This window comes from Martes martes (genome assembly GCF_963455335.1).
Source record: "Martes martes genome assembly, chromosome: 6".
Lineage (NCBI taxonomy): Eukaryota > Metazoa > Chordata > Mammalia > Carnivora > Mustelidae > Martes > Martes martes.
Window position 1 is genome coordinate 24,151,340 of NC_137893.1, and position 144,179 is coordinate 24,295,518.

The 144,179-nt window shown below is 45.6% G+C and overlaps 1 protein-coding gene across 3 annotated transcripts; it reads left to right on the forward strand.

Annotated features, from left to right (window-relative positions):
* The first annotated feature begins 19,450 nt into the window (after nucleotides 1-19,450).
* Nucleotides 19,451-118,653, forward strand: SCML4 (Scm polycomb group protein like 4). 3 transcript variants are annotated; one of them, XM_080805152.1, is made up of 8 exons: nucleotides 19,682-19,725; nucleotides 68,727-68,941; nucleotides 84,128-84,257; nucleotides 86,455-86,655; nucleotides 91,147-91,341; nucleotides 106,515-106,805; nucleotides 114,780-114,925; nucleotides 117,442-118,653. In XM_080805152.1, the coding sequence occupies exons 2-8, from the start codon at nucleotides 68,786-68,788 to the stop codon at nucleotides 117,565-117,567; spliced, it is 1,245 nt and encodes a 414-aa protein (XP_080661278.1). In that variant the 5' UTR covers nucleotides 19,682-19,725; nucleotides 68,727-68,785; the 3' UTR covers nucleotides 117,568-118,653. The 3 variants fall into 3 exon arrangements, with proteins under 3 accessions (XP_080661279.1, XP_080661278.1, XP_080661280.1); XM_080805153.1 differs by lacking the exon at nucleotides 106,515-106,805 and having other exon boundaries at nucleotides 19,451-19,725; XM_080805154.1 differs by lacking the exons at nucleotides 19,682-19,725; nucleotides 68,727-68,941; nucleotides 84,128-84,257; nucleotides 86,455-86,655; nucleotides 91,147-91,341 and adding an exon at nucleotides 100,157-100,283.
* The last annotated feature ends 25,526 nt before the right edge of the window (nucleotides 118,654-144,179 follow it).

Genomic DNA, 144,179 nt, shown 5'->3' on the forward strand with positions numbered 1-144,179 from the left:
AAGAAGGCATTGCTGGAGCCAAGTTGTGAAGTGGGTGAGCGACAGGTCTGGCCTGAGTTGGGGACACTGCGATAGAGTTCTCTAGAGATACAACCAAGAGAATATATCTACTCACATCTATGTCTATTAATAAACCTATATATATATCTCTCTATCTTTAGATTTAAGGAGTTTATCGATAGTGTATTTTTTTAAAAGATTTTATTTATTTATTTGACAGACAGAGATCACAAGCAGGCAGAGAGAGAGAGGAAGAAGTAGGCTCCCTGCTGAGCAAGGATCGATTCCAGGACCCTGGGATCATGACCTGAGCTGAAGGCAGAGGCTTTAACCCACGGAGCCACCCAGGCGCCCCATAGCAATAGTGTATTTTAAGACTCACATGATAAAGTCCCAAATCTCCAGGGCGGGTTGGCAGGCTTGGCAAGTCTTACACTTGAAAAGATGGGATTCCCCTCTCACACACACACTCAAGGTGATCCCACGGCTGAGGCCGGCAAAGCATTAAGCTACCGAATCCCTGCAGAAGAGACAGGCAAAGATACCCTCGGGAGGAATTAGGGTCTTCCCTGGGGGACATGCAAGCGAGAGCTTAGTTCTGTCAGCAGATGTGGGTGACAAGGTAGGTCCTTTGGGGGAGTCTCAGCTGTTCCTAATCCGCGAAGACCCTGATAGAGATGCCTTTGGTGGAAATGGTCCCTTTCTTCTTCCCTGTCCCGGGGGGGCAGGAGCTGCCCCAGGACTCTGCCTACCCCACCCGTCTCTCGCCACCGGTCCCATCCCGTCCCCACCCAACCCCCCCACCCTCAACTTCCCAGTGCGGCGGGAGCGGGCGAGCCAGCTGTGGCCGCCAGGGGGCGCGAGGCGGCCAAGGAGGGCCTGGCCGGCGCGCGGGGCCGGGGATATGCGGTGCCCCTTCCTGGAGCCTGCGGGCCCCAGCGCGGTGGCTGGAGCTCTGCTGCAGGGCCCCCGCCCCCCAGCTCCGCCGGGCCCCCTTGGCCGCGCGCCAGGCCTCAGGCCCTCCGGAACCCAGGGCGGCCCCGGGCCTCCCCTGGTTCACCGACCACGGCCCCTGAGCCCGCTGCCAGCCCTGAGCTGCTCTCCTCGGATCCTGGACGCCAAAGGGAGCTCAGGCCGCTGGCCCGTTTGGCCTCTCAGATGCGTCGAGGTGGCGCCCTGCTTCGTGCCGGGCCCTCCCCCGGTCCCCAGGCCACCCTGGGGACAGCTACCTACGTTCAGGCCTCAGAGGTGCCCAGTGAGCTTTCGGGGCCTGTCGCTAGAGCAGAGCGGGTACAGCTTCCCTCACCTAACAGATCCCCCTCTTCCTTAGGACCCGCCGCACGCCCGGCCGAGCTGTCTCCCACTTGCTGGGCGACCGGAGCAGGGGTGCCGGTGCTCCGCTCCCACGGGAAGGACCCCGGGATCCATTTGAATTTCGGATGAACAGCAAATTTTTTTTAGCATAACTGTGTCCTAGGCAATATCTGACACATACTTTCGTATTTGAGACAATACTTACCATATATATCTATATATAGGTATCTCTCTCTATATAATAGATGTATCTTATATATTAAATTATATCTAATTATATATTATATATTATTAATAAATTTAATTATTTAATATTATATCTATGATATATAATTGTTATATTTATTAATATATTATATATAATTATATGATTTATAATTATATATACTTATATATTATATATAATCATAATAAAATCTATAATATAGATGTGGATATCTATATTATAGATATGTATCTAGTTTAAAAAATCTGGTTTCTCTCTTTATTTCAGTTAAACACAAGTACATTCCCCCACACCCCCAGGGCATCTGCTTTCTTAACAGATTTTAAAAAGAAGCAATTTATCCTTATAATCATGGGATTCATTCAGCTAAAGCTGCCGCCCTTTATGTCTGTGGAACCTTGGCCTTCAAGGATCTTAATGTTTTAGTGTTAATTTATTTTTATGGGCAACTCTGTATTTTGCTGTTTTGGCATGGGTTTGCTTTCTGACTGGAGTTCACTCTGAATAGGAACTGTTGGGTGGGACAGATTATGGAAATCGTGATAACATCTGTACACCACCCTGGACAAGGCCGGGTGGGAGCCTCCTGGGGACCTTACTTCTGGGTAACAATTTCACACCTACTCTCTTACAGGAATGGGACACACACACACACAGTCTATGTGTCCATTACATTCAGTCTTTGGGTCAAGAGACCATTGTCCTGTAAGGAACCAAAGCCCTTACAATATTCCTAGTAATACTGCTTGGCCCTTGTTGAGCTCATTTCCCTCATTCCACTGTGGAATGCCATCCCAAATCCAACTGGCTCAGATATGCTCCGCATTGGTCCTGACCTGTTTGTCTGGGTGGACAGGAAGCCGAGGACATCAGTTTCCTGGGACCGTTGTGACAAAGTACCACAAAACTGGATGGCTTGAGCAACAGATGTATAGTTCTCCCAGTTCTGGAGGCTAGATTTCCAGAATCAAGGTGTCAGCAGGTGATTTCCTTCTGAGGGCTGTGAAGGAGAGCCAGGACCTACAAACCAAGGAGGGTTTGTAGATGTGTCTCTTCACATTTTGTTTTCCTCTAGGTACGTATGTCTCTCTAAATTTTTCCTTTTAATAAGGACACCAGTCATATTGGATTAGGGACCATCTGAATGGACCCTATCTCAAATAAGGTCATGTTCTGAGGTCCTGGGGGTTCGGATTTCAACATGTCTTTTTTGGTGGAGGGACACAATTCAACCCATAAACCAAGGAAATCCTGATGTGAGGGAAGGAGCAATTCATTGGTATCTGAGTATGACTCTTTGAGGGATCCTATCAACACCTCAGTAGATAAGAGTTTGGCCGTCAGGCTGGAGTTTTGGTCAGGAAGTTTCTAGAACCAGGAAGTGCTGACGTCATGGGAGGGCCTGCTGTTCTCGTTGGACACCTAAGCTTGGTCTGAGAAGCCGGCTGAGCTCCCAGTAGGAGAGATGCTTTCCTCTCTACAGGAGCCTCAGGGAGGGGTCCTTGCCTTCACCAGCACAGAGGCCCACTTGCCTTCTCTCACTGCAGGTGGGAACAGGACTGTGAGCAGAGCATTCTCCACAGACGTGTCCAATCCATGTGGCACCCGAGTTCAGTGGGGAGCTGGGAATAGGTCCAGGAAAGAAAAACAAGGGCAGGCATTTGGAGGATTTGAGGTAAAAATTTAATAACATGTGTGGTAAATGTTCATAGTAATTTGGGTCTCGTAAAACCCTGCCTTCCCACACTGTATCCCCTTACTCGGACAATAAAACTCTCATGTTTTCACACACAATTAAAAGCTGAGGATTCAAAATAATACCTTGCCTATTTCTTTCTAAGGCAGCACAGTCACTGAAGAGTTTCAAACTCAGATTTTGGTCACCTTATCATTCTCATAAGATTTTTTTTTTTTTTTTTTAAGAGAGAGAGCGAGCGCGTGTGCACACAAGCAGGGGCTGGGAGGAAGAGCAGAAGGAGAGGAAGAGAGAGAATCTTAAGCAGGTTCCACATCCAGTGGGCAGCCCAATGGGGGATTCGATCTCACAAGCCTGAGATCATGACCTAAGCCTAAATCAAGAGTTGGATGTTTAACCAAATGAGCCACCCAGGTGCCACTCTCATAAGATTTTATTTCTTTATTTTTAAAAGATTTTATTTATTCACTTGACAGAGAGAGAGAGAGCAGGCAGGGTGGTAGGCAGAGGGAGAGGGAGAAGCAGGCTCCCCACTGAGCAGAGAGCTTGATATAGGACTTGACCCCAGGATCCTAGGATCATGACCTAAGCTGAAGGCAGACACTTAATGCACTGAGCCACACAGGGGCCCCTCTCATAAGATTTTAATATTCTATTTTTTAAAAAGATTTTTATTTATTTATTTTACAGAGAGATAGAAAGAGCACAAGTAGGCAGAGAGGCAGGCAGAGAAGGAGGGAGAAGCAGACTCTCCACTGAGCAGGGAGCCCGATGCTGGTCTCGATCCCAGGACCCTGCGATCGTGACGGGAGCCAAAGGCAGCCGCTTAACCGACTGAGCCACCCAGGCGCCCCTAATATTCTATTTAGTAATAGGAAATCATGCAAGCAAGTGAGAAAACCCCAGTCCCTCTACTGATTCGTGGAGAAGAAAGACTGACTCATTCTGTCATTTCCAGAGAACCATCACTTTTCTAACAGCTGCTAAGTCCAGTGTGAAAAGAGGCTAATAGCCCCTGTGATCTTTCAGCATTTCTGGCCCCATGGGAGAGAATATCCAGGCTCCAACAACACTAACCTGGCAGTCAGGGTCATCGCGTCCTGCTGTGTTAGGACAGATTTTTTTGACAACCACCACCCTCCGCCCCACCGGCCCGTCCCAAGCCTAATTTCAGACGGTCTTTTTTTTGCCAAAGTGAGATCCCTTGAATCACTATGTTGGGGATATGATTTCTTAACCTCTCCAAAATATATGGTGTGTTGGAGGTGCGAAGTTTGGCACGTGAGCATATGGGATGGAGAATTGAGCGCAGGGAGGGAGTCCCCCCGCTGTGACTGCCCGTGCCATTTGGGGCTTCCGAGTTCGTTGCTTGGAAAATGAATTAGATTCTGTCCTTAAAAAATAAAGTTATTTCGCAAAGTGAGGAAGCCTTGATCCAGCTGAGAGCCTCGGCAGCAGCTGGGGGCTTAACACCCTTCCGCACACCTCTAAAGACATTTGAGGCTCGTGGCTGCTAGTCCAGACCTGCAAATCATTTTAGTCATCAGCTTGTGGATACATGGTGGGCACATGAATAATTTTTTCTCAATGCCTTTAAGGGAAAAAGAGATTGCCAGGAGAAGCCTGTTTAATCTGATCACCTGTGTCCCTGGGCACCAGCACCCTTTCCTCTGCTTTCCTTCCCTGGCAGCCTCTGGCTACGACCGATATCCATCATGCGCATGTGAGTCAACCTTGTGCCACAAGGCCCGCTCGCCCTCCCGTAGCCAAGTGGTGTTTTCTTTCTGCTCTTCATTTCCTCCTCGCCTCCTTGCACATTCTCACATCTGTTTCCCATCATTTAATTATTCTGTGTCATGGTTTACATTTTATTTTTTCAATTTTCCTCCACCATCCCACCTCCAGTCTTCCTTCAGCAAACACGTACTCATTTCATTCTGATACTGTGTCCTGGTAGATTTCCCTACTTGGTTTGCTTTTATTGTTTCTTTTCTGTCTTTTTTAATGGTTTTTTGTTTGTTTGTTTTGTTCTCTTTTGTTTTGTTTTTTTCTGTTGCTTTGGTTTTTTTCTCTCTCTCAGGGCCAGGGAAACCAGGGTCCAGATGCCGAAGCTGGTCAAGAGGGCATCACCAGCAGCCCGGGGTTATACCTGCCCATCTCTGTATTGGTGGTCTCTCTACTGCTTGTGAAAGTGGGGTGTCATGAAGTCCCCTTCCCCCCACTTCCAGGCCGGTTCAGGAAGTTTGGGTGGGTCCTCTCCACCTGACAATATGTTCAGTCTCCTTCTTCCCCAAGGTTGAGTGTGCTTGTGAGTACGCTGTTTTCTACAATCTCCCTCTGCAATGTCTCCTGTGCTGGGGACAACATCCCGCATGTCACTAGCAGGGTCTGCAGGCCGAGGAGGCAGGTGGATGAAGCAGTCAGTGAGTGACAACGGTACTCGTGTAGAGGGAGTTGTTTTCCCATATTTACTTTGAATAAGGTGCTCCTCTGTACTTTGGAATATCTGGTGGTCCAAGGGCCTGCTACTGAAAGTTTAAAGATTTCAGCAGAATAGGTTGCTCTAAGTTTGGTGAAGTCAATTTTAGATTTCTTTTTTCTTTTGTTTTTAATTTTTGGATTGATGATCTTCTGAAAGGGCAGGAGAATGATGTTTCTCGCGACTCTGTGAGAGTCTCTTGCCTTCCTCAGGGAATGTAATATGCCTTTTCTCTTTGGCTGCCTTCAAGATTTCCTTTTAATATTTTATTTTCAGCAGCTTAAAAATGATATACCTCGGTGTGATTTTTTTTTTTAAGATTTTACTTATTTATTTGTCAGAGAGAGAGAGCGAGCACAAGCAGGAGGAACGGCAAGCTGAGGGAGAAGCAGACTCCCCACTGAGCAAGGAGCCCAATGTGGGACTCAATCCCAGGACCCTGGGATCATGACCTGAGCCAAAGGCAGATGCTTCAGTGACTGAGCCACCCAGGTGCCCCATGTGTGTGATGTTTCTGCTCGTTTTCTGCTTCATGTTTTTGTGCTTCTTGGATTTGTAGTTTGGTGTCTGTCATGAACTTTGGGAAATTCTCGGCCATTAGTTCTTCCACTATTTCTTCTGCCTCATTCTCTCTTTTCTCCTTCTGGTATTCTAATTGCATGTATATTAGACCATTTGACATTGTCTCACTTAAAATATAAGAACATAGATTCATTATGGCTAAAAGGATGAAAAATAAATACCATGCAAACACTAAAGAAAGCTGGAGTAGCTGTATTATGTTAATATTTGAGAAAGTAGACTTCGGAATAAGGAATATTTTCAAGGATAAATAGTGACATTGTATAATGATAAAGAGTTTAATCCTCCAGAAAGACCTAATGATCCTAAATGTGTACATACCTAACAACAGTGCTTAAAAAAACACAAAGCAGGGGCGCCTGGGTGGCTCAGTGGGTTAAAGCCTCTGCCTTCGGCTTGGGTCATGATCTCAGGGTCCTGGGATCGAGGCCCATATTGGGCTCTCTGCTCAGCGGGGAGCCTGCTTCCCCCCACCCTCTCTCTGCCTGCCTCTCTGCCTACTTGTGATCTGTGTCTGTAAATAAATGAATAGAATCTTCAAAAAAAAAAAAACCCACAAAGCAAAAACTGTTAGAACTGAAAGGAGAAAGAGACACATCTAATTAGAGATAGAGACTTCAATGATTCATAGAAAAAGGAGGGAAAATCAGTAGACATAGGAGATCTAATAATATCATTAACCAACTTGACCTAAGTGACATTTATAGAATACTGTACTCAACAATGGCAGAATACATATTCTTTTCAATTGCACACAGGAGAGTCACCAAGACAAACCATACGCTGGCCCATAAAGGAAACTGACCAACATTTGAAACTGGACATCTCTTCTTGACTCCTGGAGGTGCGACCTGTGGGTAAGAGTGGTGGGGACTCCCAGAGAGTGCGCAGGGTGCTCCTCCTGGGTTCAAGGGCAGAGGGCAGGAAGAAAGTTTAAAAAAAAAAGAAAAAAGAAAAAAACTCTCAACAAAGCATGTTCTTAGAGCACAATGGAATTAAACTAGAAATCAATAACTGTGAGATATCTGGAAAAATCCCCAAATAATCAGAAATTAAACAATACACTTTTATATAATCCATCAACAAAAAAAAGAAGCTTCAAGACAAATTTAAAAATAGTTTGAACAATATAAATATGAAAATTTATTATATCTAATTTGCGGGTTGCAGCTAAAGAGGAAAATGCATGGCACTAAAATGTTTATATTAGAAAGGAAGCAATGTCTCCAATCAATAATCAAAGCTTCTACTCTAAGAAACTAGAAAAAGAAGAGCAATTATACCCAAAACAAGCAGAAGGAAGGAAATAATTAAGAACTTAATTAATGAAATAGAAAAAAAAGGAAAATCTTCCTCCCACCCACCTACCAATCCTATGTCCCTATGTACATTACTGGGTGCAAACAGACACGCGTGGAGGAGGAAGAATGTATGGAATTATTCAGATCAGACTATGGGTGTTAGCCTTGTCCTACCTAGGACCTCTGTGAAAACTACATATTATGCATGTCTTTTAAAAATATTATAAGTGGGGCTCCTGGGTGGCTCAGTCGGTTAAGTATCTGCCTTGGGCTCAGGTCGAGATCTCACAGACCCTGGGATCAAGGCGAGCCCAGAGTTGGGCTCCCTGCTCAGCAGGAAGCCGGCTTCTTCCTCTCCCTCTGCCCCTCCCCCCATTTGTGCTCTCTCCCTCTGTCTCAAATAAATAAATAAATAAAATCTTTTAAAAATATTATAAGCTGAGGCACCTGGGTGGCTCAGTGGGTTAAACCTCTGTCTTCGGCTCGGGTCATGATCTCAGGGTCCTGGGATGGAGCCCCTGCATCTGGCTCTTTGCTCAGCAGGGAGCCTGCGTCCCCCCCGCCACCCGCCTGCCTCTCTGCCTACTTGTGATCTCTCTCTCTGTCAAATAAATAAATAGAATCTTAAAAAAATTTAACAAATAAAAATATTATAAGCTATCTATGTTATTTTAAAAGCTAGCACCTATTGGGAACTTATGGCATCCCAGGTACTCTTGTAGGCACTTGAAATGTTAGTTTACATCATCCTTACAAGTTTCCTATTTTTACTTCCATTTTACAGACGTGGAAACTGAAGCTCACAGAAGTTAAATAATCTGGCAAAGGTTACTCACCTAATGAATGACAGAGTCAAGATCTGAATCCAAGCAGCGTGGCCGCAGAACTCAGATGTCAAGGAGTGTTTTTGTTGGTATCTGGGACTGTGAGGTCCGTGATCCAAAAGGCCATCTTTGTTTCTCCCCTGTGCCTGGCATACAACAGCTCTGGGTAAGTGTCAGTTGGCTGATTTCCAGCTTGAGACCATTGTAGAATAAAAGGGAAACAGTAGTGACTTTTTAGAAAGGTAACTTCAAAATTGCTAAGAGACTAGGTCTTCAATGTTCTCATCTCAAAAAAAAAAAAAAAAAAGATCAGCAGCAGAAGAAGTAACTATGTGACATGACAGAGGTGTTAGCTAAAGCTCTCATGGCAATCATTTTGCAATATATAAATGTATCAGATCAAGATGTTGTACACCTTAAACTTTCCCTATGTTATAACTCAATTGTATCTCAAAAAACAAAAAATGCAATGACTACAACTCAACATTTTAAACTATATGTACTGATATTCATCAATATAGATGACTCTTTATTGTTTAATGCTATATAGTGGGGGACAGAAGAGAGATGGTGTGTTTGTGGATTGAGTAGATCGGTGGGGAGTGAAGTTTCTCTGATAACATCACAAAAGTCCAGAAGAGAGCAGATAAGTTCAGTCTCGAAAATCTTCATATCCCTTCTTCAGGGTAACTTCCATTATGGCCACTCTGAGGCGCCAGACAGAGGTTAGGTAACTTGCCCAGGGCTCCTCTGCAAACATGCAGCAGGTGAGGGTCCCCTAGAGCGGATCCCCCTGCTCACCTTCTTTCACTACACATTGTGGTAGAGTTCTTGAATCTCACTGGGCTCTGCCCCACTCCCTGCTTTCAGGTTCATTACATATTTGTGGAATGAATGAATGAGTGAAGAGTCCCTTGTTTCACCTGTAAGTTAGGAGAAGGACATTTTGAAGTCAAGACTCTGTGGGCATCTGATATGCTAGATAGCTCAAAAAGTGCCATGTTGATGAGAAAATCCCTGCTTATGACAAGGCGTGTGGTGGCACATAGTGGCTCGTGTTATTTCTCTCAAATCAGGACCCATAGATAAATCTGAAGCAGCCTCTGCCTTCAAGGAACTCTCTCCCACTCATTCAGAGTTCAAGCCAGGATATTAGATGTTCACAAGTATGAAACAAATTAGTATTTCTTATTCATTCATGATCATTTGAGCATGCTTAAAATGTTTTATTTAAAGCTTTTTACAACCAAAATTATGTGTGCATATATGTACATGTGTAGCTATTGAGAGAGATTTAAAAGGGAAATATTTCTACAAGATTTATATCAAAAATAGTTGTTTCCTGTTCCCCCACCTCTTCTCTCTAATGACAACCATGGTTTTAGCTGTTGCTTCTGATATTTGCCTCTCAATTTCTAATTAACCTGCATATATTGCAATTTCTTGATTATTTTTTGGTTTAGATATAGTCTATTGATTTCTTACTTTGGAAGGTGTGGGTTTAGCTGAAAACCTCATCTCACCTTTTCCTCCCTCCATCCTCTCAAAAAGGTTATAGCATAATTTTTAGTGAAATCAATACTTAGTGATAATATTATTTTGAAAATGCGCATATTATTTAGACTTGAGCTCGTGTACTACGGCTGTTTTCTCCTCCTCTGAGTTCATAAGTCTCATTCTCTTTTTTATTTGTTCACTTGCTTTTCCAAGTAACTTCCATAAATGTATCCCCAAATTATCCACCAGCACTGTAGCACTTTCATTATGTTCAAACATTACTATATCTCCTATTTTTATTTTTTCCCTTTGGAGACATTCCTCTAGGATGGACAAGTCACTAGGTCCATTGATAACTTTCATTCTGGAATTTCTCCTCACCCTTATTCTGGAATGAAGCACTACTACCAACTGCCCTCTGATGATTTCTCCATCTTCAAATACTCCTGAACCAAGCCTTAGAGGACCCTGGGGAAGAATTAAGGATGAGCCTGACCTGACATCATGTTTCTCTTACCACCCCTGGTATATGAGTTCCTTGACCACCGTTGCAGGCATGGTTGAGCAAGAACGCCTGAGCCACTGAGCTTCACCTCAAACTTGTACATTTCTTGTTAAATTTTCTTTTCATTTTAGTTTTTACTATTTCTAGCTCCTTTAGTGTTCATATATGGATTGTATACCTTCCTACAATCTGGGAAAATAGGGTCTCTCTCTCCGGAGAGTCCCCCAAACTCTCTGGGTTTTGTTCTTAGCCCAGAGAGGTCATTCCCGGTCTCCATCACTGGAAGATCAGTAAAGGGCCTGCTTTTAGATGGTGCTGCCTTGTCCTGTTGCTACCTGAGTCCCCTCAGTGTCCCTGGAGCCCCAAGCTGTGTGATGCTGGTCCACTAGCTCCTTCAGTCCCCTCCACCCCCACCCCCGACCATTTTCCCAAGGCTTGCCGGTACCCCCGACATGGTCTATGAGTCAAGAACCGACCGTCCCCCAATTCCCTTCAGGCAGTGCCTGGCTCTTCTCCACACCACACCACACCACACCACACAGGCACGCATGCGCAGACACGCACACGCGGCCAAGGGGCTGACTGCGAAGCCAGTATTCTCTTAAATAACTCATCCGGAGAGTACCAATTCCAGTCAAGCCTTCCCCTCCAGAAGATCCCTCCCGTTCATTAAAGGACACAATATAGCTACATACACACTCCACTTACGTGGCTCTAGCCCCTTTGTCAGCTGGTTGCCTTTCTGCCCTTTAAATTTCCAATTTTCACATCCTGGAAAATCCAGAGTCCTCCTCCTATGACCACCGACTCCCCCAGGCTTGATAGCTTCTAAATCCATTTGGTCTTGGCCTCTGGCTTCTCATGAGCTATTTGGTTTCACTTGCACCCACCCAGGATGCAAAACTCAGCCTCTTCCACAGTTTCTACAAAAAATTCAATGACATCAAGCACTTCATGATTCCTGTGGTCTTTCCTGAAGATCTGTGTCTGAGAGTGCTGTAGGGGTGAGGGTCACAGGCACAACATCCTACCATCTCCTCCCCACCCCCACCCTGCCCTCTTCTCTTCTTCTAGATCTCCCCCTCCCCACCTTCTACTAGTCAGTAGCTTCTTGCTGAGTTAGGTCTTTTAGCATCCATTTCTCTTCCTCTTTGTTAAGAGTACTGCCATTATTCAGGCATCTAGCCCTTTCTTAAATAACTCATTTTCCTGGGGGAGAGCAGAACCCTTCTCCTTCCAAAGGTGGACTTAAGCCAATCAGCATATCCTGGTGGCACTGGTTGGTTCTAGGATGGGACGTCGTTCCCAGGAGATGAGAGGGATATTGGTAGGAGACTCTAGGAAGGAAACTTTCTAACTCCTCTGCAGAAAAGTACCTGGAGAGGCTCTCCTTTGTGTTGGATGTCAGTGGGTAAGGATGGATGCCTGGAAGCAACTGGCAGCCAAATTTGACCATGAGGGAAGCCAGGCATAGGATGAGTCAGACCATTTCTTTGGTGACTTCACTGAGTTGTTAGATCAGCCTCACCATAAAGCTCACTGGACACTCTACCAATGACTGATTTTTATTCTTAAGCCGGTTAGAGTTGTTTTACTGTTACTTGTAGTCTTCCTTCTTCTTCTTTCCTCTTGGCCCAGACCCGGTTTTTTGGGTTCAGTTTCTACCCCAAGTGAGCTTATCAAAGACATGGTCCACACTAAAGTTGGTTATCCTTAAGAATTTATCAGCCAGTTGCTTTTTATTCACCAACCAGCTGCTTTTTTTTTTATTAAAGAGAGTGAAAAATTTCAGACTGCGTAACATCTGCATTCAGACTCAAGTTTTAGTAACTAAGAGGCTTATCTTGGAGATGTTCCCTCAAATAAAGGGAGGCAGGGTGCCTGGGTGGCTCTGTTAAGCATCTGCCTTTGACTCAGGTCATAATCCCAGGTTTCTGGAATCAAGCCCCACATTGGGCTCTCTGCTCAATGGGGAGCCTGCTTCTCTCTCTCCCTCTGCCTGCCACTCCCCCTGCTTGTACTCTCTCTCTCTGTCAAATAAATAAATAAAATCTTTTACTAAAGTAAAATAAAGGGAAACTAAGCCTCAGGTGATCCAGGTGACTTTATTCTAGAAACTGGAAGTGTAGGCAACCCTAACAGAAAATATCTAAATGAAAAGAAAAAAAAAAAGTAGTCTCTCTTAGCTGTACCCCCTGCTATGTCCCTCCTACTTTACATGTGTGCACGTGCTCGCACACACACGCACACACACACGTCTTTCTATAGAAATTGGGCCCAGGGGTGCCTGGGTGGCTCAGTCAGTTGGGTGTCAGACTCCTGATTTTGGCTCAGGTCATAATCAGATCATGATTTCAGGGCCATGGTTTCGAGCCCCACATCAGGCTCTGCTCCCCTCCCTGCCCCCCTGCTCAGGTACTTTCCCTCATGCTCTTTCTCTCTCTAAAATAAATAAATCAATCTTTTAAAAAAATAATTAATTAGGGGCACCTGGGTGGCTCAGACAGTTAAGTGTCTGTCTTCGGCTCAGGTCATGATCCCAGGCTCCTGGGATCAAGTCCCGCATCCAGCTCCCTGCTTTGTGGAGAGGCTGCTTCTCCCTCTGCCTCCGCCTGCCACTCCCCTTGCTTGTGCATTCTCCCTCTGTCAAATAAATAAAATCTTTAAAATTTTTTTTAAATAAAAAAAAAGTTAATTCGTTTCAAACAAACATGGCTCAGAGCAGAAGTGATCTGAAGGAAGTAACATTTTAAAAGTATAAAGGAGGAAGAAGATAGGAACTAGAAATCATCCTTTCAATTTTAACAAATTAAGATTTTTTTCCCTTTGACAGACATCCAAAGTCAATCACTTTTATCAGGGAAAAGGACTAGTGTCTAAAAGCTTATACTAAAATTGATTAAGATTAGGTTATTGTCTTTAACCCCTAGTTTCTTTTATTCATCAGCAGTAATCCTTTGTTGACTTCCTCCTCTAGAACAGACACGTGTTACAAGCTCCAGACATAGTGGAGTGCGGGATTGGTGCCCTGCCATCTTGGAATTTACGGCCTAGTGACCAAAGAAAAAACCCCTGCTGTCGTGCCCCTCAGATCTCCCAGCTGTCAACACATGCGCTCACCACACCACCTCTGTTAACAGACGCTGCCCCTGGGATGAGGGTCTCTGGGCTTTGCTGCTACCCGCCCCGCCAGACCTTGAGAAAAATATTTCCACTAAGTCAATCCCTGAATACCAGCCAGGGCCACAGGCCCAGAGCCACAAAGAGAGGAGGCCCCACCTGAACAGAACCATGTTTTAGGCCCAGGAGAACTTGAATGAGTCACTTTTTCCTTGGGCAGGAGTGATTTTCACTTTATTCCATCACCTTCCCCGCTCCCCGACCTCTGGCGTCTTTAGCACGTGGCTTCACTCTACAAGACTGAGTATTACCAGCCTGGAGAGGACCCCACAGACCGTGGGAGCCCTTGGGTGGGGAAGGGTAGGGAGCCCGTCCCTGATTTTGTATAGGCTGTGCTGAGTACCCGGTGTGGCTTAAAGGTGCGAGGAGGTGGTAAGGCCCAGCGTGGAGGACAGCAAGGACAGCTTAGCGAGGTGGGGACGGTCTCCATGATTGAAACACCACCTGAAGGCCATGGCTGAATGTAGCCCACAACCAAGAATGAAACAAAGGTTTTATTTTGATTCATCGCTTAAAAGAAAAAGAAATTTGAGACTTAAGATTCATGAGAATTATAAGCAAATATGTTTGTAGAGGTGATAGGAAAAATTCCCTTGCTAATCCATTGATTCACATACCTTTTTATTATCACCAAAATGTAGGTCTTCTGTTGTAGAAAATATAAAAAAGAAAGATTAAGGGCACCTGGGTGGCTTATTTGGTTAAGCAACTGCCTTCGGCTCAGGTCATGATCCTGGAGTCCCGGGATCGAGTCCCACATCCAGCTCCCTGCTGGTGGGGAGTCTGCTTCTCCCTCTGACCTCTCCACTCTCATGCTCTCTCTCTTTCTAAAATAAAATAAGATAAAATAAAATAAAATAAAATAAATCTTTAAAAAAGGGAAAGATTAAGAAGGTACAAAGTACTCATAATCCAATCACCAAGAGAACATGACTGTTAACATATCTCCAACATTTTGCAAATTATTATTTTTTTCTAAGTGAAATTCCATTCTGCATTTTACTTTGTAACCTACTTTTTTTTTTTTTTTTTTTTTTAGCGATTGTATGTCAAGAACACTTTTTCCTGTCATTAAATGGTCCTCTATGAAGTCCTTTTTGGTAGTTACATTGTATAATCTATGGTGTGGACACAGGATACACTTACTTAAATACTCTCTCTTTTTAAAAGATTTTCTTTTTAAGTAGTCGTTATACTCAACGTGGGCTTGAACTCACAACCCTGAGATTGAATCACATGCCCTACTGACTGATCTAGCAGGTGCCCCATTAAGTAATCTCTTTTCATTGGACATTGAGGTTATTTCCCGTTTACCTTCACTCCGAAGAATAATTCTGTTTTTAATTTCGAAAGATCCCTGCTTGCATTGTTTAGACTAAAATCTGGCCCCGTGGCAGGCGGAGCTTTGGGTTGAAAGAGACTCAGATTGGAGGAGTCAAGGAGTCTGGCGTCCCCTTTTTGTTCTGCCTCTCTTGGTCTGACTCATCAGGTTAATCATTTGCTGCCTCGATTTCCCCTTTGGCGAAATGGTCACATAAGCCTCGTGACTTCCATAATCCTGAAACTTCTGAAACTCTTGAACCCTTAAGGAAAAGTCCGTGTTGAATGATGGGAAGCCAAGTCTTGTGACCATTGAATGTGGGAGACTGGTCTCCCTTTGCTACTTCAGGAATGGAATCTCAGCCTTTACGACTCCCCTGCTTTTTCTCCAGGCTCTTTCCCTCTCCCTCCATCCCAAACTGGTGTTCCAAAGCAACAGTTTCCTGGGTCTTATTCTATTGAGAGAGAGGGTGCATTTTGTCCTCACAGCCATAGCATTTTGTCCTCACAGCCATAGCCACAAGCACAGCTGAGTTCTCCTCCAACCCAAAGCACTGGTCTGTCCCTACAGATAAAGCAGTTCATCGGACTGTAGAAGGCCAGCACCATCAGGGACCACAAAGATGATAGTCACCTATGTAGGGACCTATTTAGCCAGAGTAACTCCATCTTGGTTAAAAGCCATTTTGTTGTTTGTGCAGAAAAACGTAAACTGACCCTGCCCCCTCGCCCCCCAGAGAAACTTACTTAAAAACAAGTCTGGGAAACCAGCAGAATGTGGTCAGCCAGTTCCTAATAACAGAGCCCAGAATACAAGGACAAGTCAGGCCAGGTGGAGACATCCAATTAGTAAAAAGCACACATATTGTCACCCTAACCACCAAAGAATGTAAACTCTGCCTTTTGGGTGCCAACCTTGAGCGCCAATTCTGACCAGAGTAATAGGTTAGTTCAAACAGCTACTATAGGGTAAATTGTAATTCAATTGACCACCTGCATGTGACCTAATAGGACTACAATCTCATTGGCCACCTATGTGTGGCCAAACTTTTGCTCTATAAAAGGTAGTCGGTAAGATTGGGAGGGGTCGCCCTCTTTGGAGGCAGCCCTGACCGGTCAGTCAATCAATTCTTAAGCCTGTAAGTTGGGGCTGGGGGTGGTCGCTCTCTTCGGAGATGGCCCTGGCCAATCAGTCTGACTTCTAATGCTTAGCATAGGATAGAACTTAGAATAACTTTAACTTTGTTTCAGTGTCCTTCCCTTGGCCAATCAGTCTGACTTCTAATACTTAGCATAAAACAGAGCTTTGCATAACTTTCACCTTGTCTCAGTCTCGTTCCCCTGGCCGATCAGTCTAACTTCTAATATTTATCATAAAATAAAGCTTTAAATAAAATTCACTTCGTATCAGTCTCATTTCGCTTAATCATGGACCTAAAAACCTACCCCCCTACCCCTGTGCTGTGTAAGGACAGTGATTTGACCAATGGCTTTGGGCTAATGGCAGAGCTGGAACAGGGGCAGTGCCAGGAGACCGTGTGGCGAAATGATTCATCATGTGTCTTTGGGGACAGACTGGCTGGGGCGATCCTCTATCCAGCACTTCTGAGCTGTGTGGGCAACTAAGCATCCCTGCCTCAGTTTCCTTATCTGTAAAATGGGGATGGTCCTCATAAGGCTTACTCAGGAGGGCTGTTACAAAAGAGGCAACATATGAAAAAGATTCCTACATAGTATTTCCCTAGTAAATGTTAGCTATTATTATGCTAATATGGTTGGTTTTTGCGGCTCCCACTCCCCTGCCCAGGACACAGCTCTCACCACCTGATGCTTGAAAGCACAGCTTTTTACCAGCAGCTGACAGGGATTACTTTTCAAATGGATACTCCTCTGAGCGGGTTTGCATTTGGGATGCCCCTAAATTCACCTGCTCCCTCTGGCCGCCTCTTGCTAACCGCCAACCCAGAAGCATTTGTGTGGAAAGAGCGGAGTGCACTGCCTGTGGTCAGAGACAGAAATGTATTCACAGCGCCAAAGAAAATTGACAGCGTGGCACAACAAAGTGTCCTGATTCAGCACAGGGGGTACAAGACTGAGAGGTGTGTTCGCTGGGAAGGGCCCCATTGCTGCGTAGCACACCCCTTAGCCAGTGTGCAGCCATCCCCCCAAATTTCTTTTCCCTTATATATTTAACTTAATTTTTTCTTGAAATTAAAAGCATTTAGGATTTTTACAAACATGGATTTCATTTCTTAAGGCCCACGTCCTGGTGCATAAAGAAAGAAATTCCAGGAGATATCTATCAATTATCTATCATCCATCTATCAATCATCTCTATCTATCTATCATTTTTTAAGCAAGCCACCTTTTAGTTAACTTCCGTTTTTTTAAAAAATATTTTATTTATTTATTTGACAGAGATCACAAGTAGGCAGAGAGAGAGGAGGAAGCAGGCTCCCCGCTGAGCAGAGAGCCCGATGTGGGGCTTGATCCCAGGACTTTGGGATCATAACCTGAGCCGAAGGCAGAGGCTTTAACCCACTGAGCCACCCAGGTGCCCCCAGTTAACTTCCTTTTTAAGCCTCACTGCACCGCTGACCTGTGATGCCGATGCCTGTATTCCAGACACTCCTGACTTAAGGACAGGCCACAAAACAGCACGTCTGGGAGGAGGTGAGGAAGTGTGGGCTTCAAGGATCCCAATCCCAGACGCTCACAGAGCTGGGTTGGAAAACTGGAAACTCCTTTCTTTTGGGCAGATTCTGCCCAGCTCCTCCCTCTTTCCCTCCCCCCTCCCTCTTTCCCTTCCTTCCTTCATTTTACAGGATTTGACAAATATTCTGATTATTTAAGAAAGATTTATTTTATTTATCTGAAGAAACATTTTAAAACGAACACTGGTCTAACATCCCAGACCACTTGAGGCATTTTGCCGATCGTGCTGTGGGATCATGCTGTAGGATGTGTCGTGAGCATCACGCACAGCCGCTGGGACAGAGATCCTGGCCATAGAAATCATCCTTTGGGTCCTGTTTTCTTTCCTGCACCTCTTCCTTTTCTTGCTGCTTCCTTTAATGAAATCAACCTATATTAAATGACCGAAGTGAAAAACTACCAAACTTGCCTTCTCTCACACAAAACAAAACAACAAAATTAGAGGATTAAAAGAACTAAAGTAGCTGATTTCTTTCTTTTTGTTAATTTAAGACTTTATTTATTTAATTCGAGAGAGAGCGCTCAAGCAAGAAAAAGAGAGCACAAGTGGGAGAAGGGGCCGAGGGAGAAGCAGGCTCCCCGCTGAGCAGGGATCCTCATCCAAGACCTGATCCCAGGACCCCAGGACCACAACCAGAGCTGAAGGCAGACCCTTGACCGACTGAGCCACCCAGGCGCCCCTATATCTTGCTCAATAAGTACAGTGCTTTGTCTTAAAAAATTTTTAATTTTGTCCTATGTTCATAATTCGAGGAGAGAGATTTCTTATTTCTTTCTAAGGTGACTCTGTGTATATATTCAGAAAAACCTCAAACTGTAATTTCTTTTTTGTCACTCTCAGTAACTGTCCAAGTTGTGGCCTAAGCCTTTATATTGGCCCAAGGTCATGGTTAGTCCTAATCATTTGCTAACTTTGCTTGTTGCTCACCCCCAGGAGCAAGCCAGTGGGTGGCCCCATATTTGCTGAATGGATCTTTCATCTTGTAGGAAAGACTTGGGAATAGTACCCCAGAACGGGTGGAATGAAATGGGTGATGCGGAGTTTTGCTCCACTTTCCTAAAAAAGAAAGGGGAGGGGGGACAAGTCCCTTGGCCAGTATAAATTGGTTTGCCACAAAGAAAACAATGGGGCACAGAGGCTGAACAGTAGCCTTTCTCCTGCATGAGGTCCATTCGAGCCCACGCACGCTCCAATCACGGTCACAAGTGGACACGGGCTTCTGCGCTTACACACGGATCTAGAGCCCAAGTCCTGGCTGCGTCCTCTGACCACGTGTGCTGCACACAGCTGTCGAGTCCATCCGTGTGACTATGGTGTGTCCACCTGTGTAGGCAACACTGTCTGTGACAAACACCTTCTCTCCCGCACAGTGATGTTATTAGAATATTTTTGTCGTTGTCGTTTTATTTGTTTAAAGTCAAACACTCCCTCGTCCAGATCCCCACTATCTTACAAGCCCGGCGCTGGCCTGCACTGCTGCAGGACTGGGACAAAGAGATGATGTTACAGTCTGGTTTCTATGGCAACAGAGGAGGGGCAATGAAAACCGAAATGTTGGAAACACCCATTCTGACAATTGTGACATAATTCAGGTTATTACAAGGACGTAACTACCAAAGAAGCAGAAGTGTCATTACCCTGCAGCTCATGTCGGCAAAAAGCTACACCACACATTTCTCTGAGTTGGGCTGCTAAGAGGAAGGAAACACGAAACACACACACACACACACACACACACACACACACACGCCTCGTTTTCTGCATGTAAAATGTGTGTGTTCTTTAAAAGCCAGTGGTTGGCTGGTTTTCCGGACATGATGTGGTTGAAGCTGTCATCGTAATGGAAATTCATTGCTGTAGCTATGGTAAATCGAGTTTTCTGCCTGTGCTGAATGCATTAGTCTAATGAGATGTTTGCAGCCGGAGAGCGGGGCTGCTGGAGACTCACTGTGAGCTACTAACACACGGGTGGAAGATTAGCTTTTGTAATACTCGGTTTGCATGTACTGAAAGTCATCTGTCTTCTGAGTCAACATTCCCGGCCTGGTCAAGAATCTGATCAGGGCTCCGGTGAACCAGCCGTAGGTAAGGGAGATGCATAACTGGAGGGCGTGCCATTGACAGGGGATCCTTCTCTTTCTACTGTCAGCATGACAGGTGACCTGTTCCAGTGTGTCTGGCTTGCATGCCTCCCTCCATGGCAATGCCCGAGTGTCCTGCACTCAAACCACTGAGGCCAGCAGGTAACTTCAGTTCCTCCTACTCAGAACAAAAATGTTTGATTTCTTAACCAGATCGCAGAGAGGAAGAGGTAGCCTAGAATTATATAGTTTATTAATTTGGGGTACTTACACGTTCATTACTCTTTAACTCTGCATTGAGAGACGTAGAAAGTTGTTTTGGTTTTCCCCAAATATGAACTCAAATAACTGTTCTACTTTTTTGCATGATGATTTTGCTTTGCTTTTGTTTGGTTTGGTTCTAATTCAAAGAGTGTTCTATGTCTTGGGATAAACATATTTACTAAAATTTAATTAGTAAAATTAATGTGTTGTGACTCACAAGAGTACTTTTTAAAATTGAGTTTTATTATTTCTATCCCAGGTGGAATATTTTACATGTCTTTGTGCTGTTTTTTCTTAATTTATCAAGATAGATGAGAATACTATTTACTGCTAGTAGCGGGTACTGGTTAGTTTTGGAGGAAAAAAATCAGGTGTCTATGGAGCGTCAGGATCAGTTTTCCCAAGTTCAAATACGGAGTCACCTTCTTCCCAGGTGGGGTGTTGTGTGACTACAACCCGGTGCACAAAGCTTCCTCTCCAGGTTGCTGAGTAGGACAGGACAGTGGATGAGGGTGGTGTCAGCTGTGTAGAAATCATTTGACCCATAATTGAGGTGCTGAGTCCAAGTTCTTTCCGCTACCCCTAATAGTAATGGAGAGGCGCCTCATGGTGTTGTCTTGGGATCCTTTGACCATCTCAAGAGGGTCAGACAATCAGTAGCTTTCTGAGAAAGTGGCTTTTGGTTGGTCTCAGACACTGTGGTACTTGAGAAAGTGATCCCGGCGACACGTCAGAATCGAGATGTTGTATACTCTCGTGTTTTTCTTTCTTTTCAACCAGAGGAACCATTTTTGAAGAGTGGGAGACATAGTCGTTTTTTTTTTTTCTTAAGACTTAAAAAAACAGAATATTTGGAGTGAAAGCGCAAAAATAACTATGAAGGAATTTACAGTGTGGTAAAGTAAACTACCTGGGGCACAATATTTGTGTGGAGCATTTGTGTGTGTGTGTGTTGCTTGATAGAACCAGACTGAGAAAATAAGGGGGGCAGCTACTGAGCAGTAGCAGTTGGGTGAAGATTACCTAGAAAGACAGTGGTGATCAACTCAACCCAAACAAAACCTTAACGGTGGAAACTTCGGTTTTAGGGAAGTTGTTTGATGGCTTCAGATCTTTACCTTTTAAACCTATGCTTTTACGCAAATTTTTTTTTTTAAATGTGAATATGTTTTCTTCAGCTCTTTAAATTGTGTATGTGGACAGTCTCTGTGATATTTTGGCAAATCTCTCAGTTGGTTTGCTTTGTCGAATCACAAGAGCAAATCCCACCCAAAAACCCAGTTCTTCCCTGCTTAATACGTTTACATTTCCTTGTGGCACCAAAATGACTTTTATTTTGCCGCAAGGAAAAAAAAAAGTAAATGAATGATAATAGAAAGAAAACAATAAGAGAAACAGGAGTAAATCGCTTTCGGTCACTTATTTGCTTTTGGTGGTGTGTTTTCAAGGCAAGTGAAACGAGCAGAAGCAGTTTCACTTTCTGGTTCTCGGCTCCGGGGGGCTGGGGTCGCGCGGGGTGCTCGCCAGCAGCAGGTAGGACTCGCGGACCAGCTGCTGGGAAGCCAGCCAGCCCCACGTGCTGTCGTCCCGCCGCGGGAACTTTTCTATTGAAAATTCAAGAAAGTCATGACTTTTTCAACGTGGAGTCGTTCGTATTGGCTTATTCCAAAAATCCGAGCGATGCCCCAATGCGCAAAGATCGAATTTAAACATTTTTTTTTTTTAACTTGCAATGATGTGAAAATCACAAGCAGATGGCATCCAGCCTCTCCTAACTTGGTGGATGTATTTATGTCTCCATCTCAATCGTGGAGCTCACACACTTCCAACCCATTGAAGGCAACATCCCTGAAGTTCCCCGAAATCCGAAGGAGGCGCGCTCGGAGAGGAATACCCGTTCGTACGGTTGGGGGAGTTCCGTTTCAGGCTGTTTTGCAGATCGGGGATGCATCACACACACACAGACCCCGACACGCTCGGGTCCAGGCAGGGGTGGGGCGGACGGAAGCCGGGAGCGGGCTCCCGGAGGCTCCCAGGCGGGGCTCGGCGGGGCGTCGTCCCTCCCCGGCCCGGTGCCCACCCCCCGCCCCCGGCAGCCTCGGCCGCGGGCGGACGCCCGGGACCCCGGGGCGCGCCCGTCGCAGCCCGCGCGTCCCCAGCCGATTGGGAGGCGACGCTGGCCGGCGCCGGCCTGGGGCTTCCCCTGCCGAGTCCCCTCCAGGTTCAGCCTGCGCCGCTCCTCTTCCTCCCAGGCACCTGCTTTGACTCGGGGACGGCGAGGGAGAGAAGAGAAACGAGGGGGCATCTCACTCCATCTCACCACCCAAGGGCGTAAAATTCGGTCTCACATTTTGGAGCCGAAGTTTGCGAAGGGACAAGCAGTCCCTTTGGGTGTGAGCGTCCGTGCTTCGTCGTGGGGGCGGGCGCCCTGGACCTACCTAGGAGGGAGCTTTGTTTAAGCGCCTCCTTGGACATCTTAATTCAGCCAGCTCCCCAAAGGCTGGTTTGAGATTTACGCGTTTTTAATGTTTTTTTTTTGTTGTTGTTGTTGTTGTTGCCTCCGAAGGCAGACAGGTGAGGAGAGATGAGGGGGATTAATAACAGCCCCTGGGAGAAAAATCAAATTGTTTGGTGTATATATATATATATATATATATATATATATATATATATATATATGCATATATATATGCATATATATATATATGCATATATATATATATATATATATATATAGTAACAGAAGCCACCACTGTGTCTGGTAAACGTCTCTAAATTTTAATTAATGAGTCACAAAAGCCACACCATAAGCTTTAAAAATTACCCCTTTATCAATAAGGTGATAATTAACTTTCTCTGGAATTAGCAATTCTCTCAGCCCCGGGCAGTATGCAGCCTCCTAAGTTCTCTGGAATGCTGCCAATTTTAAACAATCGGTTTTTTGGCAAATCTACTGGATTTTAATTCAAACATCTATTGTGACATTTTCCAATGAGGTTCGAAGACCATTCAGATCGTCCCAATCACGGTAACGTTTCTGAGATTGAAAGGAGTGGCTCAGACTGTTTAGATTGCATGGGAATTTGCCACTTTCTCTTTTTTCATTGTCCTTTTCTACCTCCACTCCCCCCAACCCTCTGCATTTGCAAGAGTACCACACTCTAGTCTCCACTATAAATCTCTGTGAGCATCTCTGCTATAAATCGCGGTGGCAAAGCCTGCATTTGTTGGTAGGTGCATGCTAGGTTCCAGGGCTCTGGCTGCAAGCCCAGGAGGTTCCGAGTGCTTTTCATTGTTGATTTCATCTCGGTTTCAGTTCTGGCAAGGGTTCTTCCCTAATATTTCTGCAAACTCTCACCCGCGGCTTGTCAGACGCTGAGATTTAGGTTGAGATTCAGAGAAGAGGAGCTGCGGGCAGAAGGGCCATTTTGGCTATGCTCGTGGCCGATTGAAATTTGGCTTCTTTTGACCTACACATGTGAGTGTCTGAAGAGGTACAGGAGCACTGGGCAGACAGAGCAGCTGGCTCCACAGTGAACCCCCCACCCCACGCACAAGTACTCCTCCGTGCCGCTAGTCACTGCTGGGTGATGTTCAGGGGAAGCCCGATGAGGGACGCTGCTATGTGGCCACAGTGGCCAGAAGGCAAGCGGCGATGAGTGCAAATCACTCCTCTGGAAGTCAGACCTCCCTCTCCTCCTTATGGGTCCTTCAAATGTTAGCATGGGTGGGCTTTTGCTTCTCTCAGCCAAGTCTGGTGAGGAAGGCATGCTGGTAATAAAGTTTGCTGCTGGGTTCAGCTAGCAGCGTCGACGAGGTCAAAAACATCCTTCAGGAGGGTGGGATGGAGATGAGCAGCAGGCAGGAGTAGTGCATTTTGGGATAAATCAGCACTTTTCAATCAAAAGAGGCACTTTGCTACCACCGAGGAGATAAAACACCTCTCGCTTCTTGCGATGATGACCTCGTGGGCTACTATTTTAGGACAGAAAGGAATTTATTACCCGGTGGCAGTTCTCACTCTGTATTAAGCTGAAAAGCATTCCACTGGGTCTATGGGACGCCCTGGACCAAGGGGGTTATATTCGGAGATCCACACTGTAGGATTCCCTGCAATGGCTGTTGTTATCCTTGGACCAGGTGTGTTTTAGAGAGAATCTGGTGGCACAGAACCATGGGAACCCCTCTTGACTCTCCCACCGATGCAGGCATGTTCCACCTTAATTTTCATTTGTGGGGAAGCATGTGTGCATTTCTTTTTCAGCAGCTGCCTTGATCGATGGGATAAACGGAACCTGGTCCTGGTGTTGCTAATTTTCAAGAATGATTGTGTACTCCTGCCGGCAGGCTGTGCCAGCCCTTTGAGGGAGGGGCTTGGCTGAGGAGTGGTGTCTTTGCTTTCTCCAGAAGGCATCCAATACAGAAAGAGTGGAGTTGGCTGTTAGGAGAAAATTGACATGCCAGGGAAAAATAGTGTCAATGCTGTGTTTTGCAAGGTGGTGACGTTGTCTAGTTAGCCCCATGATAGTGACTCAACTTTTGGGAGCTCAGTATTTGGTAACAAAAGCCTTTGCCCTTTTTCTCTCTCTGTGCTGATCGTTACAGAGCAAAAGCCATTGTAGTTTCAAAACAGAAACATATGGCTTGAAATTAATCCTAAAGAAACATGGAAACTTTCATGAGGATGAGTATAAACTTAGGAACAAACACTGGGCTGGCAGAGCAAAGAATTACCCTCATTGGGTCCCAGTCCAGTCATCGGAAAATGACCCTTAACAAAGAAGTAGTGAGATAAAACCCAAAGGAGAGAGCCTGTTCCGTGGCCCTTCCAACGAGTACTTGACCATCCCTGCCCACCGACCCTCCCACCCCTGGTACCCGCTGGTGCAGTTCAGACCAGATTCAGTAATGGCCAATGGGTAGCTTATAGCGTTATTTCCTTTTCGATGGAGGGAAAGGATTTTTTCTTTTTCCTTTCATATTTGTCCACAAGTCATCCTGGGACATCATCGTTCTGTTGAGAAAACCAGGGTCAAACACCAAGGCGTCTGCTTTTCCCCGGTGTGCGGAGCTGGGCGCGAGCCCTGCCCCCAGACCAAGGTTAAGATCACAGAGGCCATATCTGAGGGTCTGCCCTGGATGCAGTCTTCGAGCTGGCTGGGGGGCCTGGTGGCAGGATTTTAATCCTGTCTGATAGGCAACTTTGAACAAGGAAAGGAAGAACCGGAGAGAAAACCACGGGCGAAAGATAGCTTTGTCGCCTTTGTGCTTTTTGCTTTGGAGACAGGATCTGGAGGTCACGTAAGGAACAATTCCTTTGGGCCTAGCCATTTCTACACTATCACAAGCCAACAGGAATTATTCTCTTTCTTTGCGGCCTTTTGAGAAAGAGCCTGACTGCTTTTCTTCACAGCCCTTTGGGATTTGGTATCCTCACTTTTGGGAAATTATGGTAATATCAAGACTTCATCTAACAATTAGCTATTAAGCTATGCTGTTCATCCCAAAGGGAATAACTCAAAAATGTTGTGGGAGGCACTGGGTTTATTGATCAGTAAAGAACGCCACTCTGGGAATAGATTTCGGTCATTTTTCAGTCTTGAGAAATGTGCATCATTGGTTCATGTTGTTGCCATTGTTGCCTATGCTAGGGGAGTTTGCCATGAGATTTGGGGGTCAGTATAGGACATGCCCATCTGTGCATTTCCCCTTATGTTGGGAATATAATATAATGTAATAATATAATATAATCCCATTCAGATGCCATGAGATGCTCCAGCATATTTGATTGTATCCCTCTTAAGAACTCATTTGTAAAAATGCTTCAAGAGGATAGCTGTAGATAATTGACATTTGGGTACACAAATTACAAAGCACAGAAAGAGTGGGAGAAAAAACCCCCAACTAGTTCTAGTGTCTGAAATCACTACCCACAGTATGAAAATACAGTGTTTGTTTTGAGTGTTTGTAACATAATTAACATTAAGTACTTGACATAAAGAAAGAGAGCAAACTGCATGGTGTGGTTATGTTGGTGCCTGATAGGGAAATAGTTAATTGGTCCCAGAGTGGGACCTTTACAGTTGTGTGTTGCCTTAATGAGACCAGGTGAATATAAACTCTCTCCAGGGAACTGAAGTTATAAAGTCAAGTTGGGTGTGATGTATGTGCCAATGTATGGGGCCAGTGATCTGAAATAGTATGGAGGACTGGTCTTTTCTTTCTATTGCCCTCCCTTTCAGTTAGAAGTCATTTGTCACAAACCTGGTAACAAATAAAGGGACTGAAATTCTCTTTTAGCGGAGTAAGGGAAAAGGACGTTCAGAAAAGTTTGTCTCACATATGTTTCCAAATCAGCCCCAGCCTCTGCTAAGGTCAAGTGCTGAGTTTCTACTAATTGGATCGAGACCAGAGTGATGTAGAAAAAACTGGAAATATAATCATTTAAAAATATATTTCGGGGCACAGGTTGGGTCACTGTTTTTATGGACTATATTTCATGTTTTCATGCCTGAAGAAAAAAAAATTCCATGGGACCAAAGACCTGGCTGGTCCTTATAGATTTCTAACAGTGGATAGTGTGGGTTACACAGCTTCCTGGACAAAGTCGAGCAAACCCAAGGCCTCCTTCGGCCAAGGTTTCCTGTATTCTGCTTGTGTACTTGGTAGATTATCAGTTTCCAGGGGACTTTCTTTCTCTTCCCCGAGAATACAGATTTAGGGCAGGTTAAGAAGAATTTACATTGGAACCATGCAATTACTTAAGTTCCAGACCATGTTCAAGTCCATTCACCCCTCTTTGGAAGCTGGAAGGTTAAAATGTAACCAAACTAATGAACTTGAGGGAAAAAAACGTTTATATGACATCTGGAGGGATAAATTAAAAGCAAAACCCTATACTCTGAGAAGTGGTCTCGAAGTGATTCCTAGATTCTTAGATTGAATGGATTATAAAGGCCTTCCTCCCTCCCAGGGCAAGCCTCAGACTCGTCCCCAGGGTCTGCAAAGGATGCAGCCGGCACAGACTCCATTCTCAAGAGGCCGCCTCCTCTGCCATTGTTGGAAACTTGGATTTTTTAGCACAGACATTTTCCCCTCCAGAACTTCCCCTAGCTCTCTCATTCAGGAATTTCCTCCTGGGGGTACTTTTGTCCTCAGAGAGGTAGAGAGTAAATATCCATGGAACAGGATGGATTCTGAGTGGGAAAAGCCAGGTGAACGGTCACCAGTGTGACGGGGGCCAATATGGTGGCCACCCTGGGCCTCCCTTCCTCCCTGGGGGATGGTATTCCCTGTCAGTCCCCACTGCTGAGCCCCAGTGGCTTGAATGTGGCAAGTCCTCAGTAAACACTTGTTGCGTGAGTGATGGCGTGAATGATAACGCCAGCATGGGTGAAGACAGCACAGTGTTGTGGAAAGAACTTGCGCCATTTTTGGTGTCACCCTAGTTGATCAGATCATGGGATACAGTGCTCTGAAAGTTGATGGGAAGGCTCTTTGGGTTAATGCAAATAAAGTTCAAAGGAAACAGTATCTGGGAAAGGTCTCTGTAAACTGTAAAGTGCTGGAGAAATGGGAATAAATACGTAATCCGTTTATTGAGCCGTGTATGCTCAGGGATGCCGAGAGAAGCACTTGCCACGCTTTATCTCATTTGTCCGACTTAAACCACACAGGAAGTCACTATGAGGCTTTTTTTTTTAAATCTCTATTACACAGGTAGGGAAATTGAGGCTCACATTAAATAATTTGTGGAGGGTCACATGGCCGTGTGAGGCCTGCTGAGTCTTTCCTTCAGTGTTGAAAAGCCAGTGGGGCGTCCATGACTTTTCACCTGTGAGGGCTGAAGAGAAAGAGCCCTTTCATGCCCCAGAGCCAGCTGCTCCTGCTCAGCCTGGCTGGGCTGCTCCCAGGTCCAGCAGGTTCCAGAAAGGAAATGATTCCCTGGTGTTTCCACTTGGGAAGGCATTTTGGATCCACAGCAAACTTCTTTTAAAGCAGTAGGCTCTCAGTCCTGTCAGACTCAACCCTCACTTTCATTACAAATGTTTTTAATGCCCTATTGACAATCCCAGAGTGAAGTTCCCAGATAATGCAGTCCTCCCGCATCCCTTATTGGAGAAAACCCAGTGTAATGTCATACCTGAACTATAAAGAGGAGTAAAAGCAAAGTAATTTGTAATTACTTCCGGTGCAGGCGCCCTGCTCTGGGCGCCATAATGATGCAGTTCGGTGCTTGACACCCGCTGTCCACACTGAGGCCTCAAACAGGGCTGTCGGCGACTCGGTTAACACAAGCTGGTCCTCCTGCCAGTGACATGGTTTTCCCAAATCGTAAACAACCCTTGAAATCCTAAACAAAATAGAGAACAGGCTTCCCTTGATCTATGTATTATTTGCATTCCTGGAAAATACAGTATATATTACAGCTACGTAAAAATAAGTTTGTATGTAGAATGAGGTGAACTCTAGGCTCACCAAAATGAGGTTTTCACTCGTGTGACCATACGGGGACACAGTGCTCCATTGTGTGGGCGGCTCCATTTGTCCAGCATCCTTGGTCTCTGCCCTTAAAGGTCAGGAGTGCTCACAGCACCCCAACATGGTACCAGGTAAAACCATATCCAACACATTTCCAAAATGCCCCTCTTCGGGGAGTGTTGCCACCACCGCGGAGCACCTGTGGGTCAGAGCATACCAACCTGTCATGAATTTCACTTTCTCCTACCTCCCCAAATGCCTGATTAATGGTCGTTTCAGAAAGCTGGTGCTGTTCTGCCAGTTCTGTACGTGATTGCTAAGTAGAGGCATTTCGAATATCATGGCAGAAATTCGGGGGGTAACTTGCACATTCCATGAAGATGCTTGTAGTGGATTTCCTCTAAAAACTGTAGCTTTGAGGGGCACCTGGGTGGCTTAGTGGGTTAAAGCCTCTGCCTTTGGCTCAGGTCATGATCCCAGGGTCCTGGGATCGAGCCCCACATCGGGTTCTCTGCTCAGCAGCGAGCCTGCTTCCCTTCCTCTCTCTCTCTGCCTGCCTCTCTGCCTACTTGTGATCTCTGTCTGTCAAATAAATAAATAAAATCTTTAAAAAGATAAAATAAGGGACGCCTGGGTGGCTCAGTTGGTTAAGCAGCTGCCTTCGGTTCAGGTCATGATCCCAGCGTCCTGGGATCGAGTCCCACATCAAGCTCCTTGCTCGGCAGGGAGTCTGCTTCTCTCTCTGTCTCTGCCTGCCACTCTGTCTGCCTGTGCTCATTCTCGCGCTCTCTCTCTCTCTCTCTCTGACAAATAAATAAATAAAATCTTAAAAAAACAAAAACAAAAACAAAAAAAAAACACTCTCCTCTCTAATAAAATAAAATAAAATAAAATAAAAACTGTAGCTTTGAGCCTGAGAAGATCTTTTCTGCCACGTTTCATTCTCTTTCAGATTATGCACTGGTTTTATCATAAATACAGTATTTTAGAAGCACGTTGGTGAAATCCTCACTATTCTCTGGGTCTGCTTAAAAGCATTAAAAGCCACTGAGGGACCTGGATGATGTAGGCTTTGTGTGAGTTATCCACACAATAGTCCTGGAATGTAGGGTTATTCTGCTTCACAGACAAAACTTCAGTCTTCAGTGAATTTAAGCAGTGAGTTTCAATGCCTCAAGGTCATCCATTAAGTCCTATAACTGATTTCAAAGCCAAACCCACGCTTTCGCTCCTGTATCAGTTTGGGTATATGGTATACACGTTTATCTGTGATGTGGAATTCCCATGTGTGAGGACTTTCTCCTTGTTGAGTACATAAAAATGTGGTAGAGGAATAAACATGACCACAGATTCTTTGACATTCCTGCCATGAGGCTGTGGGGTCTCATTCCCCTCTCCTTGTCTCTGGGCTGTTCTAAGTGACTTGCTTGGTTCACAGAATGGCCGAAGTAATGTTCCAGGACTGACGTCAGGAGTCTTGCAGTTTTCCTTGGGGCTTGGAATGCTCACCCTTGGAGCCCTGAACTGCCACAGAAGAGGTCAATGGCCCCAAGGTCGCCAAGCTGCCAGGAGCCAAAGCTCTGTAGAAGACCCTGAACAAAAAGACGTCAAGGTGGGGTAGAGAAAGAGGCAAGAAACATAGAGCTACTCGGTGTGTGGATGAAGAAACCACCTTGGAAAGCGAATCCTTCCATCCCAGCCTCCCTAGCTTATGCTACACAGATCAGAGACAAACTGTCCAGTCCAGCCTTTCCTGAATTCCTGACTCAAAAATGATGAGCCAAAATAAGCCACACACTTTGGAATAGTTTTACATGTGCTGATAACCCAAACGCGTGTGAATGGCATTCTTTCTTTTGTAGTGTGCATTGTGGATTATTTTTGATGCCTAAGAGAGAAAGATTTTCCACTTCATTTTTTGAAAGATATTTATTTATTTATTTATTTTAGATAGACAGCATGGATGGGGGCGGGGAGGGCAGAGGGAGAGAGACAAGCAGACTCCCTGTTGAGTAGGGAGCCTGGTACAGGGCTTAATCCCAGGACCCTGGGATCACGGACATGAGCTGAAGGCAGACACTTGACCAACTGAGCCACCCAGGAACCCCAAGATTTTCCACTTTAAAAAAGAAGGTAAGTTTCACTATAAAATATAACTGATGTTGGGGTGTCTGGTTGGGTCAGTTGGTTAAGCGTCCAACTCTTGATGGTTTGGCTCATAAAATTAGTCTTAAAAAATAAGTCTTAAAATATATATAGTTGATCTCCATTTGCTAGGAATCAAAATGAGAGAAGTTTTATTCCATATAGAGTTACCATCAAAAGCATGTATTTTCAGGGGGACAAAGGCTGTACCTAAGGGATCTGAAGTTTGATTAAGCACTGCTTTGAGCCCTAGGCTGTCTGTGTCTCCAGTCCAGGGGCTTAGAACTAAAATCCCAGGTGGTATAGCTCCTTCACCCATAGGGACATGGTCCTCTGAGTCCTTCCCATAAAGTCTCTTGAAGTTATCCTTTGGTTTGCAGAGCAGCTTTTAGAGAATGTCCCTGGAGGTGACTTTAATTCTGAGGAAGTTTGAGCTATCCTTTAGATTTCTGGCCGCCCTCTCAGGAGTGGCCATTTCCCAGCATCCCACAGCTGGCCGCCATGTTTACTGGCAGTGCCTTGGGCTGCCCACAGTTCTACAGCTGCAGCTCAGGCTCCCTGCAGGCTCCCACGCAGGATTGTATGTCACAGCAGACTCAGTCCTCTAGTGACAGAATGTCTGCCCTGAAAGTCCAGGTCACTGATACCCTGTCTCACTACTTAGTGTTAAGTCCGGCTCAGTGGTGACAAGCAGTTCAGATGTGATGTATACAATATGACATCATAGGAGCTGTGGTCAGTCTATGTCCCATGGCCATAAAGGCAGCTGGACATTTTCATGTCCCCCTCTGGCCCATGCTTGTTTAGATGATGCTATGTAGCACCATCAGTTTCACTCACCTTCTGTCCTATCTCTGTGGATTTGTGTCCAAACTGCCCCCAGAAACGGGATAAAAATCTTAAGGTCAACGATTTCATCTCTGGCTTCTTTGGCTTAAAGTGTCATTGCAGAACAGAAAATCAGTGAGTCCTGCACCTGCATGAGGTAGTCAAGCTTCATGGCAAGGAGACTGAGGTGCTCTAGTTCAATGTCTTGCTCCAGGATCAATGACAGTAACTGGATTGGGACAAAAATCTTGCATTCTTGAATCGTCAGCCACAGTCATCGTCAACTGGCTCTGACTGTTTTCCTAAAACAGTTATGAGCAACGCATGGTGTCCGAGCATGGGGAAGTTTAAAAATACTTGCTTTTAAAATTCCAACACTTGGGGTGCCTGGGTGGCTCAGTGGGTTAAAGCCTCTGCCTTCCGCTCAGGTCATGATCCCGGGGTCCTGGGATTGAGCCCCATATCCGGCTCTTCGCTCAGCGGGGAGCCTGCTTCCCCCTCTCTCTCTGCCTGCCTCTCTGCCTACTAGTGATCTCTGTCTGTAAATAAACAAGTAAAATCTTAAAAAAAAAAAACCAAACTTAAAAAAAAATTCCAACACTCTCCTCACTCACATTTGGTGATGTCCCAAGTGTCAAGAGAAAGCACAAATGAGAACTGCCTTGCCTAGGGGTCAATGGATTTCCTGGGGGCTTGGTTGGCAACTTTCTTTATCCATATGCCAGTGCCCCTGCCTGAAGGTTTCCAGTGGATTCTGGGTCCTGATGTGGCAGGCAGTGTGGGGAGGGCTGTAGTGAGAGGAGTGAGAATGAGTGTGCTTGCCTTTGGGTTCCTCACCTGATAGAAATGATGGCATCGAGATTGTTGTGTGAACCTCCAGGACAGAGGCCAATGGCCAAATAGCTAGTGCCAGGGATCAGCTTTTTCAGCCCAGAAATGGCCTCTGCTTGTTAACAGCCCTTGCCTGCTGACACGTGAGAAGGGGGCCTAGCACAGAGAGGCACTCCTTGCATTTTCTAGATGGACTGAAGGACACGGGCAGAAAAGGAGACGGGTCCCCACGTAAGGGGGTTATGTACTCAGAGTCTTACTTGGCTAGTTCCTTGGGTTCCAGGCTGGAATTCCAACTGTTTCAGCGGCCACCTCCACCCACATGTTCTATCGACGCCCTAAACTCAACGTTTCCAACGCTGGACTTCTCATTTGCCCTGTTCCCCATAGCTTCTCCTTTATTCTGTCTTCACAAAAGCTATCACTGCTACTCCTCTGAAAGTAACAGTTTCAGAATCCCAAACTTTCCTTACCCCGTGCCTTCCAAATGGAAGTCCTACCTGATGCTCCTTTTCCGAAAGAGTTTCCTGTACTTGCTCCTTTTCCCGCCTCCACCCTCTCTGTTGGCCTTGTCCAGGTTCTCACCAGCACCCTCCACCTGGACCATAGCTGTGGCCTCCAGCTCCACTTCTCTGCCTGCAGTCCTCCTCCCAACCCCGCCTCATGCATCACACAAGGTTACTTTTGTAAGACACCCACATGCTCTAGCCACTCAGTTGCTTAGAAATCTCAGATAGATTCCCTTATGTCAATGGTTGCCAAATATTTGGATTGTGTTCCCTATTGTAAATAATTCCTCGAGTGCACATCTCCAATGTATGTATCATAGATTAAAAACATACTAATACCTTAATATGTTATACATAGTGTAAAACATGCAAAAATAGAAATGAAAAAGGCCATGTGAGCCTTTTGCCCTTCCCCATTGATTCTCGAAACCTCTGTGTTTCTCCACTTTCGATCCCCTGGCTCCTGGAATTCTCTTCCCTCACTTCTCCAGGTGATGAAATTCTTCGCGTCTTTCAAGATTTGCTTATACATGACTCCCCTGCCCTTGATTCTCCACACAGACTGCCTCTGTGCCCCCTTTTTATATAATATTTACATTCTGCCTCTTCTCCTGCGGCATGACTTGAGAACATTTTTCTACTGGGCAAGCGGAAAGAAGGAAGGTATCAGGATATATGTCCCTGTTGTTGCCAAGAACAAAATTGTAATGGTACATACCTTTCCTTCCTTGTCAGACATTCCAAAGAGGTGTTTTGTTTTGTTTGGTTTTCTCCCTTTTTTAACCTTCTTGTTACTCGGGGTAAAATACTTCTCCCCCAGACGAGCGCAGACGCAGGCAGCCAGACAGACACAGAACGGGAGGGGGAGGAACTGAGGGAGACGTGCAAAAGTAAACTTAATTCTGCATATCAAGCAATTAGGCTAATGCGATTTAGAACAACGTGATGGGTGAAGTTTGTGTTTGTTTTCCCCTCAGTGTGTAATTAATTCATGGTAGTGTTGTAGGTTGGTACATTTTGGTAAACGAATAAAGAACTGTTCTTTGACGTAAAAGCGGTGAACAGCCTAGTCCTTTCACAGTAGCGTGAGTGGAAGATAATTACAGTTTGAGGGACCGTCCCCAACCAGCGTGAGAACACTGGCGGCTTGTCTTGGGTGGAGGGGTGAGCTGCTGCGAGCTCGAGTTGCAGGGCTGACGTGTGCCGCGCCACGGAGAGGGCTTAGCTCCAGTTTTCGATATTCCGCCAGGGTCCTACAGGGAACTATGCTAATAAATATGACAATAACGCTGTAATGGGACAAGAAAGGCTGACACAGCATTTTGTTAATTTGTGTTCAGCATTAGCAGGGAGTTTGGCAACCCCTGGGCAATCAAACAGGAGCGTACCGGCCGACTGTAGGCATTTTAATTAGCGGTCTTGGGAATATCCGTGCGCTATGCCCGCGGAGTGAGACGTGGCCCTGCAAAGTTTAGCCAAAGCGTGCTTTCCTTCCTCGCCCTCGGCAGCCATTAAAAGGTCTTCAGGTGGCAGGGGCTGGGGAATGGCAAGAAAAAGTTTCTGAGAAGGGGAGGACTCCTGGTGGGCCGACGTCCAACACCAAGCAGCTGCTTGGCTGTCAGTGCCCACAGTCCTCGTTTTAACAGAGTGGTGGCAGAGATGGACAGAAATGGCTTGACCCAGTGATGGATCCCAAAGCGTTTTTAAAAGACTCTTTTTACTCTTGCTACCTTTTCACAGTTTGATTTAAATACAATGCAAGAATAAGAACATCGTAAGTCAAAAGCTGTTACCGTATGTGACCCCTGAAATTTATGGGTATTAAGCAGAAAAAACTTAGGAACGTATCACCAAATAATTTTTCAGTCCCCTAAGACTCCTTTAAACTTCCCTCCTCTCCACCCACTGTTGCTTAAGTGTATTTACCCCAGGGAAGCCTCTCAGCGCCAGAGTGGAAGGAGCCCAGAGTGGGAGGAGCCCAGAGTGGGAGGGGCCCAGAGTGGGAGGAGCCATCTAACATTGGCACCGGAGGGGCAAAGAGCCAGGAAGCAGGAGAAAAAAATGGCAAACGCCCTCCGTCAGTGATGCAGCCTTGGAAATGGCAGGGTCTATCAGTGCTGTTCTCCTTCCCATTTCTTTCACCTTCAGTCCTGGCACTGGTGGGGCGGGGGAGCTTCAGTGGGAGATTGTGGGAATAATTGGAGGTAAAAGGCCCATTGCCAGGCTAGGATGGGGACTTCGACGGAAAGCCGCCACTTCTGTGACCGTTCATGGGTTGGAGGCCCAGTGCTAAGATCAGGAAGGCAAGGTGCACAGCCGTGGGCCACCGGACGCCCACACGAAGGGGCAGAACCACCAGGTTACACCCTGGATGGTGGTTACCGGGTCTCACTGTTCCTGAGAAGTGGACACCCATTGGTGGCGTTACTTAAAATTGTTGGTCACCTTGACAAATAATCCTTGAGCCCCTCTGATGGGCAAGTCACTGCCTCTGGCCAAGCAGACAGACAAAGTCAGGTGAGTAGCCCCTAGGGCCAGAAGTGGTTCTCCTGCCCTCCAAGGATCACATCTTCCAGAAAGCCTCCTAGCCTTCCTCCAGCCCCTGTGTTTACTCTTGGAGGGCCACTCAGGTCTGTACCTCAATCCTGCTTCCTTACGTTGGGGTTTCACTGGGGTGTGTGTGTGTGTGTGTGTGTGATCGTGTTTTCTTCTCAATTAAGGCTAACTCTGAGGACAGCTGCTGCCTCGCACATGAGTCTCTGTGGTTCACCAGTGGTGTCAGGGCAGCCTAGGCTCTGCCCCCCAGTCCTGCCATTGCCTTATGGTCACATGGCCTCTTTTCACCTCTCTGAGCCTCAACCTTCCCACCGTGAAGATGCAAGACATTAACACCTGGATCACAGGTTGCCATTAGGAGCAAATGAGCTGGATCCAACACTTTGTATATTGCCTGTGTATGCCCATAGGGAATACACAGTAAATTGAAGCTAATAGCATTATGTCATTGAGTACATGGAGTGTCGACTGAGCCTCTCTGTTCATTGTCTAATAGGAACAAAATCTCATTTGACTGTCTTTCCTTCTTGAGATGAGAAGGGGCCCTCTAAGTTAAAAGCTGCCTAGGAAAACTAGAGAAGGTGGGGGAGCATACGACTCCATTGTGTCACTTGGCCCTGTGACAAATCCTATTCTATTCCACGAGGAAAGGAAGAAAAAGGAGCCTGTCCTTAGACATTTTCCTGAGGCTGGTGGGAATATACGTGGTTATCTACCAAATAACCTTGGCCTTCTCCATATGAATCCCTGGGCTCTCATGCTCTCCGATCCCCCCATGAGTCCTGGTTCTCCCTGGAGATAACATCTGTCCATTCCAATGCCATTGTTCTTCTTATAATTAGGAATATGATATTTCAGAACCGGCTGATTTCTCATCAGGTCTCATGGCCAACATCAGAGCTGCCATGTGCTCTTAGATCAGAGGGCCTATAAAACAGCCCACCACATATGTGAAACTTTATGTCATTCTTCCCTGAGCTGAGTTGGAAAATTTATAGTTAGAAGAACAGAGTCAAGTTGAAAATGTGGCTTTGGCCACATTTCTCTAGGTATAATTGGAGTTTTCATGTATAGTTAAAATCAGTCTGATTTTAACTGAGGGTATCAAAATGGCAGGATACAATGCTTTAAAAAGGCCACAATCCCTATCTGCCTCACAATGAGTGAGAACAGCATGCTGTTGAAAAAGGTGCTGCCTGATGTTTTCCTATTTGTTCATCTTTTCTTGATATCTATTGACCTCCCTGTATTTTAGGCAATTTCCTGTAATAGAAAAAAGAGTAGGAGGTGTCCGAGTCCCCAGACAGCTGAGGGAGTACTAGAAGGGTCAGCAAACATTTTCTGTGAAGGGCCACATAGCATCTATTTTATCTTGGGGGCCATGTGGTTTGGATAGCAGTACCCACCCCAGAAACTCCAGGCATTTCCCACAGCCCTCCGCTCTCCATTCGTCGTGCTCTCCCTCATGCCTGGTGAGCCCTCTCTTCTGTGCTGATACCTGTTGCCTCGACACCTATAAGAGAGACCCTAAGGCTTACAGCAAAAGCTGATTGTGAGGACAAACTGAGCTGACGTGTGCAAAGCCCTTGCTCAAGCTCTAGCTGTCACTGACAAATGCTAGTCTGCCTCCCTCCTGTCCTTCCAGAAGAATCTGAGAAAACAAAATCCCTCTTGCCTCTTCCAGGTTAAGCCATCTACTCAGTTCCCAACTTGAACCCAGACATCTTCTCCAAGACCTTAATCTACTCTGCTCTTTCTCTCAAACACCCAAGCCACCTCTCTGTCTTGTTCTACTTTGCCTGCAACACATTTAGTTATCTTCTATATAAAAGCCAGTTTTAAATGAGAAGGAGAAGGAAGAGGAGGAAGAAGTAGAGGAGGAGGAAGGAGGGAGGAGAAGAAGGTGATGGGGAAGAGGAAAACTCTCTCTGACCTTACAACCTCCTCCAGCTACCATTCCTCTTCTCTTTTATCCCAGGGGTCTCCAACTGCCTTCCCTTTCCCATTATTTCTCTTTGTTCATTTCTGCTCCTTCCTTATGTTTTTCCTTCCTAGAGGCATACTAGGCTGTGGAAAAGGAGTGCTCTAGGGTCAAGCACACATCTCCACGGTTCTGTTTGTGGTGTCACAGACCCCGGGTAGCTTACACAGTACCAAGGTCCTCATCTGTGAAATGGGAACAGTGAGGCCTCCCCCAGGAGGGGATTATGAGAGATCAGGGAGGTAATTGGTGAAAGGCACCTTGTCAGATGTTGGTATGTGACAGGTGCCACTCAATGAATTCTATTCTCTTTCTCTTCTACAAGCTGTTTAAGGACAAGCAGGGACCTCTGTCCTTAGGGAAATGAGGAGGGAGTGGATCGAGACTATTTTTTTGTTCCAAAAAGTACTCACTACAGTTCTTTGAGTTGGGAAAACTTGCCTTGACATCTTTTTTTCCTTTTTCTTCATCTTTGCTAAGACTTGCAAAAATGTAATGTGGGGTTGTAGTCAGATAAGGGTGGGCAAGTGCCCAGGTTGATTTCATTTGTTAATTAATCACTCTACTCAACATATACTTATTCAGCATCAGCTGTATGCTCACTCCTATGAGAGGCCTGGTGGCTCCTGCCTCAGAGAAGCTCTGAGTCTGACTGGGGTACAGAGAAGTGAGCCAAGCCAGTCACACAGGATTCCCATGCTTTGGGGGGTGAGCTATGGGAGTGCCCACAAGGTGCCATGGGAAGGCAGGCAGGGAGAAGCCCTCTCTGCTGGACGAGGCAGGGAGTCTCATGAGGCAATGAGCCATGTGGAAGGATGTGGCAGGGCAGAGATGGCTGATGGCTGACGGATTCTCGGAGGCTGGACAGCTCTGTCTGTAGATCAGTGACAGCCGGTCCTCAGGCTGGACCAGAGAGAAGTGAGGTGAGAAAGGCAGGCTGAAGGTGTGAGTCTTGTCTTGATCCTCCTCTAGAAACATAGAGACTTCTTCTTCCATAGGACGGGAAGAATGGACTTTCCCATCCAGGGGGTAAGAGGTAAGGCCTGAGGAGAGTAGTTTCTGGGAGGCAGAATTCAACTCAGGATTAGGAAGATTTTGCGATCAGTCATCTCCAGCAATGGGGCAGGCATGTACAAGCAGGAACCAAGGCATATGGGGGCAAGGAATGTGGGGAATCTAGTAATGGGATGGTCAGGAAAGATGAACTTGATTCGCAGCCCATGCCTGGGCCATGTCCACCCTACCCCATCCCACGCAGAGAGCTGGTGCCGGCTCTCACACCACAGGTCTCCTCCCAGGAGAGGGCTCTGGGTCTAGCTCAGCTCGTGGCAGCCTCAAGAACTCCAGCTTTGCCACATGTTTTCCCCTTAAGGGATAAGAAAAAGAAAGGGACAATTGGATAATGCCTTCTGGTAGCAGGAGTTTACAGAGCTAGCCAATTTTTAAAATTAAATGGATGTGTATGTGCATATGTGTGTGTGCAGACACACACGTATACACATTTACATAGGCGTAGTATAAAATATATGATTTGATTCCAAATATTGTTATTCCAATAATACCAATCATTATTATAATAGCATAATTATTTATTTTTACATATTTGTTGTTTTTATATTTCATTATATAAGAATAATGATTATTATTGATATTATTCCAAATTTTAAGTCTGTTTAGAATGTTTAAACAAATCATGATTTGCATCTGGCCCATATTGTCTCCTATCTCCTCTGGACTCCCCTTTGTGTACACTGAATCTAAAAGGTGGAAATTAACATGGAGAAATGGAACCCCAGATCCTAGCTTGTCTTCCTGTGGGGCCTGGCCTCATGCAACTGTGAGCGTTCTGCCAGGACTTAATTTTGTAGCAGGCTGCTAGGGTTATTTATTTATTTTAAAATTATTTTTTCAAGTCACACAAGTTGTACACACACATATTTTTGTTTACAAAGAAAATTAGTAAATTAGGACAGAACCTCCAAAGTTGTGCTCTACTCCCAGCCACTAGAGTAAGTTTTTTCAAATGTGAGTCAGATCATTTCTCTGCCAGGCTCGGAGAAAGAAGCAGTGATCTTAAGTGGCCTACAGGGCCCTCCATGCTCTGCTGCACCCCCCACTCCCCAGTCTTATCTCATTTTTCTCCCTCCCCTGCTCTGTCACACTCTGTTCCATATCCTTACTGTCTTGTCACACAGCTGTAGTTAAAATCAGTCACACACCCACCACAGGACTCCTGTAGTTGCTTTCTTCTCTGCCTGGAACATCCTTCTGCTCACCCTCCAAGCTCCTTGAGGTCTCTGCTCAAATATTCTTTAATGAGAGAGGTCTTCAGACCATCATTATGGAATAAGACCATCACTACCATCACGCTCCCTTAACCTGATTTTGTCTTATTAACATTTATCATCACTTGGCATATTATATATTTGATTACTCATAGTCTGCCTCTCCCTACTAGAACATAAGTTCTGAGAGAATGTAAATTCCTTGACTTTATGTTGTTTCTACTATATTCTTAGTGCCTGAAACAGTGGCACGCAGTAGGTGCTCAATAAATATTTATTGACTAAATGAATGAATTCATGAAGACTATAGTAAAAGGTAAGAATTTCTCTCTCTTATGTGCTCATTCCCTTTCCACATTTCTCAGTTCTTAGCACTGTAACTGTATCCTTCTAGAAATTTTCTTTGCATGTGAAGCATACCTAGAGGTATCTGCTTCTAGTCAGGATGTAGTAGGATGTGAAAAACTTCTGGTCATGGGAAGAAGCAGTGTTTTTCAATGGGACTAACAAAAAGTGGTGGGTGCAAGGAAATCCTTATGAATCATATCTAGAGAGAAATGATCCCTTCCCAGGTATAGCAGGAAACTCTAGCTTCCATACCTGGGGAATGGGCAGATACAGGTAGATGTAGAAGTGGGGAGTTTTCCCAGATGCAGATGCCCATCTGGAAGGATGACTCTGAGTGAGGGAGGTGGGGAAGGGATCGCAGGAGTTGGGGATAGTGTGTGCAAGGATTGTGCTGCCTTGGGACCATTGAAGGTGTGACCTGGGTCTGAAAGGAGGAGTGGACCTGCAAAAGGCAGAGAACCAACAAGGAGAAATCAATTAGGCTTCATATACAGTGTGAACTGGTAGGAGGGATTAGAATCTGAAAGACCCTTGGTTCAGTCAGAAAATATTAGCCATAGGCAAAATTTGAACAAGGAAGATTTTTTTTTTAAAGACTTTATTTATTTATTTGACAGACAGAGATCACAGGTAGACAGAGAGGCAGGCAGAGAAAGAGGAGGAAGCAGGCTCCCTGCTGAGCAGAGAGCCCAATGTGGGGCTCCATCCCAGGACCCTGGGATCATGACCTGAGCCGAAGGCAGAGGCTTTAACCCACTGAGCCACCCAGGTGCCTCAAACAAGGAAGATTTAATATAAAGAATTGCTAACTACATGAAAGGTGGTTAACTACTGAAAGAGATAAAGGAGAACTCTAAAGTAGTAGCTACAGGGGCACCTGAGTGGCTCAGTGGGCTAAGCCTCTGCCTTTGGCCCAGGTCATGATCCCAGGGTCCTGGGATCAAGCCCCACATGCGGCTTCCTGCTCAGCAGGGATCCTGCTTCCCCCCTCTCTCTGCCTGCCTCTGCCTACTTGCGATCTCGCGCTCTCTCTCCCTCTCTGTCAAATAAATGATAAGATCTTTAAAAAAATAGAAAAAAAATAAAGTAGTAACTACAGAAAGCAGTAAGCAGCCCTAAAGCTGACAGAAAAGTTAATAATCAAGGAACTTAGACTGGCAACCACTGCCAGAGCCCTGGCATACCTATCAATTTGCCACCAAGTAGAGAGACAAAACAGTGGAAGAAGAAAAAGTCCCTTCTTTCTCTTTCAGATTTGCGACATCTCTCCAGTGCTTTCTGTTGACAGGGCCTAACATCAACCCAACTGTCAAGGGAGAAATGTAGTCTGCAGAATCACCTCAGGATCCCAGAGTAGGGCAAAGAAAGATGGATATGTTGCTGAGAAGCAATAAATTAATAAATGACATAAAAATACATATGTAAAAAAGACATAAAACCACCACAAATTCATCTCCTTTCTGATCTTTGCTGAGACAGTACCAGTGGAGGAGGGGCTGGTGGACAGAGAAAAATCATGTAGTTTCTGACATTCTCCTGGTTTTTGGATTCTGGGGGCCCTGTAAGTGTTGAATTCAAAGATAAACAAAGAACAGAGGACACCGGCTAGGAGCTGGGCAAATCAGCAGTTAACTCGGTCTGCATAATGGTACTGCTCAGCACCAGGCCATTTCGACTCTGGGTAAATGTATTCCATTTGCCACTGTTTTTCTAGACACAATTCCTGGAGTACGGTTTTAGTTTATTTTATTTTTTTTGAAGATTCATGTATTTGAGAGAGAGAGACTGCACGTGTGCCCGTGTGTGCACAATTGGGGGCAGAGGGAGAGAATATCCAAGCAGAAGACCCATGAGATCATCACCTGAGCTGAAACCAAGAATTGGCTGCTTGACTGACTGAGCCACCCAGGTGCCCCTGGAGTACAATTTTTAAAAAGACCCATATGTAAATAAACAGGGAAATGTTACTCATGATTGAGAAAAAATGCAAACAATAGGAACATATCCACAGGTGGCCCAGGCATTGGAATTATCAGCTAAGTACTTGAAATTAACTATTATAAACATGTTAAATAATTTAAGGAAAAGAGATGGATAATAAGGAAGAGAAATGGAAACTCTAAAAATAAAAACAAGTGGAAACTGAAATTCTAGACCCGAAAAATAAAATACAAGACATAAAAAAAAAAAAAATCCACTGGATAGGCTTAATAACAGAGTAGCCATTGGGGAACAATGGATAAGAGAACTTGAACACAACTAACAGCAAGAAGCCGAGAAGACAAAAGCAGAGATAAAAATGATATTCTTAAAAAAAAAAAAATCCACTCAGTTAATACAAAAGAAGGCAGGAAAACAGAAATAAAAGACAAGTAGTGAGCAAATTGCTCACTGGTAGGCTCAAAGTCAACTCTTTCAATAATTACATTAAATACAAATGGCCCAGGGTGCCTGGGTGGCTCAGTCGGTCAAGCAGATGCCTTGGGCTCAGGTTATGATCCCAGGGTCCTGGGATGGAGCTTGGAGTCAGGCTGTCTACTCAGCAGGGAGCCTGCTTCTCTCTTTCCCTCTGCTGCTCCCCCTGCTTGTGCGTGCACGCTCTCTCTCTCTCTGTCAAATAAATAAATAAAATCTTAAATAAATAAATAAATACAAATGGACCAAATACTTCAACTTAAAGGCAGTGATTTACAGACTGCATAACAACAACAAAAAACTTCAATCTGCTGGCTACAAGAGACACATTTTAAGTATAAAAATTAAACATAGGCACAAGTAACAGATCAATGAAAGAAACAATGCAAACAGTAATTAAGAGAAAGATGGAGTGACTATATTAATGTCATTGAAATAGACTTAAAGACAAGTAGTTTTAACATAAATATAGAGAGTCACTCTTTTTTTTTTTTTTTACATTTTATTTAAATAAAAGAGAGGGAACACAAGCAAGGGGAGTGGGAGAGGAAGAAGCAGGCACCCCATAGAGCAGGGCTCCATTCGGAGATCATGACCGGAGCTGAAGGCAGATGCTTAAGGACTGAGCCACCCAGGCGCCCCAGGAGAGTCACTCTTAATGATAAGAGTCAAATCATCAAGAAAGTATTAAAATATTAAATGTATTTTTACCACAATAACAAAGCTCAAAATACATGCAACAACAGCCATCAGAACTAAAGGGACAGATAGACAATTTCACAATTTTATAGTTAGAGTCACAATTAGAGTTGCAGATTTTAATATTACGCATTCAGTAATTGATAGAACAACTAGAAAAAAATTTATAAGGATATAGAGAATTTAAACAGCACTAACAACCAACTTAACCTAACTAGTATTTCTAGAACATTACACCCTACAACTGCGGGATACTCATTCTTTCCAAATATACGTGGAACATTCACCAAGATAGAACAAAAGCTTGTCCATAAAACAAGTCTCAATAAATTTCGAAGGATTGAGAGCATACAGAATGTTCTAAAAGTCAATAACAGAAACATATCAGGAAAATGTCAAATGTGTGAAAATTAAAAACAAGCCAGCAAATAATCCTTGGATTAAAGAAGAAATTATAAGGGGAATTAGAAAATACTTTAAACTGGTGGAAAATGAAAAGAAGAAACCTAACATACTCAAAGTTGTTAGATGTGGCTAAAGGAGTGCTTAGACAGGAATTTATGTTTTTTAATATTCATATTGGAAAAAGAAGAAAGGTCTAAAATCATTAATTAAACTTCTACCTTAAGAAGCCAGAATAAGAAAAACAAATTAAACCCATAGTAAGTAGAATGAAGGAAGCAATCAAGTTAAAAACAAAAATCAGTAGACTAAAAATCAGACAGTGGAGAAATATTAGCAAAACCAAAAGTTGGTCCTTCAAAAAGATTAATGCAATTGATGCTAACAGGATTGATTAAGAAAAAGAAAGAAAAGTGAAAATTATCAGTAGAGGAATGCAGAGAGGACATCTCTACAGATATTAAAAATATTAAAATTATAATACAGAAGTATTATGAATAATTTATGCTAATAGATTCAACAAACTCTTCAAAAAACACAACTAACAAATCTGATGTGAGATGAAATAGAAAACCAAAATAGTTCTCTTTTAAATAAATTGAATTTATAATTAACAACCTCAGAACTTCCCACTTAGATTACTTTACTGGTGAATTCTATCGAATATTTAATTAAGAAATAATACCAGTCTCACCCAAGTTCTTTGAGAAAAAAGAAGAGGAGAGATGACTTCCCATCTTGTTTTTTGAAGCCATTCACCATACCTGTTTCTGACCTTGACAAAGATATTATAGGAAAAGAACATTATAAATCAATATTCCTCACAATAACAGAATAAAATAAATTTTATGATCATCTCAATAGATGGAGACAAAGCATGTTACAAAATTTCATGTCCATTCATGGAAACAAAACAAAACAGCAACTGCTAGGAAACTAAAAATAGAAGAAACGTTTTCAATTTCGTGTAAATACCTAAAGATAATACCACACTTAAAGATAAAATATTGGAAAATTTCCCCCTAGGGAATTATTTTATTTTCCTTTATTTATTTATTTATTTATTTATTTATTTATTTATTTATTTATTTTATATATCATTGTCTATGTTCAGCATTATCCTATAGGTTCAAGCCACTGTAGCAAGGCAAGAAGAAGAAATTAAAATAATTAAAAGGCAAAAAGATTGGAAAGAAATATAATTTTTAATTCACAGATCAGATTGTGTATATAGAAAATCTACAGGTGTGTACAAAAAGCCTCACGAGATCTGGTCTGGTCGTTTAGAAGTAGTTTCATAGTAGAAGACAAAGTCGATGTACACATGTATTTCTATGTAAAAGCAACAATTGGAAAATAGAGTAAAATTACCTTTCCAATAGCATCAAAAACCAAAATATACTTAGTAGCAAATTTAATAAGACTTGTGCGTGATATCTACACCAAAAACTACAAAATGTTTCTGACAAAAAAACAAAGTCATAAGTAAATAAAGAGATACACTATATCTATGGATTCTAAGACTCAGATTTCAATTCTCCCAAGTTGACTGTCAGCAGGTTCTTGGCACTTATGTGGAAATTCAAATTGTAAATTATGAAGTAATCATGAAAAAGGAAAATAAAGTTGGAGGACTCACATTATCTGATTTTGAGACTTACTATAAAGTTATAGTAACTACAAGAGTTTGATATTGACATAAAGATAGACAAATACATCAATGAAATAGAATAAATAGTCCAGATAGAAACTAAAACTCCTCTGGTTAATTGGTTTTGACAAAGGCACCAAAGTAATTAAATGGAGAGAGAAAATCTTTTCAATGAATTGTGCTGGGTGACTGGATATCTGTGTGTAGGACTTTCTCACACCAAACACAACAGTTAATTTGAGATAAATCATAGGTTGTTTTTTTTTTTTTCTGATTTTTACATGGTGGGATTTAATTTAATTTTAATTCAAGTTAACAAATAATGTAGTATTGGTTTCAGGAGTAGAATTTAGTGATACATCCCTTACATACAATACCCAGTGCTCATTACAAGTGCCCTGCTTAATGCCCATCACTCATTTTCCCCATCCCCCACCCACCTCCCTCCACCAACCCTCCATTTGTTCTCTATAGTTAAGAGTCTTTTATGGTTTGCCTCCCTCTCAGTTTTTATCTTATTTTTCCTTCTCTAGCCCTATGTTCAACTGTTTTTTTTAATTTGTTTTGTTTTGTTTTTAAAGATTTTACTTATTTACTTGTCAGGGAGAGAGAGAGACAGAGAACACAAGCTAGGGGAGTGGCAGAGGAAACGCAGGCTCCCACTGGGCAGAGAGCCCAATGTGGGACTTGATTCCGGGAACCTGGGATCATGACCTGAGTCGAATGGCAGACGCCCAACTGACTGAACCACGTAGGCATCCCTGTTCATCTGTTTTGTTTCTTAAATTCCACATATGAGTGAAATCATATGGTATTTGTCTTTCTCTGTTTGACTTATTTTGCTTAGTATAGTACACTCTGGCTCCATCCATGTTGTTGCAAATGGCAGGATTTCATTCTTTTTGATGGTAGAGTAATATTCCATTATATATGTATATCACACCTTCTTTAGCCATTCATCAGTCAATGGACAAATATTTGGGCGCTTTCCATAATTTGGCTATCGTTGATAGTGCTGCCATAAACCTTAGGGTATATGTGTCCCTTCACATCGACATTTTTGTATCCTTTGGATAAAGGCTTAGCAGTACAATTTATAGGTCGTAAAGTAGCTCTATTTTTAACTTTTTGAGGAAGCTCCATACTGTTTTCCAGAGAGGTTGCACCAGTTTGCCTTTTCACCAACATTGCAAGAGAGTTCCCCTTTCTCCGCATCCTCACCAACATCTGTTGTTTCCTGAGTTGTTGATTTTAGCCATTCTGACTGGTATGAGGTGGTATCTCACTGTGGTTTTGATTTGTATTTCCCTGATGCTGAGTGATATTGAGCATTTTTCATGTGTCTGCTAACCATCTGGATGTCTTCTTTGGAGAAATGTCTGTTCATGTCTTTTTCACATTTCTTAACTGGATCATTTATTTGGGGGTGTTGAGTTTGAGTTCTTTATAGATTCTGCATACCAGCCCTTTATCTGATATGTCATTTGCAAATATCTTCTCCCATTCCATAGGTTGCCTCTTAGTTTTGTTGATTATTTCCTTTGCTGTGAAGAAACTTTTTATCTTTATGAGGGCCCAATGGTTCATTTTTGCTTTTGTTTCCCTTGCCTCCAGAGATGTGTCTAGTAGGAAGTTGCTGCAGCCGAGGTCAAAGAGGTTGCTGCTTATGTTTTCCTCTAGGATTTTGATGGTTTCCTATCCACATTTATGTCTTTCATCCATTTTCAATGTATTTTTATGTATGGTGTAAGAAAGCAGCCCAGTTTCATTCTTCCGCATGTTGCTGTCCAGTGTTCCCTGCACCATTTGTTGAAGAGACTATCTTTTTTCCATTGGCTATTCTTTCCTGCTTTGTTGAAGATTAGTTGATCATATAGTTGTGTGCCCGTTTCTGGGTTCTCTCTTCTGTTCCGTTGATCTCTGTGTCTGTTTCTGTGCCAGTACCATACTGTCTTGATGATTACAGTAATACAGCTTGAAGTCTGGTATTGAGATGTCTCCTGCTTTGGTTTTCTTTTTCAATATTACTTTAGCTACTCAGTGTCTTTTCTGGTTCCATACCAATTTTTAGGATTATTTGCTCTAGTTCTGTGAAAAATGCTGGTATTATTTGATTGGGATTGCATTGAATGTGTGGATTGCTTTGGGTAGTATAAACATTTTAACAATATTTGTTCTTCCAATCCATGAGCATGGAATGTTTTTCCATTTCTTTGTGCCTTCTTCAATTTCTTTCATAAGTGTTCTATAGTTTTTAGAGTACAGGAATAAACCTCTGGGGTTAGGTTTATTCCTATATCTTATGGGTTTTGCTACACTTGTAAATGGGATGGATTTGATTTCTCTTTCAGCTGCTTCATTATTATATTTCATTATAGAAATGCAACAGATTTCTGTACATTGATTTTATATCCTGTACTTTGCTGAATCCTGATAACAGTTCTAGCAATTTTTTTGGTGGAGTCTTTTGATAAACCTTTGCTTATTAGCAGAAACTACTTAGAGAGTGAATAAGCAAGCCATGGGCTGGGGAAGAAGTTTTGTAGTACATATATTTAACAAAGGAATTGGATCCAGATAAACAGATAAAGAACTTCTATAGCTCAATAATAAAAAAGGTTAACAACCCAATAATAAGTATTCGGGCAAAGGACTTGAACAGGCACTTTCAACAGAAGATATGCAAATGACCAATATACACATAAGAAGTTGTTCAATGTCTTTAATCATCTAGGAAATGCAAATTAAATTCCCCCTGGTAGAATAGCTAAAATGAAAGACTGACAGCACCAATGTTGTGATGATATGGAGTCCCTGGCCCTCTTCTATGCTGCTGGTGCAGCAAAGATGGTACAACCATTGGGAAATTGTTAGGCAGTTCCTTACAGAGTTAGACTGAAACCTATCCTACGACCCAACATCTCCAGAAAATGAAAGCATATGTCTGCAAAGGACTCATACATGAATGTTCCTAGCGGACTTATTCAAAATATCTTAAAACTGGAAACAATCCAAATGGCTGTCAACAGGTGAATGAATGAACAGACTGTGGTGAAGTTATCCGATGGGATACTACTCAGCAATAAAAAGAAATAAACTTCTGGTATATGCAAAAATAGGTTTATGAACTAATGAAGCCAGTTGTAAAAGAGTACAAATTGTATGGTCCCATTATGAAGCTCAAGAACAGAGGAAACTAATGTATGGTGATAGAAATCAGAATAGTGGTTTCCTTTGAAGGAGTGGGATTGACTAGAGAGGGGTGTAAGGGAATTTTCTAGGGTGATGAAAATAATCTATATTTGATAGGTATATGAATTACATTAGTGTATACTTGTATCAAAACTCACTTAACTGGGGGGCGCCTGGGTGGCTCAGTGGGTTAAGCCTCTGCCTTCGGCTCAGGTCATGATTTCAGGGTCCTGGGATTGAGCCCCGCATCGGGCTCTCTGCTCAGCAGGGAGCCTGCTTCCCCCTGCCTCTCTGCCTGCTTATTGGTCTCCCTCTCTCTGTCAAATAAATAAATAAAATCTTAAAAAAAAAAAAACTCACTTAACTGTACCCATAAGACCTGTGTATTTCACTGTATGTAAATTATACCCCAATTAAAACAAATATTTTTATTTGGACAATGTAGATTTAAATGGAAAACTTTATTTGCACAAATTAGTCTGGGGATAAAAATCTTAGAGTAGTATTACAAGAAAAGGCTATCACATTTTCTTCATTTTCCCAGGGGATACAGGAAGAAAAATGCCTTTATTTTATTACTATTTTTTAAAGATTTATTTATTTTTATTTGAGAGAGAGAGAGTACACATGCGTGCAAGCTGGGAGAGGGGCAAGGGGCTAAGGGAGAGGGAGAAAGAATCCTCAAGCAGACTCCCTGCTGAGCAGGGAGCCTGACAATAGGCTCCATCCACAGACCCTGAGATCATGACCTGAACTGAAACCAAGAGTCTGATGCTTAACCAACTGTGCCACCCAGGTGCCTTGCAAAATGCCTTTAAATGATAGCAAAAGACTTCTGTAAAATTCATATTTGAGTTAACACAACCTCCATAGCTGATAAGGTGAAAGACAGTATTCCCCCTAACTGAAAAGGTATTCCTGGGTGGCTCAGTCAGTTAAGCGTCTGCCTTCAGCTCAGGTCATGATCTCAGGGTCCTAGGATTGAGCCCTGCATCAGGCTCCCTGCTCAGCATGGAGCCTGCTTCTCCTTCTCCCTCTGCCCCCTGGCTTGTGCTATCTCTTTCGCTCACTCTCTTTCTCTCAAATAAATAAGTAAAATTAAAAAAAAAAAAAGAAAGGTTGATGCATACTGCTTGTACAAGGTTGAATAGTGTCCCCCCCCCCCCATATTCATGTCCATCTGGAACTCCAGAATGTGACTTTATTTGGAATTAGGACTTTTGTACATGGAATTAGTTAAGGTGAGGTCGTCTTGGATTAGGGTGGGCCGCAAATCTGATGACTAGAGTCATTATGAGGAGGCCGTGTAGAGATGCAGAGACCACAGAGTGGGGGGAAGGCCATGTGACAATGGAGGAAGAATTTAGGGAGATGTTGGATTGCTAGCTAGGGAATGCCAAGGATTTCTGGAACCACCAGAACCTAGAAAGAGGCATGCAACAGATTCTCAGATTCTCCCTCGTGGCCCCAAGAAGGAATCAACCTTGCGTGAAATCTTGACTTCAGACCTCTAGCCTCCTGAACTGTGCAACAAATTTCTGTTGTTCTAATCCACCGTGTTTGTGATAATTAATTATGATAGCACTAGGAAGCGAATGTACTACACATTAAGTTATCAAAGAATAAAGCTTGAAGTATTCAGCCATCTGTTTGGTGTGCTCAAGGAGACTTTAATCAATAAACTAAAAATATGTTCTGAAAAACATATGCTTTTTTTAGACGTTCAGATGACACACACCTGAGATAAGTGTACCTATTTTTTGCCCCCTTCATATTGTTTTCTAATGGAATAATAAATCCTGAAAGCCTGTCCTGTTAGCACCCAGAGAGAAGCCTGACTGTGCCCCTCTCGCCTGTCCTGGGACCAGGGAATTCGTCTTTCTAAAGACTGAGCTGTATTCCAGGATGTGGATTTGCCATGATTTACTTTACTCCTCCTGAGATCTTCAATTTAAATCTGCTCGATTCACTCCAATCCCATGCAAACCAATTCAATAAGCATCCAGAGAGCAGCCTCTCTGTGCCAACCACTCTGCTATGATCCCATTTTGGTTTCATCTTGATTGACTACCTCTACCCTTCAGGTCTCATAGCAAAGAAACTTCTTGAAAATCTATTATGAAATATAACACAAGAGACTGATAATACGACCATAGTAGGGACTCCTGGGTGGCTCAGTTGGCTGAGTGTCTGCCTTTGGCTCCGGTCATGATCCCAGGGTCCTGGATTGAGTCCCACATCCGGATCCTTGCTCAGTGGGGAGTCCGCTTCTCCCTCTGCCTGCCGCTCACCCCTGCTTGTGCGCTGTCTCTGGCAAATAAATAAATAAAATCTTTTAAAAAATCCTAAAAAAATAAGACCATAGTAAAAGGGATTGATGTTTGGAATGGATAAAATATTTTTCTCTTCCTCTACTGACTTCCTTATTTTAATAGGCTCTGATGTCCTTACTTAATTGGGCTTCTTGGGATTTGGAATTTGTCCCAGATAGCAAGGTGCTCCTCAGCCTAGGAAGAAGTGACGGAACTGTGGAAAGCTTAAAGAACAGGATCCCATCGGATTCACCTGAGAAAGACACAACCCTCCAAGCCTCGAGGACAAACCCAGATGATCTGCAGGTGCTCAGCATGTACTGGTCCTGTTCCAGGTGCAGGCACGGGCTTCCTGGCCTGTGCAATACACAGCCACTGGCTGTAACGGAGTATCTCATTCGGTTCTTGCTGCTGATGTCAGGAAGCACCTTAACTGTTGCTTTTTTGCTTTTGAGTTAGACTGGCCCTTACATAGTGAGCGTTCGGAGTTATCATTCCTTTAATTAACAATTTAAATTCTTTTTAAAAGATTTTGTTTATTTATTTCAAAGAGAGAGAGAGAGAGAGAGAGAGAGCGCAAGCATGAGTGGGGGAGGGGGGAGAGGGAGAAGCAGACTCCATGCTGAGCAAGCAGCAGACTTGGGGCTCGATGCCAGGATTCTGGGATCATGTACTGAGCCGAAGGCAGGCGCATAACCGACTGAGCCACCCAGGCGTCCCCAGCTTAAATCTTTGGCTCCCGGTGAGAAGGACGACCCAGGGGATGGGGATCACAGGGCACAGGTCTTGGAGGCTGCCCTCCTAGGATGGGGTGATCCTGCTTCTGCCTTGCCGGGCCTCCTGGAATCATCGGTCTCTTCTCCAGGCCACATGTCCGTTATTTCAACTGCTCCACAAAGGAAAGACTCCATCTGCCCCACTCTCTTCCCATTCTGGAGGAAATATTTCCTTTAATTCTTGCCCTGGAGACAAGTGTAAGACTCCAGATGCTCTGGAGACAACAGAGTTGTTGTTTCTTTCGATCTGGACACCATGCGATCTATATTCCCAGGAGTTTCTTGCTAAAATGGGCCTCCCCAGCGTCTAAAAAAGACTCGTTAGTAACAAACATTCCTAGATGTTTTTCACGCGGGAAGCCTTTCCTGTCTAATCTCTCCTGTACATCCGTGAACGAGGTGTTAGCTATTTATCTTTTGAAACTTTCATTTGTCTGATTTGGTCCTTCCAATGAAAACATTTTGAACCTCAGTTCTGTAATCTGTGGGCATTAGCTGTCCCTCCTAGACCCGTGTCATTTGCTCACTCGCTAAGCCTGTCTTCTAATTCTTCTGCCATGTCACCGGGGAGAGTGTAACGGAGACTAGAGACCTGGGGTGACCATTAGAGACAATCAGCAGATGGCTGCTATGCTGTTAGTCATGCAGCTTGGAACCTTGCTTATGATTTTCCCCCCAAAGTATTATCCCTCTGCTCATGTGAACTATTTGATCCATGAAATAATCTTGGGACATTGTGTCAAAGAGTTTATGGTAATCAACACAGGCCATGGCGATGGCATTCCTCTGATTTCCAACCTAATTTCCACCCCCTCTCACATCCAGCTTGGGGAAGCCCTAAGTGTAAGGGGAATTTGCTCTCAGAAAGCCTGTGTTCTGGTATTACTGATGACCACTTTCTTTGATAAGAGCATATTAATTTCCACATCCAGAATCTAATGTGCTCCGAAAACCGGGATAAAATAGGCACCTGTGTTCCTCTAGAGCTTCTCGCCCGCCCATGATTCTTGGAAATTTCCAACTGCAGCTCCGAGACCCTCTGGGTAAACTCCTGTTACACCCAAGGGGGTGTTTTGTCTGAACCTGGGGAGATCTGAGCTCATTGAAGCAATACGCGTCTTGTCCATTTCCCTGTCTCCCCTCTCTGTCCTCTGTTCGTGGCTTCCAGTTTGAGATCCTTTGCATTTTGGTGCTAAACACACAGAAACAAATTGTTCCTGGCATCTCACTGCCACTTGTGAACTCCCCAGTCTATTTTGAGCCGTGGGTTAATTTTCTCCTTGTTCTTCTCGCTTCGAAAAAGAAAAATTAACCCGACAACAACTCCTCACATTCTTTAGTGCTTTTTGTGACTGTCAGCCCCTTCTGTGTTTTGACTTCTGCTGAGACTTTCTTCCTGCCTCCTCCAGTTAAGTATGAAAGGTTGTCCCTAGATTAGGCATGCCTGGCGGCTGCAAGCATCTTCCTATTTGCACGCTTCTCCCAATGCCCCCTTTGTATCTCCAGGGGCTGGCACAAATGTCTTGCACCTAGTAAGTGTTTAATAAATATTCATATATACAGATTTTCAAAAGGTAAACTTTGAAAGCTAATTAAGAATTGATTTCACTGTTGTCCCATGGCCGCAGGAAACCTTTGGAGAGGGGATGGGGTTTAGAAGATGATGCTGACGGCTAAGCCCCTGGAGAGGAGCAGGACAAAAGAGGGGTTAGTTTTTCCTTTTTTGACCTTTCCTTTAGCAACCAAGAAGTGGAAGACCGCAAGTGCATTATTTCTAAGGCACCCCTCCCTTTCTTTTTTATCAATCAAATTGTATTTGCTGAGGATTCACTGTGTGCAAGGCCCCTAAGAGGTCACAGAAGCTTTCATCCAGCCCAGACACAGCGCTAACAACCTCATATCCCCCCCACTCCCCCACCCTCACCGCCGTCTCAGGATGTGCACATGGCTTCTCGCCTGGAGGAGTCCGCTTTTAAAATGCAGCATCTCCCAGCCAGAAACAAAAGCCTTGGGAGATGACACTCCTTGGGTCTCTGCAGCTAACATCTTGCTAACCACCTGCCGGTGGAGACAGGCTGGCCTGGCCTTAGCTGTGTGACCTCTGAGAAGACAAGGAGCCCTTCTGAGCCCTCATCCGTGTAGATCTGACAGACCCACCATCTGTATAATGGGGGTACCTGATAATATTTTCCTAAAGGGCTTGTAGTGAGAATCTAACAAAACAATGTCTGCATGGGTATATGCTTTATTAGCTCATTTGTTTATTTATTTACTATTCGTTGCCTTGTTGGTGCTGTCAGCAGTGCCCTCTGCCTAATGGTGTCCACCAGAGACAGCCCCAGAAGCAAGGGGGTGTGGGTGTGAGACAAGTAGCCCACGTGGGCTGGAGCAATTGGGAAGCCTGTGTGTCCAAGGGTGGGGTGCTCCAGGCGGAGAAGGGGTTGCCCAAGGGAGACCTGAAAGATATACTTGGCTGCTTTGCCATGGGCTGGTAGGCCTGGCCAACAGAGGCTCTGTCTTTGTAGTCATTGCCTAGCCCTCCTTTTCTGGACTGAGCGTGTACTGTGACAGCTTTACCTTTTCGGGTGACCTGCCAATATCACCAGGCTCAGAGCTATCCTGGGGAAGACTGAGACCGAGAAGCTGTGTGTTGACAACACAAGCACGGAGGACGCAGCTGTGGGGTTCTCCTGGAAGGGGACATGTGGGCATGCGCCTCCCCGTGGAGGTGGGGGGGGCTGCGCGTGGGGAAGGGCTGGAAGAAAGAAGGCAGGGTGACCTATGTGCTCTGCTTCCCTTCCCCCCATCCTGAGAGTGTCTGCAGAAGGCATCATTCTGGGCTCATCTTCACATCCCCAGTGGGCTCTGCACCGGGCCTGGCCCACAGCAGGTGCTCAGGAAATATTTTCCAAATGATTGAAGGGATGAGACAGGTGGGAAGAGTCCATTTCTGGCCAGCGGTTCCTTTTTGAGGGCCTCGGAAGTTGCTGTGGGGACCCGGTCTTCTAGTGCCATGAAGCATGTGGGGGCCACCAGGGGCCACAGGTCAGAGAAACAGCGACTTGTGCCTGCTGTGTCTGTGATGGGATGATGCTGTGACCACACATCCCAGCATAACTGAGAAGACTCTGTGATCCTTGGTGGTCAGACACAGATTAGGACCGCAGTTCGTTGTCCTTCTTTAAGTGAGACCAAAAAAAAACCCATCGGGGGCTGAGTTTTCCGGTACTCCTAGTTCCAGCCCTCGCCTCCCTTTATCCCTTCTCTCCACAGGCCTGGTGATAGTTGGCACTCCTAATATTTGAAGCCCCTGGGATTTTATTTTGTGAAATAAAGGGGGAGAGGGAGACGGTGGGCAGGGACCGCGTGTGCAGGTGACAGATGGTGCCCACCCTGCCTCTCCGCCTCCTGGCTTTCCAGAGAGCTGCGCGGAAGCTCCCCAGTGGCGATGGCGGCAGCTACACCCTCATGGGGGGGAGGATCTAATCTAGAAGGGAGGCAGCCCTCTGTGACGCCCCGCAGGAAGAAACGAGGAGCATGGCGTTCTCCGGTGCCTTTGGGATATTTCTTCAGTGCAGTAGATCAAAATGTGGACTTTTGTTGTGGGCGGTCTTTGGGGACTCTGCAAGCAAGTGGTTGGGAAACAGAGTTCCTATTGACAATCTGTTCTTTGTAGAAGGAACAAAACAAACAAACAAAAAGAATTATTTGTCTGGCAACAGCCATCATTTATGTCACGTAGGGTTTTGCAGATTATGATGGATTCTCGTGGCCATTTTTTCTTCAGATCCTCATGGCAGCCTGGTGGTTGGTGTGAACCTGGCGAGTCCTGGTGTCTCCGTTGGCCAGGTCAGGACACTGAGGCCAGGAGTCACCTTGCTGCTCTAATTCCTTCCCAATGTGACTCAAAGGCAGCTCTCCTCATCCTTGCTGGCTGGCCCCTAACCACCCGCTCCCCTCACTGACCCCTCAATGGCGGGAACCTGCTCCTTCCTATTGGGGAAGCGAGACCCTCAGTTACCAATCACGGAGGACTAAAACCGGCATCGGGATAATCTGCTCTTGCTCTCGCCTTTCACGTCGGAAAGGCATCTCTCTTGGACTTGCACCGGAGGTGAGGGTGTTAGTTCCAGGGTTGTTTTCATGTTTGTTCTCTGCTGACCACTGTACTTTGCATCCGTGGGGCCAGAGCACGCAATGTTCTTAGACGGTGCATTCTTCGAGGGCAAACGCCCAGTCGCTGCCCTCATCGCATGGCACTAACCCTGGGTCTAGGCACATCAAAGTTTTGCAGAGAAGATATTCATTCCAATGAAGATGTTATAGTTATATGTTTCTGTGCTTCAGTATGAACGACCTCATGCCTGGAAATCTGTGTGAAAATGTTTGGGCTTGGAAAGGTGACTGCGCCAAGAAGCCCTGGGGAATTCACTAATCCCCAAGGCTGGTGAATGGGTTCCAGTTCCCCGAGGCATTGACTCGGAAAGATGAGACTTGCACTGTTTGAATCTTCCTGTTTTATCGTTAAAGCTTGAAGAAGAATTTTTCTTAGCAAAGCCTTTGAAAAGAATCTAGGTCTACTGTTGGTTTACATTACAGAAAGTTATTTCAAAAAGAGAGTCGGCTTTGTAGATAAAGACTGAACTAGAAACAACCAAAACACCAAACCACCAGTGCTTTCTCAAAACTAAATGTAAAGTATAAATAGAGAACAAAACAGGAAATGGTGGTTTGCAAAAAAAAAGAGAGAGAGAGAGAAATATTTGTAGCTGCCCTAAAAAGTGCCTTTCCTTCCATTGTAGGACCTGAGTTCGGAGAAGGCCGCTGGCCCTAGCTCTGGCTCGTAGTAGAGACAAGAACCTTCTAGCAAGCAGTGCCCTCCTTTACCTGCGACTACTCTTTAACAAGCCCTTAGAAATACTTGGGTTGGTATCTATGTTGCAGGTGCTGATTCAGTAAATGTGCTTTCTCTCCATCTGGTCATCGAGGACTGGGCAACTTGATTGGGTTGTCTCACCCACCTAGGCTTTCACTTTGGATCAGTGCCTTCTCTTGATGTCCTAGAAGACGTGGAGGGTGTGGCTTGAAGGGTCGGGTTTCCCTCCTGCCCCCCTAACCAGCCCCATGGCCATCTCCTTATACGCTACCCAGAGCTGACCCTGGGAGGCAGCTGAAGGGATTTGGGCAAGGAGCCCAGGGCTGGAGTTTGACTTCTGCCCACTAATGAGCCATCTCATACCACCTTTCTGGGCCTCAGAGCCTCATCTGTGCACCAAGGACAGTAATGCTTGTCTTAATAAAGATGATAGAGCTGAAGGTCCGTCTTGGCAGAACATGGTGCCCTGTGTCTTGCTGGAGTGGCCTCGTTGGAAAGTGGCCCGTGGGATGAGCCTGGGGGAGGCAAGTGCCCTGGGCTGGATCCTGCTGCCTCAGTGCTGGGGAATGAGAGGAGTCTAGGAAGAGGGGTTGAGTTGCTGATCATTCATTCATTCATTCATTCATTCTTCATTTATCTGCTAAACACGTGTTAAGTCCCTAAGATGTTCCAGACACTGAAAAGGTGGATTATGTTGATCAAGACATAGCATCTCCTTCAAGGAGCTCGAGTATATTGGGAGAGATAGACAAGTATACGAATAAGTGGGATGCCATGTTGCAGGTGCTATGGTAGAAATCGTTCAGTCACAGCCACAGAGGAGGATGTAGAACAGAAGCATTCACTGCGGGCAGAGCAGTGGGGAGGGACCCTTTGCGAAGTCACCTCCTTGAGGCACACAAGTCTTTGAAGGGGATTCCTTTCCATCTAGCCAAGGGGAAAGGCTTCACGTTTTGGGTAGAAGTTGATGCTTTTGGAAGAGAGGATAGAGATAGAGCTCTCTTGAAGAGCTGAGCAGAGCTCAGGTAACACTACTTTTCTGACTCTAGCCTTGGAGAAAACTGTGAGTGGAGGCACCAAAGTAGGGGTGTCTGAGGAGAACCTTCATCACTAACTTACCTTGAGTTCTCCTTCCTTCTACCTCTCCTTCTGATAGGAAGCAGGCCACTTTCATTATCAAGTTCAAGCCCTTGAAAGCCTTCTGGAGTAGAGTAGGTAATGGGGGGTAATCTCCAGGGGCTGCACACAGGGGAGCACATCTGCTTGGATGTCCTCTAGGGTCTGGAGCAGATGGGGAGGAGGGCATACAAGATCCCTCAGGGAGTGCCAGGCTGCCAGGACCTGGTGAGGGTGGGGTGGAGAGGAGCTGGCAGGCCCCACACTCTGGCTTCCCCTTCGTCATCCTGCAGCCCCAAGAACCTCAGGCCCAAAGGACCCCTCCTCTCCGAACGTTCTGGGCTCTTGGGTCCTCACCCTGAGGATATGCACTGCTTTGGAGCTGTCCTCCTGGCAGATCACGTCCAGCTGTTTCTTCTCCCCTTCTAAGGGGCAAGCTTCTCAAAGCCGGAGGGGAATGCAGAGGGCCGGCTCCACCGTGCTCCTCAGAGACAGGCCACTCACGCAAGGCTTGACTGCAGCTGATCTAAGTCTTGGCCGAATCCCTGTGCCTCCAGGAAAAATCCCTCCCAGAGCAGGACAGCACAGGAGGCTGGTGAGGAGCTGCTTCCAGATCACCTGCCCGTGACCGCACCTGCCTGGGACACATGTTGTAGGACAATTTCTCATTGCCTCCAGGGTGCTGATAAGGGCCCTCACTTGGCTCTCCTTCTGGGCACAGCTGCAGACTCTAAGACTGCGTCTCTGCAGCCTGCTGGAAAGAGTGGTGCTGGTGGCTGCTTTGCAGGGGCCGTACCTCTCCCAGTGCAGTCATCTCGCCCCTTTTGTTTCTGTGTTGTTGTCCTGTCGGAACGAGGGGCGCCGGGGAGCTGGTACTCCACTTGCTTTTGCTGTCTCTGTAAGCAACGGAACAAGGGCTTGTCCCTTTACTGATTGAACCTGTCAGTTTCACTCCACAGGGAGGTTAGCGATCTAAACCTGTGCAGGGGCCTAGAGAGGTGGAGAGACTCGAGTCGGTCGCTCAGCTGATTCGGAGCAGAGCCAGGACTGGAGACCAGCCTTCTAAGTCTGGAGTTATCTCCACCAGTGCCCAATACTATGCTTTATGTCCTATGAACACCCACTCAAGTGGTTGCAGATCTGATCGGTCAAGTCTTCAGGGTTATGGGGTGTTGCGGTGCCCAGGGCAAATGCACACAAACGTGGCCCTGTAAGGAGGGCCATGCCCACGTGTTGGAGCAACGGCCCCTCCCACCTCCTCCCTCCTGGTGCAGCTGGTCGAGGCTGATCAGGGTCTGCACGTGACAGGGCCACCCTCTCCTTTCTCTAAAGTAAGAGGTTGTAGATGGAGTTTATTTGTTTGTGTTTCTATTTTTGAATACACACCAGATACAAAACCAGAAACTGGCATGCAGAGCACAGTCCCTTTCCCTCTCCAGTCCCTGGACCCCAGCCCTCCCGCACCCCCACCACTGAGAGATGACTGCTACCATTGTTAAAATTTTCCAGAGATATCTGATGCATGTGGAAGGGTGTATGCCTGCCTCTGTGCCTATACACTTATGTGTCTTCCTTAGCCTCCGTGTGATAGCGTGCTGTACACGCGACTGTGTAAAATTCAAGCTTTACCTTGAAGATCATTGGCTCTCACTTTATATAGCCACAAGTCTGCCGACCACAGCAGTAGCAGAGAGCATCCCCTCTCCTGCCTCCCCCCAGCTTCTTCTCCCAGCCCTTGGGTCTGCACATAGGCATGGCCCCAGGTGTGCCCACTCTGTTCTCTGAGAGAACAGACACGAGAGTCAATTCTCAAAGGAGGCTTTCCACAAAGTTTTCGTTCTGTCTGGTCATTAACTGACCTGCCTCTAGGGCGGGCAGATGCCATCCTTTCCCACTTGTGTCTGTCGGGGTCTAACTAGGAAATCTTTTTCATATTTAAGACACTGAGTTTTTAATACAGGGAAATGGTGATTGAAGAGCCGAAACAGGAGACCAGACAATTAGCCCCAGTCCCCTTGGTTGCCACCACCCCTGGGCTTGGAGGGGCAGAGGGAAGGGCTGTTGTTGCCGAAGGCAAACTAGGTTACCCAGCCGGAGCCAGAACCATGGGGGAGAGGTTCCCGGCAGAGACGCAGTGGAGCAAAGCGAGAGGGTGTTAGATTCCCTTGACTTTACCCCTGCCAGCCACCACCCTTCAAACTCAGACAAGTGCCTTCCATTGGGCAATCCAGCCAGCGGCCAGCTGTCACGAAGCCTTGGAAAACCGCTGGGGTGGGGGTGGGGGGGCAGTTAGCCCCGGTCACATGGAGAATTGCAGGGGCAGGGTGGGGGATGGAGCTGAGGAAGACAGGCCCAGGGCCAGCCCCCAGGATCTCCAGAGCGCTGTCTTCTGGAAGGACGACACCTGAAGGGGGAAGGCCTGTCAGTGTGCGGGACTTGATTAAAGGAAAGACACGGGCACCTGGACCAAGGAGGTGATGACTAGTCCCTCCCAGCCCCTGCTTTCCCGTGCGCTCCCATGCTCGCCCTCTGAGGAGCCACCCCAGGTCCGTGGGCCCAGAGCGGGGTGCTGGAGCTAAAAGCAGCCTCTCTCTTCTCCTGCCCGCTGAGGGGGCAGGCGGGTCCCAGAAAATGGGTAGGTTCAGGCTCCAGCTGAACAGCTACGCCGCCGGTGAATTATTCATACCTCTGGGGTGCCCATCTCTCATGTTTCAAATGCCCCCAGTTTTTCCAAATCCCACAGATCGGACTGGTGTTTTCCCCCACTTCCCTGTGCATATCCTGGGCTCCTGCTTGATGCAGCTTTCCTCCCTCCCCTTAAATATGTGAATCTTGGCTCTAGGTCATCTTGGCGGCTGCACCCTTCCTGGATGCAGGCGAAGGTTCCAGTGTGATGGAAGGGAGGGCCTTTCGTAAGGTCAGCCAAGGGTGGAATGGATTTGGTAGACTTTTAGAGTCGGCCCTCACCGCAGATGGCTGCCTACAGGGGACAGGAAGACCTCCCACCCCACCCCACCCCAGCACCCCACATCCCTCTCAGCCCCCCCACCGCCGCACCTTTCCCTACAGCAGAGTTGGGAGACACCCATGTCCCGAAGTCTCCCTCTATGTGCTACGGAGTTCCCTTCTCTATCGAGAAGCTTGTTTTCCGGGGGTTGATGGAACAAGTCTGCACATCACAACGACTCTTAAGACATTTAACAAACTCATCACCTTTGAACATTCTGTTGAACTTGCTCTCTACCTCGTTATTCTGTGGGACAACTGGGACTAACCAGTCCCTTTTGTTCCTGGGCCAGTTCCTATTTTTCCAGGACAAGTTGGCTTATTTACAGTTTCTTTGTACTCACCCTTGTCTATTTCAACAGGTAGAGACAAGGGCATATCCGTATATAATGAATGGAATAAAATACCTAAGGAAAAGCTCTCCCATGTTTTAAAAAATCAACAAAAATTCATTATATGTTATTCTATTCACCCTTCTATTGCAGTGAAACGATTGCTGGTAGAGTTTGGGCCACCTCAAAGGATGGCTGAATTTTAGAGAGATGCCAAGGCACATCCTTCTCCCTGGAAATGACCTCACGAGAGGGGCTGCCTCACCTAGGCTGCCTGAGAAGCCGTGGGGATGAGGGCGTGTACGAGGCTGTTTTTTACCTTGATGAAGCCCTGTTAGCCAGGACCTAGGTTTATATGTTTTGGATTTGCAAAGCTGACAGGTAAAATACCCTTCCCAAGTTCATGAACCAGATTTCAGTTTCTCTTGGTTAAGTTGTAATATTTCCAGCCAAGCCTTGTTTTGATAAGAAGAGGGAGATTTAGGAAACCAGCAGTAAATCACTTGATTTAATATGTCAAGCCAGGATTTGACAACTGCTGAAAGGTTTATAACTTGAAGATTTATAGACTTGAGGATGAGGCTGTTCTACGGACAGAATCTTTTATGTTCACTAAAGCTCTTTGTTCCAAGATGGCTTCCAAATCTGACCTGAACTAAGGCTGTCTGTGTTTGCTGAAGTCTGCAGTTGAAAGCAGAGAAATTCAGAGGCATCCTATAACACCTCCAGGATTTTGAGGGCTCTCAAGTGACGTACATGTTGGTTGTATCAGTTCATGAGTCCATGGAAAGGATGCCTTTGGACCACATTTTAGGTCTGTAAAGGTCTTTGGAGATAAGGGAAGTCATGGGGGGGGGGAGTAACCCAACTGCCACCTGGTCCCTCAGTGGAAGGGGCTGGAGGAAGGTGGAATCAAGGAGGGGGCAGGCAGTGAGCTATTTGTCTCTTGAGAGCTGGTTCTCTCTCCCTGTCTACCATCTGTTTATGACATTCGAAGTAATCTCTACGCCCAATGAGGTGTTCAAACTCACAACCCAGACATCGAGGGCTGCATGTTCTACTGAATGAGCCAGCCAGGTGCCCCTTATTTATAGCATTCTTGTTAGCTCTGAAACAACCTTTTCCATTATTTTCAGTGATACAGTCCTTTTTTTTTTTTTTTTTTTGGTCACAATTTGTTAGGAAGTTAAAGCAGCGGCCACTGGGGTGTCTGGGTGGCTCAGTCAGTTAAGTGGTTGCCTTTGGCTGGGGTCATGATCTCAGGGTTCTGGGATCGAGCCCCACGTCAGGCTCCCTGCTCAGCCAGGAGTCTGCTTCTCCTTCTCCCTCTTCTGATCCCCTTGCTTGTGCTCTCTTACTCTCCCTCAAATAAATAAACAAACTCTTAAAAAAATAAATAAAACAGTGGCCACGGACATTCTATAGCTCAGGAACCAAAACCATGAGAAAACAAGAAAACAAAAGGCCATCTAAAGAAGCACAGATTTCAAAAAGAAAAGCAACAACAACAACAAAAACACCAGAAAACCTTCCAGACAATGAGAATTATTCATTCATTGTTTATTTTTCTATTTATAGTGTTTTCTGCCTATGGTTTTAAAAATTCAAATGATGCAGAATGGTACAAAGACAGCAAAAACATCTTTCAATATCTTTCCACCCAGTGACAACTACAATCAGCCTTTTTATGATTATCTTTCCAAGACCTCTTTCTGTGCCTAATGCATGCAGATTTATCTATATCCATATACATAAAGAAGATAGGAATAGAATCATACTACATATGCTAGGAGCATATGTATACATATACACATACACATATTTAAATTTAGAACTTATGAATGTGAAATATCTTATTCATAAAATATCCATTTTATGAATGTGAATTAATTTACTTAACTAAAATGTTTCGAGAGACATTTTGACTAATTTCAGTATTTCACTATTAGAAACAATGTGCAAAGAACATCCTTGGTCATGTGTCTTGGTGCTCATCTCAGATTATCTTCTTAGGATAAAGCCTTATCAGCTTTATCCTAATACAGCTGTATTAGGGAGTGTGCATGTGAAAGTTTTTAAGTGATTTTCAATTGTTCCCCCCAAAAGGTTAGCCAGTTTCCACCCCTCACCCAACCTGAACTATTGATTGGGTTACTCACATTTAGCAATCCGATCAGCGATAAATGATGTATCAGTGTACTTTGGGGGGAGGTTACCAGTAAAGTTTAGAATCTTTTCTTTTGATAATTGACCATTTATTTCCCTTCCGTCCCTCCACCCCCTTCCTTGCTTCCTTTCTCTCTCTCTCTCTCTCTGTGAATTATCTGTGTCTTTTGCTCATTTTTTCTATTTCAGCGTTTATTCGTATTTTAATAATTTGAAGGGGTTTATTTTTAAGATTTTATTTATTTATTTTAGAGACAGAGAGAGAGAAAGAGTGGGGGTAGGAGCAGAGGGAGAGGGACAAGCAGATTGCACGGAGCTCTGAGCCCGATGTGGGGCCTGAGCCCAGGACTGGGATCACGACCCGAGCGGAAACCAAGAGTCTGATGCTTAACCAACTGCACCCCCCAGGTGCCTCTTAAAGGAGATTTTTGTAGTAACCTTTCATTGGTCCCATTTGTAACAAATTTTGTCTTCAGATTTTCATTTGTTTTTACCCTTCATGATTTTACTTTCACCGTATGAAAGCATTTGAGTTTTACGTAGTCATGTGTACTAATCTTTCCATTTCTGCTTCCTGAGTTTTTCAATGTACTTAGAAAGTCCGTCCTCGTCTCAAGAGTATTAAAATGTTGACCTTTGGGGTACCTGGTTGGTGCAGTTGGTTAAGCCTCTGACTCCGATTTAGGCTCAGGTCAGGAGCTCAGGGTCCTGGGATCTGGCTCCCTGCTTGGTGCAGAGTCTGCTTGTCCCTCTCCCTCTGCCCGTCCCCTCACTCTCTTTCCCTCTCTCTCAAATAAATAAATAAATAAAATCTTTTAAATAAATAAGTAAATAGGGACACCTGGGTGGCTCAATCAGTTAAGTGTCTGCGTTCTGGTCAGGTCACGATCTCAAGGTTCTGGGATCCAGCCCCTCGATGGGCTCCCTGCTCAGCAGGGAGCCTGTTTCTCCCTCTGCCCCTACCATCCCACTCAGTCTCAAATAAAAAAATAAAATCTTTAACAATAACTAAATAACTAAATAATTAATTAAATAAATATTGACCCTTATTGTCTTCAGTACTTCTTGTTTTTTTTTTTAAGGTGTATTTTAGTCTTAGATATCTCTAGAATTAAGTTTGCTCAGATACAGCTGAGATTTTATTTATTTCCAAGTGTCTGATTTCCACAACTCATTTATTGAGTTCTCCTGTACTGCTATGACACGTGTTCCTAGATTTCAAACAAATGGAAACTTAATATATGTTTAATTTCTGGACTAACCTTTCCATTGATGTGATTGCTTTTCTCTACCATACTGCTGCGATTGTTATAGTTTTATAATACATTTTAGAAACCAGGAAGAAGAGCCCCTCCCCCCTGCCATGGAACTTTGTTTTGTCCTTCATTTCCTTAAGTCCATTTGTATTTTTAATGTGATCATACTCAATTTATAGAATGATTTAGGTGACAGTTTTATTTTAGAAGTATCCATCTGCCTAATAACAGAATAATCTTTTTTAATTTATTTGAGTCTTATTTTAGGGCATAAGTAGAATTTTTAAAAATATTATTTTCTTCATGTAAGCCCTACTTCTTATTGAATTTCATGAAGAACTGTGAAGGGTCTGGAGCTTTATCCTCTGCAAGCAAACAGGTCCGCCTGCTACCATGTTGTGGATAGGTGGATAGAAGGAAGGGGCTCCTAGGCCAGAGGCACAGCAGGTGGTGTTGTCTTCCTGTTCCCACCTGCTTCCCTTGTCCAAGTTTCATGGTGGATGCTGTATATGCAAAGGGTTCATGTGATAGCTGAGGAACTCTAGGCTTAGGAGATCAAATGAGAAGTCAGGGCAAGTTTCTGTGACCTAACTAATGAAGAATGAGAGGAGTAAAACAAGAGAGAAGAAAGAAAGCATTCCAGGCAAAGGGAACCACATATGCAAAGGCCCTGTGGTGGAAGGAATTGTGGCGACTATAAACACTGGAAAAAAAACAGTCACTATGGTGGCTCCATTATTTTTTGGACTAAAGGTGCTATAGAGAGGTAGCTTGTTTATTTTCCCCATTATAAATGATCTATTTGTTCTGCCAAAGTGCTTTGAGATTTTTCCTTTGCTTTTGAGTATATCATTTTCATTAGGATTTGTTGCTGATGTCCATTCTTAAAGAACTTTTCTTAAGACACAGAGAACTTCTTCAGTATGGAAGACAGCCTCTTAGTATATTTTTGAGTATTTTGCTCTTCTTTTAGTTTTGATCTTTTCATTAAACATGTGATAAACCGTTGTTGTCTATCTTCCATGGTTATGTTCTCCCTAAAAAAATCCCATGTCTTCTTTCCACTGTATTCCGAGACTGGGATGCTTCCTTATTTTTAGTATTAATCTTTGCTATTACTTTTTTTTGAGGTTCGTGTCTTAGTTTTGGAAAGGGAGATTTTTGGGGACCTTGAACTTTTGTCACAATTTGTTACAGTTTCCAAAGTGCCTGGGTCTGTTATTAAAATACCACTTTGTAAGCATTTCCCCTCAACTCTTTAAAATTATTCCAAGGAGACTTTCAGAGAATTGTCCCATAATTAAAATAATCTCTTCAGTTTTTAAAAGTCTCTGTCTTGTTACTTAACATTGCATTTACTTCTGTATTAAAATTGTATTGATGTGTGAGAAGGAATGGCAAAATAGTAACTTCTTGATCAATGAATGAGCTATGTCCATGTCCCCCCAATTACTTTGTGCTCCAAAGTCACCAATAAGAAGAGCTCATTGCTGCTCCACCAGCATGAAGTTCATTAATCATATTTAGTTTTTGGGAAAGTTCCTTTATACCCTAAGATAGATGTACTTCTCTGGAAGTGACGTAGAAAGTAGCCCCAGTCCTGTTCCTCCCTCACAGTAGAGAAAGAGAAGCAGAACAACAGAAAAGCCCAGTTTAAAAGATGACTAGTTTTCTAGGAAATATTTTTTCCTAACGCACTGAGAAATTTGGGGATAGTTCAGTATAATTTTGAGTGATACAAATTCCTAGGATAATATGCTAATTCATTTGTTACCTTTCCTTTACTCCCCAAAACCTATTCAATGAGAAGACTTTTGTGAGGAAGAATCTAGCTTAGCAGAGAATCACAATTCACCAGGGAAGGACGGCAACCAAATAAACCTTCACCTGCCGGAAAGAGATCCGATGCCTTACTCTGGTCCTGGGTTTTCTCTTACTGATTTTTGATCTTCATGTTAGATACGGTGCTGACCTCCTCACTAGCAGCAAAGTAGAAAGGTAGAGAAACAGGTCCTAGACTAGAAAAAAATCTTATTTCCCAGATAGCTAATAATACTAATTACTACTAATTAGTATTAGTATAATACTACTAATAAAGATAACTAAACCTGTAGAAGCAGGGATGTGATCGTAATCATGAGAGTCCAGAATCTCAGATCAAGTTCTGCACAGCAAAAATAGTAACGAATAAGTGTTCGTGGGTTTTCGATGTTTTGCAAAGCCTTTTTATTTGAAAATGAGGGTTTGGGGTAGTGGAGTCCTGACACCAATTCTTGAAATGGAATGATAGCTCTGTTCACATGTTGATGGGCTTATCTTCATTGATCATGATTCATTGACTGTAAGATGCCCTTGATAATAACACTGTTTCATGTATCATAAGAAAGAAAAATTGCTCCTTATGGAATTCTTCTGTGCTTACAGCCCTTTACGGTGCATTGTGATTTCAGAGATGTTAATGAGTGATAAAGCATGTATCTTAGAATCAATGAGATGTGGTATTTTTCTTACATAAAAAACAGGGAAAATTGACATCCCCAACAGCTTGTCTATCTACCTGAAATATTTAACAATAAATTCATGCTTTAAACTCTGTGTACAAGGTGTGATATTTCCAAGAGTGATCAAGATTATTGAGAGAATACTGTTACTATTCAGAGAATTAACAAAGCGAACTTTTGTAAAAGATGCCCCCAATTTTCCCTGTCATGTTTTCAGATCTCAAGTATCCACTATTCGATATTTTCCTTCCTGTGCAAAGCAATGTGGTTCCTGTAGTGTTGCCTAGACTGGAGGGTAGGGATGGTTCCTATCACCTTTCCCAACTCTTTCTGTAGCATTTTGAGCAAAACTTCTCATTTCCACTGTTGGCTACCACTTGGGCTCAGAAATAAATTTTATCACTTAATATCCCTCCCGCATTAGAGTCTAATGTTCTGTCCCACTTGTCACAATCCTGAATGTTCAAGGAAATCTGACCCCTGAGCTCGTGATACCATTGTGTTCTCTGGGCTGGAGACGATTGACTACCTTTTGCTGCAAGATTTAGGCATCTCTACCTGAAGAAGCTTATTATTAGTATTTTTTAAAAAGATTTTATTTATTTACTTGAGAGAGAGAGAGAAAGAGTGAGAGAGAAAGCATGAGAGGGCAGAGGGTCAGAGGGAGAAGCAGACTCCCCGCTGAGCAGGGAGTCCGATGCGGGACTCAATCCTGGGACTCCAGGATCATGACCTGAGCCAAAGGCATTTGCTTAACCAACTGAGCCACCCAGGTGCCCCTCATTATTAGTATTTTTAATGCTATGAATATCGTATGTGGGGTATCTGTGTGGGGGAAAGGATGTGTTCATAGTGAACAATAACCCACCGTCCCACTGTCTTGGCCATTGGTGGCATTTTAGCATGTCTCCTTTCACTTTTTCCCCACAGAAACTTTTGTGTAGTGGTGATAATTTTTACGTGTAATTTATGAGATGGTTTTTCACTCAACCTCATGTTATTGAAATAGTATTTTTTTCTTAAGATTTTATTTATTTATTTATTTGACAGAGTGAGAGAGAGAGAGACAGCGAGAGATGGAACACAGCAGCGGAGTAGAAGAGGGAGAAGCAGGCTCTCCACTGAGCAGGCTGCCCAATGTTGGGCTCGATCCCAGGACCCTGGGATCATGACCTGAGCCGAAGGCAGACGCTTAATGACTGAGCCACCCAGGCAGCCCTAGAAATACTATTGTTAAAGGCTTTTAACTAGTTGATTGTTTTATTCTGTAGATATATGAACTATTCCCCTATTGCTTATTATTTGGGCTCTATGCATCTTATTTTTGCAATTCTAAATCATGTTAAAATGAACATCTCTATATATTAATCTCTCTCCCTATTTTGATCAAGGGACATAACATTTTTTTTCAGAGAGGGAGAGAGAGAAATTGAGGTAGGGAGGGGCACAGGGAGAGAGATAGAGAGAGAGAGAGAGAGAGAGAGCCTTAAGTGGGCTCCACTCCCTGAGATCATGACCCATGCCGAAATCAAGAGTTGGATGCTTAACCGACTGAGCCACCCTGGCGCCCCAAGGGACAGAACTAATACAAATGATTTGTATCATTAAATACCTTTCACAGGAAACATAACGGTCACAATCATTTATAACCCAGCCAAAGGGACAGGAGTGAATGTGGGAGGAGGGTTGTATTTATTTAATACTATTATTCTATTACTTCAAAGTTAAATTAACTGGGGAAACTTGAGACACACACTAATGAAGTCATCTCATGCTGGTGACACTTTCAGTTGTGTCTGGAGCTGGGAAGCTATTGTCCTCTCCCCCTGGCCAGTATCCTCCCTACTTCATCACAGCTCTGTGGAAATTCGTTCTCCTGGAAATTATTAAACCAGAAGCCCAACAGCCCTGTAAAAACTCCTCGAGGTGCCTGGTTCTCTCCTATTTGGTCCCCCCGCCCCCCGCCCCCAGTGAAGAGTAGGTAAGACTCCAAACGCCAAACTGGATACATGCTTGCCTTGCAAACCAAACAAACCCTTCTGTTTTTGTTTTGCTTTGTGTCTGGACTAATTCTTAGCACCTCTTCTGCCTGTGAGCGATTTGTCACTTCCTTCTGTAAGACTGGCACCGGCAGACATGCAGTCCCAGAGGATCCCGGGGAGAAAGCGAGGCCGACCCCCACTTCACTCAACACCTATGAAGATGGCGGTTCATAACCTTTATTCCACTTCAGCTGGCCCTTTGCCAGCAGTGAAGATCCCCAAGAAAAGAGGGCGGAAGCCTGGGTACAAGGTACGGCTCCATCATCTCCTTTCTCCTCAGGGACGTTGGGCTGGGGCACGGGGGCTTGGGCAGAGCAGCCGCTGCTCCCTGTGAGGAAAGGCTGGGAGGTGAGAGACAACGGGCGCAGAAACAAGTTTCTCTCAGGGAAGCGCGTCACGGACAGGGCCTCATTGTCACACCGCGGCCCACAATGCATGCTGTCCCTGTCGTGTGTGTTTTTACAAGTGAGAAAGCAAATTGCACCAGATGGGGAAAGCTGTGAGGCGAGCAGATTTTAGGGTCAGAGCTAAACACGCAATATGAAGGCTCGCATCTAAATTAGCGTTTCAGGCACCGAGTTTTCCCCTAACCGTGCCGACTAGGGCGGCGCTCGAAGCCACTTTCCAGAACTCCTTCGTCACTTATTTTAGTAGAAGCAGATGATGTTCCTGAGACATTTAAATGGATACTAAGGGCAGGCTAGTGTCAAAGGACCCAGGAGCGTTTTCCCAAACAGAGGCCCAACAAGGGGACTCCTCAGGAAAATTCAAGGTGTTAATTCGTAGATTCCTGCTTATAAAAAGTGCTGATGTCAAGTTTGGCTCCAAGGAGGCAAAGCAGGCAGAATTAAAATCCTGTGACCCTTTGAAGACTTAACAGTTTGGAGTGGCGGGGGGCGGGGGTGGGTGGAAAAGAAAGTCTCTGATGTAATTGCAATCACATAAAGCAATCTGAACTGGGAGCAGGGAGAGCTTCTCCTCCAAGAGGTTTCTGAAGAGGCTTCTAGAGCAGAAAGACTATTGAGTCTGTTCTCCACGAGCCTTTTGGGCATTAGAAAATGAGCTTCAGAAGTTTTCCTTCAGTTATTTTTCTTGAAATAAAGAGCTTATGTTTCCATCTTGAGACCTGAATACTCGAACCAAAATGCAAATTGGCAATTAACTCCCACATATTTAGGAAAATGTATGGAAATTATTTCAGGTCAGCAGAAAGATAGAGCTTCCGGAAGAATTGGTAATGAATTCAACCTTTATCCCTTTGGTTCTCTGCAGTTCCTCCAACTGCTGGAAAATAAAAACGGTAGGTGGGGCGGGGGGGAGGTAACTCTGAGTTATTTGGGGGTCACGGGCTTTAGTAAAAGAGGCTTTTACTCAGCCATTTCCTGAAGTAAAGTCTTCTGTCACTGGTTATTTTTCTAGCAAAGAGAGCCTCCTTTTTCTCATGGGCACGTCAGCTTTAGAACTGTGTCTCTGAAGCAGGCACAGGGCGGGTCTTCCCAGCTCGGCTACCTGCGCCATTGCTGAGGTGTGGGAGTTGCTTCTGGAAGGCTGGAGCAGGTCAGCCTTGTATCAACAGAGAGTTGATGGAGCCAGGGAGCAGATCCAGGATTTGAGGAAACACACTGAAAATTCCTCTCTGCTAGTTGGCCTTTCTCCTACTCCCCTGGGAGCTATGACCCAAGAATGAAAATTACCAACAGACATAGCCTTTCTGGGGCCAGGAAAAATGGAAATTCAGTCCATGGAATGAGCCCGACTTGGCAATTGTCCTATGTCCTAAAAGGGGCAGTTTTCAGGGCTCCTAAGGCATAGAGACACCTTGGGGCAGGAAGAAAGCTTTTTGGTGTGGTTAGCTGACAATCTGGGTCTTACAACATGGAAGGCAAGCCTCATGCCCACATCTCAAAAGGGCAACAGGCCCCAGCTCTTGCTTGAGTCCACCTTCCATGTATTTGGGGAAACGTGTGGGAATTATCTCAGGCCTGCAGCTCCCAGACAGCTCCCCATGCCATGGGTTTGGTGTTCGGGAATGGCTCCAAACCAGGTGTCGTCTGCTGGAAGGGCTGACTCCCTTGTGGTGATGCAAGAAAAATAAGAACCAGGTGAAAATCTTCATAAAGCTAAAATGGTTCTGCCCAAAGGATCATCCTTTATTCTGAAATATCTGCTTCCTACTGTCTTGGTGTTAAGATTTATTTTATTTAAGTGTCATACGTGGTCAGGAACTTGGGAATTCTAAAAAGCGTTTTATTAAATGTTTCATGTTGTCAGGATTTGGTAATTCAAAAAATGTCCTTACTTGGCAAAACAAATTTGGCAACCTGTTAGATTTCTTCAATTTTATTCTGATGATTTCTGAGACCCATAAGCCCCTTTTAACCATTAATGAAAAGATTTTAATTGTGGGGAGGCCAGCAAGGAAAGTGTAGAGTTTCAGTTCATTTACCAAATGGCCACTAATTTGGCAATTTTAACTATCTGAGATACAGTTGGGGAGACAGAAGTTGTTAAAAAAAGAAATCCTGAGCAAGCGAAATAAGATATTTCTATTTCTAATATAATTCTATATTTCTATATAATAAGAATTTTTGTTATAACTAAATGGTATTTTATTAATCATATAGAATAAAAAATACAATAACATGATCAATATCATACAATAGTAACAATTGTTATATCAATAATAGCATCATTATGGTATATTTGTGCTAACAATATTGTCACAATAGAATACTCAGTATATGAGTGTTCAGAAGGCTCTTTCCCAGGAGATTCTGAGGATGCCTGGTGGTGCTGACTGGGTCAAGGTCTATGGTGGTGGCCATTTGTTGCTTCTTGCCTGGTGCTCTCCCACACTGCACTGCCCATCACCTCTGTGTCAATCACATGTGGAAACTCTCCCTGGTCCAAATATGGGCACAAGGCTCTCCGTTTAAGACCCACGCACAGCTAACACGGGGTGTGATATTTAACCCCTTCTCTGGGTCTTGAGAATAACATGAATTACAAGCAGAAAAGGAAGAATTCAACCGGTAGTCAGATGTCAGCGCCCCAGAGTTCATAGGTCATGCCTCCTTTCGGGGCCCACCTGCCCATGTCTCTTGGCCCAGGCCAGTGGCCTCACTGCCGGGTCATGCTCACTGCTGTGAGAACACCATCTGATGGCCTTACACCCCCTTCTCACCCCAGCTGATGGAAGCAGAAACCTCTTCGCATCGTATTTTCTCTGAAGAGCCATACGCTGACTGCCATGAAAACAGCCTTCTTCATCCTGGAACAGAATTTGCATCTCAGTTTGAAGCCTCTGCTATTGGTTTAGTTCAGTGACAACGCAAGGTTGACAGATAGATTTTCCTTTTATCTCATGACTAAAAAGACCATTAAGTTCGTTTTAAAGAGATAAAGAGAGAGAGTCTACATCAAGGAGAAACTCTAGCTTCCATTCTGTAGCTGCGGCTGATTATAATGTCACGGAACAGTGGGATTTCCAGCCCCTGTGTCTTTATGGTTGGGTTTATGATTGAAGCGGGAAGAAAAAAGTGTTCGGTTTTGAAAATAGCTGTCTGTTCCCTCTACATAATTGTAATAATAATACTAATAACAACAACAACAATAAGAAGAAGAAGAATAACAGTCATATAGAACATTCATTGACCACTTCTGTGTTTGAGGATTGGGGCCAAAATATTGTGTATATTTTCTTATTTGACCCCTGATAGCGAGGGGAGTCAGAAAAACCGGCATGAATTAGGTATGAATGAACCAAGTCCCACAGCCTGAGGCCGCTTACTGATGGGCCAGCAGCCCCCTAGACCTTGGCAATCTCTTTGTACTATTGTTCAGAATAGTAATTATGCTTTCCCATTTAGTCTTTCCAAAAAAGAGTAAATTATGTTCTGTCTGCTCTGTTTCATGAGCTCAGAAAATTGTAACATGTTTAGAAAGAATATTATCCCTAAAATACTAAAAACAAATGGTTAACATGTTCTAACATGTTGGTAATTATATTACTCAGAATACGAAGCCAGCTGCTGTAACAAAGGCCGACAACAGTGGCCTAAAGAAGGTAGAAGCTAACTCCCCTGTTGTGTTAAAGTCTGAGAAGCTCATCTGAGGATGATATGATGTCTCCATGGTTTTGGGACCCAGGCTCCCTTTCTGTTGCTTTGCTACTCTCTCTCTTTTTTTTTTTAATTTGTTTTTATTATTATGTTCAGTTAGCCAGGATATAGTACATCATTAGTGTTCTGTTATTCTTAACACCAAGTCTCTACCTCATACTCTAAAATAGCCTTCCAGTTCCCACTATGGCACTAGTCTAGGCAGCGAAATAGGGACAGAGGTAGTGGTGGCCTGTCCTTCCCCTTTAAGGACTCAACCCTCAAAGCTGCACACACCCCTTACAATTGGATCTCACTGGCCATAAACTAGTCCATTGGCCACAACCTAGTCCATTGGCCGTACTTAGTGCCAAAGGAGATGGGGAAATGCAGTGCTAGGGGATTAGGGGACAGGTGGCCAGCTAAAAGTCAAGGAATCCCACTGATAAAGAAAGAAGGGGGCATGGAAATTTGGGAATAACCAGCAGCCTCTGCTAAGTTCTTAAAGAACAGTCTTTTTTTTTTTTCCTTCAGATTTTATTTATTTATTTGTCAGAGAGAGAGACTACAAGCAGGGGGAGCTGCAGGCAGAGGGAGAAGACTCCCCACTGAGCAGGGAGCCCAACATGGGACTTGATCCCAGGACCCAGGGATCATGACCTGAGCCGAAGGCAGAAGCTTAACTAACTGAACCACCCGGGCATTGTAAAGAATAGTCCTCTTTTAACTAGAAGATTCACTCTATAAAGAGAGTGATTTTCTAATAAACATAAGTAATGCCACATTATGTTTTATTTCCTCTTTTTTATTGCCATCCTTTTCTTGCCGCTCCCACCTGCAAAGTATGTGTCCTTGGCATTGTGTAACAAGGAAGTCAAATTCACAGAAATCTCAATTAAGAGAATGTTCGAACTTAAGTAGAAAGGGTTTTATTTGTTCCAACACTTGCTCAAAGCTTCTTTCTAAAATGTGTTTTTATTAGAACTGTTGAATTGGCTTCCACGATTCTTTGATTATCCAGATCTTGTATTGTCTTAGAGTCCTATTTACGAACGTCAAATGCAGCATGATATTGTATGCAAGGGAAGAATAGCTATCTAATGAGCCTTCCTGCGCTGATCTCTGAGGTCCCCCCCCCCTTGCTGATGGTGGGCATGGCATGCATCCTCATTTTCCCATGGGGAAAATCATTACACAGGCACAAGTTGGCAGGAGCCATTCCCTTAGGATGAATGGTGTGCAGAACTCAGGGTGGGGACTGTCTCTCCTATGGTTTTCTGTGACACCCCCACGCCCAGGGCTGGAGCAAGGGCCAAGGTTGAGGCTCAGTGGTGGGTGGGAGGCAGAGGTATGCTGGCTAATGTCCCCCCACCAGCTGAGCGTGAGTCCAACATGAATGCTAGTTGATATTTTCAATTATGTTAAGAAGTAAGAAAGTAAGAAAGGTAAACAGTGAATTTGTATGTTGGAAGTTTGTTCGTTTGTTGAGTACGTGATGAGCCTCTTCGCTGAACTGGGTGATAGTTTGTGAAAACCAAAAATAGTTCAGTTTTTTGTGCTATTCGTGGTGTAACAGTCGCAGACAAGGCCCACTTTTAAGTTTAATTTGTGGGGGTTTTTTGGTTTTATTTATTTATTTATTTATTTGACACAGAGAAAGAGATCACAAGTAGGCAGAGAGGCAGGCAGAGAGAGAGAGGAGGAAGCAGGCTCCCCGCTGAGCAGAGAGCCCATGCGGGGCTTGATCCCAGAACCCTGGGACCATGACCTGAGCTGAAGGCAGAGGCTTTAACCCACTGAGCCACCCACGCCCCTAGGCGTAGTTTAATTTGTGTTTTTAACATTTTCTCCATCACTTTCTCAAGTCTTTGAGTCAATCAAAGAGTAAATCTGGCCCTAATTTGTAGCATTCAACAATTTCCAAGGCATATATTCCCAACATGTCCAGTTCCAAGATACCAAAATGGCAGCCCCGAGCATGGACTTGCTCAGACACACTCCTGCGTCTCTACTTCCCTAAGGATATTATAACAAAAATAATTAGAATAATTAGAAAGTGATGAGTTTTTGAGTATCAATTACCTTTGTTTTTAATGTATTTTAAATTAATACTCTGTAAATATATATACTTCAATGTTCAACGATCACTGTGTTTAGTGAACAACTTGTAATATTCCTGAAAATCGAAGTCATCCTTTATGGCCCAGATTAAGCCAGCTCCAGCTTCCCATTGCTCTGAGTTCTGCTAAGCACACAGTCCTGTTCCTGGATGCACCCTGTTTCCTCTCCATCTGTAGGGTCGACCCCATGCGGCCTGATGCAGAGAACTTGGCCTCCTCACTAGTTTCTGTAAGAAACCCAATCACACCACACATTGCTTGAAATATGTGGTCTCTACTAAAGATTGTTGGGGGCACAGGGCATCGTGAACAGCATTTCATTAAGTAATTCTCACAAGTAGATCCATTTTTCTGAATTTCACTTTATCCAGTGATGGTGTTTTGTGTTTCCCCTTTTTTTTCTTCTCTCTCCTGGTACCCTTGAGTACTGGATTCATCGTCTCCTCTCTCAGCTTCCCTCTGTCTAGGAGGAAACTAAGACATTCTTCCCTGCCCTCAGCAAAGCGGCAGCCCCCCTCCTCTCATCTCCACTCTTCACGGGTCTCAGGGGTTCTCTGGGTCCAGAGGAAAATCTGAACCAAGCACAGAGATGGTGGGAGAAAGCTCCAGCATCCCCACCGTATCCCCACCCTGTCTGCACCTCTGAAAGGCATTAGAGTGCTGGCCCATTTCCGTCCCAGCTTCAAGCATCCCCTTCTGTCTTCATTGTCATGTAGGCAGTTTGTTGTATTGGGGTAATATTATTTTCCTAAAGAAGTTTTAGTTCAAAGAAAGCTTAGCTAGCATCTCAGATTTAACTGAGGGGCCTGTTGCCAAAGAAGGCCTCAAGGCTGAAGGATAGTGGCCCCTTCGTCCCTTAGGTGTTTCATCTCTCCTCCAAGTTCGGGGAGAAAAAGGTATGGGTGGACCCAGAAACAAGCTGACGCCTAGGAATGGAATTAGGTCATTGGCTACAAACGTCTTGTTGTTGGAGCTGATATGCATTTCCAACAGGCACTTATTTAGACTAAAGTCTGAGTTTAAACACAGTGAGGTATTCAATTTTCCCTAACTCTGCTCCCCACAGCATCTCCTCAGAACCTGGAGGAAGTTTTGTGTGGAGAAAGAGTGTGAGTCTAAGGGAGAATGTGCCCCCAAGAAAAGCTATGGCAGGGACATGAGCAAAACTATCCTCAAATACAGTGGCAAGAGGAAGGAAGGGAGGGTGAACATGATTTCCAAAAAAAAAAAAAAAAAAAAAGCATATTAGGTTCCTAGCGCTGCTGTAGCAAACAAACTGGTGGCTTAGACAACAGAAATTTATTGTCTCACAGTTCTGGAGGCTCAAAGTCCAAGATCAAGGTGTCTGCCTTGGCTTGTCGATGTTGTCCTTCCTGTGTCTTCATATTGTCTTTCCTCTGTATTTGTCTGTCTCTGTCCAAATTTCTCCTTTTATAAGGATATATAGTCATATTGGATTAGGGCCCATCCTAATGACCTCATTTTAACTTGATTATCAGCAAAAAAGATCTGGTTTCCAAATAAGGTCATATTCACAGGTCTTGGGGGTCAGGGCTTCAACATCATTTTGGGAGATACATTTCAACCCCCAATGTCCAGTATAATAATAATCTTTGTCTTTCAACCAGGCATTTAGTCCATTTATGTTTAAAGAAATTACTGATAAATTTGGGGTTTTTTAAATTTTTTAAATTGTTTTTAAATGATTTTATTTATTTATTTGACAGAGAGGGATCACAGTAGGCAGAGAGGCAAGCAGAGAGAGGGGGGGAAGCAGGCTCCCTGCCAAGCAGAGAGCCCGAAGTGGGGCTCTATCCCAGGACCCTGGGATCATGACCTGAGCCGAAGGCCACCACTTAACCAACCGAGCCACCCAGATGCCCCTAAATTTGGGTTTAAATACATATCTTATATTGTGCATTCTATTTGTCCCACTCATTCTGTTCATTTTACCCATTTCTCCTGCCTTCTTTTGGAATTTTTTTTTAGTATTTAATTTTTTTTTACTCCTTGAAAGTTAAGTACTCTGTTTTCTATTGTATTACTATCTGGCTAGCGGCATATCTTTTCAGAGACCTGCAGTCCCTCCTACCCCAATATTAGGGCAGCTTTCCTTATCGTCAGGGGTGGGTGGGGGTCAGGTGGGACAAGTTTTCAACTGGCTCTCCCTTCCTGGGGTTATAGCCCTTTGGATGAGCCCTGACCTCCATACCAATTCCCAAGGCCTAGATTTCACTTACATTTTGGCCTGATTTTTTTTTTAAGATTTTATTTATTTATCTGAGAGAGGGATTTTATTTATTTATTTGAGAGAGAGGGGAGAAGGGAGAAGGCCAAGCAGACACCGCACTGAGTATGAAGCCTGATGAAGGGCTCAATTCCACAACTCCAAGATCATGACCTGAGATGAAATTGAGAGTCGGGCACTTAACTGACGGAGCCACCCAGGCACCCCTGGCCTGATAATTCTTTATATATTGTCAGCATCTCTATACTTTCATTAATCTTACATTTATTGTTCGTGGCTGTTTTCAATTGATCCAAAGAACCTAGTTTTCTATATTTCCAGAAACAGAATTCCAAAGAAATTCAGGATGGCACGTTTCTTCTAATCAACATTCAAAATATGGCACTGACACTGGTTTTGTTTCAAATGCTTTCATGTTTTCAGACGTAGTCTAATACAGGGTATATAAGTATTATGGATTGGAAGAGAATTTAGAAACCCACAATCTACCCAATCTCATGGCTTTGGAAGATGAAGCCTAGAAGCACTGAATGAGCTGCTCAGGGTCGCATGAGAGCTGGTGGCAGACCCAGGATTCAAACCCCAGCCCTGCCTCCGAGCCCTGTGTTCCACCCCCTCCCCTGTGAGGCGTCAGCGATGTATAGTTGATGACTAAAGTCATGCAAGTTCTCAGTGTCCATCTCCCGTGGGGGAAAATATGGGTCCAGCTCTCCTTCATATCATGCCCTCCCCCAATACTATCAGCAAGAGTGATAATGAACATTTCCTGAGTCCTCACTTTGCACTAGCCTTATGTTAGATGTTTACATTTAAATCTTGCCGCATCCCTGTGAGGGGATATTATTATCTTCACACAGGTAAAGAAAGGCAGGCTCCAAAATCCTAAGTTATAAGAGCTCCTCACGCTGAGTGGCTGAGCTGGACTTTGAGCCCAGATCCAAAAGCTAGTGTTCCAACATATGTGCCCACTGGCACCCCGAACTTATTTTTAAATTTTGCTTTGTTGCTTCATCTCTGCTGATGTGTAGGTCGTCTCTACACATCATACTCCCTCAACAACATTCTGTGTCCTCAGATGATCAACCTCTTGCTACCAGTGTATAGTTAGTACTTCTGTTCCTGCCGCACTTGAAAATTTTTAGAATAATATTTCAATTTTTGGAGCAATTAACCCCTTCTCCATTAGTGGCCCCTGGCCACACATCTCAGTTTGCAAATGGACTCTCCCCTTCCCCAACTCTTTCCAGTGGTTGTTTAGCAAATGTCTTAGAGAAGGTCTTCCCTGAAAGATAGCTGGAGCGAGAAACTCTCCAGGCCCTTATTTTGGATCTGTAAATGGAAAAGAAAGATGAGCTTCTTCCACATTCTCCAACCCCCTTTGGTGGAGACGCCAGCTGGCAGGGGCCCACCCTCTACTCTTCTGCTTCACCCATCACGATACTCTACCCCACCAAAGCACAGCCCCTTGGGCAGCTGCTGGCAACCACGCCCTGGTGGAGGGGTCACCACATCCTTTTGATTGAAGTTTTGAATTTCAGGTGAAGGTGCCAACTTTGCCAGCATCTGTACAGGGCTGTTGGCTTTGAAGACCAAGGATTAGCTCCAGTATATGTCAGAGCACAGCGTCTCAGGCACCTAATCTCTCTCTAGACTTACGCTTCCAAGAAAGAAGCTTGCCTCCCTTCTTCCCTTCCATTTTAACCAGTTTATTCTGCCAGATCCTGTTTTTAATACTTTAAAAATAATTGATATTTTAGAATAGGTTTAGATTTACAGGAGAGTTGTGAAGGTAAAACAGAGAATTCTCATATACCCCATGCCTACTTTCCTCTATTGTTAACATTTTATATTACTATGATACATTTGTCTCAACTAGCGAACCAATAATAATACATCATTGTTAAATCATGTCCCTATTTTATTCAGATTCATTAGTTTTTCCGTCTTCTGTTCCAGGATCTAGCCAGGATATCATATTAACATTCAGTCATCTTGTCTCCTTAGGCTTCTCTGGGCTGTGAAAGTTTCTCAGAGTTCCCTTGTTTTTGATGACATTGGCAGTTTTGAGGAGTTTGTGTCAAGTGTTTTGTAAAACGTTCATAACTTGGTCTTGTCTGATGTTTTTCTAATGATTAGACTGGGCTTATGGGTTTTGGGGAAGAAGATTCCAGAGGGAAAGTGTCATTCCCATCATGCCATGTCAAGGCTATGTACTATCAATGTGGATTATCCCTGTGGATGGTGACCTTGGTCACCTGTCTGAGGTGGTGTTTGATGGGTTTCTCCATGGTAAAGTCACTTTCCCCACATTTCCATGCTGTCCTTTTTGGAAGGAAGCCACTATGTGGAATTCACACTTAAGGAGTGGGAGGTTATGCTCCACAATAACTATTTGGAATATTTATGCATAAGAGGTTTGTCCGTTCTCCTCCATGTATTTAGTCAGTCATTCATTTATGTCAGTAGGGAGTCATGGATATTTATGGTATACTTTGAATCAGAATCCATTACTCATGATTTGTTGCTCATATTGTTCCAGATTTGGACACTGGAAACTCTTTCCATGGACTCCTGTGTTCCTATGACCCACAGTCATCATTGTGTATGTGTGTGTTTAGTACTCTCTTACGTTCTGGGACAAGATGTCACAGGCTCATCTTGAATGTTTCCTGCCCTTGTCCTTGAATCAGCCATTTCTCCAAAAAGCCCTAGTTCCTTTTATTCAAAAATGGTATTAGATACCAAGATTGGACCCTTCTGTTTTATTTTGTGCATTTAAAAAACAAAATGCAACAAAAAAGCTATTTAAAAAAACAGCACTTTTTTATTTTGTCCATTTAAAAAACAAATGCAACAACAACAAAAACAAACAAACAAACAAACAAAAACACACAAAAAGCCAGCAATGGCAAAGGCAGATGCCTTGCCAGAGAATAGCATCACTGTATATTGGGGCATACAGGGAGTTCCTCATTCCACACATAGGAGAGGCACTGTCAGAGGGGTCCCACATCACACCAAAGTACATTCCTAGCCACTGGACTCATTTCTATTTTAGGAGCCCTCCAAAATCAGATGTGACTCCCTTTCCTAGGCCAAGTTTTTTCCTTTATTTTAAGTGATGAGATAGAAATTTCAGCATGCTAGGTCAAAGGTATGCTTCCTGATAGTCTATTCTCTTACCAAGAAGAATTTTTAAAAAGTCATGGACCACCCACAGGTGCGGGAGATTTCTTCTTTGTTCAAAAGTCCCAGCAGTTGTTTGAGGGGTAGGATGAATGCCCCTGGTTTGCCCTGCAACCAGCTGACTTATTCTAATTCCTTCAATTGCTTTATCTGATCAGAAATGATGGGCAGTGTTTAAGAGCCAACTCTATTTGTATTACTTCTTCAGAGATGGATTTAACAAACAGACCCTTTTCTAATAAATATTAAAATTGCGAGCAAGCATTAGATCTTAGGGTTATTATACACTTATACAAACAGGAAACTCTCCACCATCACTATCCTCACCATCATCACCATTATCACATCACCATGCTTCTAGGGAAGGGTCATGAGGATCTTTGTGCGATTTTCTTAAAGACACAGGGGGAACATTGGTGACTTGCCAAATCTTACTTTTCCCCCACCAACATCATTATCTGTATGTTGGTTGGAGGGCTTTAAGCCTGTAATGGAGAATTTAGCCAAGGTCCTTCTAGAGACCACTGCCCACAGTTGTTGGGGACTGCTACCACCAGCCTCTCCATCACAAGCCATGCAGCATAGCATTTCATTCCTAGAAGGACCGTCAGGGGGACGCGTGGTGCACGACCTGGGAGTACAGGCAGGGTAACATGTAGCCCTTGTCACACTCGGCAGGTGAGGGAACCGTGCCAAAGTCACGGTCACTTAGTCACAGCTGGTTTCTGGTCCCCTCCTTTCCACCATTGAGTTGTCTTTGAGATTATTTCTACAGTATTTAGCAGAGCATAACTAATTTTTCAAATGCTAAACACAGAATAAGATGATATCTCTGTTTACTGTAGCTTCTGACAAACATTGGGTCTCTTGCCAGAGCCCCAGATTCTGCACCCAGATAGCCCTGGGCAACCAGGGTGCTCACTTTTGACTGATTTCATTGTAAATTCATTTCAGTGAATTTAAATTCATTTCCACACTTCCCACTGCACCCTCAATGCCGCTCAGCAGCCACACCTTTGTTCATGAACACGCCCTCCTCTACCCTCACACTCAGGCTTCTGGCATCATGGAGAAATTAGAAGCCAACAGAAGAGACCTTTTATAAGTTCCCATCTCCACATCCACCCCCCCCCGCCTCCCCCCCCCACCAGATCAGGGCCATTATACTCTGCTTTCCAATAAAATAGATGAAAGGTCTGAGTTTCCCTGCAGCCTTGACCCAGCCCTCCCACCCACCCGCCTCCATTCACTAAATTCATCCTCTCTCACCTTCTAAAGTCCTGATGCTGCCAGCTCTCCAAGCACTCCCCTGAATCATCCTTCTTTCCCTCTCTGCTGGATTATTTCCCTCAGCATTAAAGTATGTCTCTCCTGTCTCAAAATATGTGTGTGTGTGTGTGTGTGTGTGTGTGTGTGTTTGTATAAAAGTATTTATATATATATACTTTTTAAAAAGCTTTAATTGTGGTAAGACACGTGGCATAAAATGTACCATCATACCCCCTTCTAAGTGTACAGCTTGGTAGCAAGTATATTCACATAGCTATGCATTCCATCTCTAGAACTTCACCTTGCAAAACAGAAACTCTGTCCCCACTAAACAACTCCCCATTCCCTCCTCCCTCCAACCCCTGGAGAACACTATTCTACTTTCTGTTTCAGTGATCTTGACTCTTCTAGGTACCTTAAATGAGTGGAATCATGCAATACTTGTCTTTTTGTGACTGGCTTATCTCACTTCGCAAATATGTTCAAGACTCCTCCATGTTGTAGCATGGGCCAGAATTCCCTTCCTCTTCAAGGCTGAGTAATATTCCCTTATGTGTACATATCACCTTATGTTTATCTATTCATCTGTCAGTGGACCCTGGTAGTTGCTTCCTTGTGGACTATTGTGAATTGTGCTGTTATGAGCATGAGTGGACAAACACCTCTTGGAGATCTTGCTTTTAGTTCTTTTGGATATAGACCTGGAAGTGGGAATTGCCGGGCAATTTTAGTTTAAATTTCTTGGGGAACTGCTCTACTGCACCTTTTCACATTCCTGTCAACAGTGCACAAGAGTTCTGATTTCTCCACATCCTCGCCACACTTATTATTTTTTTAATTTGTTTTTGATAGTAGCTATCCTGATGGGTGTGAGGTGATCTCCCATTGTGGGGCAAAAACTGCTTGATTTGACTTTTCCTTCTTGCTATGGCTAATTTTGGGCTCCCCTTCCAGACAAGCCTCCTTGAAGGAGTTGACTTTAACTCCTGATCCCAGTGCTTCCCCTCCCATTATTGCTTGAGCTAATTCCAATCAGGTTCTCATCCCACCCACTGTACTACCCTCTCTCTGTTGAGAAGTTGCTCCATCTAAAGGCCACTTCTAGTCTTCCTTGTGATCAGAGCTTTTGACATGGCGGACCACCCTCGCCTTCATGAAACACTTTCTCTGGCTCCCACAAGGACCCACTCTCTCAGTTTTCTTTCTACTCCACTGGATGTCTTTCCTGGTTTCTTTTGCTGGTTCCTCCTGGTCCCTCCAAGACTCTACATGTTGGAGTCTTGCAGAGCTCTGTGCTTGAATTTTTCTCTTCTCCATCTGTACTCCTTCTCTTCTTCTCTGATGAGCTCACCCATTATCATGGCCTTAAATATCAACTCCATATTGATGATTCAATATGGGGGGGTCTGCATATATGGGTGGGGTCTGCAAATATATTAACAACAGAATACACACCCTTGCTACTAAAAATATGGCCGACGGACTAGCAACATCAGTATTAGAAGCTTGTTAGAAATGCAGAATCGTGGGCCCCACCCCAGACTTCCTGAATCAGAATAGATATTTTAATCGATCCCCCAGGTGAGTGATTGCACCTTAAATTTGAAAAACAGTGGAGCAGTGGCTTCAACCTTAATTACATACTAGAATCATCTGAGTACCTTTTAAAACTCCTGATGCCTTGGTCCCACTCCCAGAGAATGATTTAATTGGTCTGGAGTAGAGAACAGACACAGGTCAGTGGTAAAGAGGTGACGTGACTGAATTATTCAATATTTTTTGGTGGATTAGACAATTTTCTGTCTAACCTTGCTATGGTTTGCCCACAAGAGTGACTTGTTGGCACATAAGCAACTGACCAGTCATCTCCATTTATTCCATATCAACAAATTTCAGCTCCTCATATTTCATTTCAAACAAGCCCTTAAAGGTGGCTGCTTCTCACCACCAGAGAATACACTCATGTCCACACTTGGGCTGCCCTTGACAGTTTCTGCTGTAGGAAATAAACGCTGAGTAGTATGGCAGCCCCTTGGAGGAATGGTTTCTGGTCTTTTTCCCAGCAGGATCCAGTGATCTTTGTGAGCTGATAGCTCAGCAGAGAGTGAGGAGAGCTTCCAAATTGGTCCCTGGGTAGCTGTTGGGAAAGCTCTGTCCATAGGATTCTAGGGATTCGCAGCATGGGTACCGTCCCCTCCCCTAAATTCTGCACTCAGACGGCTCACAGGCTTCAACTGTCATACCTCTTGTGTTCCCACACTCACTGCCTGACACCAGTCATTTCCTGGGTAGATACACTGTAAGGGTAAGGTGCAGAGCTGATCTCTGAATTTGACCCCAGACATGAATCTCGATCATAAACTTGAATCTGAAGTTCAACCCCTTACTGCACAATAGAAAGTTGTGGAAACATGATAGAGTAGCAATGGGTAACCTGATGTCCATGAAAAATTGGGGGCAAGTGTAGAGTGTATTTCTAGATTTTCCTTGACCAAATGGGCTCTGTTTTGCAGCTCAAGTCTCGGGTTCTTATGACTCCTTTAGCCCTCTCACCTCCGCGAAGCACACCGGAGCCCGACCTCAGCTCCATCCCTCAGGATGCAGCCACCATACCCAGCTTGGTGGCCCCACAGGCTCTCACAGGTAGGTCAGTTGAATGACCTCTAAGGCTGTGATGGCCAGCCCGCCGTCTAGCAGATGCTTTGTGAACTGGAGAGCTGCCATTGAGATAGCTCTAATGAAGGATTTAGTCCTTAGCTAGACAGCAAGGAGGACAACCAAATTCTCTGAGAACATTAGCTTAAGTGTCTCACAGATAGGATTACTTGAAACTTGGTTTTCAAGACACCTCAAATTCAGCCAGTTGCACTGGGATGGGACTAGAAAGGGTGGTTTGGTGGCCCAATATTTTCTTTTCAGAGCCACATTTACTTTTCACCAAGAGTGAACCTGCTTACCTTGAAGAGTTTCCAACCCTGTGTTTGTGATTCCAGATCTCCTAAGGACCCTAACCTCCCTTAGTCCCATCTGGTGTCTCCAATCCAGTCAGAGTAGAATTCAGTCCAGTCTTTCTTATGGGGTATCCACCAACAAACATTTCTATTGTAAGAGTACCAGCAGTAGGATGGCATCTCTCTCTCTCTCTCTCTCTCTCTCTCTCTCACACACACACACACACATACTGTCCCCCTCATCACAAGCCACCCAACTCCCAATCCACTTGATTCCCTTCAGTTTCCCTCCCATTGCTCTTAGGTAAAAACCAAACTTGTTTATGTGGTCAACAAACCCCTGCATTCATTGCTCTCCTCTCAGTCCCTAGAGCCCCCCATAGGATTTCAGCATGTTACCTTCCCTCTATCTGGAATGATCTCCTCTCTGGTCATCCTTCTCATCCCTTACATCTCAGTTCAGGCATAACTTGCTCCAAAAACCCTTCACTGATTTTCCTGCTAGGGTCCCCACGATGGGCCCTCTTAACACCTCCCCAGTGTGTCTTGAAGTGACAGTCTCGCATGGGATCCTGGAGTGCTCTGAGTGGCTCCACCTTCCCAGAGGGGCTCCCAGCTCTGTGAAGCCAGGGACCCCCAGAATCTGTAGCGTAGACCTAGCATAATGCCTGGCATGAAGGTCCCTTATTGATTAGACTTCCTTAATCATCTGGGATGAGCACAAGAGAAGGCAACCTCGTGGGGGGGAAAGAGCACAAGCGTTGACATCAGAAAGGCTTGAGTCCAAATCCTTCTTTCACCCCTAATTACACTTTAGACTTTAGAGCAAGCATCCAAACAACCCTCATTTCTTCGTTAGTTTCTTCATTAGTGAAGGAAGTAATCATACCCTACTCCCAGGCTTGTCTTGAGAATTAAACAAGATAAAATATACAAAGTGCCTGGAATAGAGTAGGTGCTCAATAAAAGCGAACTTTCTTCACCCTTTTTGTTACTGTTTAATCCTTCTCATATCCTATTGGTCTCTTCTTCAAGTCCCTTTTGAACACTCCTTTGCCCTAGTGGTAAGATCCTCAAGGTAAGATCCTCATAACCTGGGATGGGGGGAGTGGGGGTGGATAGAAGAGAAGTCACTGCCATGGGGAAGAAAATGTGACACCTGCCATTAAATATTTATTTTTATCTCATCCTTTAAAATTTTCTATTTCTTGGTTATGTTTTAAGATGCATGCAATATATTAAAACAGTCCAAAATGTATATATCCTACGAATAAATAAGCACATTTTGGGCATGTGCTCAAATATACAGATGGGGTCTATGACTTTTAAAAGTGTGGGGACCATTGGTTGGGCTCACCTAAATGGGCATCTGTGTATTTAATATCTCTGAGATTATAAATAGCACTCTCTTTAGAACTTCTTGGAGTATTTAGTCTTTGGAGTAATCAGCATCATTTGAAATTTTTTTTTCAATGCAAGTTAACAACAACAACAAAAAAATCAGCAAACATTATGTGTAGCTTAACAGCCTCTTTGGGTGGGGGGGGGAGATTTTATATGTGTACATGCCCAGTATGGAAATACATTTATACACATGGTCCACACTGACCTCCATAATTGTTTGCAATCCCGATTTGAGTACATTGGAGGGGACCCACCTGCCTATCTGTTTCCAACCAAGAGGTTCTCTTGATAGTGAGCCCCGGAAGTTGGGGTTGGAAGTTGCCCCTTGTTCATTTCAAGTTGGGAAGAATCAGTCCCACCTTTGTTTTTCCCAGCTTTCCCAAGGGCCAGGAGGGCACAGCTGAGGCATCCCTCACACACACAGAAACAGCCCCCTGGCCTGATGCAACCGATGCTGAGGACTTTGTGGGTCTCTGTTTCCACAGTCTGCCTCTACATCAATAAGCAAGCCAATGCAGGGCCGTACTTGGAGAGGAGGAAGCTGCAGCAGCTCCCGGAGCACTTCGGGCCCGAGAGGCCATCAGCGGTCTTGCAGCAGGCCGTGCAAGCGTGCATCGACTGTGCCCACCAGCAGAAGCTGGTCTTCTCCCTGGTCAAACAGGGCTATGGCGGTGAGATGGTGTCAGGTAAGGCCCTGGGGCAGGTTGTGTGAGGAGGGTGTGGGTGTCTCTCGGAAGAGGGAAGAAGCCATAATCAGGCTTGGGGGACAGTGGTTGTAGCCAGAGTCTGTCTTCCATCTGCTGGGCTCCGGGGGCCTTAACAATAAGCCTGTGTGCTGGAGGTCTCTCTCTGGGCTCGAGGAGAAGATGCTTCTGGACCTGGACAAGAAGACTGAGCATCTGAATCCTCTTTCACTGCCCCCTACTTCCGGCTCATCAGTAAATCCTATTGTTCTTACTTCAGAATGTATCCAGAATCCAGCCACGTTTCACCACTCAAAGCAGCCACTCTGATTCTTTAAAAGTCAAAGTCAGATCATGGCCCTCCTCTGTCCTACACCTTCCGTGGTTCTCATGTCACTCCAAGAGAAAGCCCACGTCCTTACGAGGGCCCAGAGGTCCTAAGTAACCTGGCTCTGGCAACCTCTTCGATCTCCTAGTCAATTCTCCTGAGTCCCCACTCTGCTGCAGCTACAGTGGCCTCCTTGCTGCTCCCTCTGCTAGCTCCAGCCAGGCTCCTGCCTCAGGGTGTTTGTCCCTGTTGATCTATCCGGAATGCTCTTCCATCGGCTGTCCACGTGTGACTTGCTCCCGGAATTTCTTCAGGTTTCAAATGGTGCCTTATCCAAGAGCCTTATTCTGACCACTCTGTCTAAAATATCAGCCCTTGTCACTATCTGTTCTGCTTTACTCTACCTCATTCTTTCTTCCTGGCATGTATCACCATGCAGGGCAGTGGGGAAGCTCATGGTTCCAAGCACCTCTCAAGGGCTGGGTTGTTGGGTTTTTTTTTTTTACTTATTTATTTTTTTAAGATTTTATTTATTTATTTGACAGAGAGAGATCACAAGTAGGCAGAGAGGCAGGCAGGTGGGGGGGGGGTGAAGCAGGCTCCCTGCTGAGCAGAGAGCCCGATGCGAGACTCGATCCCAGGACCCTGAGATCATGACCTGAGCCGAAGGCAGCGGCTCAACCCACTGAGCCACCCAGGCGCCCTTTTTTTTTTTTTTTTTAAGATTTTGGGTTGTTGGTTTTTTAAAAGATGCTTCAGGGTCATTCTCTTCTCCCATTGTCACCACCGTCCTCCAGTTTCAGCCCCACCCAAGGCTCTCTACACAACTGTTGTCACCACCTGCCATTAAGCCCTAGAACACCGGGTCTTTGCAAGATGTCTTGATTCCAAGGGGACAGACTGGTGTCATCTTTGGCCCAGCCTCAAGGTCATGGCCTCCATATCACCAGGGAATAGGGAGAAGATTCCCCAGCAACTGGGGTGGTGCAGGTGACCCTGATGACTGTCTAAGGGAAGGGGGGGAGACTTTAATGCCTCTGGGCATTTTATTTAACCCTAGATCCCCAGGGCTTTGGGGGCATGGAGGTTGTCCAACACAGCTTCCCCAGATGTGATTGGTTCCGCCCACCTTCTGGAGCTCCCTCTGAGCAGGAAGCTGGGTCTGACTTGCTGGTAACTGATTAAAATAGAACTTGGCAAGGTTCAGGTGCCATGTGTCTTACCCAGGGTGACTTTTAAGAAACTTTAGCAGAAGCAGAGACAAGAGGAAGAAGTACTGCGTTGGGAGAGGCCAGGAGGAGGGTCTTGTTGTCAGCCTTCTGAGAACCCACTGGCCATTCTTCTCCAGATTCTTGTCTGAGAGCCAGGTTTACAAACCTGGGCTGCCCTCTGAGGTTGAAGGCCTTGTTCTTTTCCTTGCTGAGTAGCAAGTGTCAAGACACAGACATGGTACTAAGAGAAAGCTGCTCCTGTACCGTGTGCCCATCCTCTTGAGCAAATCCCATCTAACTGAGCTCTTTGCCGCTCCTCTCCCTAAGCTGGGAGAGACAACCCCATCTTCCCTGCTCTCCTGCTCAGTCTTTCTGTGGCCTCAGGGCCTTGTCATGGGGGGGTGGGCAGGTTCTACAGTGCCTGGTGCCAACACAAGCCTGGACAGAGCCCTGTTGCCAACTTTCCCTTGGCTGAGGGATTCCCAGAGTCCAGAGCTCAGCACGTGGTCTTAGTGTCTTGGAGAATGCAGTAGCCCTGGGGGACTCCTCATGCTGCCTCCTTGAGGTTGCAAAGTGGCAAGGTGGTCTTTCACATTACCAATGGTGGTATGGAAGCTCAGAGAGCCTGTGATAGCCCCAAGATGGCTCAGGGAGGGACTCAAGGAGAAATAGTTAGACTCTCCCACTTGGTACTCAGAACCTAATCCTTAGGGCATTGCTTTCCCAACGTTCCCATGACACAACACAGGAAATGGTGATGTTGGTGCTGACACAGTGGGCGAAAGGAACCAGACTGCCATGGGTGGGCCTAGGGCCATCCCAAAGGCTAAAGGAGCAATATTGCAGTTCCCCATAAGCCTCGTGCTCTGCCCGAGCCACACTATCCCAGAGGGGTTGACCTCATGGTGTCATAAATGCCACGTCTGCTTTTAGCAGGTGGCCCTTCCAGGCACCTCTGGGAGCGTATGCACACTGATCTATGGGACAGACCCGATGACCCCAGACTCTCCTTCTGTGGGTTCAGTTTCCATCACGCTTGGTCTTCTAAAATATTGGAGGCCAACGGCAATGCTCACACTAAGAGGGAATTTCCAGAGTGTCTGAGTGCCTAGGATAAACCCGTTAGGTGGGCACATGGCAGCTCTTTGCTGGCTCTCCCAAATAGTCACCCAGAGTGTTAATGTGACAGGCCAGTGCCACCTAGAGGCCATATGAGCCGGAAAAACCACTCTACGCCCATTTCTCAATCTCCTCACCTGTAACATGGGGTAATAACCTCTCGTCTACTGTCCTCACAGGATAGTCGGGAGGGCTGAATGAGGGGATGAATATGAAGGCTCTTGTCAGACTATAAAGAGCTACACACACACACACAAATGGATTCTTTTGATTTCCTAATTAAAATGTGTTGTTTTGTTTTAGTTCTAAAATCAAAACTAATCCTAGTGTTACCCCTGCCCCAGCTCCTGCCATGCTCCTGCCTTTGGGAGATAAAACATGAAAAACAGGGCTGCCCTCTAGGTGTTGGCAATGAGTGGCCAAGGCCTGGCTGGGAGCAGAGTGTCGTCTCAGGGTCTGCTCTAGTGTTCCTCACCGTGGAGCTGGTACACAAGCTTCATGGTGTGAGAGAGACCGTGAGGACAATTACAGAAAAGAACATGCTGGAAGTTAACATATTTCTTCTAAATCCCAGTAACCCTGTCGACATCGAATTTCATCTAGAATCACCATGGACAGATTACTGTTCTTTTTGAGGACACCTTCCCAGAAGAGCAGAAAGAACCCTGAATTCTATGTTGCTGGGTTAGATCTAGAGACCTCAGCATGAACTCAGGTTTACTTGGATATCTATCCGTCTAGATCTAGACCTACCTGTCAGTCTACTGACTGACCTAGCTCTATCCATCTCTCTATCTCTAAACATAAATACAGAGAAAGACATAATTAGGATTGTATACATGCATATATTTCTTAGCTCTCTCCACTGAAAAGAACCCAGAATTACTGACACTCTAGTAACAATGAGCTTATCCAGTGCCCAAATCTTGATTTCTAGATATCACACTTTAGTAACAAGGAGTTGGAGCTGTTGGAGAAATGGCTGGTTTTAGGGCAAGGGCAGGGAAATTGAAGATGAATCTGAATCATATTGAAGTTTCAGTAACCAACAACTTGTTAAAAAAAAAAAATGGGGGCATGTCATAGGGATGCAGGGCACTGGAAGTCCCAAAGAGAAAAGGTGGAACAATTTGAGCAACAAAATAAATAACATAGTATTGTATAACCCACGGTACAAAATAAATATTGTGTCTATACTGATACCAATAAATGATTGAATAAATGAATGAATGGAGGAAAGTGGACCGATCTTTCTTATAGAAGAATTCTGAATGATAGAGAGACTCTTCCCTCCTCAGGAGGTAAAGCTTAATCCTCCACTACCCTTGAGTGTGGGCACAACCTTTTGTTGTTTGGAATGGAATATGGAGAGTACAGTGGAGAAGTACAGCAAACCCCATCTGGCCAGGTGATGAAGCCTGACATCACAGGGATGTCATGTGGACATCACATATCTCTGATCTGATGTGATGAGAGGGGCACTTCCTGTCTTTCCCCAAAACCTTAACCCCAGTCAGATCATGAGAAAAACATCAGATAAACCCCAACTGAGGGACATTTTACAAAATACCTGACTGGTACTCTTCAAAACTGTCAAGGTAATTCAAAACAAGGAAAGACTGGGAACCAGTGCCAAACCAGAGGAGACTCAGCAGACACCACAACTAAACGCGGGGTAGGCTCCTGGGTGAGATCCTGGAACACAAACAGGGCAGAGTGAAGAAACAGGTGAAGTCTGTTAAAACCAAGGCACAACCGCACAAACAAAAACCTCCTCCCATGGCCCTGTGGCTTTCTTGTGCCCCACTCTGAGTGGCTGTCTCTGTGGCTTTCCAGTCTCAGCATCCTTCGATGGGAAACAGCACCTGAGGAGCCTGCCTGTGGTGAACAGTGTTGGGTATGTCCTTCGCTTCCTCGCCAAGCTGTGCCGAAGCCTCCTGTGTGATGACCTCTTCAGCCACCAGCCCTTCTCCAGGGGCTCCAGTGGCTCTGAGGAAGCCCAGGAGAAGAAGGAAGGCAGGATGGAGTCAGGTAGGCTTTGTCTGTCTTGCCTGTCCCTGAGGTGGTCCCAGGTGTCCCTGCCTTCCTGGGAGCTGAAGGCTCCCAGGCTGCCTCGCTGCCATTCCCCCACCCCGGGAGAGCTCAGGCATGGCCAGGACCCAGGGTATCTAGACAGTTCTCACCCAGGCTGCAGTGGGAAGAGATTGCCCCAGCTACTGAGAGCTGACGTTATAGCTTTCAGACTTATGTTGCTAGAATTTAGATAATGAGACCACATCATATATAATGAATTATTTTCTTCACTCTCCTCTAATTTAGACTCTTGGGCACTTATCCATCACTGTTGAGTCATGGAAAGACTATGACACTAAGGAACTCGGAAATCCTGAAAAAACTAGGGCTAAGAAATAGATTACTTGGGTCTTGCCTGGGGGCCTCAGATACCCACTCATGTCAATAGAGTGTCTGTTGCTGCAGGGATTGGACCAGGCCATGAATCAAATACATTTTTCAGTAAGAGTTAGTGTTTCTCTCTCATCACAGGATGGAAAGTGATCCAGGGGCTGAGTGGTTTTTTTGCAGAGTAGCTTAGCATGGGGAAGTTGGTGGAAAGGATAGTAAGGGCACGTAGGGGCCACACATTGTGTGCTCAAGGGGCTAGATACCTCCACTTAGCAGCCCTGAGTTATGGGTTTGTAAAAAGTTGAACATGACTCTAGGCTCTGGATTCTAGTTTACCAAGAATGAGCTGAAATGTTGCCTTTTTTCTTTCTCTGGAAGCAGTATTGTTGATATATAAAGAACACATAGCCAGTGAAACTGGAATCTAGTCATTATGTCATTCTACAAACATTTGCTGAACACTCTTCTGTTCCATGCACCTTCTGTTCCAAGGTCTCTACATGAGACCTTGTATTGTGTTAAGACAAATACATGAGCTAGGGAAAGTTTTTGAGGTATAGAGTGACCACTACAGATAATGAAAAATAAATACATTTGCAGGTATGTGCTCACAGATAGGCTTAGAGCCTTCAACAGAAAGATGCTTATAATAAGCATGGCTATATTTTGAGCTTAAGAGGACAGCAGGGAAGGATAAATCTAGATTCTTAGCATAGATTTTTTTTTAGATACTGTCAAGAACTCCATTTACAATTTTACATTAATCTGTCTGAGATCTGGGAAACAGGAAGAAATTTGGCCTTTGCAATGAAAGCTGGCCAATTAAATATAGTCTGTGTGAGCCAATACTATATGCATTTGTGGTTTTTGTTTTTGCTTTGTTTTGTTTGTTTGTTTGATATCTCTATATGCAAGCTTGGGAAAATCTTTTCTTCTCTCTGGCCTCCATTTCCTAAATGAGGTATTGGGGTTGCTTGTGCGCAGTGTTCCTTCTAATTCTGACAGTATGAATCTGGCCTCTCCTGTAAGTCTTAGCTGACTCAGGAACATATCCTAAAGCTAATGTATTTTCTAGAGAATCTTGTAATGAGAATAGCAGAATGGTCTGATTTCACTGTGCAATCCATTAAATCACTGTTACATTGAATAAGCAATGACCCATAAGATGTAATCATAAAGCCGTGTCTCTCTCATTCTTTAAATATATCCTGTGGGACCACTTTGTTCTTATCCATGGATGAAATTTTGGACAAATCTTGTAACTTTTCTTGCTCCTTCAAGTAACAAGACATTCTCTAGTCAATAACTGATATATCTAGGTCAGTGTAATAATCAAACTTGATATTCACACAAAGATATAGCTACTCCCCATTCTCAGTTTGGACCTGCTTAAGGACAATTGGCTTCTCTCTCCACCTCACACCTAACCTTGTGCTTTTGCCCCTCCCACATCTAGCTAATAATGATTTTGAATCCTTCATGACCAGAGTAAGGGAAGGAAGAGAGGCAAGAGTAGGAGAGTTTTTACTTGACTAATCCTGCTGTGAGTTGGCATCATACTCCCAAGTTCTGGCAGGTGTTGAAAGCTGATTCTTCATCCTATGGGCTCTTACATGGACATTTTGGTGATCCTACCATCTCTCACCTGCACTTTCCCAGACATGGACAAATATAATTCTTCTCTGGCTGGCTACCCGCTCATTTACAATTCCTTCCACAGCCCCAAATCTGCAGGTAGATCTCTAGCTTCTTTCTGCAGAAGCCCCCTTGTGCCACCAGACAGTCCCACAGAAAGAATCTAAGCTGATCTTAGAAAAAGGGGAGGGGGGAAGGGAAAGGCAGAGGAAGAGGGAGTGAGAGAATCCCAAACAGGCTCCACACCCAGTGCAGAGACCCACATGGGGCTCAACCTTATAACCCTGAGATCATGCCGGGAGCCAAAATGAAGAGACAGATGCTTAACCAACTGAGCCACCCAGGTGCCCTGAAGATCTTACTTTAGATCTCTCTTCTGATGGCTGACATCTGGTCCCTGAAAAACACCACACATCCTTTGCCCAAAAAACTCTGGGCATACAGACTGCCGTCGGAGTAGCCAGACTTTGGGATTTCTCATGGGAATCAAACAGTCCCTTGTGTCTCTCAAGCTCCAGGGTCAGAAATCAAGCTAGTCACATGGCCACACTGAAGCCCTTGGGAATACACTAGACAGTTCGCTCCATAATTCATCTCCTAGTTAACGTGTTTCTCAACCTCTCCACTTCCTTTGCAGGCTGGGTGTAGGTGGTCACCTATAGGTATAAAACTGGCTTTCCACCATCATTTTTTTTTTTCCAAGATCTGCACACTTCACTCTACCTTGGGGTGTCTGTTGTCTCACAGCCTCAGCCAAAACTGAAACTAAAATGGTTTCGTTTCAACATCCTGTCTCAGGAGCTCCCCTTCAACTTTCCTTACATGATTACTGAGGAAACTCTTGCCTTGGTTTCTACTATAGTCTCTCCCAAGTTCACCATGCTAGAGGAAGTTCCAGAGCTTTCCCCAGAGCAGTGTTGCTGCCTCACTTCTTCCCTTGATTGAAACAGTTATTTCTACCCAAAAGCTGCTTTCCTTCCTAATTGGTCTGGCTTTGGAAGCAATGACTCAAATTGTATTCATGAGCTCTTCCCCAGCCCATGGCTGATTTGAAAAAAATTAACTGCTCCAAATCAGCCAACCTTGTGGACATTGTTTCTCATGCCCTAGGTGCTGCAGAACCGAGTGCAGTGTGTCTCACATGACTTGGAGCCTCAGGGAAAGTGGAAAAAGCAGCTATGTCACTATAGGTTCTAAATGACCCCCTTTCCACTTGTCCTTTCCACTAGTCTGCCATGGAGCCTCAGATGACACCAGTAGAGAGTTCGCCTTTAGATTAAGACATTGCTTCTTTAGGACTGCCTTGTCCAATTTCCTTTAAAGGGTAACGCATCAAATTATTATCACTTCGGAGGAAGAATTAGCTTCTCACCCTCCCCCTTTCCCACTATTGTGGCAAGAAGCACACATATAAGAGGGGAAGGATGGAGGCCTAAGTTGATTTTAGGCTCTAGATCCCTCCAAAGGACCACATTGTTCCTAAACACGACTGCACAGTCTTGAGCTCATTTGAACCAGGTGGTTCTCTGCCCCAGAGCGGTTTAGTTAGAGCTGTAACCTATCAGGGTTTGTCCACGCTCCTTAGAGCATTTCCAGAAGACAGTTAATCAGACGATAAGAAAAGGAAAAACCATGACAGCTAAGGAACTATCAAAGAAACAAGGTCTGTGGCCAAAAAATGGACAATTTGGCAGAAGCCATGATTTTCCAATCCACTGTATGACAGCAGGTCATGCAGAGCTGTTCTCGGTGGTTCTGGTGGTAGATTTAATCAAGTCTAAGGTCTTGCCACTCAAACTCTGGTCAGGACCATCCTCATCACCTGAGAAGGGCAAAAGCTCAGAGGTCCTCCTATACTCTTGAACAAGAGACCCCAGGTGTTTTGAAGACACATGACAGTTTGAGAAGCAAGGATTTAGGGTAATACTTTCCCAGCTAGACTATGTGGCAACTGAAGAGCCAGGTGGAACTCTTATCAGACGGCGCCCTAGGGGTCAGGTGGGGTTGTATTCGTAAGGAACTTGGCAAAGTCAAAGCCATTGAAGTAGAGATCTACTATTCTAGAGATCACTACCATTCAGTGAATGCTTGAATGGTAGTGATCTCCCCATTACTGGTGACAAGGGCAGAGGCCCACTTTTTAGGGCCATGAGGGGGAACGCCGGCAACCCAAAACAGAAGTAGGAGCAAGATGTCACCCCAGAGGTGAAAGAGAGGATACCAAGACAGAGCAGCTCCCATTGGAAGAGATAGAGGCCATCTTCCACATCTCTTTCTCAGAGCGTTCAAATAGAAACTTTCTCCTGTGATCTTTTTCCTGTGTCTGAGGAAAAACCAGACTACCTACTAGGCAGCCTGAATCCAGTCTGGAAGGTTTCAAGTTCTTGGCTTGAAATCAGGAACTTGGGTCATTTCCCTTAATTCTATTACCTGACAGTCACACATGGTGTGTGTTTTAGGAAGTAGAGCAGCTTTCTGGTGCTCTGGAAGAATGGAGACAGAAACGCGGATTCGATAGCACTTGTGGTTCTGTCAAAAGCCGTCTGCCAAAAGAAATGATCACAGGGAAATTTTACCTCACCTTTGAATCCTGAAAAGAAAAGCCCGCAATTATAAATACACGTTCGCCAGTGTTTTCCAGACTTGGTGTGCTCAGGAACCACCTGGTGTTTTGTTAAAGTGCAGATTCTAGCCTCGGTGGGGCTGGCCTGGGGCCCGAGAGTCTGCGTATGTGACAGGTGCGCCCGTGGACTGGTGTTGCCACCAGTCGGCGACCACGCTTGGAATGATAAAGCGTGGGCTGGCGGAGTTCCGGTCACCTAGGGAAATGTATCATTTATTTCAGGTTTTTAGTAAAATAAGTCTATTTGCACTAGGACAATGACCACACACACACCGTACAAGTGTTGCCACCAAAGATGAACCAATGCCCATGGAGAGGAGAGGGACAGAGAGATCAGGTAAGATGGCAGGGGTACAAAGCCAGGTGAGAAAGAGGAGGTTTGCTGCACTGCTGAGAAGGGTGAAAGAGAGCTAAGAACCAGACAGGCAAAGTCCTCGGTGGGGCCTGGCCACCTTCCACAGCAGGGTCCCTGCCATCCTCTAGGCTTCCCTGAATCCTGAGAAGATGTCCCAGACCCTTGTTTACACGTCCTCCGTGGCACTTAATTTTGTCTTATGTTGCAAGCATCTGGGTCCAGATCTCATCTCCCTGCTGGATAGATTGGGGGGCAGAGCCTGAGATGGAACGAGTCTGCGGCAAATATTTATGAGTTGAATTCTATGCAACACAGTGGAATAAATCGCCCGCTCACCAAGAGTAGAGGAGATCTCTGGAAACCACAGATGTGATAGCTGAACTCTTCTGCAAGATCTAGTTTAGTGATTGGTTTCCTGCCTTTTGAAGTTTTAACACGATGGGAACAAACTGTTTACTTTTTCTCGAGAAGCTTTCTCGATACGCAGATGGTAGGGGTGGGAGATGAGGAAGGACATTTGTTCTTGAAGCTTGGTGTTTTTGGCCTTGGCTGGTGGTCTTTGAGCCAGGCATCGGGCAACTAGCGGCGGAACAGACATTCCCAGTGTGCTCCAGTATGGTTGAACCTATGTACCCAGGTTTTAAAAATCAAATCAGCTTCCTTGTTAAGCTACAAATTCATCTAATACAATAGCTCTACAGAGAAAGACTATACACAGAATACCTATCTTTCCAACAGATTGTTTATTTCTAAAAGGAAAGAGAGTTTATCAAGAGCCATGAGTTAGATGACATAGAAACAGCCTTTTAGTCAGTCAGCAAACATCAGTGAGCTCTCCCATTTGGGATGCACCGAGGCCTGCAACGTCAAGGCCACTCATTCAGAGCCACAGAGAAAGCCCACAGTGGAGAGGAGATTGAGCCCAGGTCTTCTCTTCCCCGACCCTTTGCTTTCCTCCCAAGTCAGTGTCCGTCGGGTCCTATTACCCCACACTTGCCAGGGAGGGTGTACGTCCCGTGTGCCCCCAGCTCAGAAGCCCGACTGCACACAATGGTGCTCACACATGGCTTGGGGTACACCTGGGGTCACTTCATCCCACAAAGATAGAAAAGAACAAAACAAACCCCAATCGCCATTTAGCAAAATCCAGGCAGAAACTGTACTCCAAGTATATCAATTCCCTTTTCTCCTTCTGGGTTTCCTATCTTGGCCCCAAGGAGTGTTTCCTCCTTGTCTCCCGGCTCTGGGCACACCCTTGCTGGAGGACATCCACAGGACGGGCAGAGCCCATCACTCCAGACACCAGGAGAGCTCTGTCATCTTCACAAAACCCACACGAGTGGCCTGCTCCACCAGACATTAGACATCGTTTGACCTGGTACTTTATTTTAAAGATTTATTCATTTATTTTGAGATAGAGAATACATGAGTGAGTGAGTGGGGGGTTAGGGCAGAGGGAGAGAGAGAGAGAGAGAGAGAGAGAGAGAGAGAGAGAATCTCAAGCAGGCTCACCACTGACCCTGGCGCCAGACACGGGACTCGATCTCATGACCCTGAGATCATGACCTGAGCCGAAATCAAGATTTGGAAATTTACCTGACTTAGCCACCCAGGCACCCCTCAACCTGTTATTTTAAATAATATGTGGAACGAAGGAGGCAAACCAACCAACCAACCAAACAACAACAACAACAACAACAAAAAAAAAACAAAGGAAGTTGTGTTACACCAGATTCCCTTGCAGCTGCTTATCTCCCAGTGCAGGCCAGTGACTGGAGCTATGTTCGCCCTGGCCCACGTGAGCAAAGCAAGCTGTTCTCTTCTCAAGCTCAGTGTTGGAAAGGGGGTCCTTTGGGAGGAGAACAAAGCATCAGTACCAAGCTCAGGTGTTAAGAATCCTCTGAGAAAGTTTTGATGGAAAGGTTCAAAGAGGAGTGTCCACAGGTCTGCGGTAAATACAAAGGCCTTCCTATATTTTCAGACAGCTAGGTGCCGGGGAAGCCTGGCCAGCTCTCCCACGGCAAAAGATGGGGAGTGTTTGTCAGAGCAGGACTCCTAATCTTAGCTCTGGCCCTGGGCATCAGTATGAGTTCATTTAGGAAAATTTATGTATTGCGCTTCCAATTATATCATTCATTAAATGATAATAATGTCTGTACACATTTTAAAAAACCGCACTGGGAACTTCTGGCTGGCTCGGTCAGTAGAGTGTGTGACTCTCGATCTCAGAGTTGGAAGTTCGAGCCCCACATGGGGTGCGAGAGCGCTTAAAAAAAAAAATCTTAAAAAAAAAATTGAGCTAAAGGGGAAAAATGGAACCTCATAAAAAAGGCCTGAGTTCTGTGGAGTTTAAAATCGATTTTTTTCAATGTCCAGTAACTTACTGAACCTCTTTGCATTGCAAGCCTTATGTTCTCTTTTGAGTCCTGTAGATACTAGGAAGCACGAGATAAATGTTCAATAATTATAGTTATATGAACAAATGTTCCAGTTAAGCCCGGATATAACCCTCTGAGATAAACTTCATGATCTCTCTCCTACTACTGGGTAGCGTGTTGGTCTCATACATAAGCAGTAAACCGTTGGCTGAAAAAAATCCCATAAACTTTCCGGCAGAGAACTGAGCAAGCATTCCGAGGCAGGTACATCATAGCCGCGACTGAATTAATCATTATAATTTCCAAACTGACATGCGGAGTCAAGAGAAATGAAGCAAATGCCCTTTTCCCATCTGTATTAATTATCTATTGGTGTGCGGCAAATTACCCCAAAACTTAGTGGCGTAGAATAACACTTACTATCTCAGTTTCCGTGAATCAAGAGTTCAGGTGCAGCTTAACGGGGTCCTCTGGCTCTGGGTCTCCCACCAGGCCATATCTCAAAGCTCAACCAGGAAAAGGTCAGCTTCCCAGCTTATTCCTGTGGTTGCTGATTTCCCATGAGCTGCTGGTTTCTTGCCATAAGGGCCCTTCCACAGAGCGTCCCACAATGCAGCGGCTTGCTTTACTAGCGTTAGGAATACTGGAAAGTGTCATGAGCCATCCTGAAAGTCAGGATGTCTATTCAGAACCAAAACTTACAAGGTGTCCTGTATTCCGCTGACTCCAACCTTTTCCTGATCGAGGACCATTTTTAATTTCCCGAAAGTTCTAGAAAGACCAAAAAGTGTGAGGGTGTTGAGGAAACAGAAGGTGACTATGGAGGGTGCCCCCCCTACCTGTTCTCCCTCCCCCACCTGTTAGGAGTTGCCCTAAGAACTTGGGGTGCACGTGTGGCAAAGCTGCAAGACGGTAGGGAAAATATTCTGGAATCTGCTCTCCTCTTGAGACGGGAAGGGCATTCATTATTCCGAATGGCTGACTGTGGGCAAAACTGCCTTTGGGCAAAATTTCCACAGGAGGAAATCAACCCACAGACTTAGAACAAAGTCTTAGGCACACCAGAAACATTTGAGAGGACTGTTGAAGTGCAGGTGTCAGGCATGAAAATTATGGCTGGTTTCTGTGCGTCTCATTAGGGGAGAATAAATAAATGTACTTAAATGGACCAGAGGGGAGTCATAAGGTTGATTCTGAGGGCTGAGTGATTTGAACTTAGAGACGATCTTAAAGGGAAAAATCTATACTGGCCAGAGACCAAGTTAATGGAAAATTTAATTGAAGCGAATGAAACGCTAAGCCTCCTAGGTGGCGTGGCCTGGTGCCCTTTGAACCGGGAAGGCTGGGACAGGAGGCCACCGAGGGCCCGGAGGGAAAACGTGATGAGCTTATCTGAGCAAGAACAAGGGCGGGACTGAGCCTGAGCAAAGAAAGTCCTCAGACCTCCACCGGAGCCTCGGTGAAAGGCAGCCTTGAGGGCTGAGAGGAAATCTGCTGATTTCTGCCACCAAGAAGTCCTCCCAGGGCCTCTGCCTCCCACAGCAGCACCGGCCCGGAGGAGCCTGCCGGCCCACCCGAGGTAGGAAACAATGGCCCCTCAGCTGGGGAAGGGCAGCCCTTCTGGGGACCTGCTATTGTTTTCCAGGGTCTCCTCCCTCTTCTGCCCTCCGCTTCTCTCCTGGCAGCTCTTTCTCTGCCGCCCAGAGCTCCCTGGCTGCACCCCCGGGGGCGGGGTGGGGGGGGGCGCCTGGTCTGCTGTAGGGCAATCGTTCTTCCCCAGCTCTTGGGGCAGCAGCAGCCTGTGGGGCCCACGGTGCCACTTCCTTTTCGAATCTGGGTATCGGAGCTGGGATCTGGGGAGCTGCCCTCTCTTCTAGCCGCCGAGCCAAGCTGCTCACGCATGGAGCCCTCTAGGCCCTGCTGCAGGGAGGGGTTGGCTTTTCGTGCCAGCCTGGGCAGGGGTGCGTGGCCACTGGCCTGCACAGTCGCTCCTGAGCAAGGCAGTGGCTCCCAGCCCTGGGGAAGGGGGCGGCGATGATTATAGGAAGGGCTCACAGTGTGCGGCAGGTGCTGCTTCAATGGAGAAGTTACCACTGATGTGGGGAAACAAGGCGGGAGTGGAGGGGGCGTGTGGGTGGGTGTGCGCGCGGGAGAGAGCTGGTGGAAAGAACTGTTTGTACTGAAAAAGAATCATTTCTAAGACTCTGGGATTTGGGGGTTATTATTGCATGAATAGGTATTATTTGAGACTCATTTTGCAGATGGCGGTATTGTGGCTTTGCAGGGGCTTCGTTTGGTTAAAGAATCCAAGTAAGGTGCCGGCTTCACTTTTTTGGTAAAATAAAGAGGCAAGTTCACTTAAGTAGCAGCAGTTCGGGCTGTGTCCTAAACGACAAGGAGTCAGCCCCAGCCTCAACTAAAAGTCCGTCAGGAGTGTCTGCACGTTTATACACGTGAGCCCCTTTTTCCTCTCTGTGCTGCTCCTGCTAATTGGGACTTTCTTTTATTATCATTGTTATTATTATGCTCAGTTAGCAACGGTATGGTACATCATTAGTTTCTGATGTGGTAGCCAATGATTCATCTCTCCAGCTCTTGGCTTTCTTCTTCCTGCCCTTGTATCTCCTCCTGCTTTTCTTTGGACGTTCTCTGCCTTCTAGGTGCCCTTCCCTGACCCTCCAGGAATGGGGCTGCATCGGGCGGGCGATCTGGGAGGCTCTGCAGGGGTGAGGAAGGTGGGAGGTGCCCACACACGCCTGGTCCGCGGGTTTGTTTCCTGGACAGCGAGGCTTAGACACAGCTTAAACTCAGAAGCAAATGGCCATCCCTTGAGGCTTGAGTGGGGTTGAACTCTTCCAGAGTGTTCTTTGGCTTCGGTAATGGACAGGCCTTCTATACAGCAGTGGGGGGACAACGCAGTTCACAGATCATGTTGGTGAAGAAGGAACACTGGGCTCTTCTGAAAGTTCCCGAGACCCGAAACCCTGAACATGCGGCAGATGTCTTTGATGGCGCCATTGGTGTGTTTGCCTTTCTGTGTAAGACTGGCAAGAGTAGATTATTCCTTTTCCTGGAGGAAAGATGTAATGATTTTCCAAGCAGTGTCCTTTGTCTCTTGGATAGAGGCAGGGAGGTTCAGAAGAAAGTACAGGAGACCCCTCTCCCTTATCCCTCTTTGCTGAGTTGATGTTCTCCACAGAGATCTCTGCTTTGCCAGGGAGACAAGCTCATTGCAGATGAGAAGGGATTTTCTAAGAAACCAGGGAGAAAAGGACTGGGGAACATCTTAACCTGTCAGCTCCCTGGTTGGCCACAAGTCTCTGTGCTGGAGCTGGGTCTGCGCGGGGCCATCCCAGGACTGCTGGCCCCATCTGGTGTTCACTCACCAGTCAGCCACAAAACCGCTCAAAAGTGTCATTCTCTCCACAGGATCTGGTCCTTCTTTTTACCAGCTTTAAAGAGCGGTTTTAGGTAACCAATAATCCATGCATCCCACAATGAAATTCTTAGTTACTGAGAGTTCCGCATACCCACAGTTCCTCTCCCTATATGTTGATGACTTTGGGGTTTTGAGTAGTAGAAAGGTGATGTATCCAGTAGTCATCTTTTCAAAGAAAGCAAGATGAATGGGGGTAAGATGTAAGGAGGAACTTTTAGGCCATGAGATTTGCAGTACAATGAGCTAATTGTGAGGGAGATTGTAAAATTTCTTGCAGGAAGCTTTTAAGTAAGAAGCTCATTTGTTTTCCTTTATTTACCACCCAGCCCGAAAAGAGGGCTTGGTACAAACTCAGCGCAGTTCTACTGTTAACACACCACCTTTCACACTTTCTGCTATGTCCATACAACAGTTGTAAAAGTGTTTACTCAAGATATTCCTTTAAACGGATTCATTTCCTTTAACTTTAGCTCTCTTAGTCACTTTAAGCAATGATACCGTATCAGTGAAATCATAGTTTGATGGGCTAATTATATTTTATTGCTATACACTAAAATACATGACTGTAAGAAAACAATGTTCACCTGTTGCTGTGTCTTCCAAAAAGATACAGGTTCAAATCCTAACTTTCAGTGCCTGTGAATAGAATGTTCTTTAGAAATAGGATTTTGGGGGCACCTGGGTGCCTTAGTCAGTTCAGCATCTGACTCTTGATCTCTGCTCGGGTCGTGATCTCAGTGTCGTGAGATAGAGCCTTGTCTCTGGCTCTGCACCAGATATGGAGCCTGCTTGAGATTTTCTCTCTCCCTCTCCCTCTGTTCCCACCCCTCCCACCACTCTCTCTAAATTAAAAAAAAAAAAGAAAGAAAGAAATAGGGTTTTTGCAGATGTAATCAAGATGAGGTTATACTGGATTATGGGCCCTAATCCATTGACTGAGGTCTTCCTAAGACATTTGGACACAGACACAGAGACACAGGAAAGATGCCATGTGACAATGGAGGCGAATAGGAGGGATGTATCTATAGTGGAAGACCGTTGACTACCACCAGCAACTAGGTGGACAAGTAGGGATACTACCCTCGGACCTTAAGAAAGAACATGGCTCTGGGGCACCTGGGTGGTGCAGTGAGTAAGCCTCCCACTCTTGGTTTCAGCTCAAGTCGTGATCTCAGGGTCATGAGATCGAGTCCCACATCAGGCTCCACGCTCAGCATGGAATTTGCTTGAGTTTCTTTCTCCCTCTGCTCCTCCCCCAACTCCCCTTCTCTCCAAAATAAAAAATAAATCTTAAAAAAAAAAAAAAAAAAGAGGAAGAAGAAGAAAGAAAGAACACGTCCCTGCCAACATCTCGGTTTCATACCTCTAGCCTCCAGAATTATGAGACAATGCATTTCTGCTGTTTTAGGCCACTAAGTTTATGTTTTTTTCCTATAGCCGTAGGAAACAAATATACCAAAGTCCCAACTAAAATCATGCCCTGTCCCAGTGGGACGCAGTGGGACACACCTAACACTTGCGGAAATGCTGGGCCTGTTGCTCTGTGCAGCCCCTTTTCAGTCCTGGGGGTGAATGATGAGGGCTTGCCTGGTATCAGTTATTTTCACACTTCGCTATGATGTAAGTGTCAGCACCCCTATTTACAAAGGTGAGGAAAAGGCTGTTTTAACCAGGTTTGAGCAGATGTGACTCATCAATTCTGAACAGCACCCTCGTGTGTGCACCTGAATGTACTGCCCACTGCCAGGCTGCCTGGGAGCTACAGGCTAGGCAGAGCTGTGGTGGGGGGTTTGCGGAGCGATCTCCATGGTCGTTCACCCGCTGTCTCCGGGATAACTGGTATACCCTGTGCCGGCTGGAGCGCTATTGCCTAAGGGTCTCTCAAGTCAGTTTTACTTTTTGATGAATTCATTTGGATCCTAGCCCAGAAGCTGGCTTTTATTACCTTTGATCTCACCCATGGTCGTCAGCAGTTTTTCAACCAATAAAGTCCATATTCCCTTGTTCCCCATTTCTGCACGTCATCACAGGGGGACAATCTTTCATCTGCATCTGTATTTTCCAATGGAAAATACGGATATAGATTGGAGAGTTATTTGCGTTCTCTACCTTATCACTATCAGAACTATGTAGATATATTTAGATATATTTAAAATATTTAATAAACAGAATAAATGTTTTAGTTCAGTCTTTTTTTATCATCGTCTATCATGCATCCACATGATGAATTTATATATAGACCTTTGAATCTGTATTGTAATGTGTATTCTGTGTAATGGCTGCCTCACTGCTAATAGTGGCCCAAATGTCTACTCAATAAATATTTATTGAGTGCCTTCTGTATGGCAGACACTACGAGTAGCTTCCTCACATATACCAAGGCACCTGCCACTAGGGACACAGAAAGGATTAGTAGCTCAGAGACTGAGAACATTCCAATAAAAGGAATATAACGACAGCTTTACTGCTAACTGGCTTGGATTGGTGCTAGCCCATAGTAGGTGCTCAGTGTTTCTCTTCCTCTTCCTCACTCCATTCAGGAGGCAGCCTCGTATATAGCTCTGTAGCCTGGTCCTTTTTAGAATCTTCCTACTGCTGTCTTCTGATTCAGGCGGAAGAGATGCAGTAGAGGTCATCCACATGAAGGTGTGGAGTTCCAGCTTCCTAAAGACATCTTGCAGCCCTCCACTGGCCACAAAGCAGAAAGCACAGAGCGTGTGTACACTGAGGCTTGTGTCGTGGTGGCCAGGCTTGCCTGCGTAACAACACTCTTGAGAATGTGTTCACACCTAATGCCAGACTTTGGCAATGAATTGTTTAAGTAGCTTTATTGAGATGTATAATTCATAGATGGTACAAGAATGCAACATAGTGGCTTTTAGTAGATTCACAGAAATGTGCGGCCACAATGGCAGAACACTTTCAACACCTCAAAAAGCCCATACCCTTTAGCTAGCACTCTCTCCCCAACCCCGCCACCTCCCCTGCCCTCAGCAACCACAAATCTACTTTTGGTCTCTAGAGAGTTGCCTATCCCGGACATTTCATAGAAGTAGAATCACTTCATCTGCGGCCTTTTGTGATTGGATTCTTTCGCTTAGCAGAATATTTCAAGGTTCATTCACACTGTAGCAGTATCAGTATTCATTTCTTTTTATGCCCAAATAATAGTCCATTGTGTAGATATGCCTCGTTTGGGGGATCCATTCATCAGTTGATCGCCTTATGGGTTAGTTCCACCTTTGGGCTATTATGAATAGTGTTTCTGTAAATATTCATGTGCCAATTTTTCTGTGGATGTATGTTTTTATTTCTCTCGGGTAAATACCTTGGAGTGGAATTGCTGGGTTGTAGAGTGACTCTAGTTTGAACCATTTGCGGAAGAGACAGACTGCACCATTTTACATTCACCCCAGCTGTGTATGAGAGTTCCACTCTCTCTACGGCATCATCACTTGTTATTATCTGACTTTTGATCATAACCATCCTAGTGAGTAGGAAGTTCTACTTCTTTGTGGTTTTGATTTGCATTCCCCAATGACTAATGTTGGGGAACATGTTTTTGTGTGTTTAATGGCCATTTGTATATCTTCTTTGGAGAAAGGTCTCATCAAGTTCTTTGTCCATCTTTAAATTAGGTTGTCTTTTTTATTGACATTTATTGAGTTACTCTGGAAACAAGTCCCTGATGAGATATATGATTTATAAGTATTTTCTCCCATTCTGTGGGTAATCTCTTCACTTTTTTGATGCTATCTTTCAAAGCACAGAGGTTTTACGTTTATGGAGGACCGTAGGGCTGACCAGATCAGCATTGGTTTCCCCAGTTTGTTAGCTTTGGAGGAAGGGCAGTACCCTCCTGTGTTTTGAGACTGAAGGTGGGGAGGAAGTACCATTGCCCTTATGTCACCACCCAGATCAGATTGTTAACTCAGGGACATTGTGACTCCTGTTTGAGCTCTCAAGCATCCCGGGCTGGGTGAGGAGGGCAGTGTTGGTGGGCAAAGAGAAAAGAGAGCAGGGAGATTCAGACAAGCTGGTAGAGACTGCTGGAGGGGCAACACCATGAAAGGAGAAAGACCTTTGAATTTTACTTTCAAGTCATCAATAGCCAAAATAATCACTTTTTCCTCAGAACAGAGAGGGGCACATCTCTCATCCCTACTATAATATGCTTTGTTGGTGAGGCAAGTGTCTCAATCTGTTGAGAGGTGAACTATTTGGGATTATGATGTGGGGTCCATTCTTCCTCATCTCTCATCCCCACAGATAGTGGCACTGGTGCTGCAGGGGAAATGTTTGCCAAGACTGTCAGGTAGCCTCTTGGCTTGCTCTCTGATCTCTGCTTCTCTGTCCTGCCTTCTTGCTTAGCAAAAACAGCCACCACTGAGGAGTGCCTGGTGAACCCTGTAGGCATGAACCGCTACAGCGTGGACCCCTCCACCTCCGCCTTTAGCCACAGGGGCTCCTTCCCCACCTCCTCCTCGCTGTACTGCAAGAGGCAGAACTCTGGAGATGGCCATCTTGGGGGAGGCCTGGCCACCACTGCCAATGGTCCCCGTTCCAGCCCCATGTCCTCTGGAGGCCCCTTGGCACCTGGGCTGAGGCCCCCAGGCTCCAGCCCCAAGAGAAACGGGACCTCTCTCGAAGGAAACAGATGTGGTAATGTAATGCATGTTCTGGCTTCCCCATGTTTTAACCTCCTCGGCCATTGCTCTGGGATCACTGCATGTAGGGGGATGGGGGTGGGGAGGGGAGGGAAACCATGCTGTCTGAACACGGGAACACTGGGAAATCAGAAGCCCTTTCGTGGGTTTTTGTTGTTCTTAAAGGCAGCTAACTTCAACTTTTGACCACAGTATTTTTTTAAAGAATGTGGTGTGTTAGAGTAGGCTAGGCTGTAGGAGTAAATAGACTCCAAAATGGACAGTGTTCAAATGCAATAGAAATTCATTTATTGTTCAAGAGTCCAAGGTGGGTGCTCTCAGTTGGTAGATGCACCCCAATTCAGGGACTCGGGCTTTGTCCATTTTGTGGCCCAGCTATCCCCTGTGGTCTCCGTGCCCCCAGCACCCAGTGAGTAGAAAGGGAAAGAGTGAGCACGGAAGGCACACACTTCCCGGAGCCCGGAAACGATGCATGTCACTTCCGCTCATATTTCATGGGCAAGAACTGGCCATTTTGCCACACTTAACTCTAAGGGAATCTGAAAGGTATAGATCAATGCTATGCCAGGAAAAAGAAGAACGAGATGTCAGTAAAGCATCGTCTCTTGTTTAGTGGGTGACCTTTGCAGGATACAAATACATGGGCAGAGTCAGAGTTACACATTTCTACAGTGCTGGTTGTAATCTCTCTATGGTTTCATTAGACAGAATGAGCTTCAGTCTCATCCGTTAAAGATCCCTTGTTGGGATTCAGTGCACAAAAGGGCTCTCATTCTAGGGGTAGCTTGGTGTCCATTATGGATTATGGTTTTTAAAAAAATCATTTTCAAGCTTCAGTATTGCATTAATGAACAAAGGCTGTAGAGCATAACAGATAATCACGTGGACTGTGGAACCAGATGCACTGGGCGGGAATCCTGGACCCACCATTTCCCGACCTTCTGCAAGTCTGAACTGCTCTGTGCCTCAGTTTCCTCACCTGTAAAATTGGAATGGTAACAATAGCATCTACCTCATAGGTTTGTTGGGAGGATTAATTAAGTTCATATGTGTATTTAGTGCAAGACCTAAACATGGTAAGAGCTCAATAAACATTAGCAGTCACAGATCACGTGAGCACACCTCTCAAGAGACCACAGCCCAGCAGCTCTGCGCCTGAAAACTGCCGAAGAGAGGAGGCCCCAGGCCGAGGAGGAGTCAGGGAGTCTCCTTCTTGCCTTCTGGAGCCTCCAAGTGGGTTGGCTGTCTTCTCTGGCGAGCCACATCTTTGTTCTGAGTCGCAGCTCTCTCTACCAGTAACCCTGAGAAGCCACAGTGATGAGCTATTTTGTATGGTCCAACATCCTCCACGTGCTCCTCTCCAGGACCTCCCCTGTCCCGCACAAGCCTCTCCCGGCTGAGGATAGAAAGGTGTGCAGGAAATGCTGGAGGGAAAGGCAGTTCTGGGGGCAGAGCGCAGAATCTCTCAGCCATGGGGGCTCTTGCAAATGTAGAGGCGTCCTGCAGACTACTCTTCCCAACGTTATCACATCAGGCCATCAGCCAGGCAAAAGATTTGAATGGACAGAGCCCATTTTCCAAAGAGGAGAGACACTTTCCACCTGATTTTTAAGAGCAAGAGCAGAGAACAAGATCCGGCACAAATCAACATTGTAATGTAAAGGAGAGGCCCCAGCTGTTTCCTAGGCTTGTCCCAGGAGTTTGTAACATCCCGTATAGAGTAGTTCAGTAAACATTCATTATCTCTGTGCCCCTGTCATGATGCCAGTGCCCTCATGGTTTGCCCCTGGTTGTCAAAACCCTCGTCTTAGTGTCCCTCTGCCCTTCACGTGTCTCTTCCTCTCGACCTCTTCTCCTCAACCCAGTTCCCATTTTCTCAGGGCAGTGATCATAGGACATCACCCGATTGAATTGACTCATAATCCTAAGAGTGTTAACACTTTTTCAAAAGGAGATATTTACTCTCTCTTCCATTCAAGTTGGTTGAGTATCAAGCCTTAGGTCCTACATGTAGGATTCAAGCAGTAAGAAGAAGGCACGATTTCGATGAAGAGAACTTCTGTCACTAGCTGAATAATTGTCTGCTCCATTCCGGTCTATCTGGTACCCCCAGATGAAGGGAATCTTGGACCCCCTGAAAAGGAGTTCAAGGTAGTTTCCCTCCCATCCCAGCTTCAACAACCCTCTTGTCTTTCATATTCATCCCTACCTCAGCCCTTTGTTCTCCGGAATGACACCCTGGTTAGCTATCTGAGGAGTCTTCCTTGAGGAGAGGCCCAGACCCTCCCCAGGAACCAGCTCTGAGAGAGAGCCCTTTCTGTTGGAGCTCGGGTTGCTCCCTGAGAAAGCCCCACTCACTCAGGGCTCAGGTAAAATCAGAGAGATGGAGTCCACCTGCTACTTTCCACTCCAAGCAAATCACTAACTCTATCCTGAATACTGGCTGTCTCTTAAACAACTTAGAAATATTAGTGAGAACTTTGATACTCAGCAAATCAGAGTGGTTCATAATTAGCAGGACCCCTCCGGGCTGTGGGATATTCAAAAATCACAGCTTCCTCAGAGTAAAGTGGCTGCAGGTTGTAGCAGCTGAAGTCCATTGTTGAGCCTCTGTGTTACACTGAAGAAAAATAAAAGTATTCACCCTTTGTAGGTACACTAACTCTCGAATGCCCCGAAGATTCCTTCAACCAGTATGTTAAATGGAACCACAGATACTAGAAAGCCAGCCAGCTATGCTCGTTCCAGCATCAAGGTGGAGGAAGGGGGTGGGGAGAATAAAGGGATGGAGGGCAGTGCCCACCTCTCTGAAACAGGGTTCCACTCTGCTTACATCTCATTGGCCAGAACATAGTCACGTGACCACCAGCTGCAAGGGAAACTGGGAAATATGGTTTTATTCTAAGCAACATGATCCCAGCTGGAAATTGAGGATTCTATTACGAGAAGTAGAAAAAAGATATTGGGGAGATAATCGGCAGTCTCAACCACACCTCCCAATTTAAAATGTTCATTCCATCGATTTCCTTCTGTAGCACTTTGTTCCCTTATCTCTAGCACGTTCTCCTTCTTGTCCCATAGTAGGAACCAGACCCTCAGCTTTGTGAGGTCCCTCGCTCATCTCTCAGTCCTCCACAGCCCCAGAAAAGGGGACTACTTGGTTGAGGCATTTACTAAATAGCTATTTATTGAGCACCTACTATGAGCCAGACACTTTCCATACATTATTTATGCCTTCCTATACGTTATATTTACAATTTATTATTATAGTATGTGTATATTATTATAGTGGGTATGATTATATACAGTACAGATAAAGAAAGTGAAGTTCATGATAAGATTCAAGTGTTAAGCCAGGATTTTACTTTAACTGGCTCCAAAGCCTGCATCTTTCAAAATTACCCCAGGGATGTTCAAACTGTGTTCAGTGGGCTTCAGGGAGTCTCTCTGAGGCTTTAGGGGCTAGGGAGCGGGGGATGGGAACAGAGAGGATTCCAGCACTCCTCCCCCACCTCCCCAACCAGGGCCTCTTCACATTTGCAGAGTGGGGTTTTACATACACTTTGCTTGAACCAAGTTTGCACAGTTAAACACATTTGGAACCCACAGAGGTAAGCCATGCTGAATTGAGTCATTGGCCTCCTTGCCCATTTGTCACCTATCAGGCGGGGTCCTTGTTGTGGGCCCTCTGCAGGCTTAGTAAGTTTTCCCTCTGTCCAAGGAACTGCTCCATTTTTGCTCTGGAATTGCATCCCAGGTGTAAATAGTTGGTGGTAAGAAACCGTACCTCTTCAGGAGGGTTTGACCCAAGTCATAAGCCCTAGAAGGGACCTAAAAATGGATTTTCCCCTGTGGTGCTAATCAAAATGGTTTAAAACACAGAAGCCAGAAACTGCTTGGGGCTGCAGGCAGGAGGGTAGGCATGGATGACATGACAAACTTCTCAGCCTTCTGTCTCCCATGAGGACTCACCCTGGCCTCCTGCTGCCTATGGCCTCTGCCAGTGAGCTCTGAGGGGACGTATTCACATCTCCCTGCTTTTTCCTGATACTTGAGTAAAGATTTAAAAGCTCTTCCCCGTCTCTCATCCTAGATATAAGCACCAAGAGCTATAAGGTTTTCAGATAACAAAAGCTTCCTAACTTTTGCATTAAATAGGCCATGTTCTAGAATTCCCAACCACAATTAATCCAAGCTTCAGAATCAAGAAAGGAGGTAAATATGACATTGTTATTACTACCCAAATGCTTCCTGTGGAATAGAGTTTGCTTCATCGGGGGTGAGGTGTTGGGTGATGGACAGAGAGACTGACCACCCAGTCAGAAAAAGGAAAGTGGGGCCCACACTCTATGGGAAGGGGCTGAAGCGAGCGAAGGCTTGGCAAGGGCTCCTTCATCCTGGGGGAAGAAGTTTTCTTTGAATGATGAATGAGCAAAAGGATTATGTATGTGGTTGTGGGCATGTGTGAGACACAGAGACTCAACAGGCAGCAGTGCGAGGACCTGGGCTGTGACAATGCCTGGGGTTGCTCTAAGCACTGACGCACGGGCATTCTGTCCCTGGTGCACATGGGAACAACTTTGGAAACAACCGCCGCCATCTTTAATGATACACCCAGTCACAACTGGGTTTCCCTCTTCACTGTCTCCAGCAGCTCCAGGGAAGGCACATAACACACACAGAGTGCCCCAAGCTGGAGGATGCTGCCTTCCCAGAAAGGCCTTTGGTGAGCACTCTGCATGCCCTGGGCCTTTAGGAGTGAGATTTTTTTCACATTCTTTTCACTGCTGTCCAGTCTCCTCCGCCTGGCCTGGCTGTGTCAGGCCGGACCCATCTGTCTTCCTGACACCTTCACATCCACTGGGGGGGGCGGGGGGCTAGGTATTTATTATCTTTGTGAGCGCACACCACTGCAAAGGCTTTCCAAAGCTGCCGCTGGAAAGTTCCATTTCTCTTCCTTCTACAGTGACCTTACGTGCTTTGGATCTTGAGCAACTCCAGAGGTGCGACAGGCTTCCTGCTGCTCTCGGTCTTGTGTGACTAAGAGGCCCCCTCGGCCAGGCTCCCAGGCCAGGCCTGGCTGCTGCCATTCCATCCTGGAAAAGTGAAAAACGCCCACAGCAAACACCGGGCACCAGGAGCGGAGCCACTTTCCAACTGGTCTGCTCCCTCCCCACCAGCACCTGGAGAGCCTCCTCAGTAAAGACAAGCCCCCCTCCCCCACCTTGCTCAGCATCCCCCCCCCCCCAGCGGGGCCCCTGGCAAAGGAGTGCCCTGACCTTGCTGGAGGAGCTTAGGCTCCCCAGGACCATGCCCTGAATGGGTCTGGGGTTCTCCCTTTTCCTATCAGGTACAGGAAACTCCATTTGACCTCTGCTCTGATCACTCTAAAATTATTCTTGGCACCAAAAGACTTCCAGCCTTTGTAATCAGAACATCTATTATCACCGCAATTAACGCCGAAGCTCCAATGGGGCGGATTCCGAGGCGAATGCGATTTCCATGATTTCCGTGATTCCTCGTCTCCATGTTGCGTGCAGATGTCTTTAAGTGCAGTGAAATCAACTCTAATAAGCATGCATCAGCATTCAGATGGCCCCAGGGTGCCTTAACAGTTTCCCGCAAAATGCCCCGTGCCAACCCACCTTAGGGGACCCTTCCAGGTCCAGCAAGGAAAAGGCAGGGGAAATCCCAAAGTAAATCCAATCCTGGAGCAAACCATTATGATTTTAGGGCAGACTTGGAAATGTGATGATGCTGTACTTCGCTCAGCACTGATGGAGAACCGAGCCCTTCTCGAGCGCACTAGAAAGAGGAGCAAGAAAGAGACAGCAGGGAACCACCGCACCCTGGGACTGGAGGAGGGAAATAGAAGCCGAGGTGTCTGGACGTGAAATTATTCTGTAGGGAAACCGCTTCATTGTTCAGAGCTTCTGCCTTCTTCTGGCCTGAAAATAGGATTAAGAATTACCTGCTCAAGGCTTTTGAATGAGTTATTTATCCTGTTTCCACAAACTATATCGAGCCCTTATTTACAAGCACATTTACCTAGAATTGGGGAGGAGTCAGTGATTATAAACCCTGTAATGAGAGGATCCTGTTTTTCACCAAACACTCGGCCGCGGACATGGCAGAGAAGAGACGCTCAGTAGATGTTTCTGGAATGAATGGGGTATGGGTGGGGTTGGATGAAATGATGAAAATGATCATCCTCAAGAAACTTGAACCTAACTGGAGGTTACAGACATGCATACTTGCAGTATAAGGCAATTGTGGAAAGCATCTTAGAACAAAGGTGTGGGGGTTAGAAGCAGAGGAAGGGCACATCCAGATGGCAGGACACAGACATGCTGCCTGGGAAGGGTCTGCCTGGGTTTTGATGGCTGGTGGAACGTCCGTGGAAAGGCGGGAGTGTAAATGCTTCTAGAGGGAAGCAAAAAGCACCAGCTGAAGATGGAGAAGGGAAGCTGGGGAGACACGTGGTGGGCGTGCCCGGATGGGAGGGTGCATGAGGGTGGCGGAGGCACACCGGGCGCCTCCTTCTCTTTGGGGAGCACGTGATGCACAAGAGCTCTAGGACCATGCCTGATCCCATTCCAGTCCTGACACTTGCCCTTCCTGGAGGACAGTTGCCACTTTACAGTTAATGAGCTGAGTCATGGTCAAATTGCTAGCAATGGGTGCTCCAGCATTTGTCTCTAGGTCTCTCTGGCACCAAAGCTCTTCCCCTCCGTCTCAGAAGGAAAGAAATTATTAAGACCAAAGAGAGTCCTTGACCTTGAGCTAGAGTGTGCACTCTGGAGTCAGCGCATAGGCAAGGGACATTCATAAGGGGCACAGAGAGAGCCGGGTCTGGGGGAAGCATTGAGGCAGTATACGGGTGTGCTCTAGAAGAAAGAGATCCCAGGGCAAGGATGCCCATGGGAAACGGTTGCAGGAGGTTGGTAAGAGTTTCCCAGCCAGGGGAAGCAGGATACAAGGGAGGATCTGGGGTGAGAGGCATCCTTCTAAGAGCTTTAGAATAATTCGCTGTGGGGACTGACTTAGGGATGCTAGAGATAGAGGTAGCAGTAGAGACGTCACTATGGTTCCAGAAACCTGAGGGGCTGGAGGAGAAGCTGGTGCAGAGGAAGGAGGATGAGTTAGTCTGGGACATACCAGAAAAAGTCAATCCCTAAATAGTGCCCGGCATCTGATTCACTCCACTCCACTCAAACCGCACCTTTTAACCTGCCGTCCGGGAGATGCACTGTCCCGTTGGTGCAGCTCACGCAGTCATCATTTATCGAGGACCAGCTACGTATCAGGCACAGGAGTAGGTCCTGTGCTGTCGAGAGGTTCCCCCAGCTGGTGGGGTAGATCGGAGCAAGCGCTCTGAAGAGCAGGGGGCTGTGAAGGCACGCCCGGAGTGGTAAGACCACGTCTCCTTTCTGCTCATGGCCCTCACAGATGGGGGTCCAAGCTTTGGTGGCAGAGACCCCGAACAGGCACCCAAATGCACCTCAGTTCAGCCATGTCTCTATTGTCTCGGTGTTCCCAGTGGAGGCAGAGGGGATCAGCATTCATTTGGGGCCCCCAGCACTGTAGGGCCCAGTGGGATGTTGATCTTGGCAAGCTTTCTCTGGTCACCAAGGGACCCAGCTGCAGGAGGTCCAGGGCTCCCTGAGATAGGGCTGAGCAGGAGGGGTTCTTAAAACTCGAACGTGGCTCAGAATCTCAGCCTGCTGAAGGAGATCGATTTTCTAGCATGTTACTCCCTGGGAGGACAGAGGGCTTTTGCCCGGATGGAGCCTTTGCTTCTAGAAGCGGCCTCCCGGTGTTCCAGGCTCCCCACGAGCCGCGCCCAGCCTTTCTCTGTTGCAGAAGGTCACTCGGGCCAGGATGGGGTGGGGGGCGTGGGCAGGCCACCCAGGGAGGCAGGGAGGCCCTCATCCCCTTGTCTCATGCTCTTCTCTGTCCACCCATCCAGCCTCGAGCCCTTCCCCCGACGGGCCAGACTCCAGGCGGCCACGGAGCAGGAACCCTTCCACCTGGACTGTGGAGGATGTGGTCTGGTTCGTGAAAGACGCTGACCCGCAGGCTCTGGGTCCACACGTGGAGCTCTTCAGAAAGCACGTAGGCGCTGGCAGGGTTGGAGGGGGGTGTGGTGGGGGACTGGCCCCAGAGGGGGCAGGAGGGCTGGGGGAGGGATAAAGGAAGGGGGAGGGTTAGGGAGCCAGGGCTGCAGGAGCGGGTGGGCTAAACCCAGCGCCCGGGCTCTGCTCAGAGGGAGGCCAGATGGAGCCCCAGGCTTCTCCGAGCAGAACAACCACTTAGTTTTGTTTTTAAGAAGGGAGATTTGTCCCATCTGTTCCCTCCTTTTGGCCTTTATTAAGTATGCCTGTTTTCCTGCCCATCCATCCGTCTGTCTGTGCATTCAACAAACATTTATAGCACCTACAGTGTGCCCGGGGACCGGGATAGCGCCGATTCTTGAGCCACTGGGAGGATTCGATGAGAAAATGCACGTCCAGGGCTTGAGCACGGTGCCCCACTTGTAGTTAGCCTTTAGCTGGCACGGACTCTTAAAACTAGGAGAGTCTGAAATATATAAAGATGGTAAATTGGGGGGAGGGGACAGGTAATAATTACTGCTGCATCAGCCGTCTTAATATGCTCCCGATTTCAGCCCTCTATTGCTGCTATCCCCAGGTACTGCAAACATCTAGCTTAGAACAACACAGAATCTTCCAGTTCAGAGGGTCACAAGTCTGACCCGGCTCTCAGTGGGCTGAGGTCAAGGCGTCTGCAGGGCTGACAGTTCCTTTCTGGAAACTCTAGGGAGAATTCGCTTCCCTGCCTTTTCCAGCATCTGGATGGCTCGGCCCTCGTCCTCAAATGCAGCAGCATCAGGCGAGTCCTTCCCCGGCGGCCAACTCCCGTGCTCTCTTCTGATTTCTTCTTCCACTTTTAGGGGTCCTGGTGATCACAACTGGCTCTCCCACCCAGCAATCCAGGATATTCCCCCTATTTTTCAAGCCAGCTCTTTAGCAACCCTAATTCCCTTTTGCTAGGTAACCTAACATCCTCCCAGGTTCAGGGGGCAGGCTGTAGACGTCTTGGGTGGGGAGGAGAGGGAGCGTCATTTCTGGCCAAGCCCAGTTACCATGATATTCTCCTCCTGTCTCTCACTTTTATTTGGTGATTCCGTCATAGAAACCGTATTCTCAGATCTGGGGAGACTCCTCTCACCCGACACTCACATTTCATGAGGGATGTATTTGAGGGACAGCCAGGCCTTGAGAGCAAGGATCCCAGAGTGGGTTATGTTGAGCGGGATCTGAGTGGCAGGGGTCTGGCTCTCTTCCAGAGTTGTAGGGCATGGTGGAAGGCCAGGAGATGGGGTGAGAGAGAAGATTAGGCCCACCGATGAGAATTTGTCCACTTTGCCATTTTGCCAGCGACAGAGAGTGAGTGATCTGGAGTGGATGCTTCTGGCTGGCCGGCTGGATGCACCAGAAGGGCGGGGGGTCCTCAGTTGTATGACTCCTGTAACTGCCTCTTTCCCCAGCCTCAGCACCCAAACTCTCTTTGTCTCTTGTAACCTGAAAATAACAATGTAGCTGAGCGAGGAAACCGAGCCTTACTAGGTTCATGAATTCTACAAGCATTCTGGAGGGTTACCATTTTCAGAGACAAATGAGAACAATACCACGACCTCAAGGGATTGGCATCCCCTTAGTAGTTCTTTGTGCTAAACCCCCGAAATGAAGCAGATGCATTATTTACTTGTATGCCCCCTGGTATTGTTAACAAGGCCAAACACCTGAAATCCCTGAAATCCCTCATCAAGTGTAATTAGCAATTTGGTAATCAGCTCAAGGTCGGTGGACTTAACTACCAAGGAAAGAAGCAAGAGATTAGGGTGATGGACGGAATACCAGGGCCTCATACCAGCACCTGAAATGGAGGGGTAACTGCTAGTTTCTGGGTCTAACTGATGGATGACACTTTGTCTTAGTCTGTTCCGGCTGCTGTAACAAAATGCCACAGACCAGCTGGCTTAGGAACAAGAGCAATGTATTCCTCACCTCAGGAGGCTGCAAGTCCAAGGTCAGGGTGAGAAGCCCCCTTCCGAGTTGCAGACTGCCATCTTGCTGTAGAAGAACACTAATCCTATTCCTGAGGGCTCCACCATTATGACCTCATTGCCTTCCAAAGTCCCACCTCCAAATACCATCACATCAGGGTTTAGGATTTCAACATTTGAATTTGGGTGGGGGACAAAAACATTAAGTCCACTGCAAACTTTTTGCTCCTTTAGCCCTAGAGCAGATAAGGAGGTACATATCACATGGGGGCTATTGGGAACAAAACTGGGTTTATGTTTGGCTCCTTCAATCAGGGGAGTAGGAATATGTAAGATCCAGTGTCATATGACTTCAGGGAGAGTATGGGAAGAGGAACAAATAGTATCTTTTTGCTTTAATTTATTTTTTTAAAAGAAGATATTGCCTTGGGACTAAGAGAACGTGTGCCTGAGTGAGCCCATATTCCCTTACCTCATGCCCTGACCCCGTGTTAACCGTAGCCACTGTCTGATCGATCTCACCATCGTCTGGATTTTCTTGTTTCTGATCCTGTCCCACCAGGAGATTGACGGCAATGCTCTCTTGTTGCTGAAGAGTGATATGATCATGAAATACTTGGGTCTGAAACTGGGACCTGCACTGAAACTCTGCTACCACATCGATAAACTGAAGCAAGCCAAATTCTGAAGGTTTCTCAAAAGATGGAAACGAAGTCCGGACAGCAGGTCTCGGGATCGTCTTCTGCCTTACCAACATCCAGCTGCCATCACAAAATGGCTTCTCTCCTGAAAAATAACATCCACAAAGCCTGGGTCTTTTCTAAAACTTGTGCATCTCTGCCTTCTAAAAAATTCTACATGGCCCTTTCGAAAGGCTCCTCTGTGTTAATGGTTTGCCAAAAATTAATGGAAAAGCCTATTATTTTAGCATTCCTGGTAGGTTGGTTGCTGTGAGTAGGGGTCCTGTCTTTATGACGAGAGATCAGGGACCCCAATGCTACTGCCCAAGGAGAACCCTGGAGGGTTCCACGGACGTGAGAAGAAAGACCTTTGTCTCTATGGGAACTCCACCATAGCACCACCTGTTTTAAACGTTTTTAACTCTGCCCCAGGGGACCTGTCATTGTGAGCCTTGCTTAATTCAGCTCTGGAAGCTGTCTTCTGAGGAAACATGCCTCCTCACCTTGCACTATCTGGTAAACTTGAATTCTTTTGCTCTCTGAAAGAGAACAAAAAAAAAATCTTTTCTATTCCGAGTTAATTGAAGTACTGTGTTGTCCCACTAGAGGGCAGCCTGCTAATGAAGTTTCAAGACCCTCCCAGCAGCAGCCTGCTGATTTAGTACTCAGTGGGCGGGTTAGGGTCTCTGTGGACTAGATCTAGCCTACACAGATATGGGGAATTTCTTCCACAGCACCACAGATTGCAACATGGGGAAGAAACTATCTTCTAGAACGTTCTAGTTCATATCCAGTCATTATTGACTGACTGAGATGCACAAGCAGCAAAGGCAAAAATTTAGAAGTATGTTCCTCCCAGATGGGGCTTTGGAGTTCCCTCCCTTTCAGAGTCCTCACTGGGGTGTTGACGTGTTGGAGCGCTGAAGAGTCTTACTGACATTTAGCCATGGGTGTTTCTTTAAAAAAGAAGAAAAATGTCTCAGATAAGCTTTGAAATGAGAGAGTGTTGATTTCTCGTTACGTTGCTGGATTATGTAGTTGTACCGCTGGCTGATTTTTCTAGCTCTCGACAAATACACAGACATGCTATCATTGGATTTAATTCCACTTACAAATAGGTTTTCCTTCCTCACCGTGGAGTAATAGGAAAAAAATTGATTTTTTACCCCTTTGCAGCTGTGTCCAAGGAAGGACGATGATGAGTCCCCGATTTATGAGGCAGAGGGCAACCTCATCTCCATTCTTCTTTTTATCCTTCTCCTTTCTCTCTTTCCCTCTCTCTTTTATTCGTCCTCCCTCGCTGAAGAGGAAACATATTTACAAAATGCATTCACCTTTGCCGTGGGTATATCCTCTCCATTAAAAACATCTACAGTGTCTGGTTGGAGGTGAGGAGATGAAGACTAGATTCCGCAATCTCTGGGAGGGTGAGGATCAAGGAAAACTCAGGGCCTCCCTGGGCCCAAGTGCAAATTAGAAAAAGCACACCTTGCTCTGGGATGCAGGGGGCAGTGGGGGGTGGTCTCAGGCGATGACGAGAGAAGGGGGGGATTTCCTCCCCTTCCCCCTCAACCAGGTGCTCTTGCGCAGGACAGATGTACACCCTTGGGGCCAGCCAGGCTAGATTTGCATATTGATCTTCTATAAATCAGTTAGAACTTAGAGGAGGACGACCCACTTTGATGAGAAGAGAAAAAAAAAATTCCTAGCAAAATCCTTTTTTAGACACACAAACGGTGGCTGGACTGAAAGCAAGACAGAGACAGGAAGGAGGACAATGTCCTAAACCTGCCCACAAACTGAGTTTGGGTCATCAGGTTGTGGAGGGGCTTAGTGTGGCTTGCTTTGGGCACCTGACGGTACTACCCTAAATCGGGCCTTGGGATGGGGTCGTCCAAGATTCTAACGTGATCAATGACTCTGCCCCTCCAAGTTTGTTCATTGCAAGTATTTGTGGCTGGTCTGGAGTTAGCTAAGTCCCTTCAAAAGGCCATGGCTAGTTTATGTACTCAGAACTACCCTGTGAAAACGGTGAGAGGCAGAAAGCCCCCCAACAACCTAGATGAGCTGGTTTTTTTGCTCAGTCCTCTGAAACTTGTCCTGCCTCTTCCATCAACACACATATACCTTGTTGAGAGACTTTCACAACTTCCCACCCACCCCCACCAGTGCCTCCCTCACTACAAAAGCATGAAGGTTGGTGCCACCAGAGTGAAGTCATCCCCAAATGATGTCAAAGAGATCCTTTGAGTAGGTTTCCGGGGGGAGAGAGATTTTAATCATCTCAAGCCTCGGAGCAAACTGGATCCGTGTTCACGTGTAACCGCTCTCACGGAGGTGCGATCTCATTTTGCATTAAACTTTAAGCAGGACAGATTGCTGAAGCCATGATATTTAAGGTTTGACTTTTTAAAAATCTCATTACTCTTAAAATGAATGCTGCCATATCAGAAAATAACCCAGGGAGGAAATTCCTCCTTGCCTGTTTTTGCACTGAAATGCAATTAGCCAACCAAATTATTGTAGCAATACTGCAATTATAATTAATTTTCACCCCTTTCAAAAATCTTGTCAAACCAAGCAGCTAAATAGCTCAGCAAATGTAAAACATGCCAGGCCATTTCCTCTAAATGGACCTTAAAGAGTCAGGCCATGTGTGTCACTCTCGTCCAAATGGGAGCTTATTTCGGGAGCCTCACACTTGTACAGACACGGTCTTTGTTATTCCATTGCCGTAGCTTTGCTTCAGGTTGTGGTGAATAATGACATAGTTTTGCATAATTCCAAATTAGAGTGTGTGAGTGTGTGTGTTCATGTCCAGACATTTCCAATCACCCGTGTCTGTTAAACACTTAAAAAAAATCTAGGGACCATTCTATTGCCTAACTCATTTTAATTATTTCATAAGTGCATGAATCCCTTTGTGAAGACATCAGGTAAAAAATGTAGGGTGTGTGTGTGTCTGTCCTGACACAGTGGTGGGAAGAGCCTAAGGAAGAGGCTGAGAGCGTGTCAGCTATTCTGTTCGCTTGGTGTAAAATGCCTCCCCCAGCTTTGGGAACTTGGAGGCAGAACTTTCTCTCTGCCTTTGGGACGAGGTATCCCCACTACTGCCAGCAGGAGGCGCCCTGAAGGCAGCTGGGGACGGTGCGGGGTTCTGGTCGGCTTCCCTCAGGCTCTGACCAGCCCAGCGGAGCCAGCCAGCCCAGGCTCCCTGGGACTGAGGAGGGACACCTAGCCCGGGACCTTGAGCGGAGGGAACGGACATCTCAAGGGCCTTGTTTAGTGCCCACCAGAGCGTCCACCCGGCTCCCCCCATTGCTCTTCAGCAGGGCTGCCAAGGTTTTCTCCTTTCATCAGGAAGAAAGAATGAAGATCTCCTTAGAACCAAATACGCTCTTTAAATCTATTGGAAAGGAGTCCTGAGCTAGGGTTGGTTTGCTTGAGAAGGAAACCAGCGAGAGAGAGAGAAGACGCCACTCTAAATTTCTTAAGAAAACGATAAAAGAGCACCTCCTCTCACAGTCCTAACCCCTGAAGCCGCAATATATTTTTGTATTAACGTGCTGTATGGAATCTTTCCTTTCTAACTTTTTTCCATTAAAATCATTTTTAAATTATTTTTTGAGATTGCTTGAGGAGAATTTTGTCATATTTCTGAAGATAATCAGAAATGCCCAGAGGGGACCAAGGACTTGAGTTTAGTCATTGTCAGAAGGTCTTGAAAGATGGAAATATTCGGCTTTATTTCTGCCTAGCCAAGTTTTCGTACATGTGAACAAGTGACGAACGTTCTGACAGGGCACTTCTTCAGCTCTTCCCTAGCGGGGTTACAGGGTGAGGAGATGGACTCACCCTTTTTTTTTAACCTCAGACAAGACATGGGATTGTGAGGGAGTAGCTGACCTTTGTAAAACTGCAATATTCTGTTAAGGAGAGGGGTGAAAACCCGTTGGTGGATTATTTTTTTGTCATAAACATACTCCAAGAACTGAGTGGTTGCCCAGCCCTGCTGTGGTCTTGCCATGTCCTCTATCCCCGGTGGCATGAGCAGGCCACTTGAGAACCCCAGAGGAGAATCCAGCAGATGGTCAGACATCTAGAGATGCCGTCATTCCTGTTCCCATCTTGTGATGTCACCTCAGGGCCGACGCCCCGCTGCACTCGCAGGTGGCCACTCGGCTTCCAGAACCACTGTGGGCTGTGCTGTCGAGGGAAGAGCACTGGGAGCCTCATGCTTCCAAGGAGTCCTTCCCTCCCGTGGTTACCCTAATCGAAGATGATTCCTTCATGGACAATTGGAAGCTGGATTTTTGAAAATCTAACATTTACTTGAAAGAGAATCTCTCTTATTTATTGCCACCAGTTAAATATTATGGAAACATGTCTGCTAACAATTTGCTTTGTGTAATTTGTTCTAATGCTAATAAGCAACAGCTGGGATACTTCCTGTGGTAAATTCCTTTGTGGTTACAGTGGTATTATATCACACATGGACTTCACCAAAACGCTGAACTTAAGAAGAACGTTCACTCTGGCTCTCTCAGACTTCAGAAAATTCCCCTTAGAAGCCGTTCTGAGCAAGAGCCCATTTTTAGAGGAAGGTTTGCTCTTCTTCACTCCCTGCTCTCTCCAGCAGGGCCCAGACCTGTGCTTTTCAATCCTATGTACAGAGCCTGAGGGCGGTTGTCCTCCCTTAGCCCTGAGTTTGAGTTCCTCCAGAGGAAAAGACAGGGAGTAGAACTAAGAATGACACCTTCCTCCAGGTGAGGATGCTGTACCCAGAGCCCACATGAAGAGGATGTGGACAGGAGAGGAGGGGAGACCCATCCAAAGGGGAAGAGGTGGCTCAGAAATTGAGCGAATAATAATGTGGGGGGACAGCAGGATCTTTCTGTCCAAAGGGTCTCAGGAGACCACTCGGACTTGCTCTGGGCTGCCAGCCCGCCATGCTCAGCTTTGTTGCTCTACCGTCTCACCTGAGCCTTCTAGTCGGTTCCATGCACTGATGCTTGATTCAAAAGGCCAACACAAACGTCTTCCATTAGTTCCTACTTTGGAACACACCCGGCGCCTTGCTTTTCCAAACAGCTCACTGTGAAAGCACAGACCCGAATGGAGTGCCCTTTCCCTGTCACCCGTGTGACTGGACTCCGCCACCATCATAAACGTAGCATCCTCAAATTTCGGGAAGGTTCTGCCTCCCCACCCAGAGCGGATCACTTTCCCCACAGCCCTGAGAAACGGCTGTGCCCAACTACTTCCCATTAGGGGGAGTTCACTCCCATAGGAAGTGGCTTGTTTCTCCGTTGGACAGCTCTGGTGGTGAAAAAGTTATTTCTCAGGGAGACACAGATGTCTGTGAATCACACACAGACGTTGGAGATGAAGCCAACTCTGCAATCTTTCTCTTTTTAACAGAGCTCGTCCATGCAGTAACCGCACCTCTAATACAAATCGACATTGGCAAGGCGATCCCAGCTCTGCTACCCTCTATTTCAGGATAGAGGAGCAGACGTTTTATATAAACGTAGAACTTAGCTAGGTCATGGCCATCAAATTCATCAGACCTGTCATGAAGAGCTAGCAAAATTCTTGTGGACTCACACACACACAAAGGAGTGTCCTGGGGGAATCTTCTATGTAGCTATGAGTCTGGCTGTGGTCAGAGAAGCATGTGAGTTACGTGGGCCTTGTGTGAATGGATCTGTAAGGCCGTGCGCTTCACTTACTGTGAAAAAATGCTATGGGACACTGAGGGCCTATCTCTTAATTATACTCATTAGTGATATAATGAATTAAGAAGGCTTTCATTTAGATAAAGATAAGATATAATTGATGATAGAAAAGTAAATATGGTCTGTTGTGACCATGTTTGTGACCCCAGGCCCAAGTCACACTTTGTGCTTATGTGTGCATGCACAAGTGAGTGTGCATTTGTGAGTTCATGCAACAAGAAGTGGGCATTAGGGGATATTAGAAGGGATCGCAAAGGGAGATTTTGCTTTCTAGAGCATTTTGTCTTAATCAGAACAACTATCTAGCAATGATTTAGAAGTCAGACCCCAAACTAAATAAAACATGTAGCTTATGTAGCTTACTTGGGTAAAATTCTGGATGATGGAGCAGATTCTCTATGAAAATATTTAAATCTTGGTGCTTGGCAAACGTAGATACTAGCTAGCACCTTGCATGGCACTTGCCACGTAAAAGGCACCTTGTCAATGAACTCAATGAACGCATGCGTGACCAGTTTTCATATTTTTGTCGAAAAGCCATTAGTTTCTCTTTGACCCCCTTTATCTTTATTGAAAAGAGAATTGCCAAAGCAGAGCAAGGGGCCTCTTACTTCCAGGCTTTCCCAACCTCCACAGTCACCGACCTGCATTTCATCTGCCTCCCTTTGTCTTAAGATCTCACATTCCGGTTGGCCTTGTGGTCTACTGCAAGCATTAGGAGTAGTATTTACAGCTTTACTTCTAAAACATCTTTTCTTTCTCCTTCATAATCTGTGATGCCTCTCACAAATGAGTGGAGTTTCCATCTATGGGTAAACTACACATGGAGGTAAACATCTCTCTGGGAGGGCCAGGGAGTTCTTTCCATGACCCTGCACTCCCAGGACCTCGCTCACCTTGAAGAGGGCAGGCCCACCAAACTGGGCCTCCTGTACAAGCCACTCTGTCATATGTGCGGATGGCAGCAAGCCTGTTCAAGAAGACACAGCCAAGGGGCACCTGGGTGGCTCAGTGGGTTAAAGCCTCTGCCTTCGGCTCAGGTCATGATCCCAGGGTCCTGGGATCGAGCCCCACATCGGGCTCTCTGCTCAGCAGGGAGCCTGCTTCTTCCTCTCTCTCTGCCTGCTTCTCTGCCTACTTGTGATCTCTGTCTGTCAAATAAATAAATAAAATCTTAAAAAAAAAAAGAAGAAGAAGACGACGACGACGACGACGACGATGTACGAGATGGATAGAAGAGAACCTTCCCCTGTCCTCTGCCATTCTTTACCCATCTCCGTCCTTGAGAACAAATTCAGAAATATCTGGGGCTTCTCTCTCTCTCTCTCTCTCTCTCTCTCTTTAAGGTTTTACTCATTTATTTGTGTGTGAGAGAGAGAGTGCGTGCGCCTAAGCAGGGGAAGCAGCAGGCAGTGGGAGAAGTAGGCTCTCCACCAAGCAAGGAGCCCAGCATGGGGCTCAGTCCCAGGACTCTGGGATCATGACCTGAGGTGAAGGCAGACGCTTAACCGACTGAGCCACCCAGGCGTCCCTGGGGCTTCTCTCTTTTCCCTAGTGGTCACATAGAACAGAATCATAGGACTGATTTTTTTCACAACCACACCAAAACTTAAGAGTGTTTTGCCTTCAAGAATATCGCCTTTAAAAGCCTGGGCACGTTTTCCAAGGATGTTGTCACTGCCCAGATATTTTTTAGTTCATCTCTTCTGGGTTCATCTTTAGAAGCCAGAACACTTTCCTTTCAAAGTGTGGTTGGAAGTGTACCATCATCCCTTGGGAGTGGATGTTTTTTTTCTTTTTGGAACAAGCCAAAGCCACTGGGGTGGTGTCTGGTGAAAACACAGGTAATCAATCTAAGTGGCGTGTGTCCATACTCATTAGTTTGTCTTGTCCTTGTGTGTTTCCTCAGTTGGTCCAAAACGTCAAGCAAGAACAGTCACAATTCATTTCTTAACTGAAATATATCAGGCAGGCGTTAGTAGAAGGAGCTACGGTGCATAGACAACTTGGAAGGGCAGCATCATCTGGATGTATACCATCCACTACGGTTCATTTTAAAGTAATCTACTCACTGTATCTTTGGACATGGTAAGCTCAAGATACCGTGAGTGTACACAAATACACAGACCCTGCTGTCATACCTAGAGCCCCCAAATCCCGGAGGAACTGGAAGGAAGAAGCTTTAGGGGTACCTGGACAGCTCATCTCCACTGTAGAACCTTCTCCGCATCATCTCCTGTGGGTCCCACACAACTCTTTGAGTGCAGATGATGGGGCAATGCAAAAGAAACCCACTTTCTCAGTTACCCACCCACACCCCCAATCTCGTCAGCTGGAAAAGGAAGGGGCATCCAGGTGACTTTAAAATCAGTGACAGTAATCACTCCCAGCAAAGACCAGGGCGGCTACTGGTTCCTCACTCTTCTGTTTTATGGCTTGTAGCTTCTGCTTCTCCCCCTGTCTGACCTCGTCTAGATATTTTCTTATCCTCTTCTCTCGTGAGCCCATAACTTTTCCTCAAAGCCCCTTAAGCATGGTTTTGCCATCCTCCCTCATTTGTTTCTACACTTTCTTTCTTTCCCCTTAAGTCCTTCTCTCCCTCCCTTCCTTCCTTCCTTCCTGTCTCTGGATTCTTCATTTCCCCCTTTCTGTTTTCCTCCATTCCACTAGCTCAAGTGCTTTTTGGGAAGGAGACAGGAGTTGAGACAGAAATAAAGAACAGGTGGTCTCCTCCCTCCCTAAGCCCCCAGTCCTGACCCGTGCCTGCCTTCCATTGTCCTCTCGTCACCTGCGCACAGCATTCCTCTGCTCTGTCATGTTCCTGGCCTGACCTCCACTCGCTCTTTCCACCTCTCAAGGTCTAGCCCTCTTGGTCGGTCCTTGAGTTTGGGAACAAGCATCCTGTTCCTTTTACTTTTATTTTTATTTGAGTCCTTTCCTTTTTAAATGCTTCATTCTGTGAGTCACCTGGATGTCTCCCTCGTACAACTCATCAGCCTTCCTCAAGCACAGGCCCAAATGCCCATCCCTCTAGGGATTCCTTCTCATTCAGTCCTGAAGGTCAAGAGCCAAGTGACCTGGAGACAATCTGCCATACCTCTTGAGAAGCAGGAGTTGTTTTCTCCCAGCTGCGCTGCCTCCTGCAGTCTGCGTGGAGTCACTCTGACATCCAGGAGCAATTCCGATCGTTCCACAGTTCTTTATGGAACATGTAGCTTTGTCCAGACCCACTTAACTCTGACTGCACCCCCTGTGGCCAAAGCCAGGCCAGTGCCTCAGTGTAAATGAGGGGGGCCAGCCCGGGTCAAAGACAAGGCACAATGACCTATGAAGAATTCTGGGATAAGGTTGTGTTTTTAGACGTTCACAAGTCTGCTGAGAAGTGTACAATAGCAAGTCTGGATAGGGAAAGACAATGATATATTTCTCAAAGGAAAATGTGGTTTAAAAGAGAGAGAAAGGCAGCAAAACTCTAGAAAGGGGATGTTCTATTCCTGGACTTTAGCCTGCACAGTTACATGCCCTCAAGGTCTTTCTAAAAGTCAAATTTGTTTCCACCACAGGATCTGAGAGTGTTTCTGCATAGGTGTGAGAACTTGGAGGACTTAATTTCTGAAACCACAATATTTCATTTGCTATCATCTTCCAGCCATACCTTTGATCACTTGAGGATTAAAAAACAAAAACAACAACAACAAAAAACGAGCTCCTCTGATCTCATCCTCCAGAAATTCAATTGCTTTATATAGCAAATATTTTCATTTTATAGACATTGGTTGATTACAGCTTTTCTCTCCGGCATATACCTAGATGTAATTTTATTAATATAAAGATTTTCTCCTCTAAGTACGTTTGCAGATAAACTTGCTTTTTATTCTATACACATACAATAAAACTAAATAAAAATGGGAGAAATGAAATAATTTCATGGTAATTGTCTTCTGTTGCCATTTTTTCTTCACACTAACAGCAAAAATTTTTGTTACAATTAAGTGCCATTGTAATATCACAAAGCGTCGCTGGGCCAAAAGGTTTGTGTTTTCCTAGCTAGGCCAGGCTGTAATTATCTGACAAGACTCTTGCTAAGTAAAAAGGGCAAGTGGAAATCCATGTTCTCTAAGCTTGTGAGATTGAATGATGATGATTGAAATGTTATGCCTTTTGTTTTGTAAGTTGAGGGGTTTATTGTCAGATTCTTCCTTTCAACTCAAGCTCAGTTGTTCTCGTGTTTCCACCCCTTTATTGGGCTTCTCTACCCGGCTATGCCCACGCAGGAGGCTTTCTGATCTCTCTCCACCTGGGAGAGTGGCAGCCAAACCCTTTTCCTGGTAAACCTTCTGTCCTTAACCATGCACTGCATGGAAGAGCCAGAAACCAAGGGTACGAACAGGTCATCTCCCCATTTCGGTAAAAGAAAAATAGGGTTGATTGCTTTGCCTTTTCTCTACCTAGATGGTCTTCCTCCCTTCTAATTAAAGATTTTAAAAGGGTGTGTGTATGCATATTCATGTGTGTATTTACGATTGGGTTTGGCAATTTGAGATAAAGGTCATCCACGTGTCCAAGGAGGGCCTGGAATATGCATTGGAGATACTCTAAATACTTGGAAATTCATTGTACTTTCACTTTTTTGTGGACATAATGGAATTCTGGAACATTACTTCAATTCCATGCTTTATTTAGAAGTGCTTGGAGAGTGTGGAGCTTTGAGCTGAAGAAATGGTGTAGTTTTAGGGCCTAGATTTTTTTTTCTCCTTTCTTTCTTTTTTTAAAATTTCAATGGACCTAATTTTGCACACCAGAAATCAATGAATAAAACTCATTGTAGTAGGGAACAGCATTTACACTGGAGAGAAAGAGCAGTAAACTCTGTCACCTGGGAAAGAGCCTCTCCTTAATTTTTGCTCTTTGTAAGCATGATGTAATCAGTGTTTCCTAATATCGGGACAATCCTCTCCCTTCAAAGTGTTCCTATGTAATTGTGTCACATAATGGTACATTGTAATAGGCAATTTGGTTCTGTAATTCAGTTTGCAAAGCATGCAAACATAAGATAACTAGGTTAAATGCAAATAAGCATTACACTAAGGTACAAAAACAGGGAGGAGAAAAGATGCTGCGTCCATAACTTAGAAAGAACATGAATTTTATTCCTCATGTGCCTCAAAATGTAGTTTATTAAAGTTATTTATCCTCTAGTTTAATTTCATCACATGCCGTTCATACAGACAATTATCTGTGTATAAACATATATGTATTCTTACCGCATATATTTATAGATCTCTCTTTTGCAATAAGCAGGCTCCAAGCAAGCATGTTATTTAGGACTGAGTTGATGTGCTCATTTTTTACAATGTATAGTGTTTTAACAAATAGACGATTATATATAAGCACCATATCAAAATGTGCTTTTAATTTTTCAAAGCCTTTTGTTATTGTATGTGAGCTTTATCCTTTGGGTCAATTCTTTCATTATTTAGAGATCTATTTTTAATATGTTCCTTTAAATGGTGACCGGTAGGCACACCATAGTCAGATATGTAGTTTCATTAAATAAACATTACTGGCCTTAATGCTTTTAATATTTTGGGGTGTTTCTGCTTTCATTTTTGAGGCTGTATTTTTTTTCTAGTACAGTGTATTATGGGCCTGAGAGTGATTCAATAAAATTTCTAAATCTGAAGGTTCCAAGGCAATGCAGTACTGTTCACGCTGTAAAAAGTATTTCTGTATTTTAATAAAGAATGGAATTTACGCGAGACTGTGTATCTTTTCTCTGATCAGCTTCCCTACGTTCTTTACTATTTCATTAGACCTAATTCCCATAGGTGGATAGCAAGGAAAAGCCTTTCAAAGGGGGTCTGTTGACAGCCAAGGCCAAAAAGTCCTGACTCACAGCTGCCTGCAACACCTCAGTTGGCAGCACCGAGCTGGCTGGGAGTGATTTGTTTCAGGAGCCCAGGGTTCTCTATTGACTATACTTCCTGTCTCCCTGACCTCCCTATTCTGGCCAGTGAGTACAAGGGGGCAGCCGAAGGCAGGAAAGGAACATGAGATTTGATCAGAGCGCCGGGTACCTGGTGTCTGCCCAGGGTCATCTTGGACCAGTCTCTCCTCTAGGATTTCCTTCCTGGTAATCAGGGACAAGAGGAGGGCTGCCTCCAGTGGTACTCAGGAACATTGAAATAAATTACAGTCCTTGTAAAACCCTCCCGAACAGTGAATCTGGAAACCTATTCCAGCTGTTTACTCCAGTGGGTTGGTTGTGACTCTGGCTGTTTGGGGGTCATGATAGTTCCTGCGTTTTGATTTGCTCTCACCCTGATCTGCCAATTCCCTCTCAGGGGCCACTGTCCTGTCCTGATGCTTTGTAATGATCCTTCACAGAGGCAGCAAGGTAGGTGCTCAGTGAAACAATCCAGGGGCAGGGAGGGGTCCTCCCATGCCAGAACTCTCTGCAGCTGGGTAAGGTCAGAGGAAGACCTGGAGATAGCTCTTGGAGAGGGTTGGGGGCACAGACCCCCAAAGCCTTCTCTCACGATTTGCCCTTGTTTTGCTTAAAACTTAATAGATTCTGAAAATATTAACCTTGCTACTTGTCCTGCCTCAAACAAAACCATTCCCAAATTAATCTCCCACACCCCCTGCTGCACAGATCCAAACTTTCTCGTATGCCTGTGAAGTCCCTGAGCCACCCCAAAAAACCCATCTACCCACGCCCTCACACAGTTGGTCCTAAGGGCCCCTTCTCTGAGCCTGCTTTCCTCGAATAGTTGGACACAAGCTCTAAGAACCAGCTTCTGTTACTAACTTTTTCTTGCGGTGATTGTACCAACTGTAGTATGCAAATTATAAAAGGTCCAACTGGGGAAGAAATCCCCAAGCGAATGTGATAGACTTTTGTGTCAAATCTGAATATAGAATTGGCAACCTGAACACTTACAGACCTGGAAAGGAAGGAGGGATCACCATGATGAAGGGAGACATCTTGCCCCGGATTAAAGGAACTGCGTGGTGTGAACCAACCATCACCGGGGCAGAAATAGTACAGCTGTTGTGCATGGTGAGCTCTGAAGCTGATGTGCAGGTGTGTGCACAACTCAACGTGTGTATGTACATGCACTGTCCCTGCCTTATTCCTTGTGTCTCCCCCCCCCCCCCACCAACAGAATACAGATTGGACCAGTAGCCACATTTGGGGTTTAGCCCTGGCTTTCCCACTGACCGACTGAGGCCATTGGGCATGCTTTCCTCTTCCAGACACCAGACAGTTAGACTAGCTGAGGTCCATGTTCCCCCATGCCCACTCTGGCTCTCTCCAAGAGCCCGTGGGTCTGTGTCTTAGCAGTAGAAAACTCTCTTCTCAGGGTCTTGAGAGCCCTGAGCTTAGACGGCGGAGACTGAGATGACCGCCTACGTCATGGGCTTCTCCTAAGAATCCATGAGGAAGAGTAGTCTTTAAGATCAGAATGGAGTTGATTTTCTCAGGCAAGTTACCGGAAAAGAGAATTTTCACTATAGTCATTTAAAGCGCCATCACACACATGGAGCATGGACGGATCTTGCCTTCTGATCTCTGACTAAGAACTTCCATTCATTTTAGTGCTCAATGAACTTGCACATTTTCCCATTACCCCTTTCATAAAAAAATCATTTTTAAAGCAGAATTGCTTTTCTCCTTGAACTCTTCACCAAGGTTGATTCGATATTCCTCTAGGAGTGGCTCCTAACTTATTGCTAACCTGTTAGTGGGAGCAATAAAAAACATTGAAAGGCAAAGTCTATTTAAATGAGAAATATTTCTGTAAAATCCCCTGGGATTGGGAGGTGAGCAGTGGCTCCAAACGGTAGCTCCGTTGCCGTTTTAAGACGAACAGGTTTGGCAATGATGTTTTGTTAGCAGCAGTTAATCAGCGAATCCCATTACTTAATAAGGCTATCACTCTTAGCAAAAGCTGCAAATTACAGTTTCTTTGTCTCCAGGCTGAAGATCACATCCTTCACATTTTGCATCGACAAGTAGTTTCTTGTTAGCAGAAACCAGGTAAACAGAAGCACTCTGAAAATGCCATTTGTGTGCAATTCGGGCTGCTGTTTTGATCCCAAATATTTCAGTCGTGTTAGCCAGCCGCCTCCCTTCTCCCTCATCCTTTGGTGCCTGAGTGGACTGTGAAGGAGAGAGAGGTGGGAAACGGTTTCTTTGTTCATCCGAAGCTGCAGGAAACCCACTCGAGTGTCCACCAAGAATACATTCACGGGCTTGGAAAAGCTTTGCTAAGTCACCGCCATCCCCAGGTCTGTCGGCTCCTCAGCCTTGAAGGAGGCTTTCCAGTGATTTCGTGATCCAAGAGAGCAGCCTCCTCTCAACAAAACCGCTTCCATTAAACTCCCGGGGCTCTCGCTTGGCACCTCAGTGCAGGGCACTTGGAGCAGCCCTGCAGCCCATCCCTTGGCTCCTGCTGTGTGTAAATCACCCACAGCCTCCTTGGCCCAACGTCCTCAGTTCGAGTTCACACAATCCACCCATCCCACTTCTTCACAGAAGAGCTGAGCGGTGCTAAACACGCGGGCCTCGGCCTGGACGTCCTGCCAAGATGGCGCCGCCGAGTCCCATGGGGAAGGGGAGGCGGCGGTGTGGGGAGTGTGTCACGCAGCGGTCGAGAAGCGCTGCGGGAGCCCCTCAGGAAGGGGGGCGGGGGAAGCTCTTCCCTCCGTGCACAACACAGCGCCAGAGGTGCTGCGGGGAGAGACGTCTGGGAGGCAGGAGGACCTGCAGCGGCCACTTTCCTGCCGCACCGCCTCCATGGCCGGTCGACTGCATCCGAGCACCACCCCTCCGCTCTGGGATATGCAACCCAGCAGCCCTGCTAGTCCATCCCCACAAGGCTCCACTTCAGAGTTCAGTTGTTTTGTGTTGTTTGCTGCTTTTCCCCCCCTTTTGCCTCAGAAAGCTCAGAGCGGACGGATTTGAAGACCTTCCTGGGAGGTGTGTGTTGTGCGCCTGCGCCCAGCGTCCCTACCTCCTTCCGGTGGGTGACTGGCCATTGTGCTTCCCGCCTTTTCTCTTCCGGCCCTTTCTCTCCCACCCGTTCCCAGGCATCCGCCAGGCCCCAGCGTGTCTTAGAGATGCATATCATTCCTCCCAGGAGGGACTTTGTGTTTTCTGGCTGAATTATTCTTTAGACATTTCCAGTCACTTTCCCCTTTTGGTTGCACCTCTGCATCCTTCCCACACTTGGCTATTGAAGCATTTTTTTCCCCTTGGGGTTTTATTTCCTCCTCTAGCCTCCTCTACCCCTACCCCAGTGAGAACATCTCTGTGCATGTCTGTCAGTCTTACATTTTCCACCAGTAAACACACTTCCAGGGGCCTTAGTGACTAGTGAAAATTCCTTCCAAACTTGTCCCCTGGAAACAGAATGGCAGATGAAAGATTTCTTCATTAAAATTAGACACTTTAGGGGGCACTCGGTAAAAGCTCCACGAATCCCCAGTGTGCCTCTGTCTGGTGAGGGGGCCAGCAAGAGGCCTGGGCTTTGGGAAGGGCTAAGACCAAACACACCACGGTTCTGTCCCCTTTTTTCTGACACAGAATTCCTCCCCCCTGGGGCAGGGAGTTTTTGAACCTGACAGGTTGTTGCCTTCTTTTCTCGTTGCTCACTGTTGACTGCTGTTTGAAACAGCCAGTGTGGGGGAGGGGGGGCCTGGAGGTCCTCATGACCCACTGTTCTCAGAGAACATAATATGATTTATGACTTGCAGAGCTAGTTGGGGCTTTGGATGTAATTCCAAGCAGCAATTTCTCATTAGGGCTCCTAATGTTTGATTATGCAGCTGGGCGGTGTCCCCTCTAACAGGCAGGTTTCTTGACATGAGCCAGTTCCCAGCTGGGGGTTTTCACTGGACCAACAGTGTGCAATGGAAGCTTGGAGGAAACTTCTGGGCAGGGCCTTAAGAAACTCAGGGCCTGGGAAAGTGGTTGTGTAACTCTGGCTTGAATACAGGCAAGAAAAAGGCAACCAACCGGCCCTTCTTCTGAGCCAGGTTCGGCCCTGGGTGCTCCACGAACAACAAACATCTCGCTGATTTCTCAAACACCTCTGCTCTATGGGCACATGGCAGAAAGGCTCAAGGCACATTCCTGGGGCAAACCAGACCACCTGCTGGGCTGGCAGGAGCCCTCCTCACCCAATCTCTCTGTGAAAGCTTTGGTGTCTCCACAAGGACCCAAGGCCGGGTGGTCTGGTCTCATGATTGGGCCTGTGTCTTAGGCCATGTCCACCTCTCACAGTCCAAGCCTCAGACCAGATGGACCATTTTTACTTCTTTTGGGGACTTAGGCTATAAGTCTAGAAAAAGTTGCTGAGATGTCAAGCACAAAAATGGACAGAGACTCTCTTTTTTTTTTTGGCCACCTGGCCTACCTGAAGGAAGTCAAAGATAAAGCACCTTCTCGGCAGAGCACGCATGTTCTCTCTCTCTCTCTCTCTCTCTCACACACACACACACACACACACACACACACAGTGCAGCAGTGGATTTGTCCCATCCTTTACCGTAAACCATTGTTGTATCTAACTTTTGGTCAAAATATTAAGATGAACATCCTTGCTGGAATATTGAATCCAGAGACACAGACCAATGGCAATCAAGTCTTCCTTGTCTAGCCTGCAATCCCTTTTCCTTGGTCCACCCACTCGAGACTTACTTCACACGAGCAGGTACTGTTTCCGCCCACAGACTGAGTCAGGCCCTGCAAACCTTGGTGTGTAAGCACTCCCCTGGCCCCAAGCAGGGACTGTATTTCCTCATTTCATGCTGAGACCTGAGTCTGGCTATTGACCTGGAGACAGTAGGGATTGGGGTGGAGATTAGGGTGCAGACCTTGAAGAGTACACATACCATCTCGTGAGGCTTTGGAGGATGTCTTTACATTGACTCCAGACACCTGGGAAGCTGTTTTTCTATGTCAAGTAAGAGACATAGATTTAAGGAGAATTGGTCATGAAGAGTTAAGGAAAGTTGCTGTTGGCCTGGAGAGTTAAGGAGAATTGATCATGAAGATTCTTAGATGTTTGCAATCAGTATCCCTATCCCAAGTCTCAGGGTCCCACTCTTTTTCACTTTTAGGGCTATAAATTTGACGTGGGAGACCCAAGGTTACAGATTCATTATACTTGGAAGCTCTGCTACTATTCTTATCAGACCTCAGGCCTGATTTTCAGCACAGTTTGTCCCATAGATACAGGACATAGAAGTTACGGGCCACCCCAGAGGTTCTCTGGTCTTCCCGGCATGCCGTGGGTTGGCAGTAAGCTGTCCTCCACACTCTTTCATCACGCTTCGCAATGCCATCGCTAGCAGCCAGCACTAGCACGGCCCTTCTGATCACCTCCTTCTACCAATCCAAAGCCACGGCAAGTGCATATCCCAGCGGTTCCTAAGTTTCGCAGCATATAAGAATCACCTGCTGATTATCCAAAAATACTGACACCTGGCTTCCACCCATAGACTGTTTCATTTCATGGGTATGGGGTGGGACCTAAGCATGGGGTTATTTTAAACTTCGCACGTAATTCTAACATGGAGCAATTTGGAAATCACGGGGTTATTCCTCATCTTGGCACGGGTCTCGTCGGTGCCTCATCTTCCACCTCTATTTCACTGCCAGTGAAAGTCTCAGTGTCCCGAGGCACAGCAGGGCTTTTACCAGCCCACTTTCCCCTGGCAGTGCGGGCCCTTTGCCTTCAGACAGGTGGGCAATTCATCTCCCAGATCCCACTCTAAAGGGCTGCTTCCTCGGGCCACTCTTGGAACTGTCTCTGCCCACATTCCTAGCACACAGAGGCTGAGTGAAAGCCTATAGGCAAAGGCTTGATTGCAGAATGGAATTCCAGGGGAGCAGAAGAGAAGAGTCAGGGCAAGAGACAGAGCAAATACAAAGATGTGCATTGCCCAGCTGGCCATGGCTCCGTGCAGAACTGAATGCTGAGGCCTTCGGGTTGTCTCAGAGAGACCACACGACACCACCCATCCTCAAACGGTCCTTCCCAGGGGAAGAAGGGAGAAGGATTTGGTGTCTGACTCCCATCTCCCACGGGTCCCGGTTTGCCAGTTGCCATTTCAGGATCGTGTCTGTTTGGGCATCAAGTGTCTCTCTTAGTGTCTTGCATCTCTGTGGTGATAGGAAAGCCCTGCCGCAGGAGCCGAGGCAAGAAATACGCAGCGTGGTGTGGGAGAGACTCTGCATCTGTTCTCTATGGCTGGGGGACCCACCCCCTAAAACTCAAGAACTTAAACCAACAGCCGCTTCTTTGGTTCACAGGCCATTTGGGCTGGGCTCAGAGGAAGGGTTCTGTTGGTCTTGCCAAGGGGGATGCACACAGCTGCAGTCATCTGCTGGCCTACCTGGGACTCCCTTGGGACTGAATCGTCCAAGATGGCCATGCTCACATGGCCGGTGTTTGCTGTCCGGTAAGGGCAGGGCGTCTCTCTTCACACGATTGTTCACCTTTGAGGAGGACAGCCTGGGCTTCCTGACATGACAGCAACATATTCCAAAAGGGGGGACAAGAGGCTGAGGCTCAGAAGTCACACTGGGTTACTCCTACACATTTTCTTGGTCAGAGAAGTCACGAGACTCAGATCCAAGGACGCGGAAATGGGCCTCTGGCTGGGAGGGGTAAGAAAGGCCCACCGCAATGGGCATACACACGGCAATGAAGGGGACCTCCGCGGCTGCCTTTACGAACACTGTAAAGCGAGCATTGTCACTTCAGGCCTGCAAGTAGGCCCCTGATCCATGGCAGCCGTGGAAGCACCCCCGGCCTCCTGGCCCCAAGACAGATGGGACAACACAAGTTGTAGTCAGACTCACGCCAACCCAAATCCAAGTAGCATATGTGGCTCTGGCTGGCTAGTACCTACAACCACTTCAGAATGTACAACTATTTTAGAGGGCAAAATGGTCATATCTAATAAAGCTGGAAATAGGCCTATAGTACAGTGTCAGAATTCCACTTCTAGAAGTTCTCACAGATGTTCATAAGGTGAGAACAAATTGATTCCTGGTAACTTGGAAGAGCAAAACATTGGAACAACCTCCAAGTCTATCAAGAAGGGAATGGGTAAATGAATTCTGATATACTCATTTAATGGCATACCATACAATAACTAAAATAATATAGATATATCAGCATGAATAAATGCCGAACTATAATGGTGAGTGCTATAAAGAAAGCTGAAAGAGATATACATATTGATGTAATTCATACGGATCTTTAAAAAACACAAAAATGATACCTTTGTTAATTCAAGCATGCAAATATACCTTAAAAGAATATAAAACACACATGGGAAAGAAACTCTCAACTTCAGGAAATTGGTTATCTCCAGGGGAGAAGAAAGAGATTGGGGGGGGGGTGTCAAAAATTTGCAACATTGTGTTTATTAAAACAAAAGGTATCCAAAGTAAATATAGAAATGCTAACTTTTCTTATACATGGGCTTTGGATCATGAATTTTTGTACTACCTTTTTCTATACTTATCATATACTTGAAATATATCATAATAAATAAAAACAAATATTCTTAGAAGGCACAAGGAGACCTTGATTCTGATCCGGATCCAGCTTCTAATCTTGGTCATGGATAGAAATAAGTCTGGGAGAGATACACACCAGAATGTAAAGGGTGCCGATCTGAGGGTGATGAAATTTTAGATTACTATTATTTGCTTAATTTTTATTGCAGTTTTTAAACGCTGTTTGTATGTTTTATTATCAGGAAAAAATTAAGATAATTTCAAGAAACCTTGATCTTTGGCCTTAGATAATTCACCCAGCTTTAAAACCACACTGAACATCGAGTGAGAAAATGAAGGGAAATCACGATTTTGTAGATTGAACCTCTGTGTTGGCTTCTGTGGTCTTGCCTGGGTCTTCTGCCCATAGCATGCATGACTGGCCATTAAACCCAGCTGCACACCGGTGTGCCTGGACTTTGGCAGGTGGGGGCACAGGAGAATTCTGTGGCAGACAAGGCTCCCCCCTCACTGGGAAGTGGATCCCCTAGCCCAGTCCTTTCTTAAATAATTCTTGGCAACTGTGGCCTACCTGAGGGAGGGCCCCCTGCTTCTCTATTATTGACCATCTCCTTTTTTTCTAAAGACAATAACCTTCGTGTTTATGGCCTTCCCTAGTCATAAATGAAAGGTATTCCTGGCTTCTTAGGTGCCAGCCCTTGTAGTTTAGGGCCAGAGAACTGCGACTGAAAGGAAAATTGTAGACTAATCTCACTTATGAACTTACACCCTGAAATCCTAGACAAATCATTGTCTTCAGGATGACCTCAGAATGCTGGTTAGCACTGCAAGAAAACAAAAAAGAAATAAAATATATCAGGATCAAAAAGGAGAAGCTAATACTGCATTATTTGTTAGGATCGTTTACACAGCAAATCCAAAACAACTGACAATCTATAGAACTGATAAGGCTTCAGTCAATCGCTATCAACACACACAGATATTTTCTACTTACCAACAACAATTAGAAAATGTAGATATTTTTAATGATACCATCACAATAGCAATAAAAAGCTAAAATTTATCTAGGAATGGATCTAACATAAGATGTGTGAGGTCTTTACATAGAAATACAATTTTTTGTTGAAAGATATAAAAGAGAAACGGAATAAGTGGAAAGAAGCACCATGTTCACGGAAGGAAAAATTTTGTATCATAAAGGTGCCGCGTTTCCATAATTTGATATATAACTTAGTAAAATTATAATTGAAATCCCACCAGAGTTTTTCATGGGATATTTCCAGGGTCATTCATTTCCACCAAGGGATGGGCCACGGGAAAATCCTCACAGCACAGTGACAGGTGGCGACAGCCTCACCTCTTATCTGCCATCATCCCAAGGTGATGGGACTTGGGCCTCGGTCCCAATGAGCAGGAGAGCCCTGCATTGGGCCCATGACTGAGCTCTGTGTTTTTGAAAGAGAGGCAATGGAGAAAATTGGTTGGGGCTATTTCTATCGCTCAGGAACCAAAGCCTCTTCAACCCTGAGATCTGGCCAGCTAGGACATAATAAATAACCCTACCAGTGGAAAAAACGCCTTCATTTCATTCCATGAGTTTATAAAACAGTATGTTACTCAGTTATCCCCTGACTTCATCTAATATTTTTCTCCATCACTCCACCATTGGGGATAGTGTCCTGCAGGAAAAACTTACATTCTGAAATGTGCATTTCATCTTCTTCCAATATGGAAAAGCAGGCTCAGCGAAGAAGGAAGAGTGAGCGGCTGTTGCCAGCTTTCCGCTTGGACACAAGCCATGGAGAGGCATCCAGGAAGAATCTCGTCGGAGGATGACTCTATCAGGCCTGATCAGGAGTTTATGGCATCAGCTCACGCAGGGGACTCCGCTGACCCATAAGGCGGAGCAGAGCTGGCCCCCTCTCCAACTTGGTGTCTATCTCCAGTCTGGAGGAAGCTATGTGACACCACTCTGGCCAAAAGATCAACCCCAACAACTGCACCCAAGTGCAGGTAGCAGACCTCATTGTTAGCAGATCACTTCCGGTCACTTGATCTACATAACAACCCTGCGACTGTTGCCATTTGAAAAATGGAGAATGTGGCATTTTACAGATAAGGAAGAAACCCAGACTCCAAATTCACAGCTAGTAAGCAAACAAGCCAGAACTCATGACCAGCTTCTTAAAAAATAACCGTCCTACTCCTTTCTGTCTCCACACTCTGTACATCATTGCTCTCTGCGCCCTCACCCTGCAGCCTCACCTGTGCCAACCTCTTCCAGGTGCGGTCCCAGCTGGGTCAAGACAGCCTGCAGCGGTGGTTTTGCTCTTCTGCAGGGAGATAGAGGCCTGCGGTCAGTCCACAGGCAAGACCAACGGAGGGTCTTTTGGTAACTTAATCAGCGTGCCGCCACTAAGAAAAAAGGCCCTTTCTCCAAACAAGGAAATTTCAAAGGGCAGCTGGCAACCCCTTCCCTGTGCGTGGCCTGAGCTTCCTGCCGGGGCTATGCACAGAGCTAGCACCTGGCCAGCCCACTACTGACACCTTGTGGCTGAGAAGCAGAGTTCCTGCTCATTTCCTATCAGAGTCACAAGGAAGGAAGCTGAATGTTAGGAACCAGCCATATCTCCTTCCTCTGTCTTTTCTGAGCTCCCCCCCCCCGCCCCCGCAACTGTCTCCTCTAAACCCAAAGTGCCAGGGCTGCTTGGAGGCATAACCCTTAGTGGGTCCCTGCAGAGCTTCCGCAGGGCCCGGGCTGCCTAGCTAGCTCCTGTGAAGCCACAGTGGCAGTCACTGGGCCCTCTAGGTGGCACTTGCTGCCCAAGGCAGTCAACAGCCTGCATGGCCCTCGCCAAACAACTGACAGATGAAACAAGGCTTTGCTCATAAAAATAGGCATGAACCAGACACCTGAACACTGGATCTACTTTGGGGCCCTGTGTCTGCTGCTGCCAACTGAGCCTCAGAGCGTGGGCAGGGGACACACCTGCTAGAAATAGAGCTGGTGCCAAATGGCCTCTTGTGACGGCCATGGAGGCAAATGACACTTTAGAGGCAGAAATCATCAAGGGACTTGTTCTTACGTCAGTAAGAAAACACTTCAACTTCTAAGGAGACACTGCTCATAATAGGAAGAAAAGTACTCTTTGACGTCCATATGCGTACCCTATGGTAGAGGCATCTGACTGCAGTCTTGTCACTGTTTTAAGATGTGGTGTGCAATTATTTTAGCTCAAAGTATTTTCAACATTCCTAATGTAATCATCAGTATGGCTGTGATTCGCTTAATTCATTTCATAAGAATTTAAGATAGTTCTATCTCAGAGCCCCACGATTCCCAACGCACTAAGTACCTAAGTGTCCTGAAGCAGGCCACCGCATCTCTAGTCCTCTTTTCCCCACCTATACAATGAGAAGTTCGAACAAATCTGGATTTCTTAAGGGCGGTTTGTGAATGTATGTGCATCAAAATCACCTGATCTTCAATTAAAGACCCAGATTTCATACTTGCTCATCTGAGGTCTGAGAATCTGCATTTGAACGCATTCTTCTCCTCCTCCTCCTCCTCCTCCTCCTCCTCCTCCTCCTCCTCCTCCTCCTCCTCCTCCTCCTCCTCCTCCTTCTTCTTCCTCTTCTTCTTCTTCTTCTTCTTCTTCTTCTTCTTCTTTTATTAACTTCTTTATTGGGGGGGAGCACATGACTGGGGGAAGGGGCAGAGAGAGAGAATCCTCAAGCTCATCTGAGGTCTGAGAATCTGCATTGAAACCATTTATTTATTTATTTATTTATTTTTTTTAGTTTATTTGTTTCAGATGAGCAGGGAGAGGGGCAGAGGGAGAGGGAGAGAGAGAATCCTCAAACTGACTCCTGACTGAGTGCAAAGCCCAACACAGCCTGATCCCAGGACCCTGAGATCATGTCCTGAGCCAAATCAAGAGCTGGACGCTTAACCCATGGAGTCACCCAGGCATCTCCAAACCCATTCTTCAGGCAATTCACATACACGCATGTTTGAGAATCACTGAACAAGGGGATCCAATGTCTAAGAGTTACTGAGAACCTATTATGCACCTGGCACTGACAAGAGAAGACTCTTCCCGTCTAAGAGCCCACAGTCCTGTTGGGAACACGGACAAGTGAACAAAAAGATACAGTGAGTGACAACGAATGCTGGGGCAGAAAGGAGGAGAAAGGGGGAAACTGCCTGGGAGCGTCAACCCTGAAGGCTACACAGCGGAAGGGATGCTGGAGTTGTCCGGGAAGACGGGTTCAAAGGGAGCCGCAGCCTAGGGACGTCAGGAGGGGGCTCTGCCCGCACCATGAGCCCCGTGTGACTTTCAGCCGCTGAGGTCCTGGGGCGGGGCGCTTAGAGACCTGAAGCCCCGCCCCGACAGGGAGGCCGGCATCTGTAAGAGGAGAGCAGCTCACTAAGGATTAGTCTGCCGTTTTCATTTGATCCAAAAATGGATCCAGAGTTCTGGTAATCTCATCCTCTCCTTCCAAAGCAGTAAGAGGTCAGGTCCTCACCGAGGGAGGGCCCATGGGCGGGGCCGGGACTGTCCCTCCCCGCACACGTGTGACAGGGTTGGGGACTCTCAAGAGCAAACCTGGGACTTGGTGTCAGCAAATCACTCTCTTAGTCAAAGGCGTTTTAAAAAAGTAGTCCTAGTGCTCGCTTCGGCAGCACATATACTAAAAGGTAGTCCTAATTCTCCTTCCAATTTCTCTCCTCTTTCCCTCTTTATCCTTCCAATTTCCTTGGCTAATATTTAAAACTGTTTACTTTGGGTAGCTTTCAGAACGAGGTACCTCCCCCACCCCAAGAAAACGCACCTTCAGTTATTTACTATCTAGGATCTGATCCATGTTCTTAAATCCATCCCTCGTGGCCCTCAGCCTGAGTTCTGCCCCAGTCTTCTCACCCAATGCCCATTGTCCCTCCGCCCAGCCCGGAGGTGGGCTGGGGGCTCCTCCTATCATCTGGAAGCCGATTCTCCATTTTCAGAAACATTTTGCTAAGTACAGACATTATTGAAAATTAAATTATACACATTACAATTAAATAAGTTTTGTTAAAAACAAAATTAATAGATGCCCCGACCTCATCACTTCCAATTATTTCACCACATTATACTATTACCTACCCTCCAGAGGTTATGTATTTCCATTATATCTAAATAGTGGAAATACTATATAATGAGGTGCCACTGTGTGGGGTCTTGCCAACTCCAAGTTCAGTGGCATCACTTTGTTAGCTTGCAATTGACTGTGGTGAAAGTATTTACACCATACAGCAGCTTGTTCTGCCCATGGGTCCTGTCTCCACCCTCTAATAAAACCACCTCTTTGCACCCCAAAAAAGAAATTCACACCATGGAAATCAACATATGCTAGAAATCAGGGCTTGATTTATTATTTTCTTAATTGTCTAGATTTAAGAAAGTGATGGAAAATATTAATAATGAGAATTAACCTTAAAAGCATTGTCACATCTATGGCTGTTATGTGGCGGATAGCACAAAAATTGGAGGAAATATTTCCCAGTATTTGAAAAGTCATATCTGATGTAGAAAAGAAGTCACTCATGTCATTGATGAATGAGCAAGTTTCCAACCTCTGTCTTTGTGGTTGCACTTTTGTCTCACGTTAAAACATACAGGAAAATACCACCGAACACCCATTCAGCAATTGCAACCAAGGTAGGAGAATTCAGCAAAAATCAACAAAAGGATTCTGAGAGAACAAATTTGGTCTATGGAATTTGTAACGAAGAGTGTTGCATATTTTCTATGATTTGCAAATTACTTGCTACTCATCCTTAATATCAGCAAAACTTCTACTACACTTGTGTGTGTGTGCGTGCACATTTTTCCCCCAGAAAACCCATAGCTACTCATCTACCAGCGCGCCATTAATCTTCTCTGAGCTTCATATCTGAGGAAGACGCCGCACCCCCATCAAGGCTACACAACCTGTAGTCAGTTTTCATTGCCGTGCTGGCCCGTGAATTGAGAATCCATGAAGACCCGAGTTCTCATCTTGGTTCAGCCACTCGCTAGGCTTCTGCCAACCGCCTCAGCCTTCCTCCGCTCCTCCGTGTGCCTCAGTGGGTGTGTGGAGCCATAGGAAGCGTAAAGTCCATTCCGGCTCTACACTGGTAACGATTCAGGAATCCGTGAGAAAGGGATGACCCCACAGTTGCAACAATGCTATCCGGGAGGTTTGGGGTGCACAGATGTACCCACCAAAGGACTCTGACTCTACACTTCAGTGCCAAATGTCATATGTGAAGTCACAGATATGTTTAAAATGCTCCCATGTTGTTTGGTTACTTCCATATGAATGACATGAATTCTTGGAAAGGTGAGGAGAAAGGCCTTACCTATGAAGAGTGTCTTTCAAGGCCTGTCTGTTTGAGATGAAATAACATAATTCTGCCTGTGGGGATGGGGTTAGAAAGACAGACTAAGTATCCTCCTCAGGCGAGGGCACTGCCGTCCTATCTTCCTCAGCCCCAGCCCTCTCCTTCTGGACTCGGCTGTCCTGCTCCCAGGGGACATCTTGGGCATTGACTTCTCTCCCCAGGGCAGGAGCAGGGCTATCACAGAGCGACGGCCCACAAACTCTCATAATTACACAGAAAGCGCCGTATAGGTCCCACAGTGCCTTTGTAGCCTTCCTGGTGTTGGGCAGGAAATAGTTAAACACGACAGTCCTGTTCCAAAGCAGCCACAGGCAGGGGAGGGGCAGCCAATTAATAACACAACACAGGAAGTGTGGGCCTCCTTCTTTCTGCCCAATGGGGAAATTCATTTTCAATCCTGACCTCAATGAGAAAGTTACTCTTCCTGCCAAAAGGAGCTACAACCTTCTCCATCCCCAAGGCACCGCAGAATCAGAAGACAGGAGGCAGGCTGAGAGATAGCCTTGAGGGGAGAGCAAAAACCAAGGGAAGGGACGGAGCAGGCAGCTCCACAGAGACAGCCCTTTCCTCAGTGACACAAATCAACACTCACTCACAGAAACGGAGGACGACGGACCGGGCTGGACACCGGAAACGCTAGAAACGCCAGCTGGTGTGGAACAGCAGGAAACACAGAGAAACGTCAGCCCAACTAGAAGAGCCGAGACAGAGCAGGCCCCATCACCTGTGTGTTCCTCAGCAGAGAGTAAATGGAAGGCATACCCGGAGGCCACTATTTTAAACTAACCTCTGGTAAAAACATACGTAATTCTTATCCTGTTTTTTTCTGTCTTCATAATTCCCCAAGTTGAGGAACCTCTCTAGAAATTGTTTCAGATTGACCACCGGCCCAAGAAGATCCTGACCTTGTAG

What these genes read in the sequence shown, in the direction of transcription:
- SCML4 (XM_080805152.1), top strand. Translation starts at nt 68,786, where the DNA reads ATGCAGTCCCAGAGGATCCCGGGGAGAAAGCGAGGCCGACCCCCACTT. An exon ending in TCTCGAAGGAAACAGATGTG is followed by an intron (nt 106,806 to 114,779) that starts GTAATGTAATGC and finishes CCACCCATCCAG; the next exon opens with CCTCGAGCCCTTCCCCCGAC. An exon ending in TGGAGCTCTTCAGAAAGCAC is followed by an intron (nt 114,926 to 117,441) that starts GTAGGCGCTGGC and finishes CTGTCCCACCAG; the next exon opens with GAGATTGACGGCAATGCTCT.